The sequence below is a fragment of the Cherax quadricarinatus genome, chromosome 63 (genome assembly GCF_038502225.1).
Source record: "Cherax quadricarinatus isolate ZL_2023a chromosome 63, ASM3850222v1, whole genome shotgun sequence".
Lineage (NCBI taxonomy): Eukaryota > Metazoa > Arthropoda > Malacostraca > Decapoda > Parastacidae > Cherax > Cherax quadricarinatus.
In genome coordinates this window covers 2,879,100-2,983,140 of record NC_091354.1, presented here as the reverse complement: position 1 = coordinate 2,983,140, position 104,041 = coordinate 2,879,100, and the positions used below count along the sequence as shown (strand labels likewise).

Below are 104,041 nucleotides of genomic sequence, written 5' to 3'. Positions count from 1 at the left end.
GATCAGAGAATACCTGACAGGGAGGTAACAACGAGTCATGGTACGTGACGAGGTGTCAGAGTGGGCGCCTGTGACAAGCGGGGTTCCACTGGGGTCAGTCCTAGGACCTGTGCTGTTTTTGGTATATGTGAATGACATAACGGAAGGGATAGACTCAGAAGTGTCCTTGTTTGCAGATGATGTGAAGTTAATGAGAAGAATCAAATCGGACGAGGATCAGCAGGACTACAAAGAGACCTGGACAGGCTACAAGCCTGGTCCAGCAACTGGCTCCTTGAGTTTAACCCTGCCAAATGCAAAGCCATGAAGATTGGGGAAGGGCAAAGAAGACCGCAGACACAATATAGTCTAGATGGGCAAAGACTGCAAACCTCACTCAAGGAAAAAGATCTGGGGGTAAGTATAACACCGAGCATATCTCCTGAGGCGCACCTCAATCAGATAACTGCTGCAGCACACGGGCGTCTGGCAAACCTACGGATAGCATTCCGATACCTCAGTAAGGAATCGTTCAAGACTCTGTATACCATTTACGTCAGGCCCATACTGGAGTATGCAGCACCAGTTTGGAATCCACACCTGGTCAAGCACGTCAAGAAATTAGAGAAAGTGCAAAGGTTTGCAACAAGAATAGTCCCAGAGCTAAGGGGATTGTCCTACGAAGAAAGGTTGAGGGAAATCGGCCTGACGACACTGGAGGACAGGAGGGTCAGGGGAGACATGATAACGACATATAAAATACTGCGCGGAATAGACAAGGTGGACAAAGACGGGATGTTCCAGAGATGGGACACAGAAACAATTGGAAGTTGAAGACTCAGATGAATCAAAGGGACGTTAGGAAGTATTTCTTCAGTCATAGAGTAGTCAGGCCGTGGAATAGCCTAGAAAGTGACGTAGTGGAGGCGGGAACCATACATAGTTTTAAGGCGAGGTATGATAAAGCTCATGGAGCAGGGAGAGAGAGGACCTAGTAGCAATCAGTGAAGAGGCGGGGTCAGGAGCTATGAATCGACCCCTGCAACCACAAATAGGTGAGTACACACACACACACACACACAACAGGATAAACAGGCACAGTCTAGAACCGGGCCGTGGGGGCGCTGAGACACGAAAATATCATTTGGGTATTCTCTTCAGCAGATACAGAATGAGAACAGGGGGCATAGATACTATGGTCTTCGGATTTGGGAGTCAGGTAAGGTCAGATATGGAATATTGTTGGAATTGGGATCTAAAGATTAAACTGGTTGGCGGAATGTATTAAAAGTTTTCACACCCTATCTGGCTTTTATTGTCCCTGGGATATATATATATATATATATATATATATATATATATATATATATATATATATATATATATATATATATATATATATATATATATATATATATATATATATATATATATATATATATATATATATATATATATATATATATATATATATATATATATATATATATATATATATATATACATATATATATATATATATATATATATATATATAAATAATGCGTGCACATTTTTCAGCAGTAAAGGTAGTGTAAGTCACCTGAACTGTTGCTCAGGGAGACACCATTACCACAGAGGCATCACACACCAGCACATAATGGTCAAGATTGCCTTCATCGGGTCGTGGCCAGGAGGTCGTGTTTCAGTTTTTGTGGGAGACATGTCACTCTCTTCGACTCTACCCCCATGATCTCCCTCCCATTCCCTGTCCCCACTCCAATAAACTACCCCCTTTCCCATTCACCCTCACCCCTGACCCTCTCTCTCGCTTCTCAACTTCTGTTTCTCATTCTATTTTTGGAATGTTGATTTGTAATAGTAATGAATTTGTGTGCAATAATGTTGGTAGAATTACCGGCAATATGTAAAGTAAAAGGACATTTGTGTGGTTTGTATAAGGGCTATTTTTGTGTGATTTGTATAAGGGCTAGTTTTGTGTGATTTGTCAAGTACTGCTTTCTGTGATTTGTATTGTCCTACTTTTGTGTGACATTTATGGAGCTATATTTTTGTGATTCGTATAGTAGTTCTTTTTTGTGGCTTATATGGTGCTGCGTTTGTGGGATTTGTATAGTACTGTTTTGTGATTTGTACAGTGTCACTTTTGATTTATCTGTATATTACTATTCGGGTAATATTTAGTATAGGGGCTACACCAAACTAACCCTGTATTTTTATTTTTGCAGTGCAAGCAATCAATCCATAGACTGGCAAAAATAGTAATTTCTTGTGCAAACTGTCATTTTAATACCTATTAACAACTATATCATTTTTATGAGAGGTGTGTATATCTGATAAAATGTATGTCTGACCAATGAGTGCTTAGTATTCAGTGAAGTAAACAGTTCCAATACTAGCAGCTACAGAAAATACATGTGACTAGAGCTTCTGCCACATAATTCGAAATTTTAGTTGACAAGACTAACGGAATTAGGACTTCACAGTGTGAGTATCATTATTGATCAATTACTTAATGAGTTAGTTGTCGATAGGTTAGACTGGGTATCGCTGAGTTTCTTTTTTGCGGGTTGGGTTAGATTAGGCCGGATTTCGTTATGGTGGGTTGGGTATCGTAAGGTTTCCTTATGATGGATTGGGATAGGCTGGGTATCGTTGGGTTTCGTTATGGTGGATTGGGTTAGATTAAGATGGATAGCGTGGGGTTATGCTAGTCTGGGTATCGTTTAGTTCCGTTATAGTGGGTTGGATTAGGCTGGGTTTCATTATAGTGGATTGGTTAGGACGGGTTAGGCGTGGCTAGGTTAGGTTACGTTGTAATAAATTAGGTTGGCTATAATATTTAAAAATTGTTTTTTATGTTTATTTAAAGTGAAGCTATATTAAAAAAAACAGCGTTGTTTTCCATTTAGAGCAATTTAAATTTATCTCCATTGCACAAGTCAGTCATTATTGATCACTTGCATTCATAAATTTTCCCAAATTACGGTGGAGCCTCTAAACTATTTGTTCTTGCTTTTGAGATTTGTACAATATTATATTTGTGCGATTTGTACAACAGTGCTTTTGTGAGCGTAGTACTTTTTTGTATACTGTTATTCTTAATTATCATATCTTCGTCTTCCTCCTTTCTATTATTTTTATCTTAATCAAGGGAAGCGTTAAATCCATAGGGGTCATATAGCGGCTGGGAAATGTTTGATATTTATATTTGATTCAGGTAAAGGGAGGATAAATACTGTTCCTTGGATCAAAGGGTTATTCTTCCCCTTATTTTTTCAATTATTATTATTATTGTCGGGTCGCCCACCGAGGTCGGGAGACCCGACGGAGGAGATACCTTCACTGTCCTGCCAGAAGCGCATTAATAATAATAATAATAATAATAGGATTAGTTGACTTTGGTATATTTTCTAGAAACACCCGGTTATGCAAAGCATAACGGACTCTGGTTTGCAAGAATGCTAGAGTTTGCAATCTTTGACATTAACTCAGACACTGGTTTATGATTATGATGTTTTTTGTAATTTTTAAACAGTTTGTTATAAAGTTTGTAGTGGTTATTAAATATATTGTTCAAATACAAATGCTAATCTCCATTTCAGTATTACTGCATAGGACATACAATAATCTGAAGGTCCATAGACCTTTTGCCTTATACAAAGGAAGTATGCTCTCCCAATCTGTAAATACCTTACCTCTCTTCCATTCATATATTTAACAGATGCACCCACCACTTCAAAACTGTATCCCCCTCCTGCTTTAAACATTTTTTTGTCTTAATCCCATTCTACCTTCTACCTTATGCATCTCCCTCACATGCAAATGTGTCTCTTCCTCACTCCTAAAAGTTGTTATACCTCCTTGCCCAATGAAAAAAAAAATCACTGCCTCTCATCAACAGTCAACAACTCTTCAAAATATTCCCTCCATCTTCCCAGTACATCCTCCGCCCCAATCTTATGCTTCCCATTTGTTTTTAACTCTTGCATTTGTTTCCCAGGCTTTCTCAGCTTACTGATCTCACTCCAAAACTTTTTTTACTAGCAAAATTTGTTGATAAAACCTCTCCCACTCTCTCATTAGCTCTCCTTTTGCACTCCCTCACAACTCTTAACTTTTGATCTCCATGTATTCCTCCCTCCGTCTATCACATCTGCATAGTGAAAATCTGTCATATACCAACTTTTTCTCCCCTATCTCCCTCTTTACCGTGTTATTCCGCAAATCACTCTTCCTCCTTCCTGCACTCACTATACCCACAAACTTCTGCTGCACACTCTAGCACTGCATTCTTAAATCTGTCTCCATTAATTTAGAAGCTTTCACTTTTATCCACTGATGACATTCTCCGTGTACCCCATCTACCTCTTACTCTCACTGTAGCTACCACTAAATAATGATCTGATAATATTTGTCTCTCGTCTATAAGCATGGTCACTTATAACATTTCATAAACCCCTTCGGTCAGTATTTAGTTTAGCTGTTCTATGAAATACGATGATAATTTAGTTTAAATGATAATTTATACTTTAAAATATGCAATATGTGGGTTGTGCAGTGGAGGTAGTTATAGCGTGCAAAATTTTGTATTTATTTTTTAGTTCAAGTTATGTTGGGCTGAGTTGTATCCCAGCTTAACCTAACGCTAAAACTCGCTTAACAATCAGTGTAATTGTTATAACATCCTAATTCTCTCAATTAAGTCTAAGGAAAAACCATACCATGTTTCACTTACTCCACTGCATCTACATATAACACAATACCTCACCCCCCCCCCCCCCCAAAAAAAAAAAAATTATAACCAGCTGCACAACAAAATTATTTGCACTGCAAATTCCACTTAATATTGTACCTAAACTAAATATTAACCTAACCTAACCTAATCGCACCTAAACTAAATATTAACCTGTATTTCTAACACGGGATGCATTTTTCATTTTAACTAGGGGAAACAATAAATCTATAGGGATCATATACCAACTGAGGAATGGGAGGCAGTCCGAATTTTTTTTAATTCCATTAAGATTAGTCTATTGATTTCCGTGATATGGCAGAGACTAACTAACCTGAAACCATTGTTCTCTCTGCCTCCACCGTACCCAACATAATAAGGGAAGTTACTAAATATAAATCTTAGAGAAATCCAGCTTAATTTCAAACTAATATGATAGTCACATTATTTTCATGGGAAAGCGCTGAACCCTTGTGGGAGGGAAAGGGAAATAATCAGGTTTAATTCAAGTAAAAGAAGGGTAGCTGTAATCTACTGCTGCTGGGCTTCATGAGGGTGTTGGTATATACTTGTTGGGCTTTAATGACATTTGATTCAAGGGAAGGGAGACCACTAACCCCGGAGACATACAGCGCCTAGATAAATGGAAAGCATTCAGACTCGATTCAAGGAAACGGATCATGAACCCCTCACCAGTATCAAGGAATCTTCCTTGAGGGATGTTGGTCTTAACGAGTTATGATATATACCCGGTCTTTATGAAGGTGTTGATATACGTCTGCTGGGCTTTGAGGCTTTTTATCCAAGCTGTTGGGCCTCTGTGGACGAACCTTCACAATACTTGGTACAAGGAGCCGCTTGTCCGATTATGAGCTACTGCTTCTGGGATTCTAGCCAGCAGTGATTGTACGACTGCATTATTTTCAGTATTGCATTCATTGGGAAAAAGGGGGGAAGAGCTAAACCCCTAAGGGTCATACAGCACCAGACTGGGAAACTATTAAGGTCGATATGCGCAAAGAACAGATCCAACCCCTTTCATCAATTATTATTATTATTATAATCAAAAAGAAGCGCTAAACCACAAGGGTTATAGGTTATACAGTCCCCTGTCATCAAGAGCTCATCATCAAGGATAGGGGTGATAAATCCACAGGGGGTCATCCAGGGCATGAGGGAAAAATATTCATATCAGGATCGATCCAAGAGAAAGATAGGCCCCCTTGGTTCGATAAGTGCCCCTTACTGGCATTGAGGCACTTCCCTAGAAGTATTCGATCCAAGGGAGGGTGATTCCAATTCTTTGAATGTAGAGCCCTTCACTGGTATCAATGCACCTCCCTTGGTTATTATATTCACAGGTAGTGGCGTTCTTTGTGCTTACCAAACCAAAATTGTAATTACACATTGTAACCTTTACAAAGAAATGTATCTTTATTGGGTCTATATACGTATATAGCACCAGGCAAATGACAATCAGGTTTGATCCACAGACCTAGAGAGTAGCTTATAATCAAAACTGAGCAGTAAATCTACAAGTCATACAGCGTTGCCTGGATCATAATTTTTTTATCAGCATCGGGCACCTCCCCAGAATTTAAGGGAAAAGAAATAAACCCAAAGGGGTCACAAATACATCATAAAGCGCTAAATCAGAGAAAATGTAGGCATAGATTTGACCCAAGAGCATAGATCCAGTTTCTTCTTCATTGGAGAATACTAAATCAGTTGGGGGGTCAGTCTTTGAAGAAATGGAAGATATTCAGGTTCAGTTCCTTACATTTGACCCTAATGGGTTTAGCACTTTTTTGATAATGCTTTACATCAAGAGCCCCTTACTAACATCAAGGAACCTTGAGGGAATTATAATAAAGGGGGAAGTGCTAAACCCATAGGCTTATACGGCGCTTGTGGGGGAGGGGGGGGGGTTGTGGAAGGTATTCAGGCTTAATTCAGGGAACTGGAGCATATTTATTATTATTATAATCAAAAAGAAGCCCTAAACCACAAGGGCTATACAGCGCTGCAGGGCAGGAAGGAAGCGAGGGTATCAGGTGGCAAAAGAGAGATAGATGAGTAATAGGTTACGGAGAACAGCGGGGCAGTGGATGGTGAAAGGGTAGAGGGCACCAAGAGATTGAGGTAGAAAGGGCTGAGGGGAGTGCAAAAGGTATCATCATCAGAGTTTGTGGAGCAAATCAGTCGTTGTCAAGAAGTCAATGAGAGAGTCAGGATTAAAGGAGGGTCCATCAGCAAGAAGGGAAGGTAAAGAGAGAGTAGTAGAGCAGAGACGACGTTGGAGGTAAATTCTGCGTGCTCGTTGATAGAGAGGGCAGTCTAACAGAATGTGGCTAATCGATACTGGAACTTGACACTGCTCACAGAGAGGAACAGGGTGCCTCTCCATGAGATACCCATGGGTAAGATGAGTGTGGCCAATGTGAAGGCGGGAGAGAGTAGTCTCCCAACCTCGGCACTGATGACAAGAAGACAGCCAGTAACCTATGCTCAGTTTAGCAAAATGAAGTTTGTTGCCGAGCAGAGTTGACCAACGTTGTTGCCAATGGGTGTGAAGGTGGGTAGCTATTAAAGCAAAATAGTCCAGAAATGGAACACCTCTATATGAAATTGGTAGGTCATGTACTGCTGACCGTGCAGCAGTGTCTGCCTGTTCATTGCCCTGTATGTCAGCATGACCAGGGACCCAACAAAAAACAATACCTTTATGCTTGGTAGAGATACGGCGTAGCCAAAGTTGGATACGGAGAACTAGGGGGTGAGGTGTATCAAATTTTCGTATAGCCTGTAGAGCACTAAGGGAGTCTGAGACTACCACAAATGATGACACAGGCATAGATGCGATACGAATAAGTGCTGCAAGAATGGCATACAATTCAGCAGTAAAAATGCTAGCCAAAGATAGTAAATGCCCTCGCACAACGCTGTCCGGAAACACTGCTGCGAATCCGAAGCTGTCTGAAGACTTAGAGCCATCTGTGTACACAGCGATGGCATGAGAATGGAGTGGAAGTGATCAAGAAAAAGAGAGCGAGAAGCCACCGTAGGCAGTTGGGCTTTTGAGCAAGGGAGTGAGAAAGAACAGACCCGAACAGCCGGAACTTCCCAGGGGTGTAGGGAAAAGTGAGATGCTACATGAACATATAAAGGTGGTAACTGAAGGGAAGACAAGAGCGAATGTAGGCGAAGAGAAAAGGGATGGAGCAAACAGGGGTGGCGAACAAATAAAGAATGTCTACTAATATCGGTGACCATTCTATAAATGGGAGGATTGCGGAGATCGTGAGAGCGTACATAGTAGCGAAGGCAATGGGCAGCACGGCGATCAGACAAGGATGGAACATTCGCTTCTGCATAGAGGCTCTCAACTGGGGAAGAGCGAAAAGCACCAAGGCATAAACGTAATCCTTGGTGATAAATGGGGTTAAGGCTAGAGAGAGTAGCAGGAGAGGCAGCTGAATAAATCTGGTCACCATAATCGAGTTTTGATAAAATGAGGGCTGAATGTCGGTGAAGCAGAGTTCGATGATCAGCTCCCCAGGAAAGATGAGCAAGGGTTTTAAGAAGGTTCAGCCAGCTGTGACAAGTTCCCTTCAGAGAGGTAATGTGAGGTTTCCAGGATAACCTACGGTCAAAAAGAAGGCCTAGAAACCTGACTGTATCACGTTCGGGGATACGAGAGCCATAGAGGCACAAAGGATGATCGGAGATGACAGACCATCTAGTGAAAGTAATTTGGTGAGTTTTGGTACTGGAAAATTTAAACCCATGTGTGGTGGCCCAATTGGAAACACGGTCGACCTCATGCTGGAGAGAAACTGTAATGAGATGACAGTTAGCGCCTGCACAAGCAATAGCAAAGTCATCAACATAGAGTGATGACCAAATATTGGGTGGAAGAACAGAGGCCAAATCATTTATAGCAAGGAGAAAAAGTGTTGTGCTCAGAACACATCCCTGAGGGACACCTTCAGCTTGGACGAAGTCCGGGGAAAGCACATTATTGACTCGAACACGGAAATGTCTGTCAGTTAAAAAGTTCTTAAGGAAGGATGGTAGATTGCCTCGGAGGCCTAAGGAGTGGGCTTTGGCCAAAATATTATACCTCCAAGTTGTGTCATATGCCTTCTCAAGGTCAAAAAATATGGCAATAACTGAGTGATTATTCGCAAAGGCATTACAAACATACGTATCCAAGCGTAGTAAGGGGTCTATGGTAGAACGGCCCTTACGAGAGCCATATTGACTAGTGGAGAGACCGTTGTGTGTCTCTAAATACCACATTAAACGTCGATTTACCAGACGCTCCATCACTTTGCAAACTGCACTAGTAAGAGCGATGGGATGATAATGAGAGACATCATGTCCCGTAGTACCCGGCTTGCGGAAAGGGAGAACAATGGCAGATTTCCACAGCTGGGGAAGAACTCCTTGTGCCCAAATAAAATTGAAGAGGTGTAAGAGGACTACAAGGGCTGACTGATGTATAATGTTGTAACATACGAATATGAATGTCAGGCCCAGCTGCCGATGATCGGCAAGCTGAGAGCGTTCCCTCCAGTTCCTGAATTATTATTATAATAAAAAAGAAGCGCTAAGCCACAAGGGTTATACAGCACTGCAGGGCAGGAAGGAAGCGAGGACATCAGGTGGCAAAAGGGAGATGGTTGAGTAATAGGTTACAGATAACAGCGGGGCAGTGGATGGTGAAAGGGTAAAGTTCAGCAAGAGACTGAACTAGAAAGGGCTGAGGGGAGTGCGAAAGGTATCATCATCAGAGTTTGTGGAGTAAATCAGTCGTTGCCAAGAAGTCAATGAGAGAGCCAGGATTAAAGGAGGGTCCATCAGCAAGAAGGGAAGGTAAAGAGAGAGTAGTAGAACGAAGATGACGTTGGAGGTAAATTCTGTGTGCTCATTGATAGAGAGGGCAGTCTAACAGAATGTGGCTAATCGATACTGGAACTTGACACTGCTCACAGAGAGGAACAGGGTGCCTCTCCATGAGATACCCATGAGTAAGACGAGTGTGGCCAATGCGAAGGCGGGAGAGAGTGGTCTCACAACCTTGGCACTGATGACAAGAAGACGGCCAGTAACCTATGCTCGGTTTAAAAGAATGAAGTTTGTTACCGAGCAGAGTTGACCAACGTTGTTGCCAACGGGTGTGAAGGTGGGTAGCTATTGCAGCAAAATAGTCCAGAAATGGAACACCTCTATAGGAAATTGGTAGGTCATGTACTGCTGACCGTGCAGCAGTGTCTGCCTGTTCATTGCCCTGTACGTTGACATGACCAGGGACCCAACAAAAAACAATATCTTTATGCTTGGTAGAGATACGGCGTAGCCAAAGTTGAATATGGAGAACTAGGGGGTGAGATGTATCAAATTTTCGTACAGCCTGTAGAGCACTAAGGGAGTCTGAGACTACCACAAATGATGACACAGGCATAGATGCGATACGAATAAGTGCTGCAAGAATGGCATACAATTCAGCAGTAAAAATGCTAGCCAAAGATAGTAAATGCCCTCACACGACGCTGTCCGGAAACGATAATGCAAATCCGACACCGTCTGAAGACTTAGAGCCATCTGTGTGCACAGCGATGGCATGAGAATGAGAGTGGAAGTGATCAAGAAAAAGAGAGCAGGAAGCCACCATAGGCAGATGGGCTTTTGAGCAAGGGAGTGAGAAAGAACAGACCCGAACAGCCGGAACTTCCCAGGGGGGTAGAGAAAAGTGAGATGCTACATGAACATATAAAGGTGGTAACTGAAGGGAAGACAAGAGCGAATGTAGGCGAAGAGAAAAGGAACGGAGCAAACAGGGGTGGCGAACAAATAATGTCTACTAATATCGGTGACCATTCTATAAATGGAAGGATTGTGGAGATCGTGAGAGCGTACATAGTAGCGAAGGCACTGGGCATCACGGCGATCAGACAAGGATGGAACATTCACTTCTGCATAGAGGCTCTCAACAGGGGAAGAGCGAAAAGCACCAAGGCATAAACGTAATCCTTGGTGATGGATGGGGTTAAGGCTAGAGAGAGTAGCAGAAGAGGCCGCTGAATAAATCTGGTCACCATAATCGAGTTTCGATAAAACGAGGGCTGAATGTAGGCAAAGCAGAGTTTGACGATCAGCTCCCCAGGAAAGATGAGCAAGGGTTTTAAGAAGGTTTAGCCGGCTGTGACAAGTTGCCTTCAGAGAGGTAATGTGAGGTTTCCAGGATAACCTACGGTCAAACCTAGAAACCTGACTTTATCACGTTCGGGGATACGAGAGCCATAGTGATACAAAGGATGATCGGAGATGACAGAGCGTCTAGTGAAAGTAATTTGGTGAGTTTTGATACTGGAAAATTTAAACCCATGCGTGGTGGCCCAAGTGGAAACACGGTCGACGGCATGCTGGAGAGAAACTGCAATGAGATGACAGTCAGTGCCTGCACAAGCAATAGCGAAGTCATCAACATAGAGTGATGACCAAATATTGGGTGGAAGAACAGAGGCCAAATCATTTATAGCAAGGAGAAAAAGTGTTGTGCTCAGAACACATCCCTGAGGGACACCTTCAGCTTGGACAAAGTCCATGGAAAGCACATTATTGACTCGAACACGGAAGTGTCTGTCAGTTAAAAAGTTCTTAAGGAAGGATGGTAGATTGCCTCGGAGGCCTAAGGAGTGGGCTTGGGCCAAAATATTATACATCCAAGTTGTGTTATATGCCTTCTCAAGGTCAAAAAATATGGCAATAACTGAGTGATTATTTGCAAAGGCATTACGAACATACGTATCCAAGCGTAGTAAGGGGTCTATGGTAGAACAGCCCCTACAAAAGCCATATTGACTAGCGGAGAGACTGTTGTGCGTCTCTAAATACCACATTAAATGGCGATTTACCAGACGTTCCATCACTTTGCAAACTGCACTAGTAAGAGCGATGGGATGATAGTGAGAGGCATCATGTCCTGTAGTACCCGGCTTGAGGAAAGGGAGAACAATGGCAGATTTCCACAGCTGGGGAAGAACTCCTTGTGTCCAAATAAGATTGAAGAGGTGTAAGAGGACTACAAGGGCTGACTGATGTAAATGTTGTAACATACGAATATGAATGTTGTCAGGTCCAGCTGCCAATGATCGGCAAGCTGAGAGTGTTGCCTCCAGTTCCTGAAGTGTAAAAGGCACATTATACTGTTCTTCTCTGAGAGAAGAAAAGTCCAAGGGTACTAACTCTCTGGCAGACTTTGAGGAAAGAAACGAGGGGCATAGATGGAGCCCCCGGGAAATACGGACCAGATGAGTGCCAATTTCAATGGCAACGTCAAGAGGGTTTGCTACATCAATACCGGCGGCCCGTAGAACAGGAGCCGGGTCAGGAGAGTATTTACCACTCAATTTCCTCACTTTTTTCCAGACTGCACTCATAGAGGAAGCAGAGGTGATGGTGGAAACATAGTCTCGCCAGCAAGTGCGTTTAGCATCACGGATGACACGGCGAGCGATCGCACGCTTCTGCTTAAAATCAAGAAGTCTCTCATTGGTTCTATTGTATCGGTACCTGCCCCATGCAGCACGTTTCAAACGTACTGCACGAGCACAAGCAGGAGACCACCAAGGCACGCACTTTTGAGAATGCCTACCTGAGGTTTGGGATATAGAATGAGAAGCTGCGGTATAAACTGACGTCGAGAAGAGGTGTAGGAGCTCATCAGTGGAGGATGAAGAAGGAACCTCACTAAAAGCAGTGAGTTGCAAGTAAAGGTCCCAATTTGCCAGATCAAATTGCCAGCGAGGGCTACAAAAAAGTGGTGAATATGAAGGAGAAGTAAGACAGATTGGAAAATGATCGCTGTCATGTAAGTCCGGTAGAACAGACCAGGTGAAGTCTAGTGCAGTGGAGGAAGAGCAGACTGATAGATCGATGCAAGAGAGACTGAGTACGAGGATCAAAATGGGTGGGAGTACCCGTATTTAAAACATGGAGGGGGTGAGAGGCGAGAAAAGCCTCCAACTGGATACCATGTGAGTCACAATGAGACCCCCCCAGAGGAAATGGTGGGCGTTAAAATCACCAAGTAACAGAAGTGGTGTTAAGGATGAAACGAGAAAGGCAAAATCTGGGATAGAAAATGCTAGAGGAGAGAGATATAAAGAACATATTGTAAACCACTTATTAAAGTGGATACGGGCTGCAGTGTAATGCAGCGAGGTATGGACAAATAAAGGATCCAAAGAATACAATAAATTATAGCCAGAGATAGGTTGGAAAACAGCTGAGTGTAATTTTGGTTCTTGTAAGCAAGCACCAACAGGGGAAAACCTGGAAAGCAACATCTGAAGCTCACCCCGATTACCCCTCAAGCCGCGGATATTCCACTGTAAATGGGCCATGATTGGCAATGAAGAAAATACCAGGAATCCGTAGGGAAGGGCACCTACGGACTAGAGGGGTTAGAAAAGTCAACGTGTGGTGGCATTGGAAGACGTTCAAGTAGCAAAGGAATGGAGCGTTGTGAAAAATGGAGTTGTGGAAATGGAGGAGAGGGAAGAGAAGGAACAGGAGGTGGATCAGTGTCCATTGAAGGTTTAGTCTCTGCAATATATTCTGAAGTGGCTTCAAGTGTTTCTGAATTCAAAGATGTATGGGAGACAATATTGGAGGTAGAAGGAGGAGGGCGAGTAAAGATTGGGACAATAATGGATTGTACCAAAGTAGAGGGGGACGAAAGAGTGTAGGGGACTGGAGAAGAAGTGTGGGAGGGGACAGAAGAGGCAGAAACCTGGGAGGTGGCAGAAGAGGGAGAAACTTGGGAGGGGACGGGATTGGAAGGCATAGTACGAGGAGGAGGGTGAACCTCCACACTTGTAATAGAGTCAGAGAGAGGGGAAGAACTAGGCACAGAGACTGGAAAGGTAAAATGCTGAGGTGGAAGAAGGGAAGGAAGGGGCAAAGAAGATTTGAGCAATGTGGATTTTTTGGACTTCTGAGAAGTAGAGGGGCGATTGGTATAAGGTGTTGTACGAGGTCTTGTCGATACCGGGGCTTGTGAGAAAGGACGCGAAGATGTGAGAACAGACCGAGTTGTAGTCGGGACATCAGAGCCAAGGACAGCAAAAGGATTAGATGCTGGAGTGGCTATGGGAGGGGTAACAACAGAGGAGACTGCAGAAGATGGGACCCCAGAAGTGGGGGGGACGTTTTGAAACACGAGAATAAGAAACACGGGGTAGTCTTCCTTGGAGGCGGAGATGAGTAACTGCCATAGCATAAGGGAGACCTTCTGCCTCTTAGAGGCAACGGATCTCACGCTCATCTAAGTAGACCTGGCAACGACAAGAGTACGAAGGGCGAGCCTCATTACAATTAAGGCAAGATGGAGGTTGACTGCAAGATGTATTAGAATGGTCGTCGGCACCACAGACTGGGCATTCAGCTATAGATCTGCAATATTTCGCTGGGTGACCAAAACGCCAGCAATTTCTACTGTTGCGGTGTAGGGATCACCTTTCGAACTTGTAACCGATGTCCCACGACATAAACAGAGGACAGGATCATGAGCTTGGGTAGCATTCTGGACAGTGACGATGCGCGTACCGCTCTTGAGAGCATGAAATGAAATACCTCTACCAACATGGCACAGGAGCGCTTTGCCAATACTATGGCCAGAAAGATAGGCAGAAGTCGTCGGACTTAAAGTAAAGAATTTAGTCTATTGTGTGGTCCGAAACTGAGCGTGGAGAGGGAGTGCATGACGTGTCGGTCTTTTCTGAGTAGAATGGGAAGGTAACGAAGGAACATCATCAGGAGATTGTCGTTAGCATTTAGGAGTAGGACCGGAGTTGGTCCGTCGTGAAATGGGCTGGCGATTCGAAAATTGCCGTACCGTAGAGGGAGAGGCCGGAAGCGTAGTCAAAGGAGAGCGGAGGTCAGACAAATCTAAAGTCAGTCGAAGCCCTGGTACCTGAAGTGGGTGAGGAAACAGCACCAGCAAGAGGTACAGGGGCATCAGGAGTGTCCGAAGAGTGGTCAAAAAACAAGGCAGGGTCAGAATGGGGTGCGGTATCAAGAAGGGGCCCGGGGGTAGTGGGTTCATGGACTGGGTTCTCCATGGTTAGGTTACTCCTTTGCTTTTTAAGAAAAAAAAAAAAAAAAAAAAAAAAAAAAAGGGGGGGGGAGCGTGGAGGAATAGTTCCCAGGAGGAATGAAAGGGCTGGAAATCTCCCTCTGCGCCCAAGAGGACCTCAGCACCGCTAGTAACGCAGATGCAGCATGGAACCCATGCCATACCCTACCCTTCATGCCAGTAAACCAGCAATCCGGGATAGCAACCTCACATCTGCCGAGTTACCTCGGTGGACAAAAGAGAGGGCGGCCGGATATCCGCCACAAAGCATACCTCCTTCGGCCACCACCCTCGGAATCCGAAAGGTGGCTTCCAGAGATACACCTGTCGCCCGAAAGACACCCAAAGCCACTCTCCAGGATACCGGAGAGGGATCGGGACATCCCCAGGCGATCCAGATTCCACGGCAAACTACACCACCGCCAAGAACCTCAACAGAATGGGATGGACCCTGGTACCCTTTCCCCTACCTAGAAACTAGCATGCCTGTGGGAAAAATCCCAAAGGCCAAAAAGAGGAAGGGGTGGGGAGGAGGAGGAAAGGGAAAAGGGGAGGATGGGATAGGGAAGGGGGGATTGGGGGGTAATTAAGTTTGGTCTGAGGAAGGAGACCGACAGGTCTAATTCCTCAGACCAAGAGCCTCTTCACCACACCAAGGAGCCCCCCTTGAAGAGGAACTGGAGCATAGACCAATTCCCTAGATCAAGAGCCCCTCACCAGCATCAAGGAACCTTTTTTGAGGGAGGAGAGCAGGAACTTCGGTTCAATTCTACTTAGGATGTCCAGTTCCTTGGGTCACCAGCCCCTAATCAATGAACTTCCCATGAGGGGACCATGCAAGTTATTATTATTATAATCAAAAAGAAGTGCTAAACCATGCATGTGGGGTTCCATTTGGAGTCCTAGACCTGCTGAAATTAAACATTAGTGTTTTAGCCAATTTAACCAATGTCAAGATGCTCCCCAATGCAAGCTTGCTGAGGTAATTCCATTCATGGGGGAGCACTTAACCCAAAGGGGATCATACAGTACTAGGGGGAATCTTAAGGTATTCAGGTTCAGTCCAAGGTAGGTTCAATTCCCCAGTTCAAGAACCCCTTTTACTGACTTGTGAACACAAGCAGGCAGACTACTACCCACTGTATGAAAACCATTGTGTGCTATACATGATGGGTGCTAAACCCATAAGAATTATATTGCACCTGTAAAACTGAAATTTAGGCTTTTAGGTTTATCTTACAATTGCCAGATCAGTAATATAATCATGGGGAAGCACTAAACCCATAGGACTATACAGCACCTGGGGGGGGGGAGAGAAATGGAAGGTATTCAGGGAACTGGAGCAGACCTAATTCCCTAGATCAAGAGCCCCTCACCAGCATCAAGGAACCTCCCTTGAGGGGCCAATCAAAAGTAGCATTGCAAGTGCCAACTTAGGAATATTTACAATTCATTCAAAATTCAAGCAGATTATTTTTGAGTATTTTTACAATTAAAGCTATGCAACAAACTCACAAGGGTCATACAGTGCTGCTTAAAGAGAAGTACATTATTGTACAGTACATAATAAAGCCATTCAATTATTCAGGAATAAGAGAAAGATAATTAATTTGAAAAATTTATTTTTCTAATCTTCAGATTTGGTGGTTCGTGTGTAGACTACCTGTGCATGGTGCTTCACAACTTGTCGAATGAGGCCTGAAAAAGAATAAACTTCTTATATAAAACTTCTTAAAACTATCTCTTCACATTTTAAAAATCATACCAACTGACAAAAAGTAAACAATATAAATGCATTACCAGCATCTTTTCAGTTTTAATCAAGCGCTAAGACGCCTGCATTAAAGGTACCCCATTTGCCTTTTTGATACTACTGTACTGCATTATCCAGAATTATCATTATCTAGTGGTACTAAGGGAAACCTAGTACAGTATGTATATAAATCCATGAAGGTGAATGTAACATTTTCAATCTGAACCTCCCACTGGAAAATAATTTTTCTTCTATATACCAGCCATCTCTCACCAATGTAGGGTGACCCAACAAAGAGGAAAATGCTTTCACCATCATTCATTCACTGTCTTGAGAAAAGTACATTGACATCAAAGTTCAGATGACCATTCAAAATACCTTAACCCCATCCATCCTTCATGGTATAGGTACTCTACTTCTCACCTCCAGGACTCAGTCCAGAGTTGTTTACAATAAAAGCAAAGGGTTTGTTGGAAATCCCCCCTCCCCTTACATATAGTGGGAGGCAGCAGCAGGAAGACCTAGATATATATCAGGAATGGTATATGCTAAATGGTTACTGAAATTTCAAGATAAAAAAAAAAAACTTCTGTTAAGAGTTAAGCTACTCACCTTTATTTTGAAGCTCATCAAGGGCACGACGGGCCAAAGATCCTGTAATTTTAAGTCTTTCACTAACAACTGAGGGAGTGATGAGCTTGTAAGAGGGCACTTCCTTATAAAGCTTGTCATAAGTAGGCTTGTCAAATAACACAAGGTTGTTCAACTTATCACGGACCTGCAAATACATAGTGTATAAATAATAATTCTTTGTTACAACCTTTCCTAAATACTTTTGTTAGCATTTATCTCTGGCTACCACTAGTATGTATTTGAAACAACTATCTGATTAGATAAACTCCAAGTGTGTGTGTTTTTTTTTTTAACTTTTCTAACATCAGTCATTTTCCCCATGAAGATGAGGTGACCAAGAAATGCCTTCACTATCTTCCACTCACTAGTAGAAGGCCATCACAATTCATCTAACCCTTAGACCTGCAACATCCCCTCCCATTCTTCAAAATGCAGGTATGTACTGTAACGTGCTTCCAACTTCCAGAAATGGTATTTCTGAATGTCTATACGTTACCCTGCTCACACTGGACAACCTATAAAAAAACACCTAGTACATTCCTGCTGGATTCTTAAGCCCCTACTACTCAAAACTTTAAATCCTCTTCCTCATAAATCCATCCACCCTGGATTTATGAACCCTCTTTTTCAACCTATCTTATTTCATCCCTTCTAAATGACTGAACCATCTCAACCACTCCACTCTGAACTACTAGGCACAGAAAGACTCAAAACTCAAAAGGTATATATCACTACATGATCTAACCTATGCACATTTTGTGTTTCAACATTTATTACATACAGCTAAAACGGTACAGTACTGCACTGTATTAGTAAATTATCTTAGTTGTAGACAGAATAAGTTAACAAAGGAATTTTAATAGTTTGTTGAAAGAAGACTTAATTATATTAACCAATAATCCACATCATGAGCAATTACTAGTTACAGCATTACATTGATATAAAATTCTATAAATATCAAAATACTGAAAATACTGTACTACACAAACCATACCACGGGCAGGGATAGAACCCGCGATCAGTCTCCTATGGTGTAGAAATATACCTAGTTGGACGAATCTTATTGTGGCTTGCTGGTCCAGTGCCTAACGCGACGGTCTGGAGTTTTGACTCTCTCTGATTGTGGGTTCTATCCCCACCCGTGGTATGGTTTGTTTGCAATTGTGTCATTACAATTTCGTGAGTCATGTACTGTACTACACTTTTTCACCTGAAAGTAAAAATACTTTCAACAAAACCAAAGTACAGCACTAACCTTTCCTTTTGACCACTTCTTCTTCTTGGCCTTTCCACCACCTCCTCCTTCCTTCTTTTTGGCAGTTTGCTTTGCAGGCTGCTTAGCCTTTGTATCCTTCTTGGGTGGCTGAAAGAAAGCAAAACAAAATACTTACACAGCACAGAAGTATTGTACATACATGCTTTTATAGCTTTTAATATACAACATTTGCAATTCATCTTCAGGATTTAACTATCTTTGCAGCCTGGTCTGTGGTTAGACTCCTCTGTTAAGTGCCTAGAGTCAACCAGCCTGCTGCTGCTATCTGAAGGATACCTAAATCATGCTTGTGGGGTCACCATTTAGGCCTTGTTCTAGACCAGGCCATTGCTGGGGAAGCACTACACCCATAGGGATCATGAAGTTAAATTTGTTCTGGAAATATTTCATATATCAGCTAGTAGAAAGAGAAGTCTTGGGCTGTGGATATTATGTGAATTCTAGCTGTTCCCAGGACAACCCTGCTCTTCACTGGGTTTACTATATACTTCCTATATCTATCAGTACTATATATATATATACAGTATTATCATGTGCAAATTTCCCTTTGTTCCTGCAAGAGTACACAAGTGCTTTGAGGGGTGCTAAACAGTTTAGAAGTTTTAAACATCAAATCTATACGGAAAGTACAAAATGTACATCTTCCCATTATATTTCTCGTGCCTTGAACAGAACTATGACCAGAGAACATATTAAATGTGAAAGTATATGTGATTTGAATAGTAGCACCATTCATACACTCATTTTTAAGGTGCTTAATTTTTTTTTTTTTTTAACATTTGCCTAATAATGCTCTCCAACATTGTCTCCAACTTTATCCTCACTTGATGGTACAGCTGCTCCAGTGAAGACATTATTAAACATATAAATAAGTGCTCCCTAGTATGTCTTCATGCAATACAGGTAAACCTATGATGTGTATTATTCATATGAGCGAGACTTCGGCAACATTTGGGTACATTTACTGTAGAAAACATTAAGCAGATTGAAGGGAGGCCTTGGGATGTGATTAATGAACAGAAGAAATGTTTTAGTGCCTGGAATGTCTACTGTATTAATTTTGGACTATTCTTAACTTGGATTTTTTTAATTTTGTGTAAAATTGGCCAAATTACCAACTTCTGTGCACTCTATAGGTAGTTCTCATATTTGTATGCAATCAATATAGAGGCATACCAATGAAATAGTTAAGAATTTGATCAAATGGAGCATTCTGAATTGGCTAAATGGAGCATTTGAATTGGCTTAAAACTGGATTCAGAGTAAGTGAAATCACTGGGTGTAAAACTGTTTTCTGAAACAGAGTGTAACTGAACCTACCAGGGGTAATAATTTGCTAGACCTAGTCTTGTCAAATAAGGAAACACTCGTGAATAATCTGGAGATCACTGAAGAGCTTGCCGCAAGTGATCACAAATCCATCACCTTTAGCATTAATTGGGAATGCAAGAATAATGATAATACAGTAAAAATCCCCGATTTTCGTTCTGCCGATTATAATGGACTTAGGGAACATCTGTCTAATCTTGATTGGGGTTATCTAGCTAATGATTTTATTGACGATAATCATACTTATGAATATGAAGGGATCTGCTTTTATGATTGTTTTCTTAATAATGTACACAGTGCCCAGAGTATATACATTCCCCAGAGAGAAATTAGGTCTAATAATAACGATCCCAAATGGGTTAACAGGAGGCTAAAGCATCTATTAGGGGAGAAAAGGGGAATTTATAGGCACATCAGAAGAGGAGAGGTTAACCTTACTGACCAATATGTTCAGCTTAAAAGAGAAGTAAAAAAGGCGATTAGAAAGGCTAAACGTGACTATGAAATTAGAGTTGCTAATGAATCAAAGACTAATCCAAAGGGGTTCTTTCAAGTGTATAGGACGAAGGTGAAGGAAAAAGTAGGACCTCTGAAATCTGGGAATGGACAGCTGACGGATAATGAACTGGAAATGTGTTCCTTATTTAATAACTATTTTTTGTCAGTTTTTACACAGGAAGATGTAAATGAGATTCCAGTAATTAACAATTATTTAGTTCCTGATGAATTTAAGTTAACTAATATTACTGTCACGAGGGACATGGTTATTAAACAGATAGACAAACTGAAACAAAATAAGTCCCCGGGACCCGATGAGTTGTTTTCAAGGGTACTTAAGGAATGCAAGATGGAGCTTAGTCAGCCATTAACGAGTGTATTCAATGCGTCCATCCTTACCAGTGTTGTGCCAGAGATGTGGAAGATGGCTAATGTGGTTCCTATATTCAAATCAGGGGATAAGTCCACTCCTTCAAATTACCGTCCAATAAGCCTGACATCTATAGTGGGCAAGTTATTAGAATCAATTATAGCTGACATTATCAGAAGTCACCTTGAAGAGCATAACTTGATAAATGAATCTCAGCATGGATTCACGAGAGGTCGTTCCTGCCTGACAAACTTACTGACGTTCTTCAATAGAACATTTGAGGCAGTTGACAGTGATAAGGAATATGATATTGTTTATTTGGATTTTAGTAAAGCCTTCGACAGAGTACCTCACAAGAGACTCTTAAGAAAAGTGGCAGCTCATGGTATAGGAGGTAAAGTTCTAGCATGGATTGAGGCATGGCTTACCAATAGAAAGCAGAGAGTTACCATTAATGGAGTGAAATCTGAATGGGGATTAGTCACTAGTGGCGTTCCACAAGGATCAGTTTTAGGCCCTCTCTTGTTCATAATTTACATTAATGACCTTGATGAAGGGATTACTAGTGACATGAGTAAGTTTGCTGATGATACAAAGATAGGCCGTATAATTCACTCTGAGGAGGATATCAATGAACTCCAGGACGATTTGAACAAATTAATGTCTTGGTCTGAGAAATGGCAGATGAAGTTTAATGTGGATAAGTGTAAGGTACTTGCCCTTGGTAATGAAAATAACCCTCGAAGCTATAATCTAGGTGAAGTAGAGCTTGGTCATACAGAATGTGAAAAAGACTTGGGAGTCATGGTAAGCAGAAATCTAAAGCCAAGACAGCAGTGCCTCAGTGTGCACAACAAGGCCAACAGATTACTTGGATTTATCTCAAGAAGTATAAGTAACAGAAGCCCAAAAGTTATTTTACAGCTCTATACATCACTAGTGAGGCCTCATTTAGATTATGCTGCTCAGTTTTGGTCCCCTTACTACAGGATGGACATAGACTCATTAGAGAACATACAGAGAAGAATGACTAAAATGATTTACTGTGTAAGGAACCTCCCGTATGAAGATAGACTTAAAGCCTTAAATCTCCACTCTCTGGAGAGGCGTAGAATGAGGGGAGATATCATTGAAGTGTATAAGTGGATGATGGGCATAAACAAGGGAGACATTAATAAAGTACTGAGGGTGTCGAACCAGGTAAGAACAAGGAATAATGGATTTAAGTTGGATAAATTTAGATTTAGAAAGGACATAGGTAAGTACTGGTTTTCTAACAGAGTTGTAGATGCGTGGAACAGTCTTCCCAGTGGGGTGATAGAGGCTAGGACCTTGGGTAGCTTTAAGAAGAGACTGGGCAAATATATGAGCGGGAGGGGCTGGGTTTGATTGGTGTTGGGGGGTGCGGGAGTTATTTCTTGAGTAGCTTTAGGTAGATGTCGTTTTGATAAGGACCAGCCTCGTATGGGCCAGTAGGCCTTCTGCAGTGTTCCTACATTCTTATGTTCTTAAACTGTGCCAGCCAGTAACTTTGCATCAGCGTAATTTCACAAGTTTTTCATCAAATTTCACGCTTTTCGTGTCATTACCTTTGGAAATTGATTTCATTTTTTTTTTTTTTTAAATGTGGACACTGCAATATTATTATTATTTTTGGTGTGTGTGTGTGTGTGTGGGGGGGGGGATGGGGTCTGGACTGTGAAAGGATTAAAATGAGGGCGACAGATCACTCGAATTGAAACTAACTACATTATGAAGCAAGCTGTAGATCCATATACTTGGTCATTGATTAAAATTAAAATTTAGAATTTAATAGAGCAAGCCCTTTTTGTTTCAGCGATTCAATTATAAAACCATTTGGTAATAAAAAGAAACTGTTGCTTAATAAAAACAACTCCCACTAAATTTTTTAATTAAAAAGTTTAAATCAGTTTAAACTACTGTTGTAAATTGGCCAACCTGCTCCTATCATTAAATACACACAATCTAACCTAACATGAACATGTCTACAAACACAGAACATATCTTTCACAATTTTTCTTAATCACATGCAATTCCTTTAATGTTACTCTTTAATATTTTGTCTTTTATTGGTGATTATGTCTTGCAGGCAATATATGAAGCAAACCATCTAGTATTAGACCAACTGGTATTATATCAGAGTCGATCAGTAATAAAAAATAAATTAAATACTGCTGAAAATATCTAACCAATGGTTTGGCAAGCCTTTCAATGGAAGTGCCTTGATAATGGTGAGCAGCTCTTGATCCAAGGAACTGGACTTATTCTCCTTTCCTGACTCAAACCTAAATGACTCCCATTCTACAAGCTTCTCACCAAATGGAAACAAGTCAATGGCTTTTTTTGGGTTATCTACAAAATATACAGGTTACTGGGTATGATAATTTTAACTGTGCGCCTAAACTTACTAGGAATGTAATTGTTTGTACATGTACCTAAATACTTACTAGGAATGTAATTGTTTGTACATGTACCTAAATACTTACTAGGAATGTAATTGTTTGTACATGTACCTAAATACTTACTAGGAATGTAATTGTGTACATGTACCTAAATACTTACTAGGAATGTAATTGTGTACATGTACCTAAATACTTACTAGGAATGTAATTGTGTACATCCCAAATCTGCACACAGAAATCACTCCCTACGAAAGTAAAAGACTGGGCAGGCGATGCAAAATGCCCCCAATAAAAAGTAGGGGAGCCACTGGTACACTAAGGGAAAACACCATAAGTGTCCGGGGCCCAAAACTGTTCAACAGCCTCCCATCAAGCATTAGGGGAATTGCCAATAAACCCCTGGCTGCCTTCAAGAGAGAGCTGGACAGATACCTAAAGTCAGTGCCGGATCAGCCGGGCTGTGGCTCGTACGTTGGACTGCGTGTGGCCAGCAGTAACAGCCTAGTTGATCAGGCCCTGATCCATCAGGAGGCCTGGTCATGGACCGGGCCGCGGGGGCGTTGATCCCCGGAATAACCTCCAGGTAAGTACCTTAATACTTACTAGGAATGTAATTGTGTGCATGTACCTAAATACTTACTAGGAATGTAATTGTGTACATGAACCTAAATACTTACTAGGAATGTAATTGTGTACATATACCTAAATACTTACTAGGAATGTAATTGTGTACATGTACCTAAACTAGGAATGTAAATAGTGTGCTGAAAATATCTAGCCTAGACAGAACTCGCAGCAATGGTTTTAAGTTGGAAAAATTCAGATTCAGGAAAGATATAGGAAAGTACTGGTTTGGTAATAGAGTTGTGGATGAGTGGAACAAACTCCCAAGTACAGTTATAGAGGCCAGAACGTTGTGTAGCTTTAAAAATAGGTTGGATAAATACACGAGTGGATGTGGGTGGGTGTGAGTTGGACCTGATAGCTTGTGCTACCAGGTCGGTTGCCGTGTTCCTCCCTTAAGTCAATGTGACCTGACCTGACTAGGTTGGGTGCATTGGCTTAAGCCGGTAGGAGACTTGGACCTGCCTCGCATGGGCCAGTAGGCCTGCTGCAGTGTTCCTTCGTTCTTATGTTCTTAATTGTGTACATGTACCTAAATACTTACTAGGAATGTTATTGTGTACATGAACCTAAATACTTACTAGGAATGTTATTGTGTACATATACCTAAATACTCACTAGGAATGTAATTGTGTACATGTACCTAAATACTTACTAGGAATGTTATTGTGTACATGTACCTAAATACTTACTAGGAATGTTATTGTATACATGTACCTAAATACTTACTAGGAATGTAATTGTGTACATGTACCTAAATACTTACTAGGAGTTACTGTGTACATGTACCTAAATACTTACTAGGAATGTTATTGTGTACATGTACCTAAATACTTACTAGGAGTTATTGTGTACATGTACCTAAATACTTACTAGGAATGTTATTGTGTACATGTACCTAAATACTTACTAGGAATGTAATTGTGTACATGTACTAAATACTTACTAGGAATGTAATTGTGTACATGTACCTAAATACTTACTAGGAATGTAATTGTATACATGTACCTAAATACTTACTAGGAATGTTATTGTGTACATGTACCTAAATACTTACTAGGAATGTTATTGTGTACATGTACCTAAATACTTACTAGGAATGTAATTGTGTACATGTACCTAAATACTTACTAGGAATGTAATTGTGTACATGTACCTAAATATTTTTTTTTTTTTTATTATCACACCGGCCGATTCCCACCAAGGCAGGGTGGCCCGAAAAAGAAAAAATTCACCATCATTCACTCCATCACTGTCTTGCCAGAAGGGTGCTTTACACTACAGTTTTTAAACTGCAACATTAACACCCCTCCTAAATACTTACTAGGAATGTTATTGTGTACATGTACCTAAATACTTACTAGGAATGTAATTGTGTACATGTACCTAAATACTTACTAGGAATGTTATTGTGTACATGTACCTAAATACTTACTAGGAATGTAATTGTGTACATGTACCTAAATACTAGAAATGTTATTGTGTACATGTACCTAAATACTTACTAGGAATGTAACTGTGTACATGTACCTAAATACTTACTAGGAATGTAATTGTGTACATGTACCTAAATACTTACTAGGAATGTAATTGTGTACATGTACCTAAATACTTACTAGGAATGTAATTGTGTACATGTACCTAAATACTTACTAGGAATGTAATTGTGTACATGTACCTAAATACTTACTAGGAATTTAATTGTGTACATGTACCTAAATACTTACTAGGAATTTAATTGTGTACATGTACCTAAATACTTACTAGGAATGTAACTGTGTACATGTACCTAAATACTTACTAGGAATGTAATTGTGTACATGTACCTAAATACTTACTAGGAATGTAATTGTGTACATGTACCTAAATACTTACTAGGAATGTTATTGTGTACATGTACCTAAATATTTACTAGGAATGTAATTGTTTGTACATGTACCTAAATACTTACTAGGAATGTAATTGTGTACATGTACCTAAATACTTACTAGGAATGTAATTGTGTACATGTACCTAAATACTTACTAGGAATGTAATTGTGTACATGTACCTAAATACTTACTAGGAATGTAATTGTGTACATCCCAAATCTGCACACAGAAATCACTCCCTACGAAAGTAAAAGACTGGGCAGGCGATGCAAAATGCCCCCAATAAAAAGTAGGGGAGCCACTGGTACACTAAGGGAAAACACCATAAGTGTCCGGGGCCCAAAACTGTTCAACAGCCTCCCATCAAGCATTAGGGGAATTGCCAATAAACCCCTGGCTGCCTTCAAGAGAGAGCTGGACAGATACCTAAAGTCAGTGCCGGATCAGCCGGGCTGTGGCTCGTACGTTGGACTGCGTGTGGCCAGCAGTAACAGCCTAGTTGATCAGGCCCTGATCCATCAGGAGGCCTGGTCATGGACCGGGCCGTGGGGGCGTTGATCCCCGGAATAACCTCCAGGTAACCTCCAGGTATGTACCTTAATACTTACTAGGAATGTAATTGTGTGCATGTACCTAAATACTTACTAGGAATGTAATTGTGTACATGTACCTAAATACTTACTAGGAATGTAATTGTGTACATATACCTAAATACTTACTAGGAATGTAATTGTGTACATGTACCTAAACTAGGAAAGTAAATAGTGTGCTGAAAATATCTAGCCTAGACAGAACTCGCAGCAATGGTTTTAAGTTGGAAAAATTCAGATTCAGGAAAGATATAGGAAAGTACTGGTTTGGTAATAGAGTTGTGGATGAGTGGAACAAACTCCCAAGTACAGTTATAGAGGCCAGAACGTTGTGTAGCTTTAAAAATAGGTTGGATAAATACACGAGTGGATGTGGGTGGGTGTGAGTTGGACCTGATAGCTTGTGCTACCAGGTCGGTTGCCGTGTTCCTCCCTTAAGTCAATGTGACCTGACCTGACTAGGTTGGGTGCATTGGCTTAAGCCGGTAGGAGACTTGGACCTGCCTCGCATGGGCCAGTAGGCCTGCTGCAGTGTTCCTTCGTTCTTATGTTCTTAATTGTGTACATGTACCTAAATACTTACTAGGAATGTTATTGTGTACATGTACCTAAATACTTACTAGGAATGTTATTGTGTACATATACCTAAATACTCACTAGGAATGTAATTGTGTACATGTACCTAAATACTTACTAGGAATGTTATTGTGTACATGTACCTAAATACTTACTAGGAATGTTATTGTATACATGTACCTAAATACTTACTAGGAATGTAATTGTGTACATGTACCTAAATACTTACTAGGAGTTACTGTGTACATGTACCTAAATACTTACTAGGAATGTTATTGTGTACATGTACCTAAATACTTACTAGGAATGTTATTGTGTACATGTACCTAAATACTTACTAGGAATGTAATTGTGTACATGTACTAAATACTTACTAGGAATGTAATTGTGTACATGTACCTAAATACTTACTAGGAATGTAATTGTATACATGTACCTAAATACTTACTAGGAATGTTATTGTGTACATGTACCTAAATACTTACTAGGAATGTTATTGTGTACATGTACCTAAATACTTACTAGGAATGTAATTGTGTACATGTACCTAAATACTTACTAGGAATGTAATTGTGTACATGTACCTAAATACTTACTAGGAATGTTATTGTGTACATGTACCTAAATACTTACTAGGAATGTAATTGTGTACATGTACCTAAATACTTACTAGAAATGTTATTGTGTACATGTACCTAAATACTTACTAGGAATGTAACTGTGTACATGTACCTAAATACTTACTAGGAATGTAATTGTGTACATGTACCTAAATACTTACTAGGAATGTTATTGTGTACATGTACCTAAATACTTACTAGGAATGTAATTGTGTACATGTACCTAAATACTAGAAATGTTATTGTGTACATGTACCTAAATACTTACTAGGAATGTAACTGTGTACATGTACCTAAATACTTACTAGGAATGTAATTGTGTACATGTACCTAAATACTTACTAGGAATGTAATTGTGTACATGTACCTAAATACTTACTAGGAATGTAATTGTGTACATGTACCTAAATACTTACTAGGAATGTAATTGTGTACATGTACCTAAATACTTACTAGGAATTTAATTGTGTACGTGTACCTAAATACTTACTAGGAATGTAACTGTGTACATGTACCTAAATACTTACTAGGAATGTAATTGTGTACATGTACCTAAATACTTACTAGGAATGTTATTGTGTACATGTACCTAAATACTTACTAGGAATGTAACTGTGTACATGTACCTAAATACTAGGAATGTAATTGTGTACATGTACCTAAATCCTTACTAGGAATGTAATTGTGTACATGTACCTAAATACTTACTATGAATGTAGACCAGTGGCGCAAACTAAAGTGGCGTTACCTAAGTTAATACCTCGATTTAACTTTAAAAATATATACAGAAAAGGTCACGAGTGGGAATGAATAGGTGTTAATAGATCTTACTTAGCAAAGGTCTTAAAGTGTGGTGCAGTGTTCTTTTCTATTATGTCGGAATCTTAGCCAGACCCGACACGTGCTAACTAGTTACTTCCTTATTTTCACTAATATAATGAATATAACTTATATTTCCCCAGTTATTAATAACCTATATCACAATAAATGATGTTAAAACATACACGCAGCTAATGAAGGCTGATATACTTTCATTTTGCGCTAAATATTATGGTATAAACGTACCATACTAGTGATGTTGTTGTGGTCCGCAGAGAAGGTCCGTCTAGTTCGCTGATTGGTCGTCCCTGTGTCAGCCTCGCCCGCTGATTGGGTACCCCAACCTCGAGCTTGCTCGCTGATTGGTCCTCCAGCACCTTTAGACTTGTATCATGGTTCTTATTCACTCTCAGATTGACACATACATGGATTCTTTATTTCTGATCATTACATTACAGAGTATACAATATAATGCATATTATTATTATTATTATAATAAAACTAATATAATGCACAGCTATAGCTATTAAATATATTAGAAATATTATTATTACTGAATATTATTATTTTTATTATACATAGGAATGCTAAATCCATAATGATGATATAGCGTGTGAGGGCTAGAAGGTAATGCGGTTTGATCCAAGGAAGAGGAGGGTAACTCCAATTTCTTGCACCAAGAACCCTTCGCTAGCAAAGGGACCATTTTATGAAATAATTAAATTGCAAAAAAAATTATTTCACTTCTTTAATAAGTAACATGAAAATGTTTGGTAAATAAATGACTTATGTAATGGTTTTTACACTTCTATAGTTTTTTGATGAACATAAATCAATAAGAAATTAATCACTATAATAACGGTATACAATTCCAGAGTAATATAATTATAACCTTAATTTTTAAGCTCAAGAGAACAAAATGTACTGCAGTTGATTTCAGTGTATTTTACCATATTCTGAGAAATAAATTGTGGTTACTTATTTAGACTCAGTTAAGTATGTGACTGCAATCCAGATGTAATATGTGAGGCTTTAGGATAAGATTTTGTTCGGGTTTTTAATCAGGTGTTAAGTTTATTCAGGTACAGGTACACATAAATACAGTTACATAAATTATCATAAATAGCAGCATGTGTAGATTACCTATGATAACCCCCATGTGTAGATTATCTAAGATAACTCCCATGTGTAGATCACCTAGGACAGTGGTTCCCAAACTTTTTCAGCTTGTTACCCAATTTAACATGCCACATAAAGCATGTTACCCCTTTCACAAAATGTTGTTATTATTGATATATATGGCTAAACGTGAACATATACAGCCTCGCATACTCTGATAATCTTAGCAAAACCATTGAAAACGTAAGAACCACACATACATTATATATAAAATTAATAATAGCTACAAATTCACAGATAAACTGACAGTGTGAAATAGAGGCAGCCTCAGGAAGTGAGTGACGCGTACTGGACAGGTCGATCTGGGCTACTGAGTGACTTTTGTCCTGAAGCATACTTGTCAAAATACTTTTGGGTTTCCACACACTTAGCTATATATTTCTTCTTTTCTAATACTGTATATTAGTTTTTGATGTTTATTGTTATTTGGTTTAACTTTATTGCTTACTTATAATAGGTTTACTTTACAACTTTATATACTAAGACAAAGTTAACAATAATCCTCATACCGGGTACCGCATTGTTTTCTTGATTTTCAGAATTCATAACTTTTTTTCTGTCACCCCTCCATTACCCCCCAAAAATGGTTAAATTACCCCCAGGGGGTAATTTACCCCCAGTTTGGGAACCACTGACCTAGGATAACCCCCATGTGTAGATCACCTAGGATAACCCCATGTGTAGATCACCTAGGATAACCCCATGTGTAGATGACCTACGATAACCCCATGTGTGGATTACCAAGGATAACCCCCCTCCTCAAAAAAAAAAAGACAAAATTACATATTTCCATTGGGGGTCCTTGTAATAACTTATTATTTAAACCTTAAAGTTAAAACAGGTAAGTAACTTAGCTATGTGAAAAGCAATTACAATTAAAGGATAACCCAGAATAACCCAATGAAGTTAGTGCTTCATCAAGGACTGTCAGTGCTATTTCCATTGTGGTCCTTCAATCTTGCCCCCCAGGATGCCACCCACACCAGCCCACTAACACCCGGGTACCTACTTACTGCTAGATGAAAAGTGACAGCATGTGTAAGGTGACTAACACTATCAGCATAGGTTCTGCAGACTGATTTAAGTCTTACCTGGAGTTTACCTGGAGAGAGTTCCGGGGGTCAACGCCCCCGCGGCCCGGTCTGAGACCAGGCCTCCTGGTGGATCAGAGCCTGATCAACCAGGCTGTTGCTGCTGGCTGCACGCAAACCAACATACGAGCCACAGCCCGGCTGATCCGGAACTGACTTTAGGTGCTTGTCCAGTGCCAGCTTGAAGACTGCCAGGGGTCTGTTGGTAATCCCCCTTATGTGTGCTGGGAGGCAGTTGAACAGTCTCGGGCCCCTGACACTTATTGTATGGTCTCTTAACGTGCTAGTGACACCCCTGCTTTTCATTGGGGGGATGGTGCATCGTCTGCCAAGTCTTTTGCTTTCGTAGTGAGTGATTTTCGTGTGCAAGTTCGGTACTAGTCCCTCTAGGATTTTCCAGGTGTATATAATCATGTATCTCTCCCTCCTGCGTTCCAGGGAATACAGGTTTAGGAACCTCAAGCGCTCCCAATAATTGAGGTGTTTTATCTCCGTTATGCGCGCCGTGAAAGTTCTCTGTACACTTTCTAGGTCGGCAATTTCACCTGCCTTGAAAGGTGCTGTTAGTGTGCAGCAATATTCCAGCCTAGATAGAACAAGTGACCTGAAGAGTGTCATCATGGGCTTGGCCTCCCTAGTTTTGAAGGTTCTCATTATCCATCCTGTCATTTTTCTAGCAGATGCGATTGATACAATGTTATGGTCCTTGAAGGTGAGATCCTCCGACATGATCACTCCCAGGTCTTTGACGTTGGTGTTTCGCTCTATTTTGTGGCCAGAATTTGTTTTGTACTCTGATGAAGATTTAATTTCCTCACGTTTACCATATCTGAGTAATTGAAATTTCTCATCGTTGAACTTCATATTGTTTTCTGCAGCCCACTGAAAGATTTGGTTGATGTCTGCCTGGAGCTTTGCAGTGTCTGCAATGGAAGACACTGTCATGCAGATTCGGGTGTCATCTGCAAAGGAAGACACGGTGCTGTGGCTGACATCCTTGTCTATGTCGGATATAAGGATGAGGAACAAGATGGGAGCGAGTACTGTGCCTTGTGGAACAGAGCTTTTCACCGTAGCTGCCTCGGACTTTACTCTGTTGATGACTACTCTCTGTGTTCTGTTAGTGAGGAAATTATAGATCCATCGACCGACTTTTCCTGTTATTCCTTTAGCACGCATTTTGTGCGCTATTACGCCATGGTCACACTTGTCGAAGGCTTTTGCAAAGTCTGTATATATTACATCTGCATTCTTTTTGTCTTCTAGTGCATTTAGGACCTTGTCGTAGTGGTCCAATAGTTGAGACAGACAGGAGCGACCTGTTCTAAACCCATGTTGCCCTGGGTTGTGTAACATGGGTTTCTAGATGCGTGGTGATCTTGCTTCTTAGGACCCTTTCAAAGATTTTTATGATATGGGATGTTAGTGCTATTGGTCTGTAGTTCTTTGCTGTTGCTTTACTGCCCCCTTTGTGGAGTGGGGCTATGTCTGTTGTTTTTAGTAACTGTGGGACGACCCCCGTGTCCATGCTCCCTCTCCATAGGATGGAAAAGGCTCGTGATAGGGGCTTCTTGCAGTTCTTGATGAACACAGAGTTCCATGAGTCTGGCCCTGGGGCAGAGTGCATGGGCATGTCATTTATCGCCTGTTCGAAGTCATTTGGCATCAGGATAACATCGGATAGGCTTGTGTTCATCAAATTTTGTGGCTCTCTCATAAAAAATTAATTTTGATCTTCGACTCTCAGTCTGGTTAGCGGCTTGCTAAAAACTGAGTCATATTGGGACTTGAGTAGCTCACTCATTTCCTTGCTGTCATCTGTGTAGGACCCATCTTGTTTAAGTAGGGGCCCAATACTGGACGTTGTTCTCGATTTTGATTTGGCATAGGAGAAGAAATACTTTGGGTTTCTTTCGATTTCATTTATGGCTTTTAGTTCTTCCCGCGATTCCTGACTCCTAAAGGATTCTTTTAGCTTAAGTTCGATGCTTGCTATTTCTCTGACCAGTGTCTCCCTACGCATTTCAGATATATTGACCTGAGAAACAGGAAACAAATTGTATAGATCAGTAACACAGAATCAGAATCCCTGCCAAGAGCATGTGGGGTTCCCCGAGGTAGTATTCTGGGTCCCTTGCTGTTCCTATGTTATGTAAATGACATGCCCATCAATGCCAAGTGTAAGCTTCCGTTGCAGACCATAGTGCTTTGTTAGTGTCGAGCCCCAGAAGATATAGCAAATGTACTGTCACTAGAACTAGAGTCCTGCAGCAAATGGATGGTAAGCAACAAAATATCGTTACACCTTGGGAAAACAGAAGTCATATTCTTTGGCACGAAAAATAAACTAAGAAGGGTAAATATTTTTAATATCCAGTGTAATGGGGAACCCATCACTCCAGTATCTTAAGTGAAGTATCTGGGAATCCCTTTTGACCCAAGCATGTCAGGAGAATTAATAGGGAACAGTGTAGTAAAGAGAGCGAATGCCAGACTAAAGTTCCTCTACAGACAGGCACAGTGTCTACCTACTGAGGCTCGCAGGACCCTATGTCTATCTCTTATACAATGCCATATAGATTACTCTTGCTCTTTAAGGTACTCTGCCTTAAAAACAAACAAAAAAACTAAAAGATAGACCACAAATCATCCAGAACAAAATGGTGAGATTCATCCTGGACCTGGGCCCAACAGAGCATATGAGTAGGCCAGGATGAATTGCAACTGGACATACTGAATGTTGAAGACAGAGTAAAACAACTGAAGTTAAATCACGTATATAAAATTGCTCACAAGCAAAGTCCAGAATATCTTGCAGCCAAGTCTGTGAACTTAAACAGGTATAGTACTAAGGGAAGGGAACAAAACTTTGTAGTACCCATTGTAGGTGGTCAGGCTTCAAACACCTTATATTGTATAGCAATAAAGAAGTGGAATGGACTGCCTGCACATGTCAAAGCCTGTCAAAGCATGAACTAGTTCAGGAAGAAGGCTAAAAGGTACTTAATAAATGAAGCTACAGAAAGGGAAGAGAATGATATCTTGTATAGCTAACATGAATGTACCTATTAGTGTAACATTCATGTACCTATTACTGTGAGCTGATCCTCTCTTTAATGTATAATATAAATAACTCAGTTTACCTTATTCCTAGTATATCTCCTTGTATTGAAAATGTTTTTCACACAGTTGAGTTACTTAGCATTTTTTAGCTGTTAAGGTTTAAATAATAAGATATTACAAGGACCCCAATGTAAATAAGTCACTGACTTTTTTTTTTGGGTTATCCTAGGTAATCTACACATATGCTGCTACCTATGATAAATTATGTAACTGTATTTACATGTACCTTTACCTGAATAAATTTACTTACTGCTATGTGAACAGTAGCAGCAGGTGTAAGGTGACTTCATAAACACCATGAACAACTCCTTGCTACTACCATCTTTAACTGTTCAAAGATTGTTATCCATATAAAAACAATGAAAGAAGGTGATGCAGTTCAAGATGATTTAAATCCTAATCCATACCTCAGTTATGAACTTGAAAAGGAAATGTCAGACTGCAAGATTCTTTATGACAGACATTCATGGAAGGTGCATACAGTTTGTAATGGAGTGTGTGACACAACTGTGTCACAACTGCCAGATAATGTTCGAGTGCTGAAGTCAATATCATAACTGAGTGCAAATAAATGCCTACAACCAGTTAAGACTTGCATATTAGATCTTGCAAAAATGTTTATTGAATATGCTGCAACTCTGACATACTTAGACTGCAGGCAGAAATAGCTTTATACAGAGATGCTCTAACAGTGCTTGCTCTACCTCATGCTAATGCTGATGTGGAATGTGTGTTCAGCCACATGAGCATTGTTAAGCCAAAACTGCAAACCTGGTTTAATATGAAGAGTTTGAGAGCTATTTTGACTATTAAATACAGACTGAGAAGGCATGGTAAATGCTGTTATAATTACAAGCTACCAAAGGAAGTCTTATGAAAAATATGCTTTATGGATGCATATCAGCCTTCTCAACAATCGCAAGAAGAAACAGCTACACGTGCTGAGGAAGAGATGGTTGATTGGGATTTAGAAGATCTAGAATAAAATTGCCTATATACTGGTGAGTGAGAGCAATGCATAATGTTATTTTTGTAGCTATGTTAGTGTATTTTTTTAGCTCTATATAAAGTAAATTCAGCATACTTTTAGCATTTTTTAGGCAAGAGTCTACCTCTAATTGAAAATTTTATTTGGTAACCCTGAAAAAAATGTTACAAGTTCGGCCAATTCAGCAAGTTCGGCTATTCAATTTTGAGGCAGAATTTTCCAAGGAAAAAATTCTTACACCCTTAGAAATTGGGCTTTTCCAAAAAAAAATTCTTAGATAATTTTTTTCATAGTCTTGAAACTTTTTTCCCAGAATTTTTTTATTAAATGTATAAAAAAATGTGTTAAAACATCCAAAGATGGTGGCATGTGTGTATACATGCACTCATACACACAATGTATGTTTCTGCAGAGGTGCACAGATCCGACAGTTCAGATGTCACTCCAAATGGTAAAATATCCCAAACCCCCTCCTTTAAAGTGTAGGCATTGTACTTCCCACCTCCAGAACTCCAGTCCGGATAGGTGTTGCCATACCAAAAATCATTTTTTTTTCTCCCTCTCTATTTTTAGGAAAACCTCATGGAACTTCTAGTATAGACTTCAGACCACCTTCTTAACTTATAATAAAAAAACAATTGAAATGGACTATTAATTTTTTCCTAGCAGAAAGTCTCGAGTCAGATGACTAAATGTTCCAGCTGTGGGTCATCATAAGGGAAGGTCCAATTTCTTGCATCAAGAATCCCTCACTGTCATAGGAACCTTCCCTTAGGGTCAGTTATCAATAAACCAAAGATTTGACTTACATCTGTGGTCAATGAACTAAAATGCTCTTTTGAGAGTGAGCAAAGTAACACTTATGAAGGGATCGAGGGAAATCAATTAGCTGGGCTTAATTAAGCTCTAGAGGTGGAAAACTCAGTGTCTGTGAGGGAGGGGTGGGGATGTCAGAGTTCAGAGGGTCGTTTGAATTGTGATGTCTGCACACTGCTGGCAAGATAGTAATTCAATGAATGTTGGTTAATTTTTTTTTTCTGGGGGAGGGGGTACCCTATCTCGGTGGGAGATGGCCAGTGTGGTAAAAATCATTGGCTACATTATATATTCTTATTATAATTGTTTTAATATTACTATGGTGCATGTGTTAATTATTATTAGTGCTACTAATATATACTACTAATTTTTTGATACAGATGAGGAGGGGGTATATAATGGATAGATGAGAAATGCATAGTGTTGCCAGCAATAGCCAGCAAATTTATTCAGCACAAAAAATAACAAATTTTACAGGAAAAACTACAAATAAATAGGGTTAATATATATGGTGCAAGATGTTATTTTATGTGCAAAAAATACTAAAGACATATTTGTGATCTGAATATATCAGAGGAACATCAGAGTCAGGGATTTTTTTTTATTCTACTGTATAGTCCACATATTGCCAGGTTTCTCAAGTTGTGCAATTTTTGTGATTCATACCACACAACTACCTTAAGAAAATTAAGCACTCGAAATACCATTCAGTAATATCTTAAATATTAACAAAACTATGAATTAAAATACTGGAAAATAACACAGGCACATTTAAAAATGCAGAGATATGTATAAATACAATAATGTTAGGCATCTAATGTAATAAAATAGTATACCCAAATAACCCAAAGATTTCTTAAAAATCCCTCTAGTTACCTTAATACTTTACTGTAACCCCAAACCTTTCTTTACATCTTGCCAAAATAACATACCAAGATAACATACCCTCTCTTCTTATATAACTATTATTATTCAAACCCTATCCCTTAGCACTAAGGCACTAAATAACATATTTTCTATACCAAAATAAGAGATTTATAAAATTATATATTTGAAAATACAAAGGCAGATCTAATATAATTATCTTCCTTGCTTTGAAGCAGTGATGAATAACATATATAGATGAATATTACATAACAATGCAGCTCAAATACAGTATATTTAACCTATGTAAGTTAAAACTATGATGACTAGCACACATCTTTAACTTCAAAATACACAGGTAAAAAATACAATTCACTCATTTTATATAGCACATAAATGGTTGCATTTCCTTAATGCAAAACCCTAATAGTATATAATTTTAACTATATACACTCATGCTAGCATATATAGTACATAGATGCTAAATATTATGTTAGTAAATACATGACTTACACTAACAAAGAACTAGAACCATCATCATTAATAATAATAAAGCCCACATTAATAGGGCAACTATATAATTAGAGAGGTTTGAACAGTTTCTTAGTTTTATGAACGTGCTGCTGAAATAAACCTGTTATGATGGTAATGTACATTGCTGTGGAACTTTCTAATACTACTGTATTATGTGATATTGAGATATGTATGTAAAATTCATGTATTATTCTTGGCTAATTCCTTGGAAAACACATGCTAAGAGAGTGTATGTTAGTGCTGAGCTTTTGCGAGTTTCTTGGGAAATGGGGTTAAAGGTAAGACTGTAAGCTCCTCTGCCCCTTTGAAATGCAATAAACTTACTACTATCTGTATCATATATAAGACTAGGGAAAGAACAACAGCCTGGGTCATTTTACAACCAGTTATGATGCAGACAGGCAGCCTGCCATGAAGAAGTAATTATTGAGGAAAGAAGTGGTTAGCCAGTCATGGAGTAGCCACCTTAAGAAGTAAGTAATGTAGTTGGCAGTCAGAATGAAGGAAGCAAGCAGTCAGCCAGTCACAACTGAGGAAGCATCAGAAATGCAGACACTCAGTGCTTGGTGTATTGTCATAGACAAGTAAAATACTGCTACAGAGCAGTGAAGTACTGATTATTAAGTGTACAATGAAGTATAAGTGTACAGCAAATTACAAGTTTTTTTAATACACTGGCCATCTCTCACCAAGGTTTAGCAACCCAAAACAGGAAACATATTAACCTTCATTCATTCAATAACTCTTGCCAAAAGTTTGCAGATATCACAATTACAAGTGTTCTGTAAATTATGTGTGTACAGTAAACTATTAGTGCACTGGTATTTTAAGTGTTGAGTGAATTATAAATGTACTGTACAGTGGAGCATTGCATTTAGGATGCCAAGCTTGGTGCAATATGTTAAAGACTCAATATCTCAGTGTATTATTTGGTTTATCATTAAAGTTGTCAGTGAAGTGATTGACAAGCAGCTGATAAATTTGTTATACAAATCATACATAGTAGAGTGAGACCTTTTTTTATTAGATAACATTCTCCCTAATTTGATCTTGTCAAGTTTATAGTGCTCTATTTAGAGAGAAACATCATCTAATAAAGAGATTCTCTTTACCACGTTTTACTGTTTTTATCAGTGTTAGCTTCAGCCTACACAACTCTCATATACACACACATAACCCCAAAGAGCAGAGCAATGATGAGTGAATTACTTAATATTAATAATTAATGTATTTTTTTATACAATAAATATGATGCATGTTCTATGGTAGTATGACTAGCAAAAACAAGAAAAAAAAACAAAGCCTGTGAAACACTAAACTTCTGAAAAGTATTAAATGAAATACTTGTAAGACAAAATTGTTCTATAATGATGATATATTTAGAGGAAAAGTTATGTTTACAAAACGAAACTATTAGGCAGCATCACATTATTTACACTAAAGGAGATCATTATATTTATACAAGAGGGGAATGGCTATTGCAGCAGCAGTCCTCACTGCTGGGTCTGGATCACGCAGAAGATACAGTAGACCATGGCTCACTGATGATACATTTAGTTCTTCATTGCTTTGACAATGATACACCAGGTTACCTGCAATGACAACATTTAAAATGGATATCAGGAATCTTTATTTTATAGATACAGTCAAGTACCAGTATAAGTACCAGAGAAATGGCTTGTTTAACATGGGTTTCCCATAGAAACCCATGTTATACTGGAGTCCTATCTCAGTTAGATATTTTAGCATATTTCTTCTTTCTTTCAACACAACAGCCATATCCCACTGAGGTGGGGTGGCCCAAAGGAAAAATGAAAGTTTTGCCTTTTAAATTTAGTAATATATACAGGAGAAGGGGTTACTAGCCCCTTGCTCCCGGCATTTTAGTCGCCTCTTACAACATGCATGGCTCACGGAGGAAGAATTCTGTTCCACTTCCCCATGGAGATAAGAGGAAATAAACAGGAACAAGAACTAGAAAGAAAATGGAAGAAAACCCAGAGGGGTGTGTGTATATATGCTTGTACATGTATGTGTAGTGTGACCTAAGTGTAAGAAGAAGTAGCAAGACGTACTGGAAATCTTGCATGTTCATGAGACAGAAAAAAGACACCAGCAATCCTACCATCATGTAAAACAATTACAGGCTTTCATTTTACACTCACTTGGCAGGACGGTAGTACCTCCCTGGGCGGTTGCTGTTTACCAACCTACTACCTATATTTAGCATATTTATTTTTTTTTTTTTTTCAACAAGTCGGCCGTCTCCCACCGAGGCAGGGTGACCCAAAAAGAAAGAAAATCCACAAAAAGAAAATACTTTCATCATCATTCAACACTTTCACCTCACTCACACATAATCACTGTTTTTGCAGAGGTGCTCAGAACACAACAGTTTAGAAGCATATACGTATAAAGATGCACAACATATCCCTCCAAACTGCTAATACCCCAAAACCCCTCCTTTAGAGTGCAGGCATTGTACTTCCCATTAGCATATTTATATCTCGTTTATTTACTCCTGTCTTCCATTTATACACCTCGATCATATCCTCCCTCATTCTATGCCTTTCCAGAGAGTGCAGATTCAGTGCCCCCAGTTTATCCTCACAGAAAAGATCTCTGACACATGGGATCAGCTCTGTCATACTTCTCTGTATGTTTTCTAGTTCATTTATGTCCATTCTCTAATTCGGTGACCAGAACTGCCCAGCATCACCTAATGAGGCCCTACCAAGGATGTATAAAGTTGAAGTATAACCTGAGGACTTCTGTATTTATACTTCTTGATATGAAGCCAAGAATTCTATTAGCTTTATTGCAAACACTTAAGCACCATTGTCATGGCTTTAGATTACTGCTAACTAGAACTCCCAAATCTTTTTTGCATTCTGAGTGATTGGCATTTATGAAGGGATTCAGCAAAACCAGTTAGCCAGAATTGAGTTCTAGATATGGGAAACACAGTGCCTGCACTCTTGAACTTTAGTATTGGCATGCCTCTGGCAAAACAGTGATGGGGTGAGTGATGGTGAAAGTGCTGCTTTTTTTTTTTTTGGAGTTACCCTACCTCAGTGGGAGATGGCTGGTGTGTTAAAATAATAATAATAATCTTTATTTCTACAAATACATGACACAGTCCTAGCTGACATCTTTAGCAAACTATACAGAAAGCCCCTGGTTATGCAAAGCATTTCAGGCAACTTTGCTTAATCTTGTTCCCCAGGATGTGACCCACAACAGATGGCTAACACCAAGGTACATATGTACCTACTTACTGCTAGGTGAAGAGGGGCAGCAGGTATGAGAAAGCATGTAAAGTAAAAGGACACAAGTGCAACTAATGTGACATTTTATTGTGACAACATTTCGCTCTCCAGGAGCTTTATCAACCATTACAAACAATACATGGACACAGAGGGTGTATATATATAGGCTCAGAGTGAGGTGTGGTACTTGTTGTGGTAGTAGTAGTAGTAGTAGTAGTAGTAGTAGTAGTAGTAATATAAGCTGTAATAGTAGTAGTAATACAATATGGTAGAACAATCAAGGTTATAAAAGCTATTACATGGGTTAGACAAATATTTCTGTTGGTGGTTGGATCTGAGAAGGTCAGTTTCAGTGTTCCTTCTCTGTTGTGTTCTTGTGTAGCAGATACTATGTGATGGCAGGGTTTACTGTTTTGAGGAGGATTTTTGCTAATACTTCTGAGATGATAAAGCTGCCTTTATTTTGCTTGATTGTGTTAGAAACAGCAATTAATGATGATTCAAGGCATTTACGTCTGCGGAAATTTGGCTCTCTGATTACTAATCGGGCATCTTTGAATTTCATGAGATGACTGGTGGAATTCTGGTGTTGTACGCAGGTGTTGGTCAAGTTATCATTCCTACATGTATTGTTTGTAACGGCTTGATAAAGCTCCTGAAGAGTGAAACGTTGCCACAATAAAATGTCACATTAGTTGCACTTGTGTCCTTTTACTTTACATATTGTCGTTAATTCTACCTACATTAATATATGAGAAAACATGCCCAATATTTCACCTGTGCTGGGAGAGATGTGAGCTAAGGACACTACCAACCAAGCCAAGATCAGGAAAGGAACCTCCTTCTTCAACTGCACAGTAAACAAACCTCTACAATTTATCTCCAGCATTTTTTACTCTCAACTGTTACTTTATCAAATGCATTCATCTCAGGTATGGGTGAAATGGGTTCCTATCTTTTATTAGCACAATCTGGCCAAGAAATGGGAATCTTGATATTACAATCATTAGGGAGAAATGTTTAGATTTTTTCTCTATTATTTTTGGATAAAATATACTGCTTTATGTATTAAAATGTTCATAGTGATATGTTCTATCAAACAAGCTCTACTGTTTATACAGACCCAGTTAGTTGGTGATGGTCACTCAGCATAAGGTTATTGTAAGAGCAAAAATTTCCTGTTCTATGAAGGAGTTTTAAGATTTTTCCTTGGGTGTTAATTGAAGCTCTTCTTTGCAAACATTCAAGCATATATGTATATTGCTTATACAAATGTGCAATGCATGAAGTAAAACACACTAGTGGAGGTCCTGCCTTAGCCACTGGTACAGAAACTATACAGACTACTTGTCCATTCTGTCCCAGCATGTGACTCTCTCTTACTCACTATTTCAGTTTCCTTAAGTTAATATTACTATTATTATAATCATAACCAAGCACTAAGCCCATTAAGTTTATACTGTTGTAAAAAAATGGGGCTTCCTTAAACATGTTACAGATTACCTATGAGGAGAGCAGCAGCACGACGCAGTGATGGCTCTGAACTCTTGAAATACGTTGAAGTAGCTTGAATAAAGAACCCCATGTGATCACTAAGATCTGTCACCTGAAAAAGTCAATTATATAAGGAAAAAAACTTAAAATCTGAAATTGGTACAAAAATTATTTTAGTCAATTACTGACAAAGGTAACTCAGTGAGATATGAGGCTACTGATGTACAATGGTAACAAAACTGTTTCATATAAGCTGTAGAAACAATGATATATGTACTTATCATATATTACAGCTTTATTAATATCTTAATATTTTACCATGTCTATTCAATAAATTGTTTTTATTTAAATTTCTTCTTTTTCTTTCAACAAACCGACCGTATCCTACCGAGGCAGGGTGGCCCAAAAAGAAAAACGAAGTTTCTCTTTTAAATTTAGTAATATATACAGGAGAAGGGGTTACTAGCCCCTTGTTCCCGGCATTTTAGTCGTCTCTTACAACACGCATGGCTTATGGAGGAAGAATTCTGTTCCACTTCCCCATGGAGATAAGAGGAAATAAACAAGAACAAGAACAAGAACTAGAAAGAAAATATGTATAAGAAAACCCAGAGGGGTGTGTATATATATGCTTGTACATGTATGTGTAGTATGACCTAAATGTAAGTAGAAGTAGCAAGATGTACCTGAAATCTTGCATGTTTATGAGACAGAGAAATGACACCAGCAATCTTACCGTCATGTAAAACAAGTACATGTACAGGCTTCAGTTTTACACTCACTTGGCAGGATGGTAGTACATCCCTGGGCAGTTGCTATTATTTAAATTTGTACACCTTTAATTAACTTTCTGTTTTAGCTTAAGTCTTCCCTGAAATGCTGTGCATAATATTGGCACTGTAAAATTTAATATTGTACATTCAATACAATGTACTGCACCTATGACTGCAATATATTTATGGATAAAGAATTGATTTATATATATTTTTGAAAGCATTATTACTCTTCGGTATCTTCCTTCATCCTAGCACCGACTTTACTAACAAAGTAGAACAATTTAACACCATTCACTAACGATTAATTAAAGCTACAATACCATAGGTGGAATAAATTACAAGAAGTCCATGGATCAGAAATGAAGAGGTCCTTGTTGAGATTACTGAAGGCTAACTCTATGTTTTTTAATGTTACATGTGGTGTATTTGACAAATACACTAACTACTCTTCAACTATATCTTCACCTACTTTTGGCATCTGGTCTTCATTGCACCTATTCTAGTTGAACATTAAAATGGTATAAAATACCGACAGGTTGTTAGGTAAGACACATATGCAACAGTTAGGTATCTTTATTTTGAAACGTTTCGCCTACACAGTAGGCTTCTTCAGTCAAGTACAGAAAAGTTGATAGAAGCAGAAGATACTTGAAGACGATGTAATCAGTCCATCACCCTTAAAGTTTTGAGGTGGTCAGTCCCTCAGTCTGGAGAAGAGCATTGTTCCATAGTATGAAACAATATGGAGAAGAAGTGACAGGATGGAGCTTTTATAGCGCCAAGAGGTGAGACGTAGGAGAGGTAAGAACTCAGATGTTGAGAGGTCCCTCTCCAATCCAGCCCCTCTCACTAGTGGAAGTTGTCGAAGTTGATTGCAGGTCTGTACCAAGATACCCTTGTGTTGCAGTGTCTGACAGATTGAACATTAAAATGGGTGATGGACTGATTACATCGTCTTCAAGTATCTTCTGCTTCTATCAACTTTTCTGTACTTGACTGAAGAAGCCTACTGTGTAGGCGAAACGTTTCAAAATAAAGATACCTAACTGTTGCATATGTGTCTTACCTAACAACCTATTCTAGTTGCTTTACCTTCTTTCATCCTACCCACTGCTTCACCCACTTCCTCCTTTTACATACATGATGAATTAATCATGGAAAATGGGACACCATAAGCACAGCTCTGCTCCTGTAGCTATAAACGAGTACATCAATTACTGAAGTAAGCCAGTACAGCGTGACAACAAACAAGCTGGGCAGTCAACACAATTTCAATGTGTTAAGCAAAGTGTATGGCCAACCACAGGTGATAGTCAAGAAACAATCAGGACTGGCACAAATCCTGAAGACAGTTGGAAGGCCTGTGAAGGCTCAGCCAAACTCAGCACCTGCTAAGGGAATATCAATAAGCAGAAATGAGGGCATGATGTGCATACCATAGAAAGAAAATAGCAATTGGATAGGGATATGTTGGGCAGGTCTCAAAAGTCTCCTGCTCACCATGATTTTCAAGTAAAGACTCTTTTAGATGAGGGTGAATGAGGGTTTAATAGATAATCCCAAAGCTTACCAGGACTATCATATGTAATATGTAGAAATAGACAAAAATATGCCAAGCTATGGGCCTCTATGGCCCCACAGCAAAAAATTTAAGTTATATAAGAATTATTGCAAAAGATTTAATTGACATTTTTTTACTTACCATATGCTTAGTGAGATCAGTAATAAACTGATGGTAGTTCAAAACTCCGCTGGGGATTAAGTGATTCTGGAACATTGCATTCATTGCATCTGAACCAAGGTGAGGGCCCAGAGCCTGCAGAGCACTCTTGCACATCTAAAAGTAAACAAGGTTATTTACATACCACAAATTTTACAAAATAATGCAATATTGTCATAGTCAATATGTGTATAAGAAAAGTTAGTAAGAATGTATTTGTACAAATCTATGAATTCTATACTATTTTTTTCTGGTTACTGACACAAAGAGTTTACTCATGCAAGTTCATATTCAGTTCAGTCATTCACCATTGCTAACCATAACAATTTCATGGTAGCTTTTTATTTAGCTACCTTTTCCTGTCTCCCAGCTCTATAACTTTCCTTTTGCTCAGGTTAAATTCCAGTAACTTTTTATTTGACTTTTCCTAAAGTAGCACCAGATGGTCTTGCAGACTTCTTTCATTCACTTCAGCCTGTATTCTCAATTGGTTTTTGGCATTGTCCATGAACAAGGATATGCAGGCGTTTACCCCTGTAACCAGGTCATTTATATATTGCGCACCAAGAAAAATATGGTGCCTAACACTGTTCCTTGTGAAACTCCACTCATTACACTCTCCCATCCTCATCTTTTATTCTCAATTTGCTACTTATTATTAGCATTAATTTTTTCATAAATCTTTTCTTTTGCCCCAGCTTGCTTCTCCATTGCTAAGTAATCTTTCTGTGGCACCATTTCAAAAGCCTTCTTACAATCTACTCATCCCTCTTTCCTGCCTAACCTCTGTTAAGCTATCATATGTCTTCTTAAGAGGTTACAAGGACAAGATCTTCCATCTGTGTACTTTCTACATGTTCAACAAGTCTCTTCCTCAAGTAATAGCTGGTGTGTTAAAAAAAGAAGTTTATAAGCCCTTTGAACTCCAACATCTCCACCCAACTTTCAGAGAGAAATCATTGTGCTTCTCACCTTTAGAACCCAAGTATGACTAACTGGTTTCCCAGAATCTCTTCATGAATGTTACTCTGATCACCCCAACACTATCTTAAATTCCATAAACCAATGCTCTATCAAATCTTCAGTCTACTCTGACATATACATTTGAAGCACTGCTTGTCCACAGTTGTAAGTAAACTGCTTGAAATCCAAGGCAAAATGCTGGTTTACATAATGTGCCATTTTCATATGATCTTTTCTTAGTCATGTGATTGTTTCAAGGATATAAACTTCATGGAAAAATATAACATTAAATATTTCATATGCTGTAATTTAGAATTTTTCAAATGCATACATGTGCCATCTGGCCCATAAAGTGCTGATATAAGGACTTTTTAATTTAGTAAAATTTTATATAAAACATTAAATACCACAACTGTTGGAGGATGAGGATCTGCCAAATGAACCAACGCTGCCAAAAGATGAAGATGAAGATGGTCTCGGAATTCCTCCGTGGAGCCTACAGATGAAGCCAGACCCCGCAAGACACCTAAGCCTGCTTCACGCACTTCCCCTGATGACTAGTGAACAATACAGTATTATTATACTGTGGCTATTGTTCCTCATATAAATATAATATTGTAATACTTCAACATCAAATATAATGTGAGGAACACTATAAAACTAGCCTTTAACTTAAACAACTACACTATAAATATGACATACAGTATGGTAATGTATAAGAATTTCTGACTAGAATTTTTTTTTTTTTAACAAGTCGGCCGTCTCCCACCGAGGCAGGGTGACCCAAAACGAAAGAAAATCCCAAAAAAAGAAAATACTTTCATCATCATTCAACTCTTTCACCTCACTCACACATAATCAGTGTTTTAGCAGAGGTGCTCAGAACACAACAGCTTAGAAGCATATACATGTACGTATAAAGATACACAACATATCCCTCCAAACTGTCAATATCCCGAACCCCTCCTTTAGAGTGCAGGCATTGTACCTCCCATTTCCAGGACTCAAGTCCGGATATATAAAAATAACCGGTTTCCCTGAATCCCTTCACTAAATATTGCCCTGCTCACACTCCAACAGATCGTCAGGTCCCAAATACTATTCGTCTCCATTCACTCCTATCGAACACACTCATGCACGCCTGCTGGAAGTCCAAGCCCCTCGCCCACAAAACCTCCTTTACCCCTTCCTTCCAACCTTTTCGAGGACGACCCCTACCCCGCCTTCCTTCCCCTACAGATTTAAATGCTCTCCATGTCATTCTACTTTGATCCATTCTCTCTAAATGACCAAACCACCTCAACAACCCCTCTTCAGCCCTCTGACTAATACTTTTATTAACTCCACACCTTCTCCTAATTTCCACACTCCGAATTTTCTGCATAATATTTACACCACACATTGCCCTTAGACAGGACATCTCCACTGCCTCCAACCGCCTCTTCGCTGCTGCATTCACAGCCCAAGCTTCACACCCATATAAGAGTGCTGGTACTTCTATACTTTCATACATTCCCTTCTTTACCTCCATAGATAATGTTTTTTGTCTCCACATATACCTCAATGCACCACTCATCAATTCTATGATTAACCTCATCCTTCATAAATCCATCCGCCGACACACCTTCTCCTAATTTCCACACTCCAAATTTTCTGCATAATATTTACACCACACATTGCCCTTAGACAGGACATCTCCCCTGCCTCCAACTGCCTCCTCGCTGCTGCATTCACAACCCAAGCTTCACACCCATATAAGAGTGCTGGTACTTCTATACTTTCATACATTCCCTTCTTTACCTCCATAGATAATGTTTTTTGTCTCCACATATACCTCAATGCACCACTCATCAATTCTATGATTAACCTCATCCTTCATAAATCCATCCGCCGACACATCAATTCCCAAGTATCTGAAAACATTCACTTCTTCCATACTCCTCCTCCCCAATTTGATATCCAATTTTTCTTTATCTAAATCATTTTATACCCTCATCACCTTACTCTTTTCTATGTTCACTTTCAACTTTCTACCTTTACACACACTCCCAAATTCGTCCACTAACCTTTGCAATTTTTCTATGGAATCTCCCATATTCTGTTGCAACTCACTTTTTCAGAGAAGAGTCTGATCCTGATGAGGAGTGTAGGTGTGTGCTGGAGAACAGTTTCCTGTGGCAGTCGTGGGAGAAGAGCAGCAAGTCCTCTAAGAGCCTCTAGGGCAACCTGAGTTTCTATACCAGTTCCATCTGAACCACTGCTGTCACGCTGGTCTGTTGCTTCCACCAGAGCAGTGATAATCTCTGTTAGCTTTTCTGACACCTGAAAGATATTGAGACTAATGTAATATTGGCATTTCATGTAAATAAAATCGTGATTATGTGTGAATCATGGTGAAAGTGTTTCTTTCTTTTTGGGTCACCCTGCCTCGGTAGGGTAAATGCAGTTATATTACTGTAACTATTGTTGAGTAGTTAGGCCAGGTTCCACAAAGCTGAAGAAGATACTGTACAGCATCACTAAAATTTTCTTTCAGCGAATCAGCATCATAATGTCTTCTGACCCTTTTGTAATTGTAAATGGATTCAATAAACTCTTTCTCAGAGGTGATGCATTACAGGAACATTCTCAATGATGTTTCTCCACTCTTCTGAAACACCCTTTTATGATGTAGATATATAGTACAGAGAACCGACAAGTTGATGAATTAGATGCATGTGCAACACTTGGGTACCTTTATACCCATGATACCCAAGTGTTGCATGTGTCTAATTTATTCTTCCAACACCTTTACATTATTATTACATCAATGGGTTTACCTGGAGAGGGTTTCAGGGGTCAACACCCCCACGGCCTGGTCTGAGACCAGGCATTAAAACCAAATCCCATTCTACAGTGCCTGTAGAATGGGATGCAATCATGTTGGCAAAAAAAAAAAAAAAAAAAAAAAAAAAAAAGGCCAGCTGTAGTTCCTAGGATCAAGAGCTCTATACCAGCACCCAAGCACCTCTTTTGAAGGGTCAACACCTATGCAATGTTTCTTGGTAAACATGCTAACATGTGTGTGTGGCAGCAAGTTCAAACAGCTTCTATAAGGTTGCAAGACTTATGAAAAGTGTCAATACTGCTAGAGTTATATTCATAATCATGATTTTTTTCTTTTGTAGCTTATGCATTTAAGAGTAACACTGAATACCCATACAGTATTATGTACTAGAAAAGTAAGTCACTAAGGACAGTAAACGGTTATTATAACTGTATAATGCAACATACAAGCAAAATGTATGAGTCACTAAGGACAGTAATTAGTTACTAAAATTGTACAATGCAACACATAAGCAAAGTGTATGACTCACTAAGGGCAATGAATGATTACACTACAATGCAACATACAAGAAGTGTATGAGTCACTGAGGACTGTGAAAAGTTACTGGATTTGTATGGTACAATATACTGCACAAGCAATGTCTGAGTCATGAAGGGCAGTGAACAGTTACTAGAATTGTACAGTGAAACACACTATATTAGCAAGATGTACAAGTCAGATAGGTCAGGCTAATATAAGCAACCCTCTCCCAACAATGGGATGCCTGGCTTACTGCAACTGTTGTCAAAAGTACCTTTTGAGTAGTACTTCGTCATACTTAAGGTGCTTAATTAAAATAATTCCAAAACATATGGCCTTTACTGGAGGTATTATCATTTACAGGTGTGTCAAAACTATTAATTTTATTATACATAAAAAATATGACTTGACATGCTGTTTGAAGTGTGAGCAAGGTAACATTAATGAAAGGATTCAGGGAAACTGGTTAACCGGACCTGAGTCCTGGAAGAGGGAAGAAGTGAGAATGTTGCAATTCGGAGCTGTGGCAAGACAATGACTGAATGAGTGATGGCGGAAGAGTTTCCTCTTTTCTCGGCTCACCCTACTGTGATGGGAGACAGCAAGTGTGTTTAAAAAAAAATGTTTACAAAGCCTGGTCTGTGGAAATTCTATTTGCTGTAAAGCTGTGGCTGCAATAGCTGTGAAGAAAGGAGTGTGAAAATCACCAAACAACTGATAACACAGCATCTGAAAACTCTGAAGACTGAAAGATGATTGATGATGCAGTGACTGAAGCAGTTGTGAAGAAGGATGTATGAGATTTGTGAGATAATTAATGTGATTCAGTGAAGAGAACAAGGGTAAAGAAAGGACAATGAGAATCACGAGACAATAGTAAGAGAAAAACATCATGAAGTAGCAAATGTGGAAGGTGTCACACAAGCATGAGAGATAACATTATAAGAGTGAATGCCTTCACAACCATATTTACCCAGGAGAGGCGTGCTTCAGATGAATGGCATGCATCTACCAGCTGCAGCCACGCAGGTACAAGAAAAGAAGTGCTGATTTAGTTTATACATGACTGAAAAATACTTATGAGCAAATGAAACAATTCAATAGAATGATCAGGGGCCAATCCAGTAGTCAGGGATTACCATCCTTCACATTAATACATTGCACCATAGGGTCACAAGATTTTCCCAGTCAGAATCTTAGGCAGGTTGGTAACTGCCACTAAATAAGACTCAATCATGAGTTTTTATGAAGAAATCCCTACCTGACTGACAGCCAGTGACTAATTCTAGCTCTTGACTCTTCTAGGTTACTGGTCGGTGTACTGATAATTGGTACTGTTCAACTTAGTTGAATGGCTATACTCTTGCCTCTGGTCACAGGCACCTGAGTATCATTTCTCGAGTGAACTGATAATTGGCAAGGCAGAAATTTAACAATTTTGTGGCATGAGCAGTCTGGAGTTACTAGCCCAGTGACTTAGTATACTACACCACTTACAATCAGATTCCAGTTACTGGCTATCACCAACCTGTCCAGAATTCTGTTTGGAGAAACCTTGGGACCCACCTGTGGTTCTGTGACTTAAGGCAACAGGATAGTCATCCCAAACTGCAGAATCAAATCCAGATCACTCCATTAAAATGTGTCAGTCGTTCATTATGAAATTTATCCTCGTTCTCATACCTGGAAAATTAAGTGGGGTCTGTTACAAATCAAGGTGACCTGGAATGACGATGGTCCACCCTAAATATAGATACTGTACTAGTTAAATATTGGTCCCAGTGTGATTCAGATCTATATTTGGTACTACACAATGAATGTGGGGTACTGCACTGGACTGATTCATTCAAAGGTAGTCAAACAAATGGCATCTTATGAACATTTAGGGCTGTGGTGACATTCAGGATGGTGGAATTAGAGCATACTGAGAGAAAAGTGTATAAGGAAGTTCTTAATACAGTACTAGTATTTAGGAGTAGATTTATCAACTATTACCATTACTATGTGGCTCATCAAATTCCAACCATAGGATTATTCTAGCTTCTAAATAATGTGTACTAATTTTTATATACTGTGTAACTATTTCATCTTATTGGATGTACAGGTTTAATGCTGACATGTATGGTCATAAAGACAATATGCAGAAAGGAGGGTATGTAAATGAAAAAAAATAAAAATGACTATAGGAAAGAGCAAGGTAATGAGTGTAACAAAAAAATTAGGCAATGAAAGACTAAATATCATATTGGAAGGGTGAAGTATGGAGGAAGTAAATGTCTTAGGTATTGGGGAGTGGACTTGTCAAAAGATGGGTCTATGAAAGATGAGGTGAACCACAGAAATGATGAGGGGCAAAAGGTGGGTAGTGCCTTCTGAGACAAAGAACCTTATCCATAGAGCAAAAAAAAGGGAAATGTACTGGAGCATTGTGGTACCAACACTGTTATATGGATATGAAGCATGGATTTTAAACATTTCAACAAGGAGGTGTTGGAGGCAGTGAAGATGTCACTTTTGAGGATAATGTGTGGTATGAATTTTAAGCAGAGACTTCATTGCTTGAAGATTAGGTGTGGAGTTACCAAAAGTATTATTCCAAGGGCAAATGAGGGGTTGTTGAGGTGGTCTGCACATAGAGAGGGGGAAGCAAAATAGGCTGAGTAAGAGGGGAGGAGTAGTAGGGGTCATTCCAGGAAGGGCTGAAGGGAACAGGAAAGGGAGATTTTTGAGTGCTAGGGGTTTGGACATCCAGCAGGCATATATATGTAAGCATATGAGATAAGAGTAAGCGGAGGCAAGTGGTTTTCATGATTTGACATGTTGGAGTGTGAGCAAGGTAACATGTATGAAGGGATTCAGGGAAACTGGTTAGCCAGACTTGAGTCCTGGAAGTGAGAGGTACAGTGCCTGCACTCTGAAGGAGGGGTGGGGATAAAAATATTTACAGTCCTGAACTGTTGTACTGATGCCCCTCTGGCAAGACAGTGATTGAGCAAATGATGTTGAAAGTGTTTCTTCTTTTTTTTGGGTCACCCTACCTTGGTGGGAGATGGCCAATTTGTTGAAAAAAAATGCATTAAAAATGTAATGGTCTACTTGAAATGAAGGAAAGCATATCTTTCAAATGACAAAGTGACACACTTGCTAATCAACTCACTTGATCATTCTGAAGTTGAGCAAAGTTGGCCAGGCCACGGACTGCAAGTCTGCGAACATGTACCGAACGGTCATTCAGTCTTGATAACAAACCATCAGTTATATTCTCCAAGAGCTCACAGTTTCCTCCACATTTCTCTGCTATTAACTGAAAAAATGAAGAAGATAATCTTAAACATATGAATCTCCACCTCACACCTGAACAACCACATCACTCTCCATCAGCCTCCCACTCTTCATCAGTGCCTACCCTTAACCAGCTCCCAGCCTCTACTAGCCACTACCCTCCACCAGATCCCACCTCTCTCCAGTCCATTACTAGCCCTCATCCTTCACCAGCCCCCACCCCTCCACTAGCCACTGACAACAAAGTTACAAACTAAGACAGCAGAGGTACCAAAATGGTATTAGAAAGTGTTTCTTCACAAAGTAACAGAACATTAAAATGGGTCACAGAGATAATAAGTGCTACAACCACTGGATACTTTAAAAACTTTAATGATGAATGCCAAAGATGAGACACTACAAGCTTAGCCCTACTCCTGTAGCTAGCAATAGGTAATTATAGCAAATAGGCAGATATCTGTATACAGAGAGCTGTCTTGCCAATTTTCATGGACACTGAGATGTCACAAACATTCTCTCCCTCCTCCTCCTCCTCCCTCACATGATCCTCCCATAACACTGCTCTCTTATGTTGTACGGGACATAATGGCCACAATCAATGGAAACAACATTGTATATCTATCTTCATCCAATGGCAGATGGCTGCACTCAAGTATTGCTCTGTACAGAATTATATTACAATGTCAAATAGAGTATTATTAAATATGTAAATGGATAGTCACCTGAGCAAAGATTACAGCCACACTAACTCTCTGCATCTCATATGAATACTGGGTATCCAAACATTTTACCAATTTTTCAATATGTTTGGGTGCTTCAAGTACCAGCATCCTGTAAGAAAACATTGTTGTTAAGACACACAAATAGTATAAAAAACTCGATTCACAAATGTAAATGTTCTTCAAACTGGAAATATTAGTGGTAGAGTAATCAGTATGAGTCAACAATGAATGCAGCACTGTAGGAGCAGTAAATAGTGTTCTTCATCTGGATTAATACCATAAACAATGATCAATGCAAAGCGAGAAACTGCCATCTTTCCTTAAGCATTTAAGTCAACTGGCTAGACTTGTTAAAATTATAAAGAAAGACCGCACCAACACTCAGCTTCTTGAATTACCTGCAGTCCAATTTTCCAGGAGTTTCTACAACTTCTAAGTCTTTTAATAAGTATTTATACAAAATTATTGGAATAAAACACAAATAACCCAGTCACGGTATTGTGTCTTTTTAGTCTTTATTAGAATATAATTTTAATTCCAAATTTTAAGCAACGACTCCAAATAATTTACTGTGTCGTTTTAGGTAATGACGTTAGAATTTGAGCAGACAAAAGTAGTGTCATCAACAAGGAGTATTGACTGGAGTTGGTCGATAGTAACTGGCAAGTCATTTATATAAACATGAAAGAGAATTCCTTGGGAAAATTAGTTCTTAGGAAAATCACTTTAGTAACATACGTTTTTCCATCTCTCTGAATGGATGATAATCTGGTCACTAATACACAACTGTAAGAGTGTAGGACACATGGAAGACCCCATCTTAACTACATTACCTAGTAATTCGTATTAATTACACAAAAAAAGCATAAACCATATGTGATTGTAATATAAATGAAAGGAATATATCAGGTTTTAAATGAGATGTATTGGAAGATGGATAAGTTAAGAAGCAACAAGGATGAAAAAAGAAAATAACTACATTTACATTACACTAAACATTTAAATAATATTTGACATGGACAATATTTAAAAATATTAAAAAAGCACAGTACGTATTTATTTATTTATTTTTATTTATTTATTATTAATTTGAACATGATACATAGAAGTACAAGGAAATACAGTGGTTAAGTATAACATGACAAAGCCCCTTGTATGCAGAGCATTATGGGCAGGCTTAAAATTAACTTAAGATTAACTAAGCAATGATATATTCAGTGGTAAACATTATTGTAAACAAATAACAATTAAGCACAAATGAGTATTTCAAAGACAGGTCATATGGTCATTTACTATGTTGCAGTGCATTCAGCAGAATGGAGTATTCTGTTTGGTACTGTAATTAAAAATAACAAAGTTTGATTGGGTCACAGGGTAAACATTTATGAGATACAATTTTTTTTTTTTTTTCAACAAGTCGGCCATCTCCCACCGAGGCAGGGTGACCCAAAAAAAAAAGAAAGAAAATCCCCAAAAAGAAAATACTTTCATCATCATTCAACACTTTCACCACACTCACACATTATCACTGTTTTTGCAGAGGTGCTCAGAATACAACAGTTTAGAAGCATACACATATAAAGATACACAACATATCCCTCCAAACTGCCAATATCCCAAACCCCTCCTTTAAAGTGCAGGCATTGTACTTCCCATTTCCAGGACTCAAGTCTGACTATATGAAAATAACCGGTTTCCCTGAATCCCTTCACTAAATATTACCCTGCTCACACTCCAACAGATCGTCAGGTCCCAAGTACCATTCGTCTCCATTCACTCCTATCTAACACGCTCACGCACGCTTGCTGGAAGTCCAAGCCCCTTGCCCACAAAACCTCCTTTACCCCCTCTCTCCAACCCTTTCGAGGACGACCCCTACCCCGCCTTCCTTCCCCTATAGATTTATATGTTTTCCGTGTCATTCTACTTTGATCCATTCTCTCTAAATGACCAAACCACTTCAACAACCCCTCTTCTGCCCTCTAACTAATACTTTTATTAACTCCACACCTTTTCCTAATTTCCACACTCCGAATTTTCTGCATAATATTTACACCACACATTGCCCTTAAACAGGACATCTCCACTGCCTCCAACCGTCTCCTTGCTGCTGCATTTACCACCCAAGCTTCACACCCATATAAGAGTGTTGGTACTACTATACTTTCATACATTCCCTTCTTTGCCTCCATAGATAATGTTTTTTGACTCCACATATACCTCAACGCACCACTCACCTTTTTTCCCTCATCAATTCTATGATTAACCTCATCCTTCATAAATCCATCCGCCGACACGTCAACTCCCAAGTATCTGAAAACATTCACTTCTTCTATACTCCTCCTCCCCAATTTGATATCCAATTTTTCTTTATCTAAATCATTTGACACCCTCATCACCTTACTCTTTTCTATGTTCACTTTCAACTTTCTACTTTTACACACATTCCCAAACTCATCCACTAACCTTTGCAATTTTTCTTTAGAATCTCCCATAAGCACAGTATCATCAGCAAAAAGTAACTGTGTCAATTCCCATTTTGAATTTGATTCCCCAAAATTTAATCCCACCCCTCTCCCGAACACCCTAGCATTTACTTCCTTTACAACCCCATCTATAAATATATTAAACAACCATGGTGACATTACACATCCCTGTCTAAGACCTACTTTTACCGGGAAGTAGTCTCCCTCTCTTCTACACACCCTAACCTGAGCCTCACTATCCTCATAAAAACTCTTTACAGCATTTAATAACTTACCACCTACTCTACATACTTGCAACATCTGCCACATTGCTCCTCTATCCACTCTATCATATGCCTTTTCTAAATCCATAAATGCAATAAAAACTTCCCTACCTTTATCTAAATACTGTTCACATATATGCTTCAATGTAAACACTTGATCTACACATCCCCTACCCACTCTGAAACCTCCTTGCTCATCCGCAATCCTACATTCTGTCTTACCTCTAATTCTTTCAATTATAACCCTACCGTACACTTTTCCTGGTATACCCAGTAAACTTATTCTTCTATAATTTTTACAATCTCTTTTGTCCCCTTTCCCTTTATATAAAGAGATTATACATGCTCTCTGCCAATCCCTAGGTACCTTCCCCTCTTTCATACATTTATTAAACAAAAGTACCAACCACTCCAACACTATATCCCCCCCTGCTTTTAACATTTCTGTCATGATCCCATCAGTTCCAGCTGCTTTACCCCCTTTCATTTTACGTAATGCCTCACGTACCTCCCCCACACTTACAGTCTGCTCTTCTTCACTCCTAAAAGATGGTATACCTCCCTGACCAGTGCATGAAATTACTGCCTCTGTTTCTTCCTTAACATTTAAAAGTTCCTCAAAATATTCTCGCCATCTACCTAATACCTTCATCTCCCCATCTACTAACTCCCCTACTCTGTTTTTAACTGACAAATCCATACTTTCCCTAGGCTTTCTTAACTTGTTTAACTCACTCCAGAATTTTTTCTTATTTTCATTAAAATTTCTTGACAGTGCCTCTCCCACTCTATCATCTGCTCTCCTTTTGCACTCTCTCACCACTCTCTTTACCTTTCTTTTACTCTCCATATACTCTGCTCTTCTTATAACACTTCTGCTTTGTAAAAACCTCCTATAAGCTACCTTTTTCTCTTTTATCACACCCTTTACTTCATCATTCCACCAATGACTCCTCTTTCCTCCTGCCCCCACCCTCCTATAACCACAAACTTCTGCCCCACATTCTAATACTGCATTTTTAAAACTATTCCAACCCTCTTCAACCCCCCCACTACTCATCTTTGCACTAGCCCACCTTTCTGCCAATAGTCGCTTATATCTCAGTGAGTAAGTGATTTTTAAGAAGAGACTTGAATTTATAAACAGACAGTGTTTCTTTTATATTCACAGATAATGAATTCCAGATTTTTGGCCTGTTATGTACAATGAGTTTTTGCATAGTGTGAGGTGGACACGACGAACATCAAAGAGTGATCTGTGCCTTGTGTTATGGTCATGTGTATATAAAAACATCTAGTGTGACAATAAAAAAAAAAAAAAAAGAGTTTGCTCATGTTGCCATAGAGGTTACTTACGCTATGATTTCTGATATGGTGTGCAAGAAAATTTCAAGATTGTCATCATTCTCATCTCTGATCTTTGAGCCCAAAACAGTACAGAGTGACTCACACTCTATAACATCAACTAATGACTGAAGACACAGAAGTACCACCCTGGAAGCATATGTAAATTGTTAGTGTCAGAAAAGGAGTTGTTCTTGTTTAGTTGGTCTTACAAAGGTAACTAACTATAATTAAACACTAATGTTAAATACCTAGAATATTTTACAATATCTAATTGTTTTTGTTTGCTTAATTCATGTTAAGCGCTAAACCCATGTGGGTCATTCAGTGCAAGATGGAGGATCAGTGCAGACATGGGATCAAGCTTCTACTTGATCCTCTGTCTTCTAAGCATTTTTACAATATCACCTACCCACACATCTTACAGTAATACCTGCCATAAACTCGATACACCAAATTCTTGTCAGGTGCTCAAACACTCTTGTTAAGTCATACCTGTGACTAGTTTTAAGGATTCTACTCAGGTTTTGATTTTGATTACCTTATCAACCCAGCTGGTGTTGTTAGCAATATGCTGATACACATAAAATTATGATTAACTGAAAACTAATTAAATGAAACAGTTTTCTGTGACTCTCAAACTATGATTCTTAAGGGTGTATGTGTATAATTTTGTTTAAATGAAGCACCAAACTTACAAAGATCATACAGCACATGAGAAAGAGGAGGTAATCTGGTTTGACCCAAGGCAAGGGAAGATATCTTCAAATACTTGGATAAAGAGCCCTTCACCAGCATCAAAGGAAACAGGAACTTTTACCTAGCTCTTGTGTGCCATGGTTAATGGGCAATGACAAGAGAAAAGAGAAAGATAGGTGAGGGTAAAACGGATATTTAAACAAAATAATGACTGATGTGAAGATGGTACTGAAAAACCAAACCAGTGCCTTGAAAGGATCAACTTCCTGGCAGCTGAAGCATGTTCTAGGCATATTCCCCTAAGAAAGAAGAAGAGCAGGAGTAAACTGGAGAGAGAAAGACGCTCCCTCTACAGAAGACGACGAAGAGTCACCGAGCTCCTCAGGGGTGCTAGAATATCTGATACACGAAAGGAGGAGCTGACCAGGGAAGTGGAAACTATCGAACTTAAGTTAAATGACTCTTACTGGAACCAGGAGAGACAGGAGGAGCTTAAAGCTATTAGTGAAATTGAAAGAAATTCAAAATATTTCTTTTCATATGCCAAAAACAAGGCAAATACATGTACCACATCTAGCATCGGGTCCTTACTCAGACAGAATGGGACTTACACAGATGACAACAAGGAAATGAGTGAAATATGTACTGAAATCCCAGTATGACTCTGTGTTTAGTGAGCCACTAATCAGTCTGAGGATCGATGACCCAAATGACTTCTTCATGAATGAGCCTCATAACTCCATAAATGTATGCCAGATTTCTGACATTACCCTAACTCCGATAGACTTTGAAAAAAACCATTGACAACATGCCCATGCACTCAGCCCCGGGCCCAGACTCGTGGAACTCTGTATTCATTAAGAACTACAAGAAACCACTCTCGCATGCCCTATGTACACTATGGAGGAGGAGCTTGGACATGGGTGAAATTCCAGTCACTTAAAACAACGGATATAGCCCCACTCCATAAAGGTGGCAGCAAAGCATTAGCTAAGAACTATAGACCAATAGCTCTGATGTCCCACATCATAAAAATCTTTGAAAGAGTGCTAAGAAGCAGGATTGCAAATCACCTGGATTCCCAAAATCTGCACAATCCAGGGCAACATGGGTTCAGGGCAGGTCACTCCTGCCTCTCACAACTACTGGATCACTATGATATGGCCTTGGATGCACTGGAAGAAAATCAGAATGCAGATGTAATATACACAGACTTTACAAAAGCGTTTGACAAATGCGATCATGGCATAATAGCGCATAAAATACGTGCTAAAGGAATAACTGGGAAAGTGGGGAGATGGATCTTCAACTTCCTAACAAATCGAACACAAAGAGTAGTGGTCAACAGAGTTAAATCGGAGGCTGCCATAGTGAAAAGCTCTGTTCCACAAGGCACAGTACTTGCCTTCATCTTATTCCTCATCCTCATATCAGACATAGACAGAGATATACACCACAGCACCGTATCATCCTTTGCGGATGATACTAGGATCTGCATGAGGCTGTCATCTGCTGAGGACGCGGTTAACCTCCAAGAAGATATAAACAAAGTTTTTCAGTGGGCAACGGAAAACAATATGATGTTCAATGAGGACAAATTCCAACTACTCCATTATGGAAAACTGGAGGAGATAATAACTAGAACAGAGTACACCACAAACTCTGGCCATACAATAGAGCAGAAAAATAATGTAAGGGACCTGGGAGTAGTAATGTCTGAGGATCTCAATTTCAAGGATCACAACAGTGCCACGATCACAAGTGCAAAGAAAATGATAGGATGGATAATGAGAATGTTCAAAACAAGAGATGCCAAGCCAATGATGATCCTTTTCAAATCACTTGTTCTCTCTAGGCTGGAATACTGCTGTACATTAACATCTCCATTCAAAGCAGGTGAAATTACAGATCTAGAGAATGTACAGAGATCCTTTACTGTACGTATAAGTTCTGTCAAGCACCTTAACTACTGGGAACGCTTGGAAGCACTTGACTTGTACTCGTTGGAATGCAGGAGAGATGTATCATAATCTACACTTGGAAAATTCTGGAAGGAATGGTCCCGAATCTGCACACAGAAATCACTCCCTACGAAAGTAAAAGACTGGGCAGGCGATGCAAAATACCCCCAATTAAAAGTAGGGGCGCCATTGGTACACTAAGAGAAAACACCATAAGTGTCTGGGGCCCAAGACTGTTCAACAGCCTCCCATCAAGCATTAGGGGGATTACCAATAAACCCCTGGCTGCCTTCAAGAGAGAACTGGACAGATACCTAAAGTCAGTGCCAGATCAGCCGGGCTGTGGCTTGTACGTTGGACTGTGTGCAGCCAGCAGTAACAGCCTGGTTGATCAGGCCCTGATCCACCGGGAGGCCTGGTCGTGGACCGGGCTGCGGGGGCGTTGATCCCCGGAATAACCTCCAGGTAACCTCCAGGTAAGCACTCAACCATGCCATGAATAGACACTTTTGTTATATAATTAGTCTGTCCAAAATACACCATGTGCTAGGGGGCTTTCTTTTGTGTCTAACAATATTTTATTAAATGTAAACTACATTTTGTATACTGTAGAAGAGAAATAAATTTGTATTGTACTGTATAGCATATAACATGCAAAAAGAAATTTTATTATACTGTATAGCACATAACATGCAAAAAGAAATTTTATTAAAGTCTAATTGCTAACCATTTTAGGTAGAGAGATCTTTCCAACATTTAGATACAGTGGAACCTCAAATTTCGAACATATCGCTTATTGAACTCTTCAAAAATAGAACCCTTTTTTCGAACCAACTTTGTCCATTTTATCGAACTCGCCTCTATTTTCGAACCTCCGGGTACCGGACCTGTCCGGCAGCCCGCTCTGTCTGCATCCTCAGGCAGGCGCCATGAGCCAGTCTGGTTTTGTTGATGCTTGAGTTAACACTAACTTGCGCTCTCATTCAAACATTTTACGATTATTTCATTGTGTTTAGTGCTTGTGGGACTGTGAAATAAGCTACAATGGGAACAAAGAAACTTGCTAGTGGTACCCCTGTGGTAAAGAAAGTGAGAAACACCATAGATGTGAAGAAGGAAATAATACAGTAGTGGAATGATGTCCAAATGTTTGTAGAGAAGTACCACCCTGAGCAAGCTGAAACAAGCCATCTTTGCAACAAGTTCAGTGACAGAACCATGTCCCATTTTAGGGAAATCTTAAAGAGGCACCAGAAACAGAGGACTGTGGACAGTTATTTTGTGAGACAGGGGTCCAGTGACTCAAGCTGGTCCTAGTGGCATTAAAAGACAGAGAAGGGAAGTAACCCCAGAGAGGGCTTTACCTGAAGTCCTCATGGAGGTGTATTCTCCTTCCAAACACTAACCCCAACTCCCTCTCTCCTCCTCCCCATCTTCCAGATGCCATCACCAGTTTTCAATAAAGGTAAGTAAAATGTTATTTTATATGTTTATTTAAATTTATTAATACATAATTGAACACTATATTTGTGTGTATGTAAAACTATAATTAATCTCTATAAAATGTATTTATTTTTTTTGTGAATATTTTTGGATTTCTGGAACGGATTAATTGTATTTCCATTATTTCTTATGGGAAATATTGCTTCGCTTTTCAGACTTTTCGAATTTAGAACTAACTCCTGGAACAGATTAAGTTCGATATTTGAGGTTCCACTGTATTGTATTTAGGCTAAATTCTGCTGTGGGGGTCTTAAGAGATTCTCCCTAATACCTCTGACATGAAGCTGTCACTAATTTCATTAATTATATCTGTGAATGACATGAAAGAAGCTTTTGGACATCTCCTCTTATGAAGTTGTTTTATAACTAATTTTGCATCTTTCCACTTCATTCAATGACTACTATAGTTACAATCAATCATGTATACACTATTCATACTCCTACAAATACTTTAATGCCTAATTTTACTGTGTTTAAGTAAAAAAAACAAAAAACAAAGGTATAACATACTTAGTGGGAACAAGAGTTGTTGCACCTCTGTTGGGTATAAAGTTAAAGGCACTTTTGGAGTTTGCTGAGGCTGTCTGATGGAGAGGAGCAACGACCCCAACATAGGAACCATAGGAGAGTAAAAGTAGCGCTGCCAATGATGGGAAGTTATTATTAATGATCTGCTGTGATGCTGTCCAGTGATGGGTGACCTTCACGGCTTCACCTCCCTCAACTTTCTCCCAGTCACTGTCCTCGTGCTCTCCTTCAGTGCTTTCCTTGTGTGATCTTAAATCATGCATCAGCTCACACAAACCACAGATGGCCTGCAAATGAGCAGAAATAAAAAAGATTATCACTAGGACAATTCACAGGTAATCTACACTTTGAAGAGAAAACTGCTGAAGAGGTTTCAATCTGACTTGGATCATTAAGTCTCAAGTGACTTAATAATGTTCCAGGACAAACCAAAATGTCATCAACAGTTTCTGCTCCAAAATATGAGCAAGTTGGGCATGACAAAATCCTATTAATTAAATGAGAAAATGGATATAGTAAACTCCCAGAATCAACAACTAATAATCACTGCTAGTACTCTCAGCTCACACATTGGGGTCTTGGGGGCCAATCCCCGGTACGAGTGGAAACATTAGGACGTATTTCCCTACGGCACCTGCTGTCCACGTTCACCTATCATTAAAATAGGTACCTGGGTGTTAACTGACTGGTGTGGGTCACATCCTGGGGACAAAACTGATCTAATTTGCCAGAAATGCTTTGCATAACAAGTGACTTTCTATATAGTAGTATGTCACTGATGTCAGTTAGGCCTGTATACCTTGTGTTGTGACCCCTGAATGGGTCACAATGTATATAATGTATATTACTTTTCATATAATTTTATATTGCTTATAGTATTTGCGATAATAGCTAAATCGTAAATATATTGCTTTATATTATTTGACTTAGTTACTTTTATTAGGTAGGATGCAACATTTATATAGTATATATTATTGAGTGCTGATAGTTCAAGTCTTGATTGTCTAACTACTGTAATTATCGCTCGTTGCTAGTTTCCCTGCCGGCTTCTCGGTGTTGCTGGGCAGCAACAGTCCACAGAGAAATCATGTGATCAGAAGGGGGGGTGTTCACACCTCGCCTGGAGTAGTCAGTCTGGGCTAGACTTTCTTGGTGGTTGGATGTATTCCTGACAAGACGTGCCTAACTCTCCCTTACTGGCCCTTGTTGGAAGATCGTCTCTGTCACTTTCTTGTTGTAGGTTCTGTAGAACTCTGTTCACAGAACATTGTCTAGACTTAGTGATTTTCGACGTTGTACTGAGGTTGTGTGTCGCATAGACACTCTGAGCAACTCAGGTCCTGAGCTGTAGCTTCTGACCTAACTTGTACTGGTATCTGTGTACTGTCACAGTCGGGGATTTTCTTATGCTGAACTTAGATTCAGTAGTATGGGAGTTTTGTGACTTTTGTGGAGGATCTGCTGATGGTCCCTACTTAGTGTCGCTATATTATCTCCTTGATCCTGATTCTGTGTCGCAGTTGCTTGTTATATTGCTATTGGGCTTGGCAGTCATTTTATTGTTCAAGCAAGCTGTTCTGATTGCCAGGTGGTCAAGAAGTTAGTTAATGTGAGGACTTAGTCACTGGTTAAGTCTAGTTGAGTTTTGAGACTCAGCGAACTATGTACTTAGAGCACTTACACACACACACACAAACTTACTTGTACATATTTGTAATATCTTATTAATGTTAATGTACCAGACGGTACTTAAGACGTATAAATGTGATGTGCCTTCAGCACAATACTACTGTACACGAGAGAAGTGTAGGAACTTGTATCCTATATTATATTCAATTGATAAATTTAATTTACTTTGATCTTATACCTCTAGACTTTGTTATTAATAAATTTATTAAATTTTAATTTCTCTAGTTAGTAGCCTACCAGTTGTAATCCTGAAGCACTAATAATTCTTATTGAATTCTAATGGATAATTGGACAAGGATACTGACTTACTTGTTACGAAAACCCAGTAACAGGCTGGATGCTAGAAGGGCAGTCCTTTCTAGTATTCACTGGAGATCTCTATGCTTATTAGAAATCGTGTTTTTTGTAACACCTTGTATATGTACATGTAGAAATAAAGATTATTATTATTCTTCTTTCTTTCTTTCAACACGCCGGCCATATCCCACCGAGGCAGGGTGGCCCAAAAGGAAAAACGAAAGTTTCTCCTTTTACATTTAGTAATATATACAGGAGAAGGGGTTACTAGCCCCTTGCTCCTGGCATTTTAGTCGCCTCTTACAACATACATGGCTTACGGAGGAAGAATTCTGTTCCACTTTCCCATGGAGGTAAGAGGAAATAAACAAGAACAAGAACTAGAAAGAAAATAGAAGAAAACCCAGAGGGGTGCGTGTATATATGCAAGCGTACGTGAGCGTGTTAGATAGGAGTGAATGGAGACGAATGGTACTTGGGACCTGACGATCTGTTGGAGTGTGAGCAGGGTAATATTTAGTGAAGGGATTCAGGGAAACCGGTTATTTTTATATAGTCGGACTTGAGTCCTGGAAATGGGAAGTACAATGCCTGCACTTTAAAGGAGGGGTTTGGGATATTGGCAGTTTGGAGGGATATGTTGTGTATCTTTACATGTGTATGCTTCTAAACTGTTGTATCCTGAGCACCTCTGCAAAAACAGTGATAATGTGTGAGTGTGGTGAAAGTGTTGAATGATGATGAAAGTATTTTCTTTTTGGGGACTTTCTTTCTTTTTTGGGTCACCCTGCCTCGGCGGGAGACGGCCGACCTGTTGAAAAAAAAAAAAAAAAAAACATATGTGAAGTGTGACCTAAGTCTAAATAGAAGTAGCAAGACGTACCTGAAATCTTGCATGTGTATGAGACAGAATAAAAAGACACCAGCAATCCTACCATCATGTAAAACAATTACAGGCTTTCGTTTTACACTCACTTGGCAGGACGGTAGTACCTCCCTGGGCGGTTGCTGTCTACCAACATACTACCTAGGATTATTATTATTATTATTTTTTATTTTTTTTTCAACAAGTCAGCCGTCTCCCACCGAGGCAGGGTGACCCACAAAGAAAATACTTTCATCATCATTCAACACTTTCACCTCACTCACACATAATCACTGTTTTTGCAGAGGTGCCCAAAATACAACAGTTTAGAAGCATATACGTATAAAAATACACAACATATCCCTCCAAACTGCCAATATCCCAAACCCCTCCTTTAGAGTGCAGGCATTGTACTTCCCATTTCCAGGACTCAAGTCCGGTTATATAAAATAACCGGTTTCCCTGAATCCCTTCACTAAATATTACCCTGCTCACACTCCAACAGATCGTCAGGTCCCAAATACTATTTGTCTCCATTCACTCCTATCTAACATGCTTGCTGGAAGTCCAAACCCCTCACCCACACCTCCTCCATTACCCCCTCCCTCCAACCTTTTCGAGGACGACCCCTACCCCACCTTCCTTCTCCTACAGATTTGTACGCTCTCCATGTCATTCTACTTTGATCTAGTCTCTCTAAATGACCAATCACCTCAACAACCCCTCTTCAGCCCTCTGACTAATACTTTTATTAACTCCACACCTTCTCCTAATTTCCACACTCTGAATTTTCTGCATAATATTTACACCACACATTGCCCTTAGACAGGACATCTCCACTACCTCCAACTGACTCCTTGCTGCTGCATTTACAACCCAAGCAATTATTTTTATTATTATATTATTATTATTATTATTGTAATCTTAAGTTACTTATCCTCAAAAACACAACTAATAATCATTTAACTATTCTAAAGTCACTTTTCTACATTAATTTTTTTCTAAAGTTGCAATTTAACTAAGTCACAGGGTTTTCTTTTTTCCCTTGGTGTCCATCATATACAATAATCCCATCATAAAAACAAATGCAGGTACCCTGCATGAAAAAAAGAAAAATATATATTTTCTTTTTTTTTTTTTTAACACACCAGCTGTCTCCCACTGAGGCAGGGGCGACCCCAAAAAAGAGAAACACTTTCACCATCATTTACACTATCACTGTCTTTGCAGAGGCATGCAATGTTTAAATGTCACTCTAAACAACATTGTACTTTCCCCCTCTGGTTTCCCAGAATCCCTTCACAAAATATTACCCTGCTCACACTCCAACAGCACATCAAGTCCTAAAAACTATTCGTCTCCACTCACTCCTATCGAACACACTCACACATGCCTGCTGTATGTCTATATAAATTATATATAAACCCCTTCTCTTGTATAAATTACTGAATGTAAAAAGCAGTAATACTTTATGAAAGCATTTCTTCTTTTTTGGGTCACTCGGCCTCGGTGGAAGATGGCTGGTGTGTTAAGAAAAAGTACATTACATATAGAGAGGATGGAAAGAACTGGATGACCAAAAGGATGTATAAATCTGTGATGGAAGGTGGGTGTAGGAGTCATCCCAGGAAGGGGGGTAAAAGTGACTTGAGTTTTAGGGGCTTGAGCATCCAGCAGGCTTCTGTGAGTGAGTTATTTAGGAGTAAATGGAGGCAAGTAATTCTTAATGGATGTGCTGTTTGGAGTTTAAGCAAGGTACTAAGAAGAGATTCAGGGAAACTAGTTAGCCTGATTTGAGTCCTGGAGGTGGGAAAAGCAGTGCTTGCGCTCTGAAGGAGGGGTGGAGACGTTGCAGTCAGAGGATAATTTGAATTGTGATGTCAACACACTTCTGGAAAGACAGCAATTGCATGGATTACGGTGAATGTATTTTCTTCTTTGGGTCATGCTGCTGAGGTAAAACAAATATTTACTATATATTATCAGTCAAGCATTAAACCTGTAGGGGTGATTTAGAGGCAGCATCTGGGAAACAGAGGCATAATCAGGTTTGATCCAAGTTAGGGAATATTAACGTTTAAGTACCTGAATCAAGAGTCCTTCACCAGCCTCATTATAATCTTCTTCCTCCTTAAAAGGAAAAAATGCTATATATAAAAGTATAGGGAGATATCTTGCAAAAATATGGATGATGAGGCAGGATAAGAAAGTGCTTACCACATCTTACAAGATATAAGTTTATCTTATTGTCGTAGAAATGTTCTCAGTTACACCTCCTCACCTTATGAGTGTGAGTTTTTTACTTAAAAATAAAAAAATTAAAGAAACTATAGTAAACTGCAGTTTGTTATTAATGTCATTGAGTTGAAGGGATGTGATGGACATATGAGTGCCTGAACCCATCTACTGAAAGTACATACTGGAATCATGATCCTGAGGAAGAATTTGCGAGTGTCAAGACATTATAGCAATTTGGTGGATAAAAGCTCTGACTGTCCAGGGAAGAGAGAGTGACATGTGGCATGCTCTATAAAAGACCAAGAGCCTTTGAAGAACAGTTCAAGAAGTGAATCTGGGGATTTTTTTGTTTTTTTTCAACAAGTCGGCCGTCTCCCACCGAGGCAGGGTGACCCAAAAAAGAAAGAAAATCCCCAAAAAAGAAAATTCTTTCATCATCATTCAACACTTTCACCACACTCACACATTATCACTGCTTTTGCAGAGGTGCTCAGAATACAACAGTTTAGAAGCATACACTTATAAAGATACACAACATATCCCTCCAAACTGCCAATATCCCAAACCCCTCCTTTAAAGTGCAGGCATTGTACTTCCCATTTTCAGGACTCAAGTCCGACTATATGAAAATAACCGGTTTCCCTGAATCCCTTCACTAAATATTACCCTGCTCACACTCCAACAGATCGTCAGGTCCCAAGTATCATTCGTCTCCATTCACTCCTATCTAACACGCTCATGCACGCTTGCTGGAAGTCCAAGCCCCTCGCCCATAAAACCTCCTTTACCCCCTCTTTCCAACCCTTTCGAGGACAACCCCTACCCCTCTTTCCTTCCCCTATAGATTTATATGCTTTCCATGTCATTCTACTTTGATCCATTCTCTCTAAATGACCAAACCACCTCAACAACCCCTCTTCTGCCCTCTGACTAATACTTTTATTAACTCCACACCTTCTCCTAATTTCCACACTCCGAATTTTCTGCATAATATTTACACCACACATTGCCCTTAGACAGGACATCTCCACTGCCTCCAACCATCTCCTCGCTGCTGCATTTACCACCCAAGCTTCACATCCATATAAGAGTGTTGGTACTACTATACTTTCATACATTCCCTTCTTTGCCTCCATAGATAACGTTTTTTGACTCCACATATACCTCAACGCACCACTCACCTTTTTTCCCTCATCAATTCTATGATTAACCTCATCCTTCATAAATCCATCCACCGACACGTCAACTCCCAAGTATCTGAAAACATTCACTTCTTCCATACTCCTCCTCCCCAATTTGATATCCAATTTTTCTTTATCTAAATCATTTGATACCCTCATCACCTTACTCTTTTCTATGTTCACTTTCAACTTTCTACCTTTACACACATTCTCAAACTCATCCACTAACCTTTGCAATTTTTCTTTAGAATCTCCCATAAGCACAGTATCATCAGCAAAAAGTAACTGTGTCAATTCCCATTTTGAATTTGATTCCCCATAATTTAATCCCACCCCTCTCCCGAACACCCTAGAATTTACTTCTTTTACAACCCCATCTATAAATATACTAAACAACCATGGTGACATTACACATCCCTGTCTAAGACCTACTTTTACCGGGAAGTAATCTCCCTCTCTTCTACACACCCTAACCTGAGCCTCACTATCCTCATAAAAGCTCTTTACAGCATTTAGTAACTTACCACCTATTCCATATACTTGCAACATCTGCCACATTGCTCCTCTATCCACTCTATCATATGCCTTTTCTAAATCCATAAATGCAATAAAAACTTCCCTACCTTTATCTAAATACTGTTCACATATATGCTTAAATGTAAACACTTGATCTACACATCCCCTACCCACTCTGAAACCTCCCTGCTCATCCGCAATCCTACAATCTGGGGATGTGGGCAGGAAATACTCCATCATGTGTCTGGTAGGAACACCACAAACAGTTAGAACTGTTCATAAGCTGCAAACCAAGGAAAGTCTGGCTGGTAGAAATACCACGAACAGTAAGAATGGTCCACTAGCTGGTGATGGGAGAGTGTCAATCTGGTAGAGACACCACTAACAGTAAGACTTATCCATTAGCCAGAGAGGAATTAGACTGTATTTAATTATTCACTTTTGATTTATCAAACTCTGGTAAATGGACCACACCAATCTTTAAGTAAACCTTAACAAATATTTAATGTATAATGCAGCATAAACTTTACATACTGTAAAAAAGTTTACAGCAATGAAATTTGTATTATACATATTCAAGAGGGTTTCAATCCCACCATAACTTGATATGCCGTAGTAGATCACTATAACTATACTCATTATCTTAAATTATTATTTGATAAATTGAACTTGCCACCATAATCTTCTCTAGATTATACAAAAATTTTTATTATTAAAGATGCTCTTAGATATCAAAATCTTTAGTCAACACCTCTAGAGATTTTAATAAACCAGAAAGAAGAATAGCAAAGTAAAAAGCTAAAGAATTAATAAGTGCTATAATTCTTACAGACAATGGTGGAATTGTTGCAATCTTGACAGTAGCATCGGTAGTTGTTGGTTGCTCTGAATACAACTGTGTGCGCTCCAGAATTTGTGTCAGAAGAGTTATTGCAGATTCACAAAGCTGTGCATCATGGCCCAAATTATGCCATGTCTCACATACACCCCTGTGTAAAAAATTACATTTATAACGAGCATGAGGGTCCACCTACCACTCGGGGTGGTAATACTAATTTGATATAAAAAGCATATGATACCTCATAATTATTAATACTGTAATTATGTTTTCTGAAAACCTGAATTTATTTACGAGGGAAAAAATAGTAAAAATAGAAAAGAAAGTGATCAAGTCTTCTCATGATAAGACTGCATGCACAAATATTAAGATTTAATAAGTAATAATTAGTAAAGCCAGATATCAGAGGGCTGCAATAAGTGCTAAGCTTCTACATGAAACATACAAGTAAATCATCAAAGTTCGAATACTCTATGCTGTCCCTATGTTTAGTATACATGTACGTATTAGGTTTAAAGCTTATCGTTTACAAGAGAAGGAAGCACTGAGCATGTGTGTCACATGTACATGACCAATCAAGGATACCTTAATCAATCCTTAAAACTGGGATTAAAGTAAACTCTCAATGTACCATATATACACACCTTTCAAAATACATACCCTTCTCTAATTAAGCTTAGCATATTCTTTTTATTATCAATAACATATCTGCTGCTTCTTAATAAGACTAAGCACAGGGAAGGTAAACCATCCTTCCCTTCAAGCATTATTACAACAATTTTTTTTCTTTTTAACACATCAGCCATCTACCACCAAGGCAGGGTGATGCCACCCCCCCCCCCAAAAAAAATGTAAAGTTTTTCTTCTTTTTACATTTAGTAATTTATACAGGAGAAGGAGTTACTAACCCTTTGTTCTCGGCATTTTAGTCACCTCTTACGACATGGAGAAATACTTATGTATCCTATAAAAAGGAAGAACATAACTACTACAGTATATAAATTTTGACACCTTATTCTCAGTGGAAACTTCCTCAAAGAAACTCAAAGTCGCTGTCTCAACATACCCTTATGCCCTCATGGAACCTTCCCTGCATGATTTTTATCACATCTCTTTCAACATGTTGGTACATTACATCTCTATATTCTATGTAATTCTATTCTTTATCATACTTTCCCATATACTTTAATATACTTTACAAATTGCATAGACTGCATTCAGTAAATGTATATTACACATGCAAATAATGATAAAAATGGGGCCCTGCACAGCAGTAAACTCACCTAAAGCAAGGGAAACCTGTACTGAACCCTTTCACTCTCTGTCACATAGATCTACGTTACAGAGGCCAGGATCCCTCACGCAGAGATACGTCTTGAGCTCAGCTTACTCAGATAAGCTGAGAGCAGTAAATTTTGCCTAATTATGAAAGAATGGATCTGTGTGGCAAGCATGCACAATATAAAAAAATAATGCCCCATGTGGTGTATGATGTGTTTGGTTTAAAACAGTGACTCTGAGGTGTTTTCTAGGATGGTTTTTATAGGTTATTTCTTGGTATCATTTGATAGAATGAAAGACATACTACTCAAATAGAGAAGATTATGGTTGATTCCAAAACTGGGAGCAGCTTGAAATCAGCTTCAAAGAAGCAAAAATATTTAATTTTTGCCAATTTTCCTGAGGACATGTAAGAGCCCCCCTTACAATCCCTGTCTGCTTCATGGGCTTATTACTAGATCTTATTCAATTATTGGGATGCTGTAACCCATGACCAATCATTCCTGGTTATATTTTATTATCCATAAAATACAGTAAATCTTCGTTTTTTGTGTGATGAATTAAAAACGGAAGGCAAGTGTAATATAGGAGAGGCCTGGGGACATGATTAATGAAAAGAGGAAATGTTTAGTGCCTGGCATGTCTACAGCGTTAATTCTGGACTCTAGAATTTTTTAATTTGGTGTAAAATTGGCCGTATTACTAAGTTCTGTGCACTTTACAGGGTAGTTTTGTTAGCTGAATGAGCAGTTTCCTGTGCTCAATCAATAGACTGGAAGGCATACTAGAGTAATAGCTAAGAATTTGGTCAAAATAAACAATGGAACTGGCTTAAAATAGGATTCAAAGAGGGTGAAATTGCTGATGGATAAATTGTGCCCAGACTAACTTTGTGCCTGCATAATTTCACAAGTCTCCATCAAATTTTGTATTTTTGGCGTGATTACCTTCAGAAAAAGATTCTCTACCATTCAGAAATTTTTTTTTTGTTTAACCCTTTGACTGTTTTGGTTGTATATATATCTCTTACACGCCACTGTTTCGGACATATTAATACTACGCGTAAATTCTAGCGACTTCAAATCAAGCAGGAGAAAGCTGGTAGGCCCACATGTGAGAGAATGAGTCTGTGTGGTCAGTGTGCACCACATAAAGAAAATCCTGCAGCATGCAGTGCATAATGAGAAAAAAAAACTGACCGTTTTTTTTTTATTAAAACACCGACTTTGAGGTGTATTTTCGTATAGTATTTATCATTGTATTCTCATTTTCATGGTCTCACATGATAAAATAGAAAACATATTACAGAAATAGAGATGATTTTGATTAGTTTCATGATGAAAATGACCTTGAAATTGAGCTCAAAGTAGCGGAAATGTTCGATTTTTACCAATGTTCAGGAGTAAGCAAATCAGACTACACGTCCAATACCGTCATACAAACTCATTGACCTACCAGACCATAACTGGACTTTTCTCAGATAAATATATAATTTCTTAACTCAAAGAAAAATCATTCCCACCTTTCATGGCAGGTCGACAGAGCCTTTTATACCGACAGCTGGTGTCCCACAAGGATCTTGTCTCAGTCCACTCCTGTTCAACATTTATGTGAATGACCTTCCTCAACCAGAGTTTAATGACACAATTGTGACACAGTTTGCAGATGATGTTATTCATGTCGTCTCATCAACTCCGGTAACAGGAAAATACAAGTACGAGAGAGTCATAGAGAAAATGAATATTGAACTTCGTCGAACATCTAATTGGGAAAAGAAATGGAGAATTACAACTAATCCTGACAAGGTCCTTGTTAGCACGATAGGATGTTTTGCATCAACAATTGAAGATAAAGGAGGTATCTCCATCAGAGGTACACCTGTAGCCATTAGAAACCCTAACAAGATTTTGGGATATGAAATCGACAGGCTGCTCCATTCAACATCTCATGTAACTAAAAAGATCAACATAGCCAAAGCCGGTCTTAGCAGACTCTTTCGATTCAATCAAGCCCCTCAACATGTCAAAAAACATCTGTATAAAATGATAATAAGACCAATACTCGAATACCCTTGTGTCCCAATGTCATTAACAACAAAGACCAACATGCTCCGGTTACAAAGGGTCCAGAATAGAGCTCTTCGCTTCATCACCGATACCAGGAGGAGAGACAGAATTAAAATGGCAGATTTACACATACAAGAAGATATTACTGCCATAAACGTACGCCTTGACACCTTAAAAAAGAAACAACTTTATACAATGCAAGAACTATACATGCCAGATAGAGAACATCCTATACAAGTGGTAAATACCACGGATTATACTATCACTACTCCTCCTTACAGGACTCAACGAACGACTCTCCCACAAAGGGTCCGTCGCTTTATTCATAAAGATGATTACCCACGACCCATGATATTGAGCAACCTCCCTGATGAAGAGGATTGGGTACCACCAGAACCCTTCTATGTATACTGAGAAAATCATCGCCCCCAATTAGGGAGACATCATATATAACTTTCTAATGTAAAAATTATCCTATTTACTATGGCTGGACACCACCTGTAAGAAGCCATTGTCATGAAATTTCTAAACTGGCCAGAAAATTATGCCTTCCATGTCGCATAAACATCCATTGTGCAATCGCAAAAAAAAAAAAAAAAAAAAAAAAAAAAAAAAAAAAAAAAAAAAGCAATTGCAACTTGTATAATTACTACCAATTCAGAGTCATGTACTTATAAATCTGTTATATCTATGTGACTTTGATGGGTTAGTCTTTTTTTTTTTTTTTTTTTTTTCAACAAGTCGGCCGTCTCCCACCGAGGCAGGGTGACCCAAAAAAGAAAGAAAATCCCCAAAAAGAAAATACTTTCATCATCATTCAACACTTTCACCACACTCGCACATTATCACTGTTTTTGCAGAGGTGCTCAGAATACAACAGTCTAGAAGCATAAACATATAAAGATACACAACATATCCCTCCAAACTGCCAATATCCCAAACCCCTCCTTTAAAGTGCAGGCATTGTACTTCCCATTTCCAGGACTCAAGTCCGACTATATGAAAATAACCGGTTTCCCTGAATCCCTTCACTAAATATTACCCTGCTCACACTCCAACAGATCGTCAGGTCCCAAGTACCATTCGTCTCCATTCACTCCTATCTAACACGCTCACGCACGCTTGCTGGAAGTCCAAGCCCCTTACCCACAAAACCTCCTTTACCCCCTCTCTCCAACCCTTTCGAGGACGACCCCTACCCCGCCTTCCTTCCCCTATAGATTTATATGCTTTCCATGTCATTCTACTGTGATCCATTCTCTCTAAATGACCAAACCACCTCAACAACCCCTCTTCTGCCCTCTGACTAATACTTTTATTAACTCCACACCTTCTCCTAATTTCCACACTCCGAATTTTCTGCATAATATTTACACCACACATTGCCCTTAAACAGGACATCTCCGCTGCCTCCAACCGTCTCCTCGCTGCTGCATTTACCACCCAAGCTTCACACCCATATAAGAGTGTTGGTACTACTATACTTTCATACATTCCCTTCTTTGCCTCCATAGATAACGTTTTTTGACTCCACATATACCTCAACGCACCACTCACCTTTTTTCCCTCATCAATTCTATGATTAACCTCATCCTTCATAAATCCATCTGCCGACACATCAACTCCCAAGTATCTGAAAACATTCACTTCTTCCATACTCCTCCTCCCCAATTTGATATCCAATTTTTCTTTATCTAAATCATTTGACACCCTCATCACCTTACTCTTTTCTATGTTCACTTTCAACTTTCTACCTTTACACACATTCCCAAACTCATCCACTAACCTTTGCAATTTTTCTTTAGAATCTCCCATAAGCACAGTATCATCCGCAAAAAGTAACTGTGTCAATTCCCATTTTGAATTTGATTCCCCATAATTTAATCCCACCCCTCTCCCAAACACCCTAGCATTTACTTCCTTTACAACCCCATCTATAAATATATTAAACAACCATGGTGACATTACACATCCCTGTCTAAGACCTACTTTTACCGGGAAGTAGTCTCCCTCTCTTCTACACACCCTAACCTGAGCCTCACTATCCTCATAAAAACTCTTTACAGCATTTAATAACTTACCACCTATTCCATATACTTGCAACATCTGCCACATTGCTCCTCTATCCACTCTATCATATGCCTTTTCTAAATCCATAAATGCAATAAAAACTTCCCTATCTTTATCTAAATACTGTTCACATATATGCTTCAATGTAAACACCTGATCTACACATCCCCTACCCACTCTAAAACCTCCTTGCTCATCCGCAATCCTACATTCTGTCTTACCTCTAATTCTTTCAATTATAACCCTACCGTACACTTTTCCTGGTATACTCAGTAAGCTTATTCCTCTATAATTTTTACAGTCTCTTTTGTCCCCTTTCCCTTTATATAAAGGGACTATACATGCTCTCTGCCAATCCCTAGGTACCTTCCCCTCTTTCATACATTTATTAAACAAAAGTACCAACCACTCCAACACTATATCCCCCCCTGCTTTTAACATTTCTGTCATGATCCCATCAGTTCCAGCTGCTTTACCCCCTTTCATTTTACGTAATGCCTCACGTACCTCCCCCACACTTACATTCTGCTCTTCTTCACTCCTAAAAGATGGTATACCTCCCTGACCAGTGCATGAAATTACTGCCTCTGTTTCTTCCTTAACATTTAAAAGTTCCTCAAAATATTCTCGCCATCTTCCCAATACCTCCATCTCCCCATCTACTAACTCCCCTACTCTGTTTTTAACTGACAAATCCATATTTTCCCTAGGCTTTCTTAACTTGTTTAACTCACTCCAAAATTTTTTCTTATTTTCATTAAAATTTCTTGACAGTGCCTCTCCCACTCTATCATCTGCTCTCCTTTTGCACTCTCTCACCACTCTCTTTACCTTTCTTTTACTCTCCATATACTCTGCTCTTCTTATAACACTTCTGCTTTGTAAAAACCTCTCATAAGCTACCTTTTTCTCTTTTATCACACCCTTTACTTCATCATTCCACCAATCACTCCTCTTTCCTCCTGCCCCCACCCTCCTATAACCACAAACTTCTGCCCCACATTCTAATACTGCATTTTTAAAACTATTCCAACCCTCTTCAACCCCCCCACTACTCATCTTTGCACTAGCCCACCTTTCTGCCAATAGTCGCTTATATCTCACCCGAACTTCCTCCTCCCTTAGTTTATACACTTTCACCTCCCTCTTACTTGTTGTTGCCACCTTCCTCTTTTCCCATCTACCTCTTACTCTAACTGTAGCTACAACTAAATAATGATCCGATATATCAGTTGCCCCTCTATAAACATGTACATCCTGGAGCCTACCCATCAACCTTTTATCCACCAATACATAATCTAATAAACTACTTTCATTACGTGCTACATCATACCTTGTATATTTATTTATCCTCTTTTTCATAAAATATGTATTACTTATTACCAAATTTCTTTCTACACATAGCTCAATTAAAGGCTCCCCATTTACATTTACCCCTGGCACCCCAAATTTACCTACTACTCCCTCCATAACATTTTTACCCACTTTAGCATTAAAATCCCCAACCACCATTACTCTCACACTTGATTCAAAACTCCCCACGCATTCACTCAACATTTCCCAAAATCTCTCTCTCTCCTCTACACTTCTCTCTTCTCCAGGTGCATACACGCTTATTATAACCCACTTTTCACATCCAATCTTTATTTTACTCCACATAATCCTTGAATTAATACATTTATAGTCCCTCTTTTCCTGCCATAGCTTATCCTTCAACATTATTGCTACTCCTTCTTTAGCTCTAACTCTATTTGAAACCCCTGACCTAATCCCATTTATTCCTCTCCACTGAAACTCTCCCACCCCCTTCAGCTTTGTTTCACTTAAAGCCAGGACATCCAGCTTCTTCTCATTCATAACATCCACAATCATCTCTTTCTTATCATCTGCACAACATCCACGCACATTCAGACTTCCCACTTTGACAATTTTCTTCTTCTTATTCTTTTTAGTAATCTTTACAGGAAAAGGGGTTACTAGCCCATTGTTCCCGGCATTTTAGTTGACTTTTACAACACGCATGGCTTACGGAGGAAAGATTCTTATTCCACTTCCCCATGGATATAAAAGGAAAATTAATAAGACCAAGAACTATTAAGATAAAATCAAAGAAAACTCAGATGAGTGTGTATAAATAAATGTGTACATGTATGTGTAGTGTGACCTAAGTGTAAGTAGAAGTAGCAAGACATGCCTGTAATCTTGCATATTTATGAGACAGACAAAAGACATCAGCAATCCTACCATCATGTAAAACAATCACAGGCTTCGTTTTACACTCACTTGGCAGGACGGTAGTACCTCCCTGGGTGGTTGCTGTCTACCAACCTACTACCAATAAAGTTAGTCTTATACCCCTTAATTAAATATATTATCATTGCACCAAAGTGGTTGGGCCACTTACCTTTATATCCTACCTCTCACCCCCCTCCCACCCTTTTCCAATATTTCCATCCTTACCCATCCTTCTTCCTTCCCCATCTCACCAAAGCTCTGGTCTGAACAAGAACAAGCTTGCGACAGTCAAAGGGTTAAATGTGGACACAGAGCAACTTTTAATTTTGAGACTCTGGACAGTGAAGGAGTTAAAGTGTTTCATAATAATCCTTGCATCTTCCTGCTTCCTGCCTTCTAATTAATACACTATTTCAGTTAACTATCTGAAGCAAGAAAAAATTATTCTTAAAAACTAACTTTTCATATGGAAGTGGATATGTAAGAATAGTGTCTAGCACCAAATTCAAATTGTGGGAGGCGAGGCGAGTCAGAGCTTCTACTGTTCTTCGTCTTGTCTCTGGATGAGTGACCTTCTCAAGTCTGTTATATATAGAATCTGAAATACACAGGCTTGATTACTACAACAAACTGCTACATGACACAACAAATTCAAACAACATTTGATACACTGAACAAAGCGGTGTCTTCAATCTTTGTGCTTTATATAAAAGGGGAAAATCTTCTGCCACTTAAACTATTGATGATGTAAATTTACACCAACTGGAAAAGTACCACTGACAAAAAATTATGCCAAAATTCTAGGGCTTCCAAAATGGTCTTGATTGGCTTGGTTAGGACTACATCAGAGAAAACACGTTTTCACTGTAGGTGTGCATAGTATAAAAAAAATTCACGTGTTAAGGGCATTGTAGGAGCCAGTAAATGTCATTTACATTTATTTACATTTGTTTAATGTGATTGAATAATATGTACATATAAGTGAAAGATGATATGAAAACAGATTTTTTTTTTAACACATTGGCCATTTCCCACCAAGGCTGGGTGACCCAAAAAGGAAGAAAAACAGATGTAATACATTATTTTTAACACACTGGCCATCTACCACAGAGTATGCCAATACTACAGTTCAGAAACCCCTCCAAACTGCAAATATCTCCACCCCTCCTTCACAGAGCAGGCACTGTACTTCTCACCTCCAGGACTCAAGACTGGCTAACTGGTTTACCTGAATTCTTTCATAAATGTTACCTTGCTCAATTCCAACAGCTTGTCAAGTTCCAAAACCCATTTGCCTCCACTCACTCCTTTCTAACATGCTCACATATGCCTGCTGGATGTCCAAGCCCCTCACACACAAAACATCCCTTACTCCTTCTTCCCCAACCTTTCTTAGGGCGACCCCTACCCCACTTTCCCTCCACTACAGATTTATACACCCTTCAAGTCATCCTATTTTGCTCCATCCTCCCTAAATATCCAAACCACCTCAACAACCCCTCCTCAGCCCTCTGGATAATTCTTTTAGTAACCAAGCTATGAATTCTTTGAATAAGATTCACACTACGCACTGCCCTGAGGTCATGCTTATAAGTTGACATTACCTAGGGAAAATACATTAAAAGGGCACTAAGCACAGAACACCAAGTAATTAGACAAAGTTTTAAGAAAAAACATGGACAAATATAAAGAAATGAAATGAAGTACAGTGGACCCCCGCATAACGATCACCTACGAATGCGACCAATTATGTAAGTGTATTTATGTAAGTGCGTTTGTACGTGTATGTTTGGGGGTCTGAAATGGACTAATCTACTTCACAATATTCCTTATGGGAACAAATTCGGTCAGTACTGGCACCTGAACATACTTCTGGAGTGAAAAAATATCGTTAACCGGGGGTCCACTGCATATGAATAAAGGATACAGTAAAAACGAATTAAATTTTTATAAAGTACAATACTACAATTACTGATAAAAGACATTACCTAACAACTCCTTAATGTGCTGGTGAAGTTGATGGCCACGAAGACTGAATACTGTAGTGATAACCAGAGCTACTCCAGCCGATGACTCACCCAGCCTATCTTGCAAGCCTACCACCACACTTGACAAGAACGAGCGCAGTTGCACAAAGGAAAGCTTGGTGCTCATAACCTGAAGAAATTATTACTATTACTGACATTATCTCCATAATCAGCACACAAATTTGGAAGCGAGTCTACCCTCTTTTTGGTTAACTGAATTTAGGTAAGTGTTAAGTAAGACAATGCAGTGACGTTTTTATTGGTATAACATTTAACCCATAACTTGAGCTTTATCAAGTACAATGAATGATGTACGCTGCAAACTTTACTGCAATAATAGTCCCTATCAAAAATATTAAAATGACAATTATCGGGAACAGTGAGATAAGATGAGGCAACGAGAAAGTTAAGTGATGTTGTTATAAACTTTTTTAACACACTGGCCATCTCCCACCCAGGTAGGATGGCCTAAAAAAAGAAACACTTTCGCCATCATTCACACTATCACTGTCTTGCCATAGGGTTGTCAATACTATAGTTCAAAAACTGCAATACACACATTCCCCACATTTAATGGGATAATTTTGAACCAATTTTATCTTTAAAACAAGCCACTATTAACTGGTTGCCATTCAGACCTGACAGCAATAAAAACTCAAAATTGATCAACACTGTGATCTATGTATTGATACATACTTACTAACCTTGCCTGTAACTTTCAGTGCACCTACCAACCTTATCTATACCTTTCAGTGCACTAGTTTATTATAACCACCTTACCTATGTCTTCCAGTACACTAGTACAACACAGTATGAGTTACTAACCTTGCCTATGTCTTTTACTAGATTATCAATCCTATGTGGATCATCAACAGATATCTGCTCCTCTGCTGCCTGCAAATGTCAAGGACAAATATTAGTACTGTATTGCACAACTTTATTTTTAACATAAATACATGACAAAATATCTTGTACTTCACTTTTTCTGTTTTAACCCCATCTGCTATTTTTTTTTTCAACACATCAGCTGTCTCCCACCAAGGCAGGGTGACCCAAAAGAAATAAAAACCCAGAAAGAAAGAAAAAACTTTCATTACCAGTCAACACTTTCAACATCACTCATACATAATCACTGTCTTTGCAGAGGCACCCAATGATAACTATACTATATAATAAATGTTTACTTCTTCTTTCAACAAACCGGCCATATCCCACCGAGGCAGGGTGGCCCAAAAAGAAAAACAAAAGTTTCTCTTTTTAAATTTAGTAATTTATACAGGAGAAGGGGTTACTAGCCCCTTGCTCCCAAATGTTTACTTATAGGTGAATATTAATTTTTAACTCTTATTTACTGCACTCCATGGGGAAGTGGAGAAGCATCCTTCCTCAGTAAGTCATGCATGTAGTAAATGCAACTAAAATGCCGGGAGCAAGGGGCAAGTAACCCCCTCTCCCACATAAATCATTAAATTTAAAAAGAAAATCTTTTTTTTTTTCTTTTAGGTCACCCCGCCTCAGAGGGATACAGCCAGTTCATTGAAAAAATTTTTTTGGCCTTGGTGGGAGACAGCCGGTATGTTTAAAAAAAAAGTTACTACAATATTTTTAAATGCCATGAGAAATAATATAAATTCATTAATTTTAAATACAGCTAACAAAATTAATGAACAATTTATAAAAATTAAAAGGACAGTTGATGTTTTAAAAGTAAATGAAAAATACTATAAAGAAGCACACACACCTTTAAGAGTTCAAGATCATCATCTACATGATCTGGTGTCACACCATTGTAGCGGCCAGCAATACGCAGCACCATGAACACACTTCCAACTGCTTGAGTTCGCACTTGTGAGCAAGGATCCGTTAGACGAGGAGTTAGGAATGCTAGAAGGTGACATGTCTGGTTGAAGTTTGTGGGACCCTGTATTTTAAAGTTACTGTTAATAAACCATCAAGCTATCAATTACTCCTACTGTGATAGGGTGGCCCTCAAAAAATAGGAAACATATTCACCATTATTCATTGAAGCACTGTTTCACCAGAAGTGTGCTGACAACATAGTTCAGATGACATGCCAAACTCCTTTAGAGTGTGGGCTCTGTGCTTCTCACCTCCAGGACTCAAGTCTAATTAACTGGTTTCCTTGAGTCCCTTTATAAATGTTACTCTCCTCACATTCCACCAGCACCTCAAGCCATACAAGTCACTGATCTACATGCTCATATGTTGATGTTGAAGTCCCTAGAACTTAAGACCTCCTTTAGACCCTCCCTCCAACCTTTCCTCTGAGCATAGCTTCGTGGCTGTTGAATTAAACTTTTAACCTACCCTAAGTCTAACTAAACCACCTTTCATTAGCCAATAATCTACAGGTGATTCTCAGCACCTTCAATTCAAGTTTGAGTAGAATCTCACCTCATTTCACATTTTTTTATACTTCCTCCTATTTTGCACACACATTTCCATGCTCATGCTTTGCATATTAATATATCTTCCTTTCCCTTATATTAAAAACAACAGAAATACGTTTTTCAAGTCAAAATTGTTTTATTTTTTATAAGGTGGTAAAAAAACAAAAATACTGAGATTATTACAAAATAATTTTTTACATAAGGCCAGGATGAGCAGAATATGAGGATGAATCCTGAACGAGTGGTATGACTTAGAGGGTAACACTCAATGCCCCAAGGAAGAGGCCAGAAGAAGCTATGTGCACTAAGTGAAGACAGGGCAGGTCAGGTGAACCTGGTCACCATCCTGGAGGGTGATGCTAACCACAAAGAAGGTCAGGAATGAAAGTCAGGGCATACCCTCGAAAAAGCAAAGTTGCAACCCTAGGAAGATCATGTGTCCACAGTGGAAAATGAGCATGAAGCTCAGAAGAGAAAAACTAGTTTCCAAACATCCTAAAGGCCTTGGAAGAAGGCAATAGGAGAGACCTCAACAACTGCAGAGCAGAACTACATGGCATGCAAAGGCACCTGACCTATGTAGGGAGAGGTGTGCACCCAGTTGTATCCTTTACCTAATCAAATATGATGTGGGGTGTTCAAAATTACATTATAAACACAGAAATGCTTAACAATATATGTACATATATGCAAATACGTATTAAAATTTAAGCTTCAATGAAATTTAATGAATTTGAATGCCTACCACATTTTATGTATTGTATTTTATTTCTGTCATAGCCTTACCTCAATTGTTATGTTGAGATGATCATAATATGTTCTTAGTGCTGCATGAAGGAGTTCCACAGACTTAATTCTGATCAGTTCAGTGGGAGCGACTGTCCATGACTGTAGTAAAGTTGTCACATCGTCCAGGGTTGCCGGACTGGTATCTTTTTGTATTATTGTTCTGAAATTTTGGTTTTCTGTTATGATCATCTAGCATAAAATTATCAGTTATCTTATATCCCCTCATTATAGTCACTCAGCTTATGGCTGGCAATATATAAGTTTGCCTAAAATGCTGAGTATAACTATGTGCATTTCTATTAAAGGAATAAACAGACTGTTAGCTGTTCCTTGTAACACATATATACCTTCTTGGAAAATTCAATGCTTGCCTAGTATTTACTTTTATTTTAGTTAAACATTCTAATACAGTCATCCTTGACCCAAAAATTATAATGATGCAATTGTAAACAATTCACTGAATAGAGAGTTTGAACCCATAGCAAGCCAGTGCTAAAATTAGCATGCCAATGCTAGTGTTACGACTGACTTGAAGTGGGTTCCACCCGTCTGTTCAGTGAACAGTCACCCTTATTATATAACATATATGTAATCTATTGAAGTTTATTAAGTGCAAAAATATATGAACCAAAAGTAACATACCTAATGAGAACACTGAGCTGAGCACAACACTTTGTGAGGTAAGAGTCCACATTGTGTGTTTGAGACAAGCGAGGCAGAGTAGCTGTTAATGCTGCCTGCAGTATTATTGTTCTCTCTTCCACATTTAACTCTGGCTCCAGAGCTCTAAACCACAGTTAAGAAAATTATGCATAAGAAACAAAAATAACCTAACTTATAATAATGGATAACTTCCTAATTGGAAATATAAAGTAGTCTAATTTCTATTTCTAATTAGTGAGCTACAACTACAGTAGTTGTGAACTGTGAATAAATAGTTACAATTAAGTTAAAATGCTGTCGTATCAGCATGTCTCTGGAAAGACAGTGATAGTGTGAATGATTGTGAAAGTGATTCTCTTTCAGGTCACCCTACCTCAGTGGGAGATGGTCAGCATGTTAAAAAAAAATTCCAAAGCAAAAAATGCTTAGCAAAAACTTCTACATTTATTTTACATGTGCAAATGTCCTTAAAATGAGTAAAACAGCCAACAGACAAATAAGGAAAGTTACCAAAAGCTGTACCCAATAATACCCTTTAAAATTTCTAACCCTTAGTCATTATTAGCAGCCACAACTATGTAACCATATTAATTTATTAATAAAATTCTTGTACTGTATGTGCATGTAAATAAACTATTATAATTACTACAGTCTTTATCCAAGCTTTGTTAACACATTAGTAATGGTTTGGCCTGGCCTTGTTATAAAAGGATACACAAGATCTCTAAGTGCCTGCAGGACACTAGCCAGCACAGGATGAGGGATGTTATCAACCTTGGCAGTGTTGACGAGATGCGTGATGAGCAATGGACGTTGACGAAGCTTGAAGCTTGGGAGTCGTGCAAGAGCCCGGGCTATATTACTAACTGTATGCAGAACAGCTTCATTCACAACATCACTCTATGGATAATGATATTCTTTGTTATTTACAACTACACAACAATCAAAATGAATACCAACTATTTACATGAACTATATTCTAATGAACAATTCCTTAATACATCAAAATATAGTGATGAAACATTTTAGTGACAAGGGTAGAAAATGGTAATTTGAAATAATTATGGTATTTAGTAAACTTACAGTACCTGATACAAAGCATACATAAATATGGCAATTAAGATGTATCCCTGGTTTTCTACCTTAATATTCCTCACAAAAGAGTACCAATAATAGCTCTTGTATTAAAAATTTTCCCCACTTCAGAATTACCAGTAAGACAAAAACAAATGACTCGGTAAATATGCAGCCATGTGAATTAACAGTTAGCTCTGGCCTCCAAGACAGTTTGTCTTTGCATCTGTGAATCAGCACTGCCAGACTAATTGCAGTAATCATCATACAGAAGGACCCTGCTTTACAGTGCTTCGCTAATACAGCCGTTTTCAATTACACCTATTCTTCATTTATTCAGCCTTCCTACAATAAATATATTCACCACTCATTATAGGCTAAGTATGAAAATATTTTAAGGCAAGTGATTGTGCACTGTATATGCATTTTTTAGGCCTAGCTCTATTGCTCACTTAATATATGATAGTGTAAACATGTTTTTTTTTTTTTAACAAGTCGGCCGTCTCCCACCGAGGCAGTGTGATTCGAAAAGAAAGAAAATCCCCAAAAAGAAAATACTTTCATCATCATTCAACACTTTCACCTCACTCACACATAATCACTCTTTTTGCAGAGGTGCTCAGAAACACAACAGTTTAGAAGCATATACGTATAAAGATACACGACATATCCCTCCAAACTGCTAATATCCCGAAACCCCTCCTTTAGAGTGCAGGCACTGTACTTCCCATTTCCAGGACTCAAGTCCGGCTATGTAAAAATAACCGGTTTCCCTGAATCCCTTCACTAAATATTACTCTGCTCACACTCCAACAGATCATCAGGTCCCAAATACCATTCGTCTCCATTCACTCTTATCGAACACGCTCATGCACGCCTGTTGGAAGTCCAAGCCCCTCTCCCACAAAACCTCTCTTACCCCTTCCTTTCAACCTTTTCGAGGATGACCCCTACCCTACCTTTCTTCCCCTACAGATTTAAATGCTCTCCATGTCATTCTACTTTGATCCCTTCTCTCTAAATGACCAAACCACCTCAACAATCCCTCTTCAGCCCTCTGACTAATACTTTTATTAACTCACACCTTCTCCTAATTTCCACACTCCGAATTTTCTGCATAATATTTACACCACACACTGCCCTTAGACAGGACATCTCCACTGCCTCCAACCGCCTCCTTGCTGCTGCATTCACAACCCAAGCTTTACACCCATGTAAGAGTGTTAGTACTACTATACTTTCATACATTCCCTTCTTTGCCTCCATAGATAAAGCTTTTTGTCTCCACGTATACCTCAATGCACCAATCACCTTTTTTCCTTCATCAACTCTATGATTAACCTCATCCTTCATAAATCCATACCTTGTTACTGTTGATTATATTAAGAAGATGGAGCATGATGGGGCCATCCACTCGACTACCAACCACAGCTGGGGAAGCCAAAGTAGAAATTTGGCCAAGGCATAGCACCAAGCCTGCCCGAACCCAGGAAGTCTCATCAGTTCGGGTATCTTGCTGTTGAGAAAAGAGGTAACTTAAATACAAAAAATAATACTTGAATAAACAGGTCATGAAAACTGAATGATGAAAGGTGAGACACCAATGTATCCAAAAAATGAAACAACGGTAAGAGACATTACCTGATTGAGGTCAAAATATACAGCTCTGTTCATCTGCTACTGTTTTTTGGTTCAAATAGTTTTTCACCTTACAAAGAAAATAATATGTATTTTTGTAATGGTGCATAACATTCTGATAAACAACTTTAGAGAAATTGAGGAAACCAGCTGAAAGAAAAGATTTCTTCATGGAGACTGATAATGTAATAAGAGTGGAAAATTATCAAAAGAAAGTATTTGAATGAAACAAAAGAATCACATGGATGAATTTACATATTGTAAAAAGACGAGGATATGGATCTGTGGCCTTACCGCTTACCAGCAGTAAACTCTACACCAGAAACACAGAGAGACTGAGCAAGTAGAGTGACAGATGAATTATGAAATTTAGTGTATATAAATGCCATGTAAAATAATAGAAAAAGCAAACACAGGCCACACAAAGATAATACACTGTGTAATAAAACATTCAAGACACCAGTAAAAGCAAAAGGCTTACAGGCCGTCAATGATAAGCATGTCACTAGATTATCATATTAATGAAACTGTGATAACCTAGTATAAAACAATGACCCAATTTAAAATTCTTCTTCCTTTCAACAAACCAGCTGTATCCCCCCAAGGCAGGGTGGCTCAAAAAGAAAAACGAAAGTTTCTCTTTTTAAATTTAGTAATTTATACAGGAGAAGGGGTTACTAGCCCCTTGCTCCCGGCATTTTAGCCGCTTCTTATGACATGCATGACTTACGGAGGAAGAATTCTGTTCCACTTCCCCATGGAGATAAGAGGAAATAAACAAGAACAAGAACTAGAAAGAAAATAGAAGAAAACCCAGAGGTGTGTGTGTGTATATATGCTTGTATGTGTATGTGTAGTGTGACCTAAGTGTAAGTAGAAGTAGCAAGACGTACCTGAAATCTTGCATGTTTATGAGACAGACAAAAGACACCAGCAATCCTACCATCATGTAAAACAATTACAGGCTTTTGTTTTACACTCACTTGGCAGGATGGTAGTACCTCCCTGGGTGGTTACTGTCTACCAACCTACTACCTACCAATTTAAAGTACATTTGGATATATGCACTGGGAAATATTAAAGCACAGCTGCTTATAACATAAATTACCAAAACTGGAATAAGCAGAGGTACTAAAACGTATAGACTTGCTAGAAAAAATCAAAAGATGAGCTACAGATCACAGAACAAGTGGGACTTGAACCCATGGCAAATGAGTCCTAAAACTCACAGGCCAGTGATTTGCTTGCGACTGCGTTCTTACTGTTTCTTGAATCATGAACTACTAAAGCATTTTTAGACCCAAGAGATATGAGTTAAAAAGAAAGGCTAAAAACAATGAAAATATCTTTGTTGATGAAAAAATTATATTATATAACCACATAAGGGGGATTACCAACAGACCCCTGGCAGTCTTCAAGCTGGCACTGGACAAGCACCTAAAGTCAGTTCCTGATCAGCCGGGCTGTGGCTCGTACGTTGGTTTGCGTGCAGCCAGCAGCAACAGCCTGGTTGATCAGGCGCTGATCCACCAGGAGGCCTGGTCACAGACCGGGCCGCGGGGGCGTTGACCCCCGAAACTCTCTCCAGGTAAACTCCAGGTAAACATACATATACATAAAGAGTTTATGAGAGGATAAAAGAAAATATATACAATTTTATGTGAATGGGTTAGATCTGAGTGAGTAGATTTTATGTGCTGCTGGAGTGTGAGCAAGGAAGCTTTTAGGAAGGGATTCAGTGAAACTTGTTAGTGAGACTTGAGTTCTGGAGGCTGGAAGTACTGTACAATGACTACTCTGAAGGATGAGTGAGGATGTCTCAGTTTGTTGGATCATTTGAATAGTGACAGATATACACTTCTATTATGACAGTTACTGAATGAACAATGGTGAATGTGATTCTTTACTTGGGTCATCAACTACCTTGGTGGGTAACAGCTTTTGTTTTAGCTCCATCAACTGGTAGAACAAGAGATAAAAATTTAAATTCTTCTTCTTTCAACAAACCAGCTGTATCCCACTGAAAAACAAAAGTTTCTCTTCATAACTTTAGTAATGTATACAGGAGAAGGGGTTACTAGCCCCTTGCTCCCGGCATTTTAGTCACCTCTTATGACATGCATGGCTTACGGAGAAAGAATTCTGTTCCACTTCCCCATGGAGAAATAATTTAAATTACTGTACTAAAATATTTTTTTTTAAATTCTAGAAAATTTTTTTAAATAGTGTTACGCTACTGGAATGGTATCCAAGAGGAGTTAGCATACAGAAAACTAAACATTGAAGAAAGGACACCGCAAGCATAATTTAACTCTTGCAATTTCAAATAATTAAACATACACACACAAAAATTATTTTCTAATCATAAATCAGTACATACCTTAATCAAACTAAAGAAAGACATTGGTCTCTTTGTAGGATCAGCTGACTTGAGCCATATATCAATGTGAGTCAAGACAAGATCAATATGTGAAGCTGCTGTTGTGCCCACACACAAAGCAAAACTCTCTCGCTCTATAAATGCAAAATTAGGATTAGATATATTCTAAGCAAGAGCCTATGGCTAACAGGGGAATTACACTTATTTAAATGGAAAGCCACTTATCTAACTGGAAGAGCAATACAGAAATTTTATTAATCCTATCATGTGATGTAATTTATACTTAGGGAACATCTTGGCTCTTATGCACTGAATAAAAATTCAGTCAAACAATCTTTGTGCCCTTGATACCATACAATCAATGGTCAGTTACATTCAGGCATATATGAGGTAAGGACACATTTTTATAGACAGCTAATGCTGCTGATAATGCATACTAATATTTCAGATAGCAGCTGCAATGATGTCAATACCACTAGGATACAAACAACATGAAATATGCAATATTGGATTTTTGTGAAGACAATAAAACATATATGAAATACAGTGGACCCCCGAGTTTCGTGATTAATCCGTTCCAGAGAGCCCGCCGAAGGTCGAAATTCACAAAACTCGAAACCATTTTCCCCATAAGAAATAATGGAAATAAAATTAATCCGTTCCACACACCCAAAAATATTAAAATAAATTTTTTTTTTTTCAAATTAAATAAAGATTTACAAAATGAAAACAATCAGAAATCAAGTACATGCATTTAAAAAAAATAATAATAACATTACACTTGCCTTTACTGAAGACTTCTGGGTGGATGGAAGATGGGAGGAGGGGATAGGAGGAAGGTGTACACTATTGTTTGGAAGGAGAATCTCCTTCCATTAGGACTTTAGGTAGCAAGTCCTTATCTGGGGTTACTTCCCTTCTTCTTTTAATGCCACTGGGAACAACTTGAGAGTCACTGGACCCCTGTCGCACAAAATATCCGTCCAGAGAGGTCTTTTTCTGGCGTTTCTTTAAGATTTCCCTGAAGTGGGAAACAACACTGTCATTGTACATGTTGCAGATATGGCTTGTTTCAGCTTGGTCAGGGTGATACTTTTCAACAAAACTTTGCAACTCATTCCACATTGCACAAATCTCCTTAATCTTTGAAGAAGGCACCTCATCCACTCCCTCTTCCTCCTCCTCTGAAGCAAGTTCCTCGGCTGTGGTCTGATGCTGTTCCAATTGAAGCTCTTGCAGTTTGTCAGTGGTTAGCTCTTCCCTGTGGTCCTCCACCAACTCTTCCACATCCCCGTCAAAATCCCTCTGGATCGTGTTCCTCACTTTATTTACCAAAGGGCTTGCACTAGCTTTCCTTGGGTCCATGATGACTTATTTAGCAGTTGCAAGCACAAAAAAATGGATTATTATGAGATGTATTGTATGAACCCACGGGGTGATGGTCACATGTTGGTAAACAATGGCACACTGAGCGTGAATGGCGTGGGAAACTGGCTTGGTGTGCACGGTGATGGGCGGACAGGTACCGGATGGTCGCCGAAACACAAGTCTTTTCACGAAACTCGAGGCCAAATTTTTCCAAAAAAAACTCACCGAAGGTCGAATTTCACAAAAGTCGAGGCTGCCGAAACTCGGGGGTCCACTGTATTTGTAAATCAGTCAGCACTATATTGAGGCCTCTCCATGTAATGTATTATGATTTGGCTGAAAGATGCACGACTGATCAGGAGAGATGTGATCAGCCAGGAGATGCACGACCAGCAATGAGATGTCAACATTGAAGATTAGTCTACTTGTAGTCTGTCATCTTTATGAGCTTGTCATTAGTTGTGTTAATGAGAGAAACTGGTTGATGACATTACTCTTAGTCTGTAAAGTACAACACCTTCCCTATTGCACAATCTCAGAATGTCACCAATATTGACTTAAGAATGCTAAAGTACGGTAATCTCTGAAAGTCACTAATGCTGACTCAGGGTTCCTAAAGTAACTTTTGTAGGTAATCATTAATGACTCAAGAATCCTGAAGTAAAAATGCAGGAATAATGCCATTTTAAGAAAAGTAATACCTAACTGAAAAAAATAACAGTGCTATAAACTACTAACCAATTGCAGATTTATGACATGTTGCATTGAAGAGGGAGTCCAAAGTAGTAGCAATAAAGGTCTTATTGGTTGTCTGCCTCAGAGTAACACCTATGAGGGACATCAGGAAGCACAGCTGAGCCTGCTGCTTGTCATATATATGAAGCTGTTCCATCTGTTTCAAAATGTAAACATTTTATTCTAGAAATACAGCACAATATCAATATAATTAGACACATACAGGATTTGGGAGGGATGGGATGCAAGTATTCAGGGAGTCTCTGACTTACAAATTTCTGAGTTACAATGATCTACACTTGCAAATGATATCCAACAGACAATATCATACAGCCTCTTCTCACTTAACGATGGAGTTCTGTTCCTAAGACCACATCAGTAAACAAATTCGTTGCTAAGTGAAGAGCATATTACAATGGTAGTGGATTTGTGTCAACCATCTCTGATTTTGTTTTAATGTCACCTTTGCACCATTTATAACATTTCTAGTATATTTTTAAATGATTATACATTAGTGTACAGTATACGTATTGTAATACAGTAGTACCCAGAGTTTCGGCCATAATTCATTCCAGAAGGCTGGTCGAGTGCCGCTACCAAACGAATTTGTTCCCATAAGGAATAATGTAAATTAGATTAGTCCATTTCAGACCCCCAAAAATACACTCATGAAAACACTTACAATAATACACTTACAAAATTGTTTGAGTCTGGAGCTGTATGAAACCCGGGGTACCACTGTAAACAGAATAGAGGAAATCAGAGAGCCCATCGTAAGTCTGAGTAGTCAGTAAATGAATACGTCGCTAAGTGAGGAGAGGCTGTATTGAAAAATTACTTGTTTAATGAATACCAATCTTCAGTTAGAAACATGACACATAACCATTCTTTGTACAATCATTTTTTATATAATGTAACACTGGATTCAGGGTCACAAATGACCTGTTCATAAGGTGAAACAAAAAGAACATAACTCAGTCGCAAGTTGAAACATGAAAAACACCTCGTTTGTAGACTGAAATAAAGGAAGTGCAACTTGTTCATAACTTGGGGAGTCCTTGAAAGTACTGGATAGGAGTGTAAGCCTCATGTGCTTTAGAAAAACAGATATAATGTTTATATACTGCAATGTATCTCTTTCTGAAAAAATACACATTACACTATTACCGTATATATTAATGTGTTCACATATGAGGCACTGTATAGTAGAAAAAAGCAAACACCACTATGGCAAAAATCAGGGTTAGTGAACACATTAATTCCTTAATTTTTCACCTGTTTGTAGGAATGTGTCAACACTCTTCTACATACATAAATAAGATTCAGAGCCCCACTTAAGCTTCATAACTCCAATCTCCCACATGCCTACATTTTTCTCCATTCTTTGGATTTGGCACTTACTCTGCCATGTAATGCTTCATATCATAATTCACAAATTTAATCAATTATATTTATAACAGAAAAAGTAGAAATGTGGATATTCAATTTTCTAACAAACACAAAAGAAAGTGTTGGTAAACAAAGCAAGCTCTAGCACCCTAAGGCACTGTTGTGGCACCTTGACATTTCTTGACCTAACAGCAAAACTAGATAAAAACACTAGCAATAACTTTGTATCATCTTTTGCAGATGATTCTTAAATAAGCATGAAGGTCACCTTGGTAAAAGATGAGGAAAATATGAAAGAAGATATCAACAAATTCTTCCAGTGGGCACTTTAAAAGAACATGATGTTTCAAGATGATAAATTCCAATTGTTCAAATGTGGAAAGAATGTTGAACTCAAAAGGATCATGGGATCCATAACACAGGAGAGCCTTCTCCTAATACTGAAGGAACAAGTAAAGGACTTGGGTTTAATAATGTCAAATGGTGAAAGTGTTGCGTGATGATGAAAGTTTTTTTTCTTTCCTTTTGGGTCACCCTGCCTTGGTGGGAAACAGCTGATGTGTTAAAAAAAAAAAAAATGCCATGAAAGCCAGAAAAGTGACAGGGAGGCTAACATCAACCAGTGGGCCACCAACAGCAACAGCTTGACTGAACAGGCAATCAACAGAAAAGCATGACTCCAGGCATACTGTGAGGGTAGAAAAATTCTTGAAACCTGTCATAGAACAGTATATCACAGGAATAACAAAATTCAATAATTATGTTACTAATATAGTATATATTACAGTAGTTTTAAGCAATTCTCAATTTAATTTGTTTTAAATTATTGCTATAAAAATTAAAATTCATATTAATACCATACTGTATTATTCAACAAAAAATATAAACATGAAAAAAATAAAATAATTTTAAAAACTTAATACCTGAGCTTTTCCTATGTTGTTGGTGTATTCTTCATTGTTAATGTGAGTGATAGTCGAAGCCAAGAAGTCTCTCAAGGAATCGTGCCACATCTGAAAAAAGTAACCATTGAGCAAAAAATGCAAGGGGCCTACTGTATATAGAATTTGAACTGCTCTTTAGAAGCCATGACTGTCATATAATAATCATGATCAAAACATTAATTTGAAAAATCATAATCATTTATTTTCCTAGAAGTTATGTTTGTGTTAAAAAGAAAAAGGATTTCTTATAAAAAAAAATCTTACTTATGCAAGGCATTTAGGAGTTATACCAACAGAATACAAAAAGTAATTAAACAAAATAAAGAATAAGAGCAGTTCACTTTCCCTTTCATATATGAACTTTATTTTTTTCCCAAAGTGCTATATATAGTTCTCTTGTGCCACTAGTGATTATTCAATGACTTCACATTAATTTTTTTTTAACAAGCTGGCTGTTTCCCACCGGAACAGGGTGACCCGAAAAAGAAACACTTTTACCATCATTCAGGCTATTATTATTGCATATTCATTTCCAGCTTTCATGTAATCATAAGGCACAATAGTTCTATGAATAGAAATTTCTGAAATATATAAAGTTATCTTTTACAAGGCCAAAATTGACATACTGTATATTATTACACATTATTATATTGAAAATAAGCATGGGAGAAATATGAGTCATTCAGCACAGCTTACAAGTAGAATAAGGAAACACCTACCTGCATTGCAGCAGGCTCAGCATCAACTTTAAGTGTAAGGTCATGTAATGTTGATAAAAGCTGTGGAAGGTGTTGGTTCCAGGGTTCCACAACATCAGGGCTAACATGAGCTGCAAGGCCCTGCAGCAATTTAAGAGCAGCAATCCCAACAACCCCATCACCTGGCACACAGCTTAACACTAATAAACGGGAGAGTAAAACTGGAGCAGAAGGGGGTCCTGGAGGCCCTACAAGTATAGGTTTCTCTTCATTAAAAGACGAATATTTGTTAGCTAGGTGTGCTAAGCAACTCAGAGTTGTAGGAAGACTAGCATCATATTCTGTACTACAAACAAAATTTAGCAAATGTGGCCATAATATGGGCTGGGCAGCCTCCACAGTTGTAGCCAGCAAGTGGAGCACTCGGCGGCTGACCTCAGCCACTGACTCTCTATCTGGTTCGGCCAGAGACGGCCGCCGACTGTGGGATGGAGAAACACCAGCAGAATGTTTAACTAAGTATGTGATGAAAGGAGCACCTGCATGTGGAGAAAGATGGTTATTATGACACAATGCAACAATGACTTGTGTCACACTCTTCACAACTTTACTGTTTGGATCAGTAAGAATTGCATTCAGTGTAGAAATCAAGCTGGAAACATTCTCTGTATTAAGAGTTTTGCTATTAATGAGATGTTTAGTCACAATAAGGGCTCCAACTCGCTGCATGTGACTAGCATTCTCGAGTCTTTGTAAAAGATGATTTTTCACATTTTCAGGGTAATGGTTCCCTAAAAGTTCATAACAACGCAGCACCTCATAATGGTTCTTGACGGTATTTGGCTCCGCATAATCTGGCGTGATACATACCTGGCTGAATAGGGAACTTAGCAAATTATCAACATGAAATTTCATGCCCTCAGTGAGTTGATTTTTTAACACTGCATCAATTAGTAATGCTAGTGATAAGGTGAGGCTATAAGGAGAGGAAGTCTTGCGATACAGTGACAAGACACTTGTTACAACCAAACCTGCAAGCTCTTCAAGCTTCTCTTTAGAAAGAAGATGACTCATATGACCAAGACATACCACTGTTTCATGCCTAACACCTGCATTTGAACTTTTCAGCCAAAGATGGACTAGCGATTCAAATATTGCTGCACTTTCTGTCATATAAGAATTTACTGAAATGTTTGGATCAGGCTCTTTATTTTCCACAGCCTCTAAAATAGCTTCAGAGAACTTGCTCAACATATTAGTTATTGCAATCTTGAGAGTGTCTTGCTTAACTTGTGGAAGACATCCAACAATAAGTCCTAGTAAGATTTTAAGGTAAGGTATGGTTCCTCTGACATTACCAGCAACCAAGGCTCCAAGAGTTTCTACAATACTTTGTGATGGTACTATTCCAGTTTGGATCTGACCTACTAAACTTTCCATCACCTGTGGAAGAAAAAAAAAACAAAGACTTTAGATATTTTTATCCCCTAAACATACGTGATGACTAAGTTTAAAACTAAACTAACTTTGGTGAAGTTGTAATGCCTAAATACATTTTGCATTACTGTATTTGCAATAATAAAAAATAAACAGACATATTCTATAGATTACTATATACAGTAATGCGTAGTCCAAGTCAGCAACTAAAACTTTTGAAATGTTATGTTTATACCATGCAATGCTGCTGTGAATACACTCCCATACACCCATTCATTAGTTTTTGCTCATAATGATGAGGATGAGGATGAGTGATGAGGATGTTGCAGCTAAAAGGGTCATCTGAACTGTGATGTCAGCATACTTTTGGCAAGACAGCAATCGACTGAATGATGATGAATGTATTTCCCCTTTTTTTGTGGTCCCCTTACCTTAGTGAAAGATGGCTGATATGTTATAAACTGTATACAAACATACCACTGAATGGATGGGGATTAAACCTATGGCAAGTGAATCCTAAAACTCCAGGCCATGGGTTCAATCCCCACCTGTTCCGTGGTTTGTTTGCAATCGTGTTACTATGATTTTGTGAGTCTGTATACAAATAAATGGAAATACAGTATTATCCAGTCAACCATATTTTTTAAATCAGCCAATTCAAAGAAACTGGTAACCAAACTACTAACCAGTTAAAAAAATTATTACTCTACAAATGATTTAGATACGATAATGATGCAGTACATAAAATATTGATACTCTTACGATTCACCAAGTCTGATTTATTTGTATTTAGGTGCAAAATATACACACTCACTGCCCTGCTAAGTCACCTTTTAGTCACTCAATGAAAAGTATAATTAAATCTGGAGGCTACTGTATGTAATCAATAAACAGAGAAGTAGATGTGTTTTAACCTAATGCATTCATCTCAAATTATCAAGGCAACCAGGGGCTTCCAATCAGACTAGATATTCAGAGTAATGTAAGGAGCAAGAAAAGCTTTGCAGAGCATGTAATATATCCTCAGATCAAAAACAGACTTACAATTAACTGGTGATGGTTAGGAGTCAATGTTATCTCTCATCAAACCAAGGATTCTAGCAATGAACAGAATAAATGAGGTTTGACAGTAACTTATCATGACATGCCACAGGAGTGAAATTGTCAACAAACACTCACAGTATTACAATGGGTGGAGTTACTGCCAAGTGCCACCATCATCCCTGAGGCACCTTCTTGAAGGTCGGGAGCCACCGATGGAAGGGTCAGAAGCTTGAGTGCTCCTTCAATCCACATGCTAATTACCTCTACATCTTCAATTTTCTCACCACATTCACGCATTATATTCTCTGCTATATTGTATAAGATGCATTGCACTTGAACCTGTAAATTTAATAGTAGATAGGTGAACATACATCCTAATTACAGATATATTAAGGGAAAACATACGGTGAAAAAACTGGAAAGAACTTTTCTAACTTTTCAAGGGATGGATGCGTCTCAAACCTGTCTAAGGGCAATATGTGGTGTAAATATTATGCAGAAAATTCGGAGTGTGGAACTTAGGAGAAGGTGTGGAGTTAATAAAAGTATTAGTCAGAGGGCTGAAGAGGGGTTGTTGAGGTGGCTTGGTCATTTAGAGAGAATGGATCAAAGTAGAATGACATGGAGAGCATATAAATCTGTAGGGGAAGGAAGGTGGGGTAGGGGTCGTCCTCGAAAAGGTTGAAGGGAGGGGGTAAGGGAGGTTTTGTGGGTGAGGGGCTTGGACTTCCAGCAAGCGTGCGTGAACGTGTTAGATAGGAGTGAATGGAGACGAATGGTATTTGGGACCTGATGAGCTGTTGGAGTGTGAGCAGGGTAATATTTAGTGAAGGGATTCAGGGAAACCAGTTATTTTATATAGCCGGACTTGAGTCCTGGAAATGGGAAGTACAATGCCTGCACTCAAAAAAAGGGGTTTGGGATATTGGTAGTTGTGTATCTTTATACATATATACTTCTAAACTGTTGTATTCTGAGCACCTCTGCAAAAACAGTGATTATGTGTGAGTGAGGTGAAAGTGTTGAATGATGATGAAAGTATTTTCTTTTTGGGGATTTTCTTTCTTTTTGGCTCACCCTGCCTCGGTGGGAGATGGCCAACTTGTTAAAAAAAAAAATAATAATAATAATAATAATATATAATAATATCCTAGGTAGTAGGTTGGTAGACAGCAACCGCCCAGGGAGGTACTACCGTCCTGCCAAGTGAGTGTAAAACGAAAGCCTGTAACTGTTTTACATGATGGTAGGATTGCTGGTGTCCTTTTTTCTGTCTCATGAACATGCAAGATTTCAGGTACGTCTTGCTACTTCTACTTACACTTAGGTCACACTACTCATACATGTACAAACATATATATACACACTCCTCTGGGTTTTCTTCTATTTTCTTTCTAGTTCTTATTCTTGTTTATTTCCTCTTATCTCCATGGGGAAGTGGAACAGAATTCTTCCTCCGTAAGCCATGCGTGTTGTAAGAGACGACTAAAATGCTGGGAGCAAGGGCTAGTAACCTCTTCTCCTGTATTTTTTTTTTTTTTTTTATCACACTGGCCGATTCCCACCAAAGCAGGGTGGCCCGAAAAAGAAAAACTTTCACCATCATTCACTCCATCACTGTCTTGCCAGAAGGGTGCTTTACACTACAGTTTTTAAACTGCAACATTAACACCCCTCCTTCAGAGTGCAGGCACTGTACTTCCCATCTCCAGGACTCAAGTCCGGCCTGCCGGTTTCCCTGAACCCCTTCATAAATGTTACTTTGCTCACACTCCAACAGCACGTCAAGTATTAAAAACCATTTGTCTCCATTCACTCCTATCAAACACGCTCACGCATGCCTGCTGGAAGTCCAAGCCCCTTGCACACAAAACCTCCTTTACCCCCTCCCTCCAACCTTTCCTAGGCCGACCCCTACCCCGCCTTCCTTCCACTACAGACTGAAACACTCTTGAAGTTATTCTGTTTTGCTCCATTCTCTCCACATGTCTGAACCACCTCAACAACCCTTCCTCAGCCCTCTGGACAACAGTTTTGGTAATCCCGCACCTCCTCCTAACTTCCAAACTACGAATTCTCTGCATTATATTCACACCACACATTGCTCTCAGACATGACATCTCCACTGCCTCCATCCTTCTCCTCGCTGCAACATTCATCACCCATGCTTCACACCCATATAAGAGCGTTGGTAAAACTATACTCTCATACATTCCCCTCTTTGCCTCCAAGAACAAAGTTCTTTGTCTCCACAGACTCCTAAGTGCACCACTCACCCTTTTCCCCTCATCAATTCTATGATTCACCTCATCTTTCATAGACCCATCCGCTGACACGTCCACTCCCAAATATCTGAATACATTCACCTCCTCCATACTCTCTCCCTCCTGTATATATTACTAAATGTAAAAGGAGAAACTTTCGTTTTTCCTTTTGGGCCACCCCGCCTTGGTGGGATATGCCAGGTGTATTGAAAGAAAGATATAATAATATAACATATTGGTCATTTAGAGAGGATAGAACAAAGTAGAATGACTTAGAGAGTGTATAACTCTGTAATGGAAGGAAGGCAGGATAGGGGTTGTCCTAGGAAAGGTTAGAGAGAGGGGGGGTAAAGGAGATTTTGTGGGCAAGGGGGCTTGGACTTCCAGCAAGCATGCATGAGTGTGTTAGATAGGAGTGAATGGAGGCAAATAGTTTTTGGGACCTGACAAGCTGCTGGAGTGTGAGCAGGGTGAAGAGATTCAGGAAAGCCGGTTAGCAGGACTTGAGTCCTGGAGGTGGGAAGCACAATGCCTGCACTTTAAAGGAGGGGTTTGGGATATTGGCTGTTTGGGGTGACATCTAAACTGTCATATCTGAGCGCCTCTGTAAAGACAGTGATTATGTGTGAATGATGGTGAAAATTTTGAACGACGATGAAAGTTTTTTCTTTCTTTCGGCGTTTTTCTTTCTTTATGGGTCACCCTGCCTCGGTGGGAAATGGCCAATGTGTAAAAAAAGAAAAAAAAAGAATTAGTTAAAACTAAAAGCTCAATCAAGACTTTAATGATGGAGACATTTTTGCCACTGGCAACTTTTTTTCAATCCTAGTTCTGAGACATGGGGAAGTGGAACAGAATTCTTCCTCCATAAGCCATGTGTGTCATAGGAGGCAACTAAAATGCTGGGAGAAAGAGGCTAGTAACCCCTTCTCCTGTATACATTACTAAAGTTAAAAAGAGAAACTTTTGTATTTGCTTTTGGGCCACCCTGCCTTGGTGGGATACGGCCGGTTTGTTGAAAGAAGATATATATGTACTCAAGTGTTGCACAGGTGTCTTATTCTTGAAGCTTTCAGAATTGAAGTCCAGCTAACTGGCTGACCTGGATCCCTTCATAAATGTTACTTTGTTCACAAACAGCAAATTAAATCTCGAAAAGATCACTCATCTCCATTCACTCCAATGTACCATGGTCACACATGCCAAGCTGGATTGAAACATCCTTTAGTTTTCTTTTCCAATACGTGGATTAGTTATGTATTATGAAATTTACATTTTTATATCCAGAGTTTATGAATTTTTGAAAAAATAAAAATTACACAAGAGCCACTAATAAGAGGCATTCTGGAATTAAAAATATGTAGCTGAGAAATAGCTGTATAAATTAAAAAATACACTGATCAAATTGATAAAATTAAATAAAATTACTTTGAACCTTCCAAAACAAGATTACAATATTATATATGACTACTTATAAAAACTCTTATAAAAAAAAATTAAGTGACCTACTTTTGGAGCTGTCTGTGGACTGGTAATGAACTTGTGGATACAAGAGAGAACCAATGCTGGGTGTTGACGCCCTAGAGTTATGAGGGATCCTGCCACTGTTTGTCTCACTCCATCATTGACATCACCCACAGAATCCAGCAAACCACACACTAAACCTTAATAAAAATAAAATACAGAACAGCATTAAATTTGATGTAGTTACTGATGGAAAAATACTTCCTTCATTGAAATTTTACATTTTAACAATAGTAAGTCAAAGAGAAAAGATGACTGATAGCAATAAAAGAACCACCACTGTTGTATTAACAATTTCAAGGTCAGGAGAATCCTTTGAAGTCAATATGAGAAGAAATTCATAAATAAAATATTAAACAATTTGGAAAGAATAAACCAGTGAGAAGGAAAGTCTAAATCTAGAAAAGTCACAGGAACATAATCTACCCTAACCTAAATTAACGTAGCCAAAATTATGATTTTTCTGTTATTTTTCCTATGATATTTTTCCAGTCACTTTAAGTTTTACAAAATACACAGTGTGATTGTAACAGTAATTCCTAACAATTAAGAGAGAAAACATTCTTTCATGATAAAGTAATTTGAAGACTACATTTAATAATAGGATCTGCCTCTAGCACAAACTGCAAAAACCCACAGTCTCAGATAAAAAAAAAAAAAAAGAGGTATCACAGAAAAATATTTGGAGTTCTCCCTAAAGTCATCTGAATATTCAACTTCCCCTACCACCACATCTTTCTTATAGTCACAAATAGGCTGATAGATTAATATGTTAGTAGGTTAATAGGTTAAATGACTCAGAAATAGTTTAATAATACTTTTATTTTGGTAGGTGTTGCACTGATTGGAAGTGTGAATTCTTTATTTTTTTATGCTCTCGTATATGTACATTGAAATGTAATACAGTAATATACCACACGATAAAAACTGACATACAATATGTAAAAAATAACTACTGGTATAATATATATATGAGCCAGATTTGATGAATTTTTTACCAAATATTTCTTGAACACACAAATATAAATATTTCTTAACTTTCAAGAATAGCACCATGTTTCATTTAAATTTCCTTGGTGTATATGAGTGGTTTAGGATCCTCCTCATCTCAGTTATTTGTATGTCTATTATTATTATCATGGGGCAGTGCTAAACCAGTGGGGGTAATATAGTACCTGGGAAATGGGAGATAATCAGATTTGATTCAAAGAAGATAGCAGTTCCAATTCCTTTAACATATTATTATTATTGTTATTATTATAATCAAAACCAAGTGCTAAACCCACTAGGGTCATAAAGCACTGCAACCTCCTTCCATGTAGAGCTCTTTACTAGCACCATGGTGCCCCTTCACTTTGAAGGGACCCCAATGGAAATAAGTCACTGACTTTTTTAGGGTTAGTAAGTTGATTTAGGTACAGGTACACAAATACAGATACACAACTTACCATATATAGTAACATATGCATAAATTACCTAGGATAACCTTCCCATAAATGTCAAAGTGACTAATTTCCATTAGGTAAGTAAGTTTATTCAGGTATACACAGTTACACAGATTATCATACACAGTAGCATATGTGTAGAGAACCTAGGATAACCCAAAAAAGTCAGACAAAGTGACTTATTTCCATTGGGTTCCTATGTAATTTACACTATGTATGATAACTGCACTTATGTGTACCTGTGCCTATTATTTATTAAAATTGTAACTAAGTGCTAAACCCATAAGGGTCATACTGATACCCGTGTCTAAATAAACTTACCAAGGGATTAGTGTGTGTAAAAATTTTCCCTTTTCTGTTACATATAAAAAAAAAAAATTCAGTAAGTTAGCTGAATCAGCTTAATTAATTCTGAAAATAAAATCTTTAGCCATGCATACACTTACAAATCCTGAATGTATTTTAAATCCATAAGGTTTAATTGATAAGTTTTATTTAGGTGTAGCAAACAAAAAAATATTTAAAATGGTCTTCTGGACACACGTATGTTATACATAAAATATTCTATAAACCTAACAGAAGATATGTGAATAATGTCAATATGATTCATTGTCACAGGATTACATCAAGTTGTACTTCCTCACCTTTCTCCTTACTGGACTGCATCTCACAGCTTGTAGTGAGGATGTACAGAGATAAAGTGAATGAATGGGCGGCCCCGGCCGGCCCTACTGCTTTAAGTGACTCAGGAACTTTGCTCACTCGCTCATCACATCACCCATATCTCACAAACTATTATTTACAAGGTTTATAAATCCTATAAGACTCATAAATGGAGTACAAGTGACGAGTGTGACTCTCAGACGTCACTTACGTCCTGCAGATAAGAAACACTGTTTACAATCTGGAAATATTTCAAACCCTGGGCGAAATATTTTTGGCTATGGCTTAATAAAATAATGTATATATCGTGCTAAACCCTTAGGGTCACACGGTGCATGAGGAATGGGAGGTATACAAGTATGAACCGGGGAAAGGATGGATACCTCAAACTCCGCGGATCAAGTGCTCTTCACCAGTATCAAATCGCCTCACTAGAGAGGGCAAAACTGCGTAACTAATTTATTTCCCAATACAACAACATTTCCTACATATCTTTTTATTTTGCCTATTAAGCGTAAAACTATATAATTATTCTACAGGGAGTTCAACAAAAACCTTGGCCAAACACAGGGAATCGGACAGAGTAGCAGACCTTCAGGTAGATATCCCAGAGATGGTCATGACATGTGTTATCGAGCGCTAAACCCGTAAGGGTCATACAACTCATGGTGGAACGGGAAGCAATTAGGCTCAAGCCAAGGAAGGGAAGGATAGGTTTAATTCCAAATGTCGAGAGCTCCTTCCTGGAGAGGACAGAACGTGCATTACCAGTTTATTGCGCCATAAATTTCATCATCAACTCAGCCTGTCTTCCACATCTACACTTCACCTTGTTGCTCCACTACCTACGCTATTTAAAATATACATATTCAAACAATTATCTATGATAATTGCTAAACCTGTTCTTCACCTCCTTCCCCCAATGGAAATAAGTCACTTTGACGTTTTTGGGTCATCCTAGGTTCTTTACAAATGTTATGTATGGTAATCTATGTAACTATTTGTGTATACCTGAATAAACTAACTTTCCCACTGGCTACAGTATGTATGTTAGAAGCCTAGACTACTGGAGGTATTCTTGCAATACTGTATTTATAATGATATTAATGAAAATTCAAATTTATGAGTGGCAGTAAAGCAATTGCAAAGAACTCAGTGAAAAATATTCAGTTAAAACTAGAAACATGGCTTAACAATTTACTCCTTTTTTTTGTAATAATTCAAATAACTATCATTCACTAAGATAAGATTTTCTTCGGATTTTTAACCCCGGAGGGTTATTATTATTATTATTATTATTATTATAATCAAGGGGGAAGCGCTAAACCCGGAGGATTATACAGCGCCTGGGGGAGGATGTGGAAGGCATTCAGGCTTAATTCGGGGAACTGGACCACAGATCCAATTCCCTAAATCAAGAGCCCCTCACCAACATCAAGGAACCTTCCTTGAGGGGATCCCCGGAGGGTTAGCCACCCAGGATAACCTAAGAAAGTCACTGCGTCATCGAGGACTAACTTATTTCCATTGGGGTCCTCAATCTCGTCCCCCAGGATGCGACCCACACCAGTTGATTAACACCCAGGTACCTATTTGCTGCTAGGTGAACAGGACAACAGGTGTAATGAAACACGTCGAAATGTCTCCACCCCGCCGGGAATCGAACCCGTACCCTCCGTGTGTGAAGCGAGAGCTTTAGCCACCAGGCCATGATTTCGTCGGTAAAATAAAGCTTCTTAATTTACATAACATGAAAATGTTGAGTCGATGCTGATAAGGTTAACATTTTCATTTTTTTAACAGAAATATAAAGAATTTTTATAAAGTATTGTACTGAACGACTCACAGGTGCTCAGTGCTTCATGTGAATAAATTAACATAGCAAAAATATAATTCAGCGTGCTTTACTATATAATATATATATATATAAGTTGTCGTCGAGACAGTTATTCATTTCTCAGCAAATTAGTACACAACGCAAACTCCAGCATTTAATGTATCCAGTTTTTGCTTAGTATACCTGGAAGGTGTCTCGGGGGTCAACGCCCCCGGGGCCCGGTCCATGACCAGGTTTTGCGATGGTTGATCAAGGCCTGATCACCCCTCAAGGGAGGTTCCTTGACGCTGGTGAGGGGCTCTTGATCTAAGGAGTTGGATCTGTGCTCCAATTCCCTGAATTGAGTCTGAATGCCTTCCATCCCCGCCACAGGCGCTGTATAATTCCTACAGGTTTAGCGGTCACCATAATAAAAGGCCTGATCAACCAGGCTGTTACTGCTGGCCGCACACAAACCGACGTTCGGACCACAGCCCGGCTGGTTAGGCACTGATTTGTTGCCTGGCCTGTTCAACTCCCTTTTGAAGAGCCATGGGTTTATTGGTAATCCCCCTTGTGCATGTTGGGATGCAGTTGAACAATCTTGGGCCCCTGACACTTATCGTGCTGTCTCTGCGTTCTCATGGCGCCCCTGCTTTTCATTGGCGGGATGTTGCACCGCCTGCCAAGTCTTCTGCTTCTGTAGGGAGTGATTTCCGTGTAAAGATTTGGGACTAGTCCCTCTAGGATTTTCCACATGTACATTATCATTTATCTTTCTTGCCTGCGTTCCAAGGAGTACAGGTCAAGGGACTTAAGATTTTGTTCGGATTTTTAACCACGGAGGGTTAGCCACCCAGGATAACCTAAGAAAGTCAGTGTGTCATCGAAGGCTGTCTTATTTCCGTTGGGATCCTCAATCTTGTTCCCCAGGATGCGACCCACACCATTCGACTAACACCCAGGTACCTACTTACTGCTGGGTGAACAGGACAACAGGTGTAAAAAAAACGCGTCGAAATGTTTCTGGCCACAAAATAGAGCGAAACACCAACGTCAAAGACCTGGGAGTGATCATGTCGGAGGATCTCACCTTCAAGGACCATAACATTGTATCAATCGCATCTGCTAGAAAAATGACAGGATGGATAATGAGAACCTTCAAAACTAGGGATGCCAAGCCCATAATGACACTCTTCAGGTCACTTGTTCTATCTAGGCTGGAATATTGCTGCACACTAACAGCACCTTTCAAGGCAGGTGAA

At 38.8% G+C, this 104,041-nt stretch overlaps 2 protein-coding genes across 4 annotated transcripts; both read right to left on the bottom strand.

Annotated features, from left to right (window-relative positions):
* Positions 1 to 16,463: 16,463 nt before the first annotated feature.
* Positions 16,464 to 28,619, bottom strand: RpS25 (ribosomal protein S25). The gene is made up of 4 exons (XM_053790416.2): positions 28,487 to 28,619; positions 18,500 to 18,607; positions 17,224 to 17,389; positions 16,464 to 16,556 (listed from the first exon to the last, which is right to left on the bottom strand). Exons 1-4 carry the CDS (start codon positions 28,487 to 28,489, stop codon positions 16,486 to 16,488), a joined length of 348 nt encoding a protein of 115 aa, XP_053646391.1. The 5' UTR covers positions 28,490 to 28,619; the 3' UTR covers positions 16,464 to 16,485.
* Positions 28,620 to 38,120: 9,501 nt separating this feature from the next.
* On the bottom strand, positions 38,121 to 101,160 carry c11.1 (maestro heat like repeat family protein c11.1). 3 transcript variants are annotated; one of them, XM_053790412.2, is made up of 26 exons: positions 100,942 to 101,160; positions 98,838 to 98,992; positions 95,200 to 95,403; positions 92,605 to 94,026; positions 91,865 to 91,954; positions 89,556 to 89,709; positions 87,450 to 87,583; positions 84,795 to 84,947; positions 83,073 to 83,257; positions 82,337 to 82,480; positions 81,692 to 81,854; positions 80,236 to 80,415; positions 79,320 to 79,388; positions 78,456 to 78,624; positions 76,927 to 77,065; positions 68,807 to 68,966; positions 61,174 to 61,478; positions 56,513 to 56,650; positions 52,408 to 52,516; positions 51,561 to 51,707; positions 49,377 to 49,418; positions 47,170 to 47,379; positions 45,465 to 45,614; positions 44,077 to 44,211; positions 41,608 to 41,710; positions 38,121 to 38,427 (listed from the first exon to the last, which is right to left on the bottom strand). In XM_053790412.2, exons 1-26 carry the CDS (start codon positions 100,961 to 100,963, stop codon positions 38,273 to 38,275), a joined length of 5,037 nt encoding a protein of 1,678 aa, XP_053646387.1. In that variant the 5' UTR covers positions 100,964 to 101,160; the 3' UTR covers positions 38,121 to 38,272. The 3 variants fall into 3 exon arrangements, with proteins under 3 accessions (XP_053646387.1, XP_053646388.1, XP_053646389.1); XM_053790413.2 differs by lacking the exon at positions 49,377 to 49,418; XM_053790414.2 differs by lacking the exon at positions 56,513 to 56,650.
* Positions 101,161 to 104,041: the final 2,881 nt, after the last annotated feature.

Coding starts and splice junctions, on each gene's coding strand:
- RpS25 (XM_053790416.2), bottom strand. Junction 17,390..18,499: donor AGAAGTGGTCAAAAGGAAAG/GTTAGTGCTGTA, acceptor ATGTATTTGCAG/GTCCGTGATAAGTTGAACAA. Junction 16,557..17,223: donor TGATGAGCTTCAAAATAAAG/GTGAGTAGCTTA, acceptor ATTCTTTTTCAG/GCCTCATTCGACAAGTTGTG.
- c11.1 (XM_053790412.2), bottom strand. CDS start 100,963: ATGCAGTCCAGTAAGGAGAAAG. Junction 98,993..100,941: donor GCAGTCCAGTAAGGAGAAAG/GTGAGGAAGTAC, acceptor ATTTTTATTAAG/GTTTAGTGTGTGGTTTGCTG. Junction 44,212..45,464: donor CTCATCCTCCAACAGTTGTG/GTATTTAATGTT, acceptor GTTTACTTTTAG/ATGTGCAAGAGTGCTCTGCA.